General features: G+C 40.4%; 4 protein-coding genes across 14 annotated transcripts; 1 reads left to right on the top strand and 3 right to left on the bottom strand.

The window, feature by feature from the left end:
* Positions 1–654: 654 nt before the first annotated feature.
* On the bottom strand, positions 655–6,896 carry CZH9orf40 (chromosome Z C9orf40 homolog). Its single transcript, XM_056324576.1, has 2 exons — positions 6,468–6,896; positions 655–2,446 (listed from the first exon to the last, which is right to left on the bottom strand). Exons 1-2 carry the CDS (start codon positions 6,795–6,797, stop codon positions 2,291–2,293), a joined length of 486 nt encoding a protein of 161 aa, XP_056180551.1. The 5' UTR covers positions 6,798–6,896; the 3' UTR covers positions 655–2,290.
* Positions 6,897–7,027: 131 nt separating this feature from the next.
* Positions 7,028–29,654, bottom strand: CARNMT1 (carnosine N-methyltransferase 1). 4 transcript variants are annotated; one of them, XR_008819431.1, is made up of 8 exons: positions 29,248–29,654; positions 26,350–26,545; positions 25,173–25,336; positions 17,576–17,716; positions 12,821–12,999; positions 11,152–11,261; positions 10,165–10,268; positions 7,028–9,870 (listed from the first exon to the last, which is right to left on the bottom strand). XR_008819431.1 is itself a non-coding variant. In XM_056324567.1 (8 exons), the coding sequence occupies exons 1-8, from the start codon at positions 29,577–29,579 to the stop codon at positions 9,763–9,765; spliced, it is 1,338 nt and encodes a 445-aa protein (XP_056180542.1). In that variant the 5' UTR covers positions 29,580–29,653; the 3' UTR covers positions 7,028–9,762. The 4 variants fall into 4 exon arrangements, 3 of the variants coding, with proteins under 3 accessions (XP_056180542.1, XP_056180543.1, XP_056180544.1); XM_056324567.1 differs by having other exon boundaries at positions 11,148–11,261; positions 29,248–29,653; XM_056324568.1 differs by lacking the exon at positions 29,248–29,654 and adding an exon at positions 28,941–29,224 and having other exon boundaries at positions 11,148–11,261.
* Positions 29,655–30,800: 1,146 nt separating this feature from the next.
* NMRK1 (nicotinamide riboside kinase 1) lies at positions 30,801–41,124 on the bottom strand. 8 transcript variants are annotated; one of them, XR_008819433.1, is made up of 10 exons: positions 39,125–40,142; positions 38,866–39,025; positions 38,624–38,714; positions 37,888–37,936; positions 36,296–36,467; positions 36,147–36,218; positions 34,480–34,586; positions 33,451–33,540; positions 32,944–33,045; positions 30,801–31,736 (listed from the first exon to the last, which is right to left on the bottom strand). XR_008819433.1 is itself a non-coding variant. In XM_056324571.1 (9 exons), exons 2-9 carry the CDS (start codon positions 39,151–39,153, stop codon positions 33,026–33,028), a joined length of 630 nt encoding a protein of 209 aa, XP_056180546.1. In that variant the 5' UTR covers positions 39,154–39,181; positions 40,149–41,124; the 3' UTR covers positions 31,768–33,025. The 8 variants fall into 8 exon arrangements, 5 of the variants coding, with proteins under 5 accessions (XP_056180546.1, XP_056180545.1, XP_056180550.1 ...); XR_008819432.1 differs by lacking the exon at positions 30,801–31,736 and adding an exon at positions 31,768–32,057; XM_056324571.1 differs by lacking the exons at positions 30,801–31,736; positions 38,866–39,025 and adding an exon at positions 40,149–41,124 and having other exon boundaries at positions 31,768–33,045; positions 39,125–39,181.
* A 739-nt stretch (positions 41,125–41,863) lies between these two features.
* OSTF1 (osteoclast stimulating factor 1) lies at positions 41,864–61,053 on the top strand. Its single transcript, XM_056324577.1, has 10 exons — positions 41,864–42,141; positions 52,032–52,078; positions 52,697–52,747; positions 52,831–52,894; positions 55,778–55,831; positions 56,252–56,359; positions 56,803–56,852; positions 56,968–57,046; positions 57,518–57,616; positions 59,289–61,053. Exons 1-10 carry the CDS (start codon positions 42,108–42,110, stop codon positions 59,345–59,347), a joined length of 645 nt encoding a protein of 214 aa, XP_056180552.1. The 5' UTR covers positions 41,864–42,107; the 3' UTR covers positions 59,348–61,053.
* Positions 61,054–144,179: the final 83,126 nt, after the last annotated feature.

Consider the following 144,179-nt stretch of genomic DNA (forward strand, 5'->3'; position numbering starts at 1 on the left):
GTCTTGGTCACACCTTTTACGCAAAGTTTATTTCACCTATCATCAGGCACCTTACCTTGCCCTGCTTTTCTATAACCCAAACTCTCAGACTCATTTCAAAAGTTTTCCAAGGCTTTTAAATTTGCCTCTATTTGCAAACAGATGAATGGAAAAAATTAATCAACTCAGCAAATGCTCTGAAAGTAGCTCTAACATTCCAGCCCATAACCCAGAGCCCATGACTGGAACAAGCTAAGAGGAAATTGCTTGCCTCCAGCATAATTACAAATAACCATATGGCGTACAACACAGTGCAAGCTTCATTTGCTTTAAAGGGCTTATTCATTTTGTTATGGAATAGCTTAAGAATATACATATTTTAAAGACAATAATAAAATCTCATCTGTTCTGTGAATACAGTAGATAGGAGAGACAGATTTTAATGCCAAAATACAGTCTATTGCTAGGACATACCTACTGCGTGTATGAAGCTCCAAGCAGATTTTAAGGGACTAAAGTATGTCTGCAAAGATAACTATCTAACTACTAGATCCTGAAAATACTGGATGGCGTGAAATATTACCAAACAAATATATGAATGTGTATATTACCTAGGGTAAAAAAAAAAAAACCACAACACAAAACCAAAACAACCCCTTCAACAAATGAATAAATCTATTTCCTCACAAATTTATTTTGGTTAGAGTAACCATGAAACAGCACTTGCATTCTTGCCAGAAAAAGAAGTTTGTTTTTAAAAACATTTTTAAAGTACCTCCTAAGACAAGCTGATGGATTTGGACTTAAAAAATATAACTAAAAATGTGTGCAAAAAATAAAATTTTAAATATGATCTGACAGCAGGTAGAAGCATATCCAAACAACCACCATGAAATGCTTGAGTCACTCAGCCACCTTACTTCCGTGAGTAGTAAGAGACTCTAACAATCTAAATGAATAGGCAATGAACAAATACAGATACCTTACAGCACAAATACTGAAAAAAAAAAATTCTGAATGTTTACTAAGGCGGCTGACAAGCTGACTATTTTAAGCAAAAAGACCTAATAAAATAACAGAAGTTATGAAAGCAACAATCTTATGAAATAAAGTCAGGAACTAACACAAATAATAGTCTGAAAGTTTTAAAATACAAAATACACACAGGCAACACTTTATTGTCCTTTAGCAAATATATTATTTAAAAAAATATATATATTCTCAAGCTGCCGTCTTCAATGATTCCAGCAAAAAGCGTTTGCTATCCTTAAAGACATCACATCTGCAAAGTCTGACAGTCTGCCCATACAACTTCAGTCTACTGTTAAAGACAAGTATTTCTAATTGTACTTAAAGTTGTAAATCAATTACAGAAGACAAGCATTAAGTTCATATTTAACAGCAAAAAACACTAACTCAATGAACTTCTATACAATCTTTTTGCAAGAACCACAGTCTGCAAAAACTATACCTCAGTCAGGTAAGTTTGAAAAAGCATTATGTAGTAATTTTATATTGCATTGAGTTTTGTTGACACATCTGCGCACACCTCCCATTTCAATGCTGCTCACTGGTTCGGAGCTCACATTGCAAAGAGTAAGTATAGCATTAACTTAAGAATGGACCAAAAACCTAAAAGCTGGCTGCCCACTGCTTTGTGTAATGTGAAAAGGAGAAGATGAAAAAGGCGAAAAAGCTTTTTCTCAACAAGAATGTGAAAAACTTTCACAACAGCAGCAGCTTATAGAAGAAAAGATCCCCTTTTCCTTCCCTCTCCCCGCCACGCTTGTCTTCTGTTTGCATAGAAAAGGGAATGCTTTGTCTGGTTTTGGTAGGCTCCTGAGCCTGTTTGGTTTAGTATTATGTAGAAAAATTCACATTTAAATCATTACAGTTTGTATGCTTTGTGACAAATTCACATGGTTAAGTATTTTACTTCCAGATACCATAGTCACATCTTTTCGTTCAGGACAGACAAAATTATTTTCCATTTATTTTTAACATTTAACATATCCACCTGTTTCGTATAATTGCATCCCAAAGTTCTAATTTTCTGTAGTCTTCTTTTAGCATGTTTTCATGTTTTCAAGCATTCTTGATAGACAGCACAGCCTCCTCAACATTGTACACTTCCAGACAGCTTACTATTAAGTACCCAACAGTGATGAACTCAGACTTGCTTCTGCAGACTGATGTAACACTGTTTCTTCAAGATGGCAGAAGCATGCTTATTTTTCTCCCAAGTAGAAAAACCTGAGTCCAAATAGAAGCAAGTTTCCTTCAAGTGGATATACAACTATGAAACAACTAATCAGGTCTCCATTTCAGTCTCCATAGTATCAGTCCTTGAAAGGGTTTTAGCTTCCGGGGTCTCTCCATCTCGGCTCTGAATATCAGACAAATCAACAGCAGGCAATGGTGATCTCCAGTATAGGAATGAGTTATACTGACAGAAGTCGTCTTCTTGCTTCGAAAAGAGACAAACAAAAAGGCAACAAAACATTAATGCGTATCACAGCAGTACAAAATAATAAAAAGAAACTTTCATAACCGAAACTGAAACAAGGAGTTATTCAGCTGTTCCATATTAACAGTTCTTACAATTTTATACAGAAAAATGTAAGCTATTTCTAAGGAAACTACCATAAAAAAACTCAAGCAAATCACAATTTACTTCTGTCTTTTCAAATATTCTTGTAAAGAACTACTGTGCAACACCTGGGAAATACTTCCATAACTCCACCGATTTCTTCAACTTGCAATCCTTGCACAGAACAATACCATATAACTTATGGAATTATCAGACTCTGCATACAAAAATTGTTCACTACTTTTTCTTCTCACAATGGTATACAAATTTCATGCACATTTAGAAGCTAGTATTCTGGAAAAGTAAAGCACTGGGTAGTGTTTCTGCCACATTCCACTTTTTCTTTTCTGTACCTACATTTTGTATTCAAGTATCCATGAGAAAAATCAAGACCTCTTCTAGGGGCAGGGAGAAGAAACTTTAAGAACTGGTAAGAAGTACCAGAAAAACCTTGAAAGAACATGTTCTTATTTACTATGTTAACATGGCACCACTTTTTTTTTTAAATTGCTGTTAGAAAACACAGTTTGTAACCACATGTCATGGTTTGTGGCAGCATCCAGAGTTTTTACCTACCAGAAGAAAGTGCACGCTCAAGACCTAAGGAGTGACTTGAGAGTTCCTCTTCTTATGTGTATTATGACCATAGGAACGTGCACAGATTTTGTGGTTATTAACAGTAGCCAATCTGTTCCTTCTGGTAGGTAAAAACTCTGGATGCTGCCACAAACCTAAAATAATGCATTTCCACATAATAACAGTTTGTATTTTTCCTAACATACAATCAGAGTCTTTAGTATTTTACTTTAACGTCTCAGCTGTAACAGGTGCTGAACAGAAGTATTTTTAAGATATAAACTGGTATGTCTGTTTTGGTATGGCTCTTGAAAAAGTTCATGTTTTGTCTGCTGGCTCTGCAACAGAATAAAAAAATGTAATATTCAAAAAATGGCAGTAAGTGTCATCCCTAAACCCTCTCAGATACTGGATAAATGATGCTTCACCCCACTCCCCAAAAGAGAGATATACGTAAATTCACCATCCTTTTATTTAAAAGACTACATATTTCTATTTTTTACCACACAAACCTCTTGTGAACTACAATTTCTTGTACTAGGTAACCTGTTTTTACTACAACCCCCCTGCATAATTCAAGACATCATAATTAAGAGGCATGAAAGGTATAGACATTTCATAGCAGGAAGATGGCTGTATGCCTATGCAGTACTACTAACATGAATTTGCCCACTAGGAAAAGATTGTCTTCAGGAAAAAATAAAGAATCAAAGTTCCCATTAATGGGAACGTAAACCAAAACCAATTACATGATATAGTGCAACAGGAACAGAAGGACGTATTATATGGAAACTGGAAGAAAGCCAAACAATAAGTAGTTCCACATTATTTGCGTAAATACACTTGTAAACTGCAATTTTTGTACTGCACAGCATTAACAACAAACAGTGAAGTGCCAAAGAGAAAGGGAAGATTTTCCAGTTTGTACTGCAACCGGGGCAGCATCGCTCACACAGAACTGTGCAGGGCAGGTGGCTAACAAGTTCTTTGAAACACGTGCCCAGCAACGGAGTTTCAGAAACTTGTCAGCCACCCTTAAAAATTCTCCCCATGTTTAATCCAAACTCCTCTTTTTAAATTTTTATAATTTAATAAATAATTATTTAATTTTAATAAGTTACTACTCACACTGAGAGAGCTAAGTACTTGAAAGTCAGAACCCCACTGTGCTAGATGCTTCATACCCAGACAGTGGTGAATGAGAGCATCCTTGCTTCTAAGATCATTCTCTTTAAGTTTATAACCACAAAAATATGCATACTCTTAATTCTGAGCTCAGACTACACACAGGATTCATTTCAAGAGCATTCAAGTTTCCAGCACAGCAGTACTTCAGTTTATTGGTGTCTCCCAGAAAGATTCAGTGTGAAAATGAACAAGCCCAAGGAGCACAAAAATCGCAAGCAGCAAACATTCATACATAAAATGCAAAATAGAATATAAAATATTCACATTCACCCAAGTATCTTTCAGCATAGGTTTTGAGAAGATTTTCTAGTAAGGCAGGTAACATGCAGCAAGCTCGGGATACAAAGCTCAGTTTCTATGGATGAAGTTGTTCAATTTTTAAGGAGTTAATTTTCCAACTTTAGCTGCAAAGGTGTGCATGCAGTATTTCTTCTCTGGCCAACTGTAATATAATAAGAATTGCTTTTAACTTTAACAAAACCCATGTGAAATTAACAGTATCATGGTCATGCTTATTACCGTAATGGAAGTACACAAGCCACAAAAAAGCAAAGAATCCCAACCTACAGCTGTTATTTTCAAAAAGGTGCAAAAATAATAATCAGATATATCTGTGAAAGATTTAAAACATAAAGGTAGGACACACAGAGGATGGAAGAAACACCTCTTGTCTGACGTTAACCAAGCTTTATTTTAAAGCAAAAACATTTTTTATATAAAACTGTACTTAAGGAAATAACTTGTTAAAAATATAGTCCTACAAAAGTATTTTACAGAGAAAACCACACTTTGCTGTGTGGAAAACCTGGGGGCTTACTGCCTTCCTACCACTGCTAAAGCTTACAAAATTATGCCAAACAAGTGAAGAATTCTGCATCATATCTGTGATGTTCTAACACTGTTCTGGAGATGTTTGTTCAATTTGCTTAATTTTTTTGCTTCTGAAGACACTTGTTCTCTCTTCAAAAATGGAAAGAGACGTGTTTAAAAGTCAAGAGTCTAAAAAGGACATATAATTCCCATAGGGCATTGAATGTTTTCCTCAATTCCTTTATGCCTTAACTCTACCATCCATCACCAAACCAACCAACTCACCGACCAATCAAACAAGGAAAGCAGAAGGTACAAAGCAGAAGCCTGAGAAAGAAAAGCCACAATTACCTTTAGAGATCATAGATAGGTGTTATACTATCAAAGGCCCCAACTTATGAGAAGCGGAGTTTAAAACTGGAGTTGAAAATCCATCTGACCTGTTAAGACTTTCTGCCACTTCTCTATCACAGGATCAAATACTCTGGCCTTGGTCTTAGTTAAAAGGTCCACGCAGGAGGGAAGGTGGGTTTACATACATCACACTACTACATAGGCACAAAATTTGACCTAGCATTTTATTTTTGCAAAACGAAAACTTCCTCAGTACTGCGTTTTGTTTTCTGGCCTGTCGTGTAAAATTCGATCAAGGCCAAGAATGTACAAGAATGTAACTTACCTCAAAGTTAACCAGGAAAGGAACATCAGGAATCGGCTGTGCACTTCAATATATCTAATCATTAAACTGCTGATCCCTTTCCCTTCCCTGACCACCACATTCACTAAACGTTTTGGTTAAAACGTTTAACGTTTTAGAACTCTGGCATCGCCAGAACCTGGTCATCCCGAACAAAAAGTTAAGACAGTTGTCAGACACGGCAGTAAGCCTAACTGCAGCCTCAAACGAAAGAGACTCCATCAAAATAAACCCTCCAAACTTCCAACCACGCCTTCCGATGGGGACATGGCCGAAGAGAAACTGAGTTAAGGCGAACTCCTGAGAGGCCTTTTCCTACCGGTTTTTCGGAGTGTGTGGGGTGAAGCTGGAAGCGCTGCTTCTTTTGGTGCGGGAGAAGAAAAAAGAAAAGAAAGCTTTAAAAGACGCGGGAGCGACGGACAGCGGGAGGCGCAGAGCGGGCTGAGGGGCGCGGCGCCGTGCCCGGCTGAATGCGGGGGGCCCCGCCCGCACGTTCTGCTGCCCCGCCGCGCCCCGGTGACCTCCCGCGGCCCCCCACCCGGCCCAGGGCCCCTCCTCCGGCAGCCGAGCGGCCGCGCACACCGGCGCCGCGCTCCCCGGGGGGCCGCCGCCGCCTCGCTCCGTTACCTCAGCCGCGGCGGCCCGCTCCTTGACCCGGCCGCCGGCGCCTCCCTCCGCCGACCGCTCGTCCTGGGGCGGCGCGGGCCCGCCGCGCCGTCGCCGCCTGCCGCCCGCGTCCCCCGGCTCCCCGCGGGAGCTGCTCCCCCGCAGCCCGGGCCGCTTGCTCGGCGGCGCCTCGGCCTCCTCCAGCTTCCGCTTCGGGGCGGCCGGGCCGGCGCCCGCCACTTCGCCCCGGGGTCGCCGCTCGGGCGCGGAGACGGAAGGCGGCGACGGCTCGCGCAGGAGCCGCTTGACGGGCACGTGATATACTAACGGCTCCGCGCGCCGCTTCGCCATGAGGCGGGGGGGGTGGGGCTGAGCGCCGCCGGCTCTGCGGAGCGCGCGTCCCCCCGCAGCCTTACGCACGGCCACGCGCGGCGCAGGGCGCAGGCGCGGGCCGCTGCCCGCCAGACCCACGGCCGGCGGGGCGGGGCGCGTGCCCGGAGGCGGGGACAGGGAGGCGGGAACAAGGAGGCGGGAACGGCGGCAGGGGCGCAGGGCAAAGACCACACGTGAGAGAGAGTGGCTCGTACTGCAAACTTTAATGACTGCCCAGAAAAGTGAAGCCCATTAGGCACACTGACAGCGACATTAAAATTCTTATTCTTACCTTCTTAACTGGTTTTAGTGTACTACATATAAATAAAAATACAGGACACTTTACATTTGTCAGACTTACTCCGTATAAATAAGCATCACACAGAAGGTCATGGAGCATTTCATGTTACACCTGATAACCACGCACAGTTGAATCATGACCTAAATAAACTCTTGCCTTCAGCTGATTAAGCTATGCAAGCATTGTTTTTCCCCCCCTCACGTATACAACTGAACAGAAGAAAGCGACTGGTGATGAATTTTAACTCAAATAGGACCGCAGGTAAAACACTACTAACTCAAACAGCCTACTCACAAGATTATTCTGCTTCCAAATCTTAATGCAGCTGTTATAATTTACGGAGAGAACACTGGGGGGAAAACAGGCATTTTCTACACTTGCAATAGAAGCGTATCGCTATATACCTGGCACAGGTAAGTGAAAACATTTTCCAAAAGCAATGCAAAAAATGGCACTTCTGATGACATGGGGCAGCAGAGAACAAAAACACCAGAAGAAAGGATACTGGCATTCCACCCAGAAGCAAGAGTTCCATTGCCTGCTTGTGAAAGCCAACACCACCATATTTCAAGTGTAAATACAGACTGGGTAGGAGGCAGAAACAGAGAGCTGACTTAATGGCATTAACTGACACTCATCTAACCTTGTCTTATTTCAATCGAGGAAGCTTGGAAACCAAGCAAAACACTAATCATATTTGATCTAAGGAAAAAAAACAAAAACCAGAATGAAGGCTAAGAATCAGTCCCTCAAAAAAAAAAAAAAAAAAAAAAAAGAGTACAGTAAGGTAATTCAGACAACTAGGTTTTTTTTGTTATATCTAGGTGCGCAAGGGCTTTTATTTTTAGTCTACTTGTTGCAATGGCAGTGTTTCAGCTTTAAACATGTTTCTCTTGGAGCAGGGTAGAACTGCCAAAGTTTACCTCATTTTACAGAGTTAAATCTTAATGGTGCACACTTTTAGGAAGAAGAAGGAGTTCAAGTAAGACCAGTTTAAGCAAAGCTCTAATAGAAAACTTCTGCAGAGCAGAAGCCTTTTTTCTCAATAAGGATTCTAAGCAGAAAAGGGGAATAGTACTGAAACATGCCCCAGGTGCATACCCTTATGCCGTTTTGAAACTATAAAAAAATCCCAGTCTCTGTCTTTTCCCTTCTTGTTCCTAAATTGAAAGTCTGCAACAGCACACATTTCTGGCCTTCATGGAATAAATCCAGACACCACCAACAGATGTATTAAAAGAGATGCAATTAGGACACGACCATGAAAAATGGAACTAGAAATAATGGGAAACAAACCAACTTTATTGTCCAGGGCCATTATGGCCAAATATGAAAAAAAACCTTAATTTCTTGAAATTATGCTTTTATATTTTAAAGAAATTTTTGAGAAGAGATAAAAATGGTACTAAGGTAACCAATATACTATGAAAATAAAATGGCTAATATGATACCTCCTCTCAGCAGTGATTCTTAATGTTTTCTCATGTACACTATCTGTTTATTAAATATTCACCTAAGCCACATCTGGCAGGAAAAAAAACCTAAACACACATTAGGATAAGGAACCAAGAAGTCACTGAATCACAAGGGTAAAGTGCCTGAAGCTACAAGAAAATTGTCTACCAATTGGCCTGCATATGCTGACTCAGGTAGAGATGATTAGGTTACTGCAGATTAAAACATTTAAATGTTTTTTGTATCCCCTTTAGAAACAGATTTTTCTGTATACATTGCATGGATAACTAGCTATGTTAAAAACTTTAAAAAACAGAGAAGACTTCAAGGTATAACAGATTTTCTGTTCATTATACCTAACAAAAAAATACTGCTTTGCTGTTTTGGCTTAAGAAGTAGCTGACTCAAAATCAATGTATTTTAAGATGGCAAACCATCTAATAGATTTCAGTTTCAACACTTAAGAGATTAATCACAATTGGTGTTATTCCTGAACTGAGGTTAAAATACTGCTTCTCTGTCACATGCTGCTTTTTCTTCACTCTGTACTCTGGTTTTACATGGTATTTCAAATCACCTATAGGTTCTGTGTTTTGATTACACTGACTGTACCACTGTTAACAAAGATTAGAATTAGTTTAATAATCTACTTCCCTTCAGTTTCACAGAAAATGCCGTAACAGTTCTGGTGGCTATTTTATCTATCAATAATAATTTTATCACTTTCCAATCATTTCAGCTTCATAAATTTGTTTGTTTAGAAATGCTTCTCTAAATGCGACTCAGCTAGTACAGTAAGCACCTCTATACATTCCCAATATTTGAAAGTAGAAAAAAGAAAGTAATTGAAAAAATCGATGAAAAATGAGGCAGCATATGCAGAGAATTAGCCTAATTATGGCAAACATTAAATTTTAGCCTCAGTAAAACATTTTTTGCTTTTAATGCATTCCAAAGCACAACAGACAGTGTATGTGAACATTTCCTCCATTTTCACAAGTGTATTACAAATATGCACAGCATAGTACACATCTGGATAGCAAGAGATATTAAGAAAATAGACACTATCTAAAACCTATTAGGAATAAGAAGGCACCACTGATTTGAGGTTTTGTCCACACACCACCCAGTCCATTTCATTCTCATTTCTAGGTTTCAAACCAACATTTTTTCTGAATCCTATTCACATCACTTCTGTTCTGGTTTTCTCACCACAAACAACACACATTCATAGTAGTATTTCATCATGGAGAGTTCATTCACAGTGTAAGTTGACAGTACAGATTCTTTCTCCACCTGAAAAAGAAGCAGCAGTTTTCAAAAGACTTTCTCTAAAGAACTACACAAGTTTCTCTTATAAGAGATTGCTATATACTTACTAGATTTCAAGGCCCACCTATATACTTTCCAAAAAAAGAAAAAGAAAGCAAATAATTTGCAACACACTTACAATTAATTCTGCTAGAAGTTACTGCATATATAATATGCATATGCTATTACATTGGACTAAATTTAAGGTAAAGGTTTACTCAAAGCAGTCTGTCTGGTTTATACCAATATTACTTATTGCAAACTACTGCATCTTCTTACCTCTATATGGAATCCATATTGCAGTATAACATTTTTTATATCCTCATAGCTTAGTTCTATAGAAAGTTCATTTCCCAAGTTTTCAAAGTGGTAAAGGAGAGGACCTAGAGAATAAAGATAAACCAGAAATTAATATCAAAAAGACAAAAATGTTTTCTAAAAATCACTGAAAGTGCAAAGAATGCTTATATCCTGACTCACATACTGAAATACAGACTAAAGAACATATTTCTATCACTCGAATATGATTATAACAAATTTCAGAATCAATGCAAAATGAAAACAAATTAGTTCAGCTGCTTATTCAACAATGAAGTCTCATTTCCTACCAGGTTATGTTTTCTGTATCTTAAAATTTCTTCAGTCTATCATCACTGCTGTTTCTACAGAACAGAAGGCTGGAGTCTACTCAGGAACTTTGCTCGGACTCTATCACTGGCCGGGACTGGTGTAGTGACCAACTGATCGGTGACTGAACAGTTTGTACTATACAGAATGTGTAACTCCTGAGTTTTGGCTGTCATTCCTTCACCACGGAAGACTTAAGACTCTCTTCTTCTGAGCCAAGGAATATATAAATCTCATTTCCAAAGCTTCTGCTTAGAAGCACAGTACAAATCAAGACAAGAGATTAAGAAGAAAAAAACCCCAAACAAACAAGTTCTATTTTCTTTGAAAAATAGCAAAAAAAAAAAAGGACATTATATTTGTCAAATAAATTTTTGATGCATGAATACAAAACCTGCCACTAGGAGGACTTACTTCTCTATTTAAAAATCCCACGGTGTTAACTGTAACCAGCAAACATCTGGACATAGTCTGAGCACATCTGACATAACTTCCAAGCTCTAAATGTTTCTAGCTCTACAGTGTTTTCAGCACTGACAGATTCATCTTTGACAACTCTTTTTAAGTACAGATGCCTATAATGGGATCAAACTGTATAGTCAGGGCTAGCAGGAAGAGAGGTTGGTCACACTTGCCTACATTTATCCATATTCCTCCAGGCTTCAGTATTTTCCATATAGTATCAATGTAATCAATAACATTATGTGCTGTATCTATGAAAAAGCAAGTTGCTATGCAGTCCCATGTATCTGCATAAAGAAAGCAAAGTATATAGAAATTAGTTTCAATGTTGCTACTCAAGTAAATTCAGCATTTAACTCCAGTATTTGTTTATATGCTCAGCATTACCTTCCATTAACAACACTTGAAGGCCCTTAACTTCATTGACAAATAAGTAAAATATTTTGGTTTACATTAACAATAGTTAAGTTTGGGTTCATCCGACTTACATATATATGTATGTATGTATACACACATCTACACTCTGAAAAATGACACATATCCATTATTTATGCATTTTATAAAATTCTTCAGACTTAATATAAAATGACATGTTTATATTATACATTGTCAAGAGTAACACATTTTATATAAACGAAGGCCCAGGTGTGCTATTTGCCCTATGAACTTCACCATCACAGCTGTTAAAGGCAACTGCAATACCCAGTGATTTTGGGCCTCTAGTTAACACCTAGAATAAAAGCCTATACACTAAACTATACTTTCAGAAATCACATAGCTTTAAAAAATTTTATTCAGTATCTGAATATTTCTCCAGATGTTTTTTTCTAGTTAGTTTAACAAGCAGGATCTTTCAAAGTCTACCTTTTAAAGCACAAATCTCCCTGTTTTCTCTAAACATGTATCATTGAAATTGCAAAAGTTTTAAGTTTTGTAAATAAATAAAAAACCCCAGACGCTTCAATTTACTGCCAGTATCAGATATTATAATTAAGACAGAAAGCTTCAGAAAATTAAGCAACTATAAGGAAGGCTCCTGCAAGAAAGTATCTGGAAGTCTAGCTGCACAACAAAGTGCAGATCAATAGCTGTATAATCTTGGTGAAAAAAGACAGTGACTTGTAAATAGGCATATAATAGAATATTAGAATATATGTAGTCTGATATTAGAATATTAAGACTACATACAAAAGAATCAACTAAGTGGTACCCTTTCTCAAATCCTAAACATTTTATTGGTAGAGTAGCACTGAACAGGATAGTCTTGTGCAGTTAGTTCAACATTAGGTTAGTCATAGCTGCAATGAGGACAGCACAACTAGCCTGGCATCACAAGAAAAAATAAGGTTATTTGTACTGACAGAAATCTCCATCTTTGACAGTTATCATCCCCATAATGTACCTCTGAAATTTTTACTTCTCATAGTCAAAAAGTATTTTCATTTATCAATTACTACTACTGAAAGTCAGCTTTGCTTTTACAACAGTAAATGAGTTTAAAAAATAATCTCTTTAGTGTAAAAAAAAAAAAAAAAAAAAAGAGAAGTGGCTAGTTACATTGTTCCCATTGTAACATCACTTTTCTAAATCAAGCAAGACCTTCCATAATGCTGTCTTACTCTGAAGAGAGACCACTGCAACAAAGATCTGTCAGGCAAGGAGTTGTTCGTATTTTTTTATAACTAAGAAAAGAAAAGCTGATTTGAAAGAAAATCTTGCTACAGTTAGTACTTTTGCTTAATGCTTGTAGACATAGTTTCCTTCTATTTTTAATAGTTAACTGTCCTATAACAAATATTCTGAAGATACAGTGACATGGATACCCTAGAAGTTTGCATTTACTCACTGCTCTCAGAATATATTTCTTGAAAATCCCCTGCTGTCATAGAGAAGTTTGAACCAGAAGGAAGACTGTGAGGATCAACATCAGGGAAATAAATCGGACGTATCTGATCAGCAGATCTTCTGTTATTGCTAAACTGATGAATCCAGGGATAAAGTTTACATGAATTAATTTCAGAGCATCTGCAAAATACAGAAATCAGCACAACTTAGTTTCAAATAATTGCTTATCTATTATGTAGAAATGTAGGAGTCAAAGACTTTCATCAACATACCTACTGCGTTGGTAACATTCCTGCAAAAGCTACATATTTTCTAAAGGACTTACCTAGTTCATAACACTTCAGACTGCCCATCAATTGATGATCTGATTAAAAAACCAACTTTGACACACACATTATGAAGACAAAATAATTACCTTTAAATTAAAAATCTTGTTTTCCACTGAATAAAATGCACAAGACATCTTTTGTAAGATTACTAGAATTTATGATTTAGTATATTCAGTAAAGCTAAGCCTTTCTGGATCCTATTTTTTTTTCTGTAAAAAAATAAAATTAGTAATACTAGTTCCACTGATTTTATGGGAAACATCTATTCTCATTCTAGATTTTTCTGTTTTTTTCTGAACCATAACTGTAGGGAGCAAACACAATGTAGCAGAACAAACACATTTTTTAGTTGCTAACCAAAAGGATGCTTTTAGATTTCATAGAATAAATAAACCGTTTTGCACTAATGTCACTTTAAGTTCGTAAAATCTGAGTTGTAATTATGCTAAGTAAACATGCCTTCGTAAAATAAAATTTGTGGGTTGACCTGAACAAGTAAGTCAACCCTTATTTTATGAAGTAATAAAATATCACATTGAAGTACAAAAAGCGGCTTTTTCCATAGTCCTGTAAAATCAGTTTGCAATTAAAAAACGAAGCAATTTTCTTTCAATGAAAACAGAGGACACATCTGTGCAACAAAACATGTTATCATGAAACACTTCATAAAATGCAAGCAATCTACCAGGTTACAGAAAGTGCATTCTTTTGGCTGGTGGATAGAAAACATCTGTGGTAATGTCTTTGAAATACTATTTTTTTAATCTTCTTCATGTCATGTTTATATTACATTTTATCAGTAAAAAAGTTAACACAAACAACTTGTATTTGAGCAGCAGTATACTGCAGTCATCAAGTGTCTCCATACAATTTGAATAAATATCAATCAGATATATGCAGTCAAAGCAAAAAGAGGAAAATGATAATCAGGGCTTAAGACAGACATTTCTGGTTTTGTTAAAAAACAAAAAAACCCAACCCAAAACAAAAAAACCCAAATCCAACCACAAGAAAAATAACCCCACCAAAAAACCCCTATGCTGGCCAACGAAAGTTGCGTGGTAACCATTCTAGCATTCCCCTTCTGGTCCCAGTCAATCTGTATTATCCTCAGAACACTTTTCTTTAACAATGAAAACTTCCCATCCCAGTGTATTAGAAAGGAGCTTTCTGGACTGTAAGAGAACACACACCTCCCCATATTATTTTTCCCAGAACAAAGTATATTCATGTAGACTTTTCAACAGTTCCAACAGGAATTCCCAGTATAATACAAAAGACCAATCCCTCTCCATATTCAAGCCTAACAACCTCCCTTTCCAGATTCAGTAATTCAAACTTCAAAACTAAGTACTGCAGTCCTTTACCATTCCATCCTTCCAACAAAATATGTATGTTTTCCATGGAGGCAGGGCAACTGCTGTCAACATTCAGTTGAAAAGTCAGTTCTGGAGGAGAATGGTAGGTCAAATCTTACTTCTGACCCTATTTAAAGATAAAATGCTTAACCGCTGTCATTCAAAAAACCTGTTTTCATTCATTCATGGACGTGCAATGCACAATTAAACATCCTTCCTGAAGTGTCAAGATTTATCTAAAATTACATTATTTTCAGAAAATAAATATTTGTCAGTTTTTAGCACGAATTCTACTGGTATTTATTAAAGCCTTTTTTAAACTAACCCTACCCTGATTTGGGTACAGTGATTTTATATTACCTCAACTAAATTTTCTTAAATATTTGTAGGTGGGACTGCTGCTACTGGAGGGCTGCTGGACTGAGGCCACTGACCCTGTGCTCTGAATATCCAGCTACAGAAAACAGCAAGTCAGCACCCAGCTGCTCCCATTTCCTTCACATAGACACCACCCTCATGTTGTTGCCCCTCCAGTCAGATGTCAAAGGCAAGTAACGTGTCCTGCAGCTCTAGACTGCCTGAAAATTTTGGTATGCTTTCCAGAAGCAGGAAAACAGATCATGCTTTTCACAGATTTTGATCTTCTAAAACATGTAAGAAATGAAGTGTGTCTGTACATGACAAATGATCATCTCTGCCACCTGTCATTATACCCAGAACTCACGTAAACACTAGGAAAATACACCAGCAATAAGAGCCTTACTCATACAAGAAAAAGCAGAATTTCCCATACAGGGACTGCAGCAGCCCTGGAGCCATTGCAGCTTAACTACCTCAGAGTGACTTTGCTTTCAAGTTAGAGCTTCCTCAATGGAACAATGCGCTCTAATAGGAAATAGTGACCACAGTTATGCCTTGACACACTCTGTACATAACATGCTACGCAACTTTATCCACAGTAACAAAAGTTCACAGTTTAAGAGTACTAAGTATTTTTACATGTACAAAGATCAGCAGGCACCACTCTGTATGCCCAAGACTTAAGCCACTGTACCACATCTACTGTACCCAGTGTAGTAGCTTGTCTGACACTCTAGACAGTACTTACTAAAAATAAAACACAGTCAGGGGAAGAATATATCCAAACAGCAAGTACATGTTAGCAAAATTCTCATGCTTTTATCAACAGGAAACAAAAATTTAATTAAGACTGTAGTTCAAAACCATTTTTGCAAAACCCTTCTTTCTTGTCACTTCTTAACTGGTCTCTTCAGCTTATATTGACCATTGCTGTTTCTTCTAGCTCCAGGAAGGCAGACTGTCCGTTTCAGAAAGCTAACTGGGAACAGCCACTTAAGACTAAAACAAAAGACCCCAGAAGTCCCTAAAACCTTCTTAACAGACATTCCAAGCCCACAACTAGGTCCAGCAGAAAAGAATGGTCAGACTTCAACTGAATTGATCGAAATTCAGAGTCAGGTTACCAGTATCCTCTTCCATGCTAACCAGCAAACTTGTAGCTAGTAACTTGCCCAGCAAAGATAATTATAGCAGCTGAGCAACCTCAATTTTGCTGTCTAGAATCTAATACTGCTAGCAAGTCTAATGTATATACACCTCTTTGCTAATTATCTTACATAAACAGCAAACACCACATAAGCATTGGATGCTAAAAATTATTACTGTAAGCTAAGCATGAATCATCAGGGTAATTCCACGTATAGGCCAAAGCTTCATTATTAAAGGAAGACAAAAACAATGTCAGCAGCAGCAGTTAGGGGCGACATTAACTTTCAGATTTGAACCACTATGAAGCTGATCAGTGCTGCCAAAGTTAGGAAATGAATACTTTTATTTTATGCTGCTTCAATTAATTTCAGAAGTTCCAAAGAGGTAAAAGCCAGCAGCAATGTATAGCTAAGTATGAGAAGAATGTGACCTCCTTTCAATAGCTGCAGGGCATTAGATCAGCTCAACTGTAATATGCAATTTCACCACCAAATGAGAGTAATTTAAGAATAATGTAACAAAAAAAATAAACCTCTAGTAAATACCTACTTTCATCAGACTGACCACTACTGATTTAAGCAGACATGCAGCAGCCATAACAAACAGTGTTTTCCCCTTGTTTTTGAACAGTAAACTGTAACAGATTTAAAATCATCACAGTCTGCTGTGGACAATCAGTCTACAAATCAGGCTTCAAGACATCACAATATAGAATACAAGCCAACAGTTTAGCTGTTTTCAGCAAAGGTGTATCATTTTAGACTGAAGAAGAAACTGGCAAATTCTGTCTCTATGAGCTCAATACCAACTTGCCCAAAACCCAAAACACTCCCCCCCAGATCTCTTTCATACTTGCCCACTCTCCTCCTTAAAAGGACAGCTGCATTTGCTGCCTTCTTTCCTTTCTAACAAATTCAGTATGAAACCAGCAACTTCCAGGGCAAGTGACAGAATAACCAAACATAGAAACACTAAGTTAAACCTATGAAGTTAAGTTTACTACATTCAAATTTAGTACCTCAGCATAACTGTAGAACTATGAACTATATTACTTTAGCCGCTTGCTTAAGAAGTGGCGCAGCATGCTTTGGTGGTTGCTTTTCATGTTAAAACACTGCCTAAAATTTTAGTACGGAATGGACCTTTCATTAACAGGTTTCCTCTGTCACTAAGCGCCACGTATCATGCACATGTTAACTACTCTGTATTTGACACCAGTGAGATAGGTGTGTGTTTTACAGAAACAGATGTGAAATAAATCGTAAAACCTATTCAAGATTATATAGAGAATCTGTGGTACCACCTAGAGATTGTAAGTCTCCTAACTTGAAAATCTTGCTTCTTGCTATACTTTTAAAATGACTCAGATACAACACTTTCCTCCCCCATTTATCCCACTGATTACTTTTTTTCATTAAAACATTCTAAGAAGTGGTTATGTGTGTCCTGTGTTAGGACCTACAAATCCATGCTTGGATTTGTTTCATTTATTCACGTTTTTCTCATTAATAATTTTGCATTCCTAGGTTTCAATCACGAAGTAAAATATAAGCTATATACCTGTTGAGTACAAAGTTAGAAGAAAAGAGCATAAAGAGGCTCCATTCATTTCCTTGGCAAGCATAACCGAGCATAGCTATTTCCCACGCCAATCTACCTAGCCCAGCACCGGGCACCAGGATATTAACTTTGGAGAAATCCCTGCAACAGAACAAAAATAACAGTTAAGTCTTTATCTGCCTACTTACAGAGGTCCAGTCAAACATTCCACCCTGCCCCCCACCCCATACTTAGATAATATAATGTATTTTCTGTATGACTTTACTTTTCAAATGCAAATTGAGCCAGTTCTGATCATATTGGTTAACTGTAGAGTCAAAATAACTCACAGAAATTACTCAAAAGAACACATACAACCCTCATACAGAATACAATTACAAAGTAATTTTTTTCCTGTGAGTCATCAAGCTAAAAATCTCTTTAAGTGAATTGAAGAAAGAACATTATGTTAGTTGTGTATTTTTCTATAAAGCACGCTGATAAATATTCTAGAAATCGCCTTCATCGTATCACATGAAAAATAAACAAGTATTTTGACATCAGAAACAAAACAAGCAAAACTTCCATAAGCTGATGAGCAATTCAGACTGTAAAAACCTTGAAGTAGTTACCTTCTCAGTAACTGTGGGTGTTGTATATATGCTCTTCACGTATTTCACTGAAGCACATAAGTGACATGATTTCCTAAGTCAAAATACATTGCAACTCTCTACCCCTTCGTTTCCCTAACTAGGCATCAAGGTGAAGACAACCAGAAGTCGTCCAGCAGTGTGTGTTCACCAAGATACCTGGAAAAACCTCTATGACCTTCCAAGTTCAACAACTAATAAACAGAAGAACTAAGAATCTCAGAATTTTCTCCTTTCAGGCAAAAAAGGCAACATATACATTTTTTAACCATTAGACTTCTATCACAAGGCAATCAAACTTTCCCTCATAAAACAAAAAACCACTCCCATGCCTAACTGAAAAGATGTTTAATCCAAAAAGTAATTTTTCAGTTTCCAGTCACGAATAAGACTCTTCATATACCAAAAAAAACCAACCGTGAACACTCAGACCACCCTCCCCTCTGCATGTCACCCTCAAAGACAAAACATACGTGTATCAATTTATATGCAACTAAGTGAAGGAAGCCGCAATCAGCACTTCCAAACACATGATGAAAGCAAGCAAAATACAAAGCCTTTGACTGCATAAAAATTGACGATGCCAAAAAGGGTTCAAAGGAGTTGGCATGCTGCATACATATGGAGTGAAGGTGTTAGGTAAATTCTGAAAAGTAGTAAATTTCTGAAGACTATTACTCATAAAGCATTATTCTTTTCTAAATGCTGCACAAACCAACAAAGCACTGCCTCTTGGTTTGTGGCTTACTCATCTAATCTGTCAAGCCTCCCCAATGGAAAAATCAAAGTTCTTCTCATTCCTGACTTTCATTTGCATTTCTTCATACTTTCAGATTCTTCTTTGTACTTTCAGATTCTTTGTTTTCTGATTAAGAAGCAAGAAATCAAGACTTCGCTATTACTTCAGGGCACTCCTGTGAAGCAACAGCTCTCCTTGCCTCTCTTCTTAAAGGAAAGCCAGAAGAAAGCCAACAGGAAGTCCTACTGAAAAAAGGAAGATTAAATCAGGGGAAAACTACTTTTTCAAGGTGAAACTTCTAAAAGCAGAGGACCCAGGAGGAGGAAGAAGAAAATCCACTGTCTGCAAAAAGCTAGAAAAACCTTAATCTTACAGCTTCTTCTATCTGTAGTGGTACACTGTTGTTCCAAATGTATTTCTAACTTAATCTGTTCCTTCATTTGCTTATGAAATGCTGAGACTAGTTCCACCTAGTTTTTGCACTCTCATGCAGACACTTGTAAATGAGCGGGTTGAAAAGGTTTATGCCACTTCCAAGATTATCATCCATTGACTAGAAAAGACTAGTAACTAAATTATAATAACAGCCTAATAACTAAACCTAGTAACTAACAGCTATGTAGGTGTAATCACATTTCAAAATCTACACCTTTGCTGATTCTAAAACAAGATAAAGCCTCTAACAGTCAAGTGCGTTGATAAATTGCTTCCAATTGTCCTGTACTTCACAATATAAAGCTTTTGTATCTCTGAAGTAATTCTCCCAATTCTTAGAAAATAGTTGATTTTAACTGCACTTCCCTTTGCACCTTTATTAAGGGACTGAAGTCTGTCTGGAAATTAATTAGCTATTTAATTTCAATCTACATTCTTCATATCAGTTGCTAGGCACTGGTGCTGGCCTAGTGAAATTAAACTTTATTTCAGCATACAGAGCACAGCTAACAAAACACAATATAATCAAATCTGAGTCCACTAACATTGATACTAGCCTTCCAAAAGGGTTCAAAAGCATTTTTTCATTCTGTAATCACAGAAATCAGGTATGTGGCAAACTTGCCACAAAAATAGTGACTGTTGCATGTCCTGCTATCAAAAAACAAACAAACAAACAAAAAGCACAAACATGTTTTGCTTTTCAAGACTTAAAAAAGGGTCAAAACCAGTGGCAGTTGGATGCACTGTATTTGCTGTATTTGCTGATTTTTGAATCATTAAAACAGCTTAAAATGTTTAATTGCAAAGAAACTGCTTTTTTAATGGCTACAGACAAGGTCATTCACAAGGCTAGCAAGATCTGCTCTCCTTTCCTGGATAGGTAACTGCAGCAGTTAGCAAAGACAATAAAAAGAAAATCCAAAATTGTGGTAACTGAAAATAACCCAAGGTTATCCACGGTGAAACTAAAGCCTTTAACTAGCCAGCAGCAGCAAGATTTCTATGACACAGATGGAGCACTGGTTAGGAACATAAATGGGTATCTAACAAGTACTCATTAAAAACCTGTGGGGTACTAGGGTAGAAACACTGGCCTATTAACCTGACAACTGTTGAGAGAGGAAGCTGGCCGAAGAGCAGGGAAGAGGGCTGCATGGTGCTGTTTGGCTCAGCTATTGAAATTGCAGCACATCTTTTAAAAAGATAGTGGAGAAATACCAGAAACAACTAAAATCTGTCATGTCATTATCGTACAGCATTTTGCATGTAGTATATTTTCAGCTTTTAGACGTTTAAGACCATTAATGAAGATCTGAACTTGGTGTCCTTTTTTTAAGGGAAAAATTATACATGATAAAAAGAGGCTTCTTATTTCAAGCCTATTGGGCTTTAACAAAAAAATGATGGTGCTGAAGGGATAAACTGAAGTTCAGCAAAAAAAAAAAATCAGTGTGTGTGATCAAACACAAACCTTAATTTTCATAAACACCACAATTCAATGTTATCTAATTATTAGAAGTGATAAGAAATGCACATACAGCCCATACACAGATTAGTGGAAACATCAGGATAGAAACACACTGTGGGACTCCTTTCCTGAGGTCTTATCTCTGTAATGTTTGTAAATTCAGATAGTTAACAGATCCCATTCTCAATATAATATTTTTCATTATTTTACTGTAATCATATTTTCAGGGCTTTTTCTTCTTTAAAAAAACCTACTTTTGAATAAAATAATGAAGGTAGCTTAAAAGCAGAATCATTTGAAGAGCAATTCTTCTACAAACTTAGCAGCTGAGGTTTACATATTTCCATGTAAAGACCTGCAAAGCTGTAAGTGGACTGCAGTAACACTGAAGATACAGTCTGCCCTTAAATCTGATGTTTAAAGCAAAGTTTAGGATAATTTTTGACAAGATTAGAAACCCTGCAAGGTCAGATTCATTTAACACAACGTTAAATAAAATTCATGTAAAGCAGAAATTTTACTGTCACTATAAATGACTAAACACTTGCAAGAAATATAGCTAAGCTCAGGCTTAGGACTAATAAGCTGGTTTTCAAATAAAAAGGGAACTAAGCACTAATGATTTCTTTTGGGCCGTCCCGCCAGCATCTTGGAAAACTTTGGAGAAAACACCTAAGTTTACTGTTCTTGGCCATGGAATGAGAAGTAATTAAAGGGGTAACTATTTCTTTGGTTCCTTTTGATGATGATCTTGACATCCTTTTATGTAAGTATGAAGGGTAACAGTAGAAGTGAAAGAAAAACAAGACAAAAAAAAAAAGATTTGGAAAAAAAAAAGAACTGGCATGTTTATTTAGATTTTCAACTTGATGCTTCCCCACAAAAATACTTTAACAATCACATTTCATCAAGAAATAAAAATGTATCTGTTTTACCATTTGCTCATACAGAAAGCAGTGATCCTGATTCATTCAGATCCAAGAAATCTGAACGGCTTCATCAAAAGGTAGACAGTATTATAGGGATCCTGTGAGCTGAAACACAGTAAAATTCCAGCTTTAATGTAGGAAACCTATCAGCTCTTCAGGAAGACCTTAACTCATGGGACTTCACTTAGAACTGCTTTGTTGATCCTACTAAGGTTAAGGTGCTAAGCAGAAAGGAGTTATTTCTGAAGAGGAATGGAAAGCAGAAACAGCTATTGCCATTTTATGTTATTTTTAGATGAGTCTTGTCAGACTGTTCTAATTTAATGCTGCTTTCAACGATTGCTTGGCTGTCTTCTTCTTCCCAGAAAAGCAAGCAGAGAGCACTTATTTTCCTGTTCTTTGCATACCAACTGAATCAATATAGGCCCATCTTGCAAAGAGCAACAAAACATGTGCATGCATGGAGTGAAACGTAATTAAGTATTTTCAAAAATTTAAACTCATTTTTCACAATAGCAGTGCAGAGAAGTAACGTTAACTAGAAAATAAATGTACAATTCCATTGAAGCCATTAAAAAGTAAAAGGTTACTCGTACTGACAGTTTCAAATTTAGAATATTTACTTCTCCATTTTTTTAAATGCAAGATACATCTGGACAAAGATGTTTTCATCACCCACTGCCACCATTATACACATCTCTAGCACTTTCGCTTCATCATCTCAGGATACTTCAGCACCCTGTGCTACAAAAGGGAACTCTAAAAAAATGCAAAGCTGTACTCGGAGGTTCCATCTACAGACTGTCTACCTGCATTAACCCCCACAGCCAGTCTTCTCCAGAAGAAACTGACTTTGTACTCACTATACACAACAGTGAGAACAACTACACTAAGTCAACTCAGGCCCTGCCCAACCCTTCAGACTAAAACAAAGCTCCCCTCCAAAACTGTAAAAAAAGAAACAAACTGACCAACCAGCCCTGCCAGGGAAGTTGCTTCTCACACAAGGGTGAGGTGGCTGCCAGTTAAGCCTGACAGCACTCAAACAGAACAGGCCCTCCTGAACAGCTGTGCTTCTTGCCTCAAAGAGGTTAAGTACACCTAAGCAGGAGAGCGAGCATCTGGTGACTAGGAAAAAGAGCAAGCCGAGGACAGTACATAGCAAAATGTGAACGGAGAACCTAAGTGCTGGACAACTCCATAATGATCATGAATATTAAAAATTTAAATAGGTATAATACACATTTTATAAATAAAAAAATGTTTCCATTGACAAACTCAGACTTGCAGTAGAGATTTTAGAGATTTTTGATCTATCCAGTGATGTTCTGAGACTTCAGTAGAGACAAAATAGCCTAACTGGTATTTCAGAGCCATCACAACAGGGACAGAAGCGCTGTCACACGAGTTCTGTTTGACAACAAAAAGAATTACCAGTAAAGAAGCAGAAAGCCATCAACTGCAGATTCACCCAATCTGTTATCCTGTGTTGCTTCCTAATACCAACTGGAGGTTTTGAAATTGGTGTGAAATTGATGATGTCATGGTTTAACTCTAGCCAGGAAGGAAGTACCACAGAGCTGTCTGCTCACTCCGCCCCCGCCCCCCCCCCAACCAGGAATGGGGTAGAGAATCAGAAAAAGGTAAAACCTGAGCTTTGAGACAGGAACAATTTAATAATTGAACTAAAATAACATCTACTGTAGAGAAAGGGAGAGGAGTAAAAGCCAAAAGGAAGGGGAAAAAAGCAAGTGGTGCACAATACAGTTGTTTACCTCCTGCTGACCAATCCCCAGCAGCGATCAGCAGGCCCGGCCCAACTCCCCCCAGTTTATATACTCAGAACGACATTTTATGGCATGGAATATCCCTTTGGCTAGTTTGGGTCACCTGTGCTGGCTGTGTCCCCTCCCAGTTTCTTGGGGCCCTTCCAGACTTCTTGCTGGCAGGGCCTAAGAACTGAGAAGTGCTTCATATAAACATCACCCAGCAACAACTACAAGCATCATTGTGCTACCAACATTGCTCCCACACCAGTAACAGCACTGCACCAGCTACTAAGAAGAAAATTAACTATCCCAGCTAAAACCAGGGCAGATGATAAATATAAGTCCAGACTTTACAACTTCAGTCACATTATCTCTTAAGATCCAAGATGTTACCTTTCCCATAACGAAAATGCTTTAAAAGCTTAAGAAATGGAGAAAAAGGTGCACTGCTACCTTGAAGACAAGAATTGCTGCTTTCAACACTATTTTTCCTACAGATCTGCGCATCAGAGGTGCATCAGGTAACCTGTAGTATTCAGTTCATTTTTCTCATGTGGGGCACAACTAACACTAAAAACACTGCAGAAAGCTCACCTTCAGATAAAGCATTTTTAGTGGTGCATTTGCCTTGAGATAAGCTAGCTCAAGGCAAAAGAAATCAAACAACCATGTCCATCCCGTATTCTGCCACCACTAACAATCTTTACTAATGAAAATTAAAAGACGGATAGTAGAAGGTATTTTCAAATTGGTACAAGTGCATTGTTAGCAATTACTAAGAAAGAAGAAAACCCACAGTAACACCCAGCTATATAAAATCTTGAGTTCTGACCTGTTACATTTATGAGTACAAAGTTCACTGATTTTCCCACTGAAACAGTGTTAAATTTAAACGGAAATGTACTTTATGATGACCAGGCTGACTATATGCCAAACCATTAAACACAGAATTCTTACAGCAGTATTATCTTCTGAGATTCCACCAGTACACTTCAAGTTACCTAAAAAAACCCTGCACCAATGACTATTGTGGTGGTGTCAACAAGCCAATGCAGTTACAAAGCTACCCTCACACATACAGCAAAGCCTTTTTAAGACTTGCTTTGTAACACCTGTCTGAAAGCAAGGCTAGAATGAACAATTTGCAGGGTAAATCCTTAGTGCAACAGAACTGCGCTACAGGTTAAGTCTTCTTCCCTCCTTCCACCATGAAGGGCAATACTCCCTGCTGTCACAAGGGTTCTTCCATTTATCTGCAGCACACACTCTCTGAGAATCCACTAACCTGCAAACTTTACCTCACTAAGCACAACTGAGCTAACTTCACAACCTCCTGAGGTCTCTTACTTGAAGAGTTAATCAATACCCCATCACATCAAGCTGCAGGAAAAAAAAATAAATTCTGGTTTACCTGGTATTCCTTTTGTGAAGTTTATGATTATGCTCTTTTCCAACATGTTGCATTAGAAACAAAAACTTTCTTGATTAAAAAATAAATTTCCACTGCCTTCGCAGTAATTTCTATATTTTTTAAATCCAAGCTTTTCATTACTCCATAAAAAAAATCTGTTAAGATTGTGCAACAGGGTATGCCCACATAAAAATAAGTCTTAAAACACTATTACCATCTCTCTTTTGGAAAGTTCTTTACAATTTCGCTAATGATTGGCTGGTAGCAGGAATCTCTCTCAGGCTTTCCCTCTTCACTCCAGTCTCTCACAAATTGTTTCAAAGTGGATTTTAATTTATCCATGTCAAATGTTGAGGCTGGTGTAATCTTCCATCTTCCCTGATTAAAGTGGAGGGGGAGGGGGGGAAAAAAGTTAGTGTAAAATGTACCAAGTACCTTTAGACTTTTTTGGGGAAAAAAAGTAAATTATAACAAGACAAAAACCATGCTGTATGAGCTGCTGGGAGTTATAGGTGACAAAGTACTTGCCTTTCATTCCTGGGACCAGGGCTCAAATCCAACCTAGAATCCTAAACAAGTTGAGTTTGCTGGTCTCAGTTTGACACCCAAGAGACCAGGTTTCACAACAAAAAAACAATACACAGTATGCCATAGCAGAGCACAATTTGTAGTCCCTGTTCAGGAAAGGACCAGGGCTTAACTAGTGCAGAGGCCGCACTGCTTATCCTGAGAAGAGGATCCCTTTAGGAACTGATGAGGCAACATGAGAAAGCTCATATTAGAGCTGCCTATTACTGTACCTTATCTGCAGATACCAAAAATCTACTTCAGTTTTCATCTCTGCCAGTCTTTAACGTCTGGGTGCAATTTTATTTTTGACAGAGATGCCACACTGAAAAAGCTGGTAAGCAGTGAAAAAGGCTTTACAGATGAGAACATTAAAAATATTTGGCCCATCTAAAATTGTAACTTATTTGGAATGCCGTAACAAATAATAACTTGCAGTATAACAGACAATACCATTGATGCTCTACATAGTGAAATGAAAGAAATAACTTCAAAATGTAACCAGGGTAGAGCTGTAACTCTTGCAGTGAGAAAACTGTGGTTGTGTGGTTCGGGTTTTTTTTACAGTAAGTGATTATTGTTATTTGCCAGATTCACAATTGTTTCATAACTACCTACAAGGACTAACAACCACTTTTATTAAACATCAGCTAGACAAGATGTGAAAGACAAGAATGAGAAAATGTAAGCAAACAGGAAAAAAGGAGAAAAAGAAGGTAAAAGGAAAGAAAGCTGGAAGCCTAAAGATGTGAAAAACAAATATAGAAAATTCCAAAGTGTACAGAATATAATTTTGGAGTATGAAAAAGTCCATTTTAACATACGTGTTCTCCATATTCTTTATTTTCAAACATATTAACGCAGTCATTCACAATGGTCTGCAGTATCTCTTGATTATGATCAATGCACTTTCGAATCTTGGCAAGGTGAGGAAGGAATTGAGGAAGAAGACTCTGTTGGTTAGCTGGGAGAGATTTAAATTGCCTCTCTGTTCTGTTCACTCGTTCATGCATATTCGTTCTAAAAAGCAAAAAGTTTAAGGTCTTTAGACATTCAGAAACAATACACATATTAAGTAATTCACTCTAAGCTGTTTTAATTATAATTACTAATTTCTTTAGGCACAGAACATAATCAGACTCTAATACCTTACTAGAGAACATGTTTACAAGAAATTTTTAGGCAAAAATGTTTGGTTTTAGCTCTAGTTCTACATTACCAGTCTTTTTAACAAGTTGCAGTTTAAGAGGATCATTGTTTTCTTCTGGCAGTTTCATCATCAGCCACTTATTTCCAGCACAGGTGATCAGTACCTTAATACACTGAGCTACAAAATTTAAGGAATAACCAGCCCCCAAATCTATCAAAACCATCCAGATTGCTTTACAAATCCAATTTAAATTGAATAAATAGCTGAACGCTGTGGTAACTTTTAGCTACAGAAATAACGAGATGTGGAGTGGGAACAGTGATCCTTAAAATCAATTGCTTCTGAAAGAACTATAAAAGTCACAGGTGGACCATACCAGCATTCTGGCAGCCACAATTAAGATACTAAGCTACCTTCTTTTAACAGCATATCCCCTCAAGTACAAGTAATGTGAATTTGACCATGGAACTCATCCAAGCTAAAAATAACTCCTCCACTTCCCCAAAATAAGTGGGCCATAAAAAAGGTGAATCTACTGCCAAGAAAAAGTACTGGTTTTTTTTTTTTTTCTTTCCTCTTCCTTCTCCTCAACCAGAACAATTCTACCCTCCACTGTGTTCTAGGACTACCCAGGCCTACCACAAAGCTCGTTTAACTTGCTAACCCTGAAGAGACCTGTATAGATTTTTTGATAGATTTGATTTCTCTCAGTAAACTGAGCCAAGCTGGCTGTGTACACTCATAAGGACTCTAGACACAGGCATGTCATAAAGCCAGGACAATGGATTCTGCCCCTTCTGGTAGCCACAAATCATTTTATCAAATCAAGTCATACTGAAGTTTCTCAAACTCTTGTGTCAGCGTACAGCAGCACAGAGTTGAAAAGCAGTCATCAGAAAAAGTAAGGAGCACTTTCTGCAATTCTAGTTGCAACTTCAGTCTGCAGATTTGACCAGTTAATACCTCCAAGGTTACCCGTCTGCTAATGAGAAAGGTATATTCATTGCAATAGCTACACTGGTTTAAAATGGCATTTAAGAATAAAGGATAGATAAAGAATGGTAAGAAAAATAAACTGATCATCTACGTAAAGCCCATCAGCTTAGCTTATTATCATCTTAAGTGTTGTCAGAAAAATGTCTTTGAACTATATAATCCTAAACCCCTTCATGTTGAATTGCAACCTTCAAGTACAATGAATAATTCACTAAAATCGGAACAACTACACACAAAGAACGAAATAATGTCGCCTGAATAGAACTTTAAGCTGGATTCATCTGAAAAGTGTGTTATTGCCTTAATCCTACAGATGTCTCCAATTAATTTATTAACTACCAAGATACATAATTTCACTTAAATCCAGAATTACTTCTTTGAGGCTGAGGTAATTTGGTTCAATTTCTGCACTGGAAATTTGAGTCATATCCTTTTCTTACGTGTTTACCGAAACTGAAATATTCAAAAGCAATGCAGAGTCACAGCTGAGCATGAGGTTGAGAAGGATGTTCCCAGCTTCCAAGTCCCTGAGGGTACAACTGCCTCACTGACAGAAGTAAATCACAGTTGGCTGTTGCAGTAATAGTAATAACTAGCATAAAACCTTTGGTATGGCCAAACCGAATTAGAGAATCAGTTTGGAGATGTCGTTTTAGACCAACCTCCCATCCAAATACTAGTCCTGGGAAACAAAAAATACCCAAGATGTAAAAGCAGTGAAGTGATACCATCCACTCCTTTCAAGAACCTCGCTGTCATGTAAAAACTATGCTTGTATTACATTGACAAAAAGGGTCCAGCACGTAATAATGATGAACATGATAAGCTGTGTAGCTACATCCCAAACTTACTTCCAAAATCAAAAGCAACAGAAGAGCTTAGCAAAACACCACGGAGGACGGCTTTTTCAGTTAGGCCGCCTACCGCAATTTGAATTAACTTCTGCTTCCTTTTCCATTCAACAGGTTCAGATATAAATTCGGGTGCCCCCCACCCATTATCTCATTCCTATGGGACCATCAATCCCTTATGTGATTGAACAAATGTCTAGAAATCATTAAGTTCTAAAACACATGGCATCCATCAAGCCCTGCCAACAGGTCTTATGTCCTGTACAAACCAGCACGTCTTTCAAAAGTTTCCCCAGTAATCGAAGCACCGTTTGTATCTGCCAGCAGTAGCTACCGCCGTTCTGAGAACTCTACATCGTCTTGAAGCATTGTATCTCATAAAAAGAGGCCTTTCACACCCTTTTCAGGTGCAACATACTTTGAGATGATTCGGGTTTTTTTGTCTTTCACGCCTCCTAGCTGACACAGACGCCGAGGCGACTGTGCTGTGCCGGCCAAGGGGCGCGGAGGCCCCTTTCCGACTCAGGCCGCCGCACGCCGCCCCGGGCACAGGGCTCCCCGCGGCCCGCAGACCGGGGGAGGCGGCCACGTGACCCGCGCGGCACAGCGGGGAGGCGGGCGGAGCCCGGGGCCGCCCGGCAGAGACAGCCCGGCGAGGGGAGGACGCGCCGGGAGGGCGGGGCCCCCGCAGCGCCCCGCACACGGGGCACCAGCGTCCCGGTTACCCGTAGTATCGGAAGGCGTTGATGATCCTCCGGAAATGCTCCCGCTCCATCCGCTCCTCCTCCTCCGCCCCGGCAGCGGACGCCGACGCCGCTAGCGCCCTGGGCTCGTGCGGCTGGCGCCTGTGGCACTCGTCGCCTAGCGAGGCCGCCCGCTCCGCCCCGGGCCGGCCGCCCCCGCCGCCCGCGGCCTCTGCCTGCTCCTGCTCCGGCTCCAGCTCCCCCTCGTGGCCCTGCCGCAGCCCCCTGCGCATCGCCTTGGCTGGCGGGTCCCTCTCGCTCGGCGGTCGCAGCGGCGGCTGCGCTTTGCGGGACACGGCGCACGTGGCCGACATCGCCGCAACGACCGCCGCCAACGGTCCCGCTCGGCGCGCACGCGCCCTCACCCACTTCCGGCGGGGGGTGGGGGGCGAAGGGCGGTGTTCCGGAGTGCGCCAGCCTTCGCGGGCAGGCGCGTGCACTATCGCGAGAAGATGGGGGGCAGCAGGCGCAGGCGCGCTCCCGCGGGCCGCTCGCGGGGGCGGGGCCGTGGCGGTTGGGCGCAGCCCCTCCCCCAGGGCGGTGCCTCGGGGCAGCCCTGGCGCCCCGCCCCCTGCGTGCGCTGGCCGTCACCGGGCGGGAAGCAAAGCCCTTCGCCGCCCTCGCGACGTGGCGCGCTGGGGCGGCCGCTGCGTGCCTGGGCGCTGCAGCCCCGGGGGGGCGGGCAGCCCGCGGCTTGCGCTCGGCGGGGCGCACCCAGCGCCGGCGGCCCCAGGCGCACCGCGGGAGCCCCGCCGTACCTCGGCGCCGGGCGAGAGCCTGATGGTGCTTCTGGAAACAACCACGAGGACCAGCTGCGGGGATAGCAAGGGCGGGGTGTCAGGCAACGCGTGAGTGTCTAGGGCCGAGATTCTGTGCGCACGCGCACACACACGCGCGCACGGGTCCCCCAGCACGCTCCCACCCCGTGGACAAAGACATCCTCCCCAACCTGACAAAATGTGTCTGACTAGATGCCGCTGCCCTCCCTGTGACCTGCGGCAAGTCACCCTGTGCCTTTGCAATTTCCTTTGAGAAGCAGCAGCTGGCACCGGAGGGCCTCTGCCACAAGGGCCCACCACCTCGGCTGTGGGGTCCTGGGGAGCGCTGTCCTACATCGCTTGTCCCAAGATGCATAGGAACAAGTCTTTTAGTAAGCCAAGCACACTAACCTCCTCTCTTGGAAATAGGAGCATCGGGTTCCTTACTGAAACATTCTCACTGTAAGCTTTTATCACACCATCTAAAATACTGTACCTCCCAAAGAGCCTCAGAATTCTGAGTTCATTGTCTTTTCCCAGGAAGGCAAGTTGCTGTAGCAACTGGCAACAGGACACACAATTTAGGCACCACGGGTAAGCATGGCCAGTTTCTACAGTCCATATGTGGTATAGCCACTGCCTGCCTCTTTTACTGCTTTGTATGGGCATAGCATCAATGAATCTTCCTAATAATTTTTGAGCTTGAATATACTGTCTGCCTCCCATGGCATTAAATCTCTGAAGCTCAGTCTGCTGTATGAAGTTATCACCCTCATCTGTGTGAAATACCACCTTAATATAATTAGTCAGTCTGTTTCAAGTGAAGGAGGAATGCCCCCTAAACTAGTACTTGTACTATTTGGTTAATCCAAGTTCTGCATCCACTCAGCTCACAGCGTTCAAGACTTTGTAAACCTTGACCTTTCCCCCCCCAAAAAATCTTCTCTCCAGAGTGAAGGGTCCCAGCATTTTCAGTCTCTCCTCACCAAGCAGCTGCCCCATTACCTTGATCACATTAGTTGCCCTTCTTTTAAGTCCGTTATGGACTCCCTCCAGAGGTAGAAACTGGAACTGAAAATGCGAGTCCACCGGTTTTACACCGGAGCAAAGCAGCACCACCTGTTTTGTTTGCAATACCCTTTCGTAAGATGCCTACATAGTATTTTGATGCAGCTCCACACTGTGATGGTTTCAGAAGAGCTGTCAAAAGATCTCTGCAGCCCATGGAAAAGACGCTGAAGAAGTTTGTGGAGGACGGTCTTCCATGGGAGCAACCCCCCTGCTGGAGGAAGGGAAGATTGTGAAAAGGAAGAAGTGGCAGAGACAAAAATGTGATAAGCAGACCACAACCCCCATTCCCCATCCCCCTGTGCCGCTCAGTGGGTGGAGGTAGAGAAGCCAGGAGTGAAACTGAGCCCTGGCAGAAGGCAGGCAAGGGGGACAAAAATCTTTGAAGATTGTTCTTACATTACTCTGATATGCTTAGCAATATATTAAATTAACTTCCTCAAGCCAAGTCAGTTTTGCCTGTGACTGTAATGGCTGAGCAATCTCCCTGCCCTTATGTTGACCCATGAGCCTTTCATCATATAATTTTTCCACTCTGTTCAGTTGAGGATGGTGATTGTAGTAGCTTGGTGGGCACCTGGTACCTAGTCAAAGTCAACACACCACAACCATCCAAGTATTACCCACCATCTCACAGTTGCACACCTTCCAAAGGGAAATAAAAACAAAAATACAGTTCAAGGTCAGACAGTTCATCACTGCATTTCAGCAAATGTGATATGAATGCATTTTTTTTTGCAGTTTTTATTGCAAAGTAGTAATACAAAATAGCATTTGGAAGCACTTTGTCTTAAACACAGTTTTAATCTCATTAAGACCTTTTTCTTACAGGTTTAAGACTCTTAATACTGTTAACAATAAAGCATTACACTTCAGTCCCTGTGATCAGCTGACACACGGTAATATAGTGCATCCTTTACTTGGCTCTAGCTTGACTTTTGTTCTGGCTGATGAAAATGTAAGACACTGCATAGAAAATGTAAGAGTTAATACATTCCTTATTCAGCAACAAAATATGATTCAACTTGCCAGTTTCCTATATCTAAATATCCGTACACAAACCCTGTGACAAAGCTTTAACATACATTTAGCATACCTGCTTTCTTAACACTTCCATTACTATAATTTCAATCTAAACTATGAATACCCATAAGAATTATTTCTTCCTTCCTCCTCCCTGAAGCATGCATTTATTGCCTAGTAGTCTGTGCTATCCCAATCCTTGATCTCTGCACAATATGTGCACTTAATTTTGTTACTGATGCATCTACATTCTCTTCTACATCTTTTTCCAACAACCTGACTTCTCCTCAGGTTTGTTTGTTGGGTTTTTTTAGACAGCCATTCCCAACTGCTTCAACCAATGCACAACATAAAAGTTACTTGTCAAACACCACAGAGGTCTTTAGCAAGTCTAAGTTCAGTTATGATGTATTCATTAACAGCTTCAGTTACTGAATAAGCAACGTTAACAGCTTATACAATCTTGAAATTACTATTGCCACAGCACATAGCTAGTTCCTCTAGACATGTTTATCAGTGATTAGAAGCTCATTATTAGAGATAATTACTGTCATTTCTATAGGAACATTTCAAATTGCATTCATCCATGTTCAAATATGCTTATTAAACCAACAGAACTGCATCTTTATAGTTTTGTACACAAAAATATGTTTATATTCTTTAAAATGTACACACTCAATCAGATTTAAAGATCAGCCAAAGCATGACTGGTTAAAGGAATTCTAAAGAATAATGGACTAGCAATACTACTCAGCAATATCTGAGGCTTACACAGTTAATAGTCACTACTAATCTACTTGTGTTCCATGAACTGGTATTATGGACATACACATAACAGCTGCTCAGTTGGTTGGCTTGCCAAGTATGACAGTCCTGGGGTTTTCAGTTTGTACCAAAGGCTTTCTACATTATCATGCTGCGAACTGCTGATCTAAAATTAAAAAGTACAAATTTAAACTGTAGTGTCATGTACAAACAGAGAAATGATACCACTGTGTAACAGAAACGAATACCACTAACACATCTGATGTCGATGTTTTGCCCCATATTCCTTCTGTTTCCCCTTTTTTAATCATTATTTTATCATCGGATAAATCAGTGGATTCAGATAAATCAGATAATCAGTGGATTCATCTGTTATTTCAGAACACCCAATTTCAAGGAAGTTAAGGTATCGCTTATAATGACTTAAGAGTAATGGTCAAATGTGTAAGGACTGTAATACCCAAGGAGACACAGAGCTATATAATCCTTACAGTATTTTCATACGAAAGAATTGGCTTCTTGGTAATTTGGAATGGGATAAGCAGAGTCAATTTCCAGTAATGGTACTTACTTCCTTCCCTCAGCTTTTTTAATTCCTGTATTATATCACTATACACATAGGACAGAAGCTCCTCTTGGGATCTGGTTCCATCCAAGTAAACTAAGAAAGATTAAACAAGAAGTTTCATGAGTTCTATGCCAGTCACCTGTAATAGCAACTGGCAAAATTTTCAGTATTTCTACAGGAGCCATCAGAAGATACGAAAAAATAAAACACAAGACCAATACCTCCCTTTTATTCTTTCCCAACTTCATTTTACATATTAAAAAATAACATAAAAGTATTCTAGTTGAGAACTAATTTACAGGGTTTTGTGGTATAAAAGTTTCCATAAGGACAGTGGTAATAACATTAGGACTGCAGAGCAATGGCTTAATTCAGCAGAAAGGTTCCTACGCAGTGGAAGAGCTCAGGTTCTTCCTCAGCTTCAGGGTCTGAGAAAGTCATGAAGGGGCACTGTGGTTCCATTCTCACTGCACAGTAAGAAGTGGTATGCTGATGAAGCAGCCACCTGACTTCTCTTTCCTCTGGCCACCACTCCAGAGGTGGTAAGTCCAAGAGCTGTAAAAGTGTGAACATCACACAAGCGCATGGCAGTGCCCCATCAGCTGGCCCGGCTTTGGCACTTCTCACATAGGACCGGTGACTGTGGTGTGCACAGTCAGCCCCTAGGAATTATCTTCAGATCATAGGATTTCAATAAGGATTTAAATTCTGTTATTTCAATTCTGTTCTGTATTGCCCCAGAAGCTACTTATTTAGCCATACACATGTATGCACACATGCACATACAAACTAGCTTGTTAAAGGGACTTAGTGATCAGAATATTTCTCTTTAACTTCATAATTTTCATTATTGAAAAATCAAAAACCCTATACACTTGAAAAACAAACCAACAAAAGCCCCAAACCTATTGTTCAAGTGCCACAAAAAACACTGAAGAAAACTTTGCCCCATTAAAAAAACCACAACCCAACAAAAACTGCATTAAGTGTCACATTAAGCATTTTGTAAGTTTAAAATTAAGGATACCATACCAATGTTACTTGCATTCTCTTCCAATTCATTTTTATATTTCAGATACATAGGCCACACGTGTCCATCGAAGTACCCCAGTGTATCTGCTGGCTGATAGACTCTGGTGCTATACAAAAATACGTTTGCTTTCCCATACAAGTTTTACATTTTCCCCTACCGTCAGCTGATTTAATAACAGCATCTATCCAAAATAAAGAAAGAAAGACTGGCAGGCTGCCTAACTGTTGGGGCAAAGGAGGATCCTTTTTTTTAATATAAACTATGATACGAACTCTAGCTAACTTATTTCCGCCAATCAAATGACGTTTAAGATAAGGTAAAAGTTTCTTTTTAAAAAATTATATAAATTAAGGTGGTGTTGTGGTTTAACCCCAGCCGGTAATTAAGTACCATGCAGCTGCATACTCACTCCTCCCTCACCCATGGGGGTGGGGAGGGGAATCAGAAAAGGATGTAAAACTCGAGGGCTCAGATAAGAACAGTTTAACAATTGAGATAAAACCTAAAGAACAACAATAATAGTAACAGTTACAATGAAAAGGAGGGAGCAGGGGAGAGGAATGAAATCCAAACAGAAAACAAGTGATGCACAATACAACCACTCACCACCCGCTGACCAATGCCCAGCCAGTTCTGCAGCAATTACCAGCAGCCCTGGGCACCCGAGCATGGCTCGATGGTATGGAATGCCACTTTGGCTAGTTTGGGTCAGCTGTCCTGGCTGTGTCCCCTCCCAGTGCCCCCTGCCCCTTCCAGCCCTCCCACCAGCAAGGCCTGAGAAAGGAGAAATGAAAAGTCCCTGCTCACATTGTTCCCACACCAAATCCAAAACACAGCACTGCACTAGCCACCAAGAAAATTAACTCTATTCCAGCCGAAACCAGGACAGGTGTATTTAAAGAGTTACCAAAGCAAATTAGCTTTCTTTTTTTTATTGGGTATACAGATTTCTCAAACTTTAAGTGAATAGCTGTTTTGTCTAGTCATTTCCAGTCTGGACACTAAAGTCCTTTAAAGGTGAGTCTAGTGAGAAACTAAGAACCTGGAAACAACCAAAACAAAGTGCATTTCTTCACTCAGTCAGCAGATTCTGACTTCATGCGTATATATTGCTCCAAGCACAAAGTACTGGTCCAAATTTGGAGGCAAGTCAGATACTGGCTCAATAATCTATATCAGATCTGTGGTACAACTAATGCACAGTCTAAACAAAGCATATACTAAAAGCATACATGAACAATAATAATAATGTAGCTGTATTCAACCAAGGATAAGACTACTTAGGTTTTCTTCACTGTTTCTGGTTTTAAACATGGTTTAACTCCAACAGGCTGTCAGCAATCTACATAATTTATCTGGACAACAAATTCTCTTTTAAGTGGTTGTAAAGCATTTAACACTTTAATATCCCTGTGCTCTAATATACAAAAAAACCCCATGCACCACAAACCAACCCCAAAACCAAACAAACACCCCCCCACCCCCATCTGTGCATGCTTTTGTTAATGTGGGTTAAAGAGCCACATAATCTTCCCCCAGAATCACAGAAGACAGATGATCTTAATAGCTAGCATTTAGCAAGCACTGAAGAAAAGCAAATATAAAAGAACCACTCCAGGTTGGGGAGCACAGTGACCCTCTGTGACCAATAACTGAATAATCTTACCTCCTTCTCCTTTTGCACTCCTCATAAGGAAGGGTCAAAAAATATCTTCTATTCCATAGTTCATTAAGTGGCCTAAGATAATAACATATTTAGCTCCTTCTTCCTTTTTAGGGCAGCTTTTAATATATCAGGTTACATTTGCTGCTTACTCATAATTGTATAGCAGAAAGCCTTCAACAATCAAAATATAAACGTCATCTGTATTTTTCAGATTGTCACATGTATTCTGTGGCCCTTCTGTCACAACACCTGAGCTTGCTGGACTTTTCATCCAATTCCGAATACTTTTCACCATTTCATCCATATAGAGGGCATCAAGTACTAGATGAAAACAGAAAGTTAGTCACCTCTTAAAAACAGAGAATAAAAAAAAAAGAACCCTTAAGTACCCCTAGGTTAATCAGTAAGAATCTACACACAAGTCTAAATGAAAGGGCACATGATTACCTGTAAAATACTGTCACATATGTAAGAGGTTCCACGTTCAAAACTGACAATACCCTGAAACTAAAGTTTTCCCCATCACTGGGGTATTTCTGGTGGGTGTGGTTTCTGAATTCTGTGCACCAAAAAAGTGTGTGAACTCATTTCACTGCCCTTCCCATCATAGAGGCTGTAGGGACTGTTTGTTCTCCTATTCCACAAAACTTGTAAAAACTTACCCCAAGATGTCTACCCTTCTGTCAGCTGTCACTGACACAGGTGAAGAGAGCAGGTGCTCAAAATGTTTTGCTTTGGGTTTTTATTGGATTCAGGTATTTGGAGGGTGGGAATGCATGGATTGAAAGGATGGCATAGAAAGCAGAACAGCACAATGTAGCACCTGCTTTTGCCTGTAGACGTGTAAGAACATACTGAGTGCCTACTGAATGGCAGACAGAAGGCAGGACAGATAAAAACAAACACGTTTTAGAGGAGCTTTTAAGAACAGCATTAAACCCTGATATTTGGACCAGAATGTTTAACTTCTCCCTCTAGTTTCACATTCCAGTTTCATGAAGTCTAGAAGCTGACTCAAAGACTGCAATAGTTGATAAAGGGTCAGTTTTCAGATATATTTTAAGGTTCTGGCCAACGTTTAAGGTTCTGACTAACACATTTTGTGATCACCAAGTATCAAGAAATTAGCTAATAAGCAACCTTCCCAACTAGCTATGACCTGAACCAAAGCACTGGCCTTGAAGTGGATCTGGATCTAGAAGTTTGTAAGACTAAATTGGCATGGCATGTTCAGCCAGCATTAACCATGAACTATAAAACATTCGGTGTCCATGTGAGATCTGACATGAAATAAAGATGTCAGGATCAAACTCAAGTTTTGACTTATTTGGAATATGACAGTGAAAGAGGCTCAGTGGTGATGTTCCATGAGTTCAATATCAGAGTAGGGGAAAAAAAAAATCGTTACATAGAAAATGATGAGGTTAAGCTTATTCTAGTGCTGCAGGCAAATACTTTTAACTGAACAGTACGATTTGCTACCGCACCAGACAACTGTAGAAACAGAGGAAAAGATTAAAGAGAGAAAAGGAAAGGTTGACTAGCTTGAGCTCTTTGCTAGTTCAGCAAGTTTTCTTACTGATCTCAGTAAGGATGAAAGAAACTGAGCAAAGGATTGCTCTGAAACAACTGTTTGATTACTGCCTTGCTCAGAAGGGAAGAGGAGCAGGGGAAGAAGTGTTGAAGCTCAGCACAACAGAATCTCGATAAGAGTGTTCAAAAGGAATGCAAAGTTACTGACCATCATACAGCTTAAATCCACGTTCATCTGTTTCTACTTCAGACTCTGGCTGAAGGGGAGAAAAATTGAATATTTTCAAGGCTGGTTTTACGACCGCTGTCGCAGATAAATACTGTACAGTTACAAAAACAAGGATTACACACTTTTGTATCCAAACTGATTAAATTTATCTTCAAATTTAAACTGCTGTACATAACTGTTTAAATATGAAGTGTTTGTATGGTATCTAAAACAACAAATTCTCCAAATCATACCTCTTAAGTTCATTAGCGCTTCACTTCAGAAATAACAGCTCCTTTACCCTCCTTAACAATCAATTCCAATGTAAATGCAAAAGTTGTTTTCCTGTTTTGATTTGGGAGACAAGAAACTACCTATTGGTCTACAAGTGTAAGGTTAACACAGTATCATTAACTTCATTAGCACAAAGTATCTTGAAAACTGCATCCTATGTGCACCCCTTCCTTATTTTAAAAGGTTTTTTTAAATCATTTAAAAGATGAGAGTAAACTTTCTTTTTTTTCTAATACTCAGTTTTGTTGAGGATACTCAGTGGTTTTGGCCACTGCAAGTTCCATTACCCCAGTGCTTGTTTTATTTCTCTTTCTCATAAGTTAACATTATATTAAGCAGCATAAGTTTTAAAAGTGTATCAATAGGAGAACTGAAAAGAAAGGATACTAAAATTTACTCAAGCCTACTTTTACCTATTGGGTCTTTCCATCTAAACTGTTACCTTAAAGAAGTCATCCTGAGAGATTACGTCACAGTTGGGAAACATTTTCTTAAGCTTTTCCGACAGCGTTGTTTTCCCCCCATTTGTCACACTGAATTAGAAAACATAGTAAAAACTGCATCAAGACAGAAATCAATCCTTTAAACATATGTATAAGCTCACACACACATTTCTGTATAGTTAGGCAAAAAGACACAATCCAACCCCCGCCCCCAAGTTTATTCAAATTAATTAGTCTCTACCTCCAGAAAATTTCCTGGCAGATTTCAGCAGCTTTCAGACAGTGACTAGCAATGCCAAGAAAGAGGTTAGAGATGGTACCAGAGCTCTCCAACAGGCACAGAACAATTTCTTGACTGTTCCGTGCCATAAAATGAGACCATTATATGTTGTCTTCTCAATCTATTTTCAAAAGATAACCATTCATAAATAGAAATTACACCATTCTGAAAGGAAGGCCAGTCTTCAGCTGTAAAGGAAATTTAATTTGCTGATACTTACCCTCCAAGGCCAATAACCAATACTTTCATAGTTTTTCTCCTCAGTTCTTCCTTTTCACTGTCAAAAACAGTAGCCAGTGAAAACCCTTAATTCAACAAGAAAGCAAGCAGCTACCGTATTAAGAAATACGTTATAGGTAAGACTTATTTTCTGTCCTTTTTTTTTCCTTTTTGCACAGCTACTGTCAGAACCTTATCTGCTTGTTCTAATACCAACAAAAAAAATCTGCAACACACATGCCACATCAGAGTTTTCAATGCATTTTATCTTAAGACAGTATTTTAATCATATGGGAGGGAACTCAGAGATACTCAGTTCTACCAGTATTAATACAATACCAGAGAAGACCCTGAAGAAAAGCACAATCATTCGCTCAAGCATTAGTGGTATGTAAAAAAGACTAGGTAAACAGAAACCGTGGTGGCAAACAAACAAAATCCTTAATAAAAGAAAGAACTGATACGCTGAGGAGAAAGATGTTTTTAAAAAAAAATTAATGAAGGGTTATTAACGATGAGCATGTTCAAAGACTTTATGAATGTGGTCTGAGCAGTGTAACAACTCACCACTCCCTTGTTGGGAGAGTTAACAGCACAGACCATACAAGCGCTCCTCCGCTTCAGTAACCTGGAGTCACTGAAACTACTGTAAAGACAGCTTAGGCCATCCTAACCGATTTAACCCCGAGAAGGACTAGGTAGCACTTGATCTTCTCCAGAGAATATCAAGGCTGAAATTCTGGAAAAGGTTACGTTCGTCCACCCACATCCCTGTTGCTGCCAAGAAATCAGCCCTGAGGTTCTGCCTGGCTGAAAACCTTCAGTGGTCAGAGCTGCCAGAGGACACAATCCTGTCTTTCCCTGACTCTTTCTCCAGAACTTTCTTCTGGAGCAGGTGTTGCGGAGTCCATAATCAACTATACAGGAAAATACTCCAGCTGAAGAACAGTCCTACAAAGGAGAAGGGAGGGGAAGAATGTTTGTTTTCAGCTGAAAAAATCCCCTCCAGTTTACCATCTAGTTACCTGTGCCCACAAAGGTATGGTGTAGCAGAAGGACAAGTAGTGGTCCTTCTCTTGGTAGCAGCAATAGTCTATATACAGAGTCTGTCAAACTTTAAACAGTTTAACATTTGTCAAACATTGGTTTCCATGAGCACACACCAATCAGTAACTATTTAACCACATGCAAACACTCTATTTTTCACCTGTTTTGTCCCCTAGGTCACACATAACAAGGTAAGACCTGTAACACCTAAGACCTGAAAGGACTGTGCGGGTAATATTGTCCCCCCTCCCCCACAAACACTTATCTGTACTATTCTACAGGAAAATACTGTTACAGGGTATCAGTGTGAAAATAAAACCGTATTATTTCTGTGAAGCTAAGTTTTAGACAAAGTCTGAAATAATATCCTTTTGCTTTCGGTGCAATGACTGCAATTTCAGCTTTCACAGATATGACCTTTGCATGGTTGCTTCACATCTATTTTTCTGTTAAAAAAAAAAAAAAAAGACATACTAACTAGTCCAAGTCATCACCCCTGTAGCAGCCATTACTCTACAATGGTGCAGTAAACCTACAGTAAGTTAGCACGCAAGGGTTTTCTATGAATATCGTAGTTCTCAGATTCAATGATTTATCACGTTCATGGTACTGGCTATCTATTCAAAGTGAGCAAATAAGACGATCTGTTCTCAGGAAGTGATGAGACTCAGGCCATTCAAAAGAAAAAAAAAAAAAAAAGCTCTTTTCCAAGAATCATCAGTAAGTTTTGTGTTCCAGAGGATTTGCCTTTGTCCCACAACAAATGCTATAAAATAAACTAAATAACATCTGGACACACATGCTGAGCTTTGGACTCTTAATTTACGTCATCGTCTATACGGAAGTTAAACCCAGGTTAAGACAAAAAACACCACGATGAAAAAAACCAGCAAACTTCCTCCCCCCCCGAGTGCCGTGTGACACCAACTACAGAGGCAAATCTGTCACCAGCGTTGCAACCCAGGAATCCCAGGCCACCCTACCTGCGCTCGCCTCAGTATCTTTAAGCACAAGACAAACGGCTGGCAGCCCGAACATAAACCTACTGCTGCCCTATTTTTAACGGCACAGCGTGACCGAGCTCCAACGCGCGCTGCCAGCCGGGGCGCTCCCTCCCCCCAGGCCCCGCCCGCCCCGGCGCGAGCCGCCTCACACAGGCGCCGCACCGCGCCCGGGGCTGGCGGAGGGGACAGGGCAGCGCGCCCACCGCCGCACACCCCCGCGCCGCTCCGGCGACTCGCACCGCTTCGGCGACGCCACAGCCCACGCTTCACTTCAGCAGCAGCTTAAGGCGCCGGGAAGGCACCCAGCAGAGCCCGCCCCGGCTGGCGGGCTCCCGGACGGGCTCAGCCCCTGCCTCCCGCGCCTAGTCGCGGAGCTGCTCACGCCGCGCCCACCACTGAGCTGCGGCGGGGCGGCCCGCGGGCGCGGCGCTCCTGCCACACGCCCGGAGCGGGGGCACATGGCAACCCACCGGTAGCGCCACCTCCCGCGCTCCTGCGGCCTCGCCGCCGCCGCCGCCGCCAACCGCCGCTAGGGCGCGAGCCCCACCCGCTTCACGCGTCCCGCCCCCCGCCCGCGTGCCCCCATCGACCGCCGCTCCACTGCGCCGTGCCTGCCCCTCGCCCCTCCCGCCGCGGGGGGGGGGGCGGGGGGAGGGGCGGAGCCTCGGCGCGCGCGGGGATTAGCGGGGTCCTGCCTGGGGCTGGCGAAGCGCCTGCGGCCGCCACCAGGGGGCGCTGCCGGTAACACCGGCCCCACCCGCCCGCTCTTCCTTCCTCCGCCCGGCCGCCCGCCTGCAGCCGCCGGCCGCGCATCGCCCCTGGGAGCCCGGCGAGTGCCTGCGCCCTCCGCCCCGCCCGGCATCGCCGGCCCGCTCGCAGGCAGCCCGTCGCCGTTCCGCCGCTTCCCCGTCCACGCCCGGGCCGGCCCCAGCCATGTCCAAGCCGCCACCTAAGCCGGCCAAGCCAGGTACGGGAGGGGCCCAGCGGCCCGACCCGCCACCCCCAGGTCGCTCGTCGGCCGCGCGCGGTCGGTGCGGGGCGCGGGGCAGCCCGCTGCCGGCTGACACGTGGGCGGTTCGGGGGTCGGGCCCGGGCTGTCAGAGCGGGGAGCCCAGCCGGCGGGAGCGGGGCAGGGCCGCCTACCCTTTCCTTTCTCCGCCCCGCCGCCATTAACCACCGCACCGCTTGCTCGGCGGCGGCGGGTGCCCTTCCGCGGCCCGAGCACCGCGGCCCCGCTGGGGCGGGTGGCGGAGTGGCCCTCGGCGCGGAGGCGTCGTGTATGGGCGGGGTCCCGCGCGTGCTCGGGCTCGGGAGAAGGTTCGAGAGCGGCCGCGGGGTAGAGCCGGCGGGACCTCAGCTGTCGCGGCGCGCGTAGGGCCCCCGGCCCCGGCCTTCCCCCGCGGGGGCCCGGCGCAGGCCCGGCCGGTGGCCGCTGCCGAGGGGAAGGTCGCACAGGCCGGTGGGCGCAGGAAGCCTGTTAACCTGTGAAGAAGCAGGCGTTGAAATACTCCGAGGGTTGCCCCGTGGTTCATGGGCTGGCAATACGCTGATACCTAACAGCGGTTTTGGGGCATAGTCCCGTGCTACATTCTTCTTCCGCGGCACCCGCCGCTTTTGGCGCTCCCAGCAGCCGTGCTCCATCCCTTGACGTTCTGGTGTGAGTGTGCACGACAACCCTTCTAGTGCATCTAGTTACTGATGCATAATTTTATGCTCCTGCACCCTTTTCAGATAAATTCAGTGCAAAGTTAGTTTCAAAAAACTAGTAAAAATCAGAGATTTTTCTAAAAATACGTTGAATAAACATTGAAAATGGCAAGGTTTTAAACCTTGGAGTAGAAATGGCAGCTTTCAGGTAAGCATACATTTGTTTAGGGCTTGGTTGGTTTTTTAAACAAGGAATTGATACAGAAAATGAAATTGCTCTTTCACATTTATGTATCATCTCCCAACATGAAAGGTTGAATTCTTACTTGAAGGTTATAAATTAAGTGTGAATGTAATTAAATAGATAGGACTAGTTCGTTTTTCCCAGAATACGATTATCTGATCCCTAAACACATCTGAATTGCAGTATTTTTTGCGCTTAAAATAGTATTTGAAATACTGGGGTTTTTTTAGAAATATGCATATGCATAACTTAATTGAGTACCTTAACTAGACAGCTTATAGAACAAGTTTTTAATTTGAAGGCAAGTAAGTGCAACCCAGTTAGACCACTTAAACTATTGGTCTCAACTTGCCAATAGAAGCAAAACCTGTTAAAGCTTTCTAAATGTAAAGTTTCATCCCTGGAAGAATTTCCTCTGCCCTGAAGTTTGCTAAGCCTCTTACAAAACAGCTTAGTTGAAATGAAAAGGACAGTAATAGAAATATTGCTGTCGTGGACTCTCACTGAAAACCAGTACTGAGGAAATGAGATTCTGAAAGCATGTGGTGTTGGTCTTACCAGCTTCCATGTTTGTAAGAAGGGCAGATTTTTCCAGTGAAGCTGATAACTCAGTTTTCTGATTTGCAAAAAGATAAGTTAAATTTAACAGGAAGATTTTTAAGGAGTTGAAGGCTTTGGCCCTATGTAACCTGCAGGAGCTATCAGACTAACTCAGATGTGTTATGTCTAATACTAGGTGTCTTTCGCTACTTTGTTTTGTGGTATGCTTGATCTGATAAAACGTGGACTGCCATCAAAGGGACAGGTTCCCTACACCCGTCCTGCCATTTAGTGACATGAAAAGCTGGATTGGTGCTCTGACTTTTTGTGTTAGGTTGGTTTTATGTCTGATGAACTTGCTCTGCTGCTTTAGTGCATGAGTGCTTGACACAGCAGAAGGGAATGAGTAGAAATATATGGCTGAAGGAGGAAGAGAATAAGACTGTCTTGCTAGTGGCTGCTAGAGCTGATTAATGGTAATAAGATTCATTTTGCTGAATCCCCAGTTTCTGAAGAGAGAAAATCTTAGGGAGGCTGTTGCATTCAATTTTTTCCAGGACATTTTCAGGAACAGATTGTCTTCCAGCATACCCTAAAATATTTCTGTAGTTGTATGTTCTGCTGTGTTTTGGGTATAGTATCAGTTATGCCTACGGTGCTGTCATTGAATCTCTCGGGACTGTAGACATCAAAATGCGCTCATTAAGGACAGATAAATACAGGAACTGCGTGTGGCGAAATTGTTGCTACAGGAGCATAGTTCTGTCTCTTTTGGTGACTTTTAGACTGTGGTTGGTGGAATGTCTTCGTGCATTTGATCAAGCTGTGTTAATTTTTCCTCACTGTTACCAGGCATCCAGTCTATAAACTGGGCTATAACCCGTAAACTTTTCCTTAGTGTTCAAGGAAAGAAAAAAGTGCAGGCAAGATAGAGATGGAAGGAGATGTAACAGGTGGCAGGGATATGAAAACATTTAGTGAACATCCTTTCTAAAAAAGTGAGTGTTTAGTGATCATCACAATGGTGTTGGATGTTAGGGTCAGATGGCTAGACAGCGCTTTAAAAATGTGGGGGTTAAAAAAGGAGGTGTGAAGGGAGAAAAACTAGCTATAGCATTAAGTGTGGTTTTCTTCTGTACATGAGAGTGTTTTATCTGTCAGAAGGCTCTTCTATTAATCCTGTGACGTGCACACCACATTAGGATTTCAGTTACGGAGAGATCATTTTGACATCAATATATTTTAGAAAACCATCTGATGTGTTTATCAACACTTGTGCTAGTATTTTGGAGTCTGTGATTAGCCCTTGAGTAAGGGCTCATGACTGTTTTCAGAGGATTTAGAAGGCTTTTAATTTCTACTGTTTTGAGGCTTTTTTTTTTGTTATAAACAAGTGCCTAGCTTTGCTTTTCTCTTGGGAGTCTGTATTATTATTGTTTTCTAGCTGTAATTTGTATTTAGACTTGCTGTTGAAGATACAAAGGAGTGGAGTGGGAGTTGGAAATAGCAGAAACTTTCTGCTCTGTCAGCATTATGCAAAGGTAGAGTTTCCCCTCCATCTTTCAAAACTGATGTCTCAAACTGCATTATTATTTACAGAATTAATAAACCTTTTAAGTAACTTTGTGAATAGGATTAACATCTGACACAGAATGTTTAAGTCCTTTGAACTTGACAAGCTGTGTTGGCTTCTGCTAGTTGTATCCTTGAACAGCATGCTCTATCTGATCACACATTTTTGATCAGAGCCTTATGTAAGTGTGCAGCAGCTTTTGGGGAGATGAAAGTGTTATGTCAAAATTTTAAAGAAACCTTACTTACTTTCATATTCTCCAGACAGAGTAAGGTTTGTTGATCCTGGCCTGGATTCCACGCAACATTTACATTTGATAGGGGAAGACCAGTCTTTGCCTCAGTGAAATTACAGTTGGAAATTACTGCAGTTGAGAGGAAGGGAGGCAGGGGGGAGCACAACATATGTAACATAAGGAGTTCTTACTACCTTAGAGTAGGTCTGTTGACTTTGCAGCCACTAGCAGCTGTCACAGTTAAAAACAGGATTCTGAACATAAAATATTTAGTTTGAATCACAGTCAGGTTCAGTTCCCCTTAATTCTTAGGTGAGGTAGGAGCTGTGACAGCATTCACAGGAGCGGGAGACCTGTGTTGAGTCACATGCTTAAGCTCTTAGCAGTAGGCTTAAATTTGGCTTGCGTGTTGGTGGTTTGGGTTTCTCTTAGCTAAGGAGGTGTGAGCATGTGAACTTGGGGAGTTACGCTGTTGGTCATCAGCTCTAAGGGGAGAAAGACATCAGAGAACAATTAAACAGTTCCAAGTCTGATTTCAACATGAATTTTAAACTTTCATTTCTGACTCCAAACCCTGTTTCTACTGCAGGGTGCAGGGACCACAAACAGGCTTCCTACAAGCGAAGGCATTCTTGTCTATCTGTAGATACAAAATTAGTAAGAAATAGAAGATATCAGAATCAAACTGTGCCAGTGAAAATTCATTTGTGAAACTGTGTTCACATACATCTTCTGTGAGAGTATTCTTAATTCTGATTTTTTGTAAACAAATGCTATTTGTTCCTTCCACTCCAGATACTGACTAGAGCAGTCCATGATTGTTCCTGGGCTACCCACATTTGTCATCTACACTGGCACCAGTCTACCCTTTGCATTCTTTTCAATATGTTTGTTTGTTAAATACACCCTCCCCACTTCCTCCCCTCTGATTGGTATGCCCTGTGTTCACTTCCCCTTTCTACCAAACACTACTTAGAGGTGGAAGATGATTCTCTAAACATTGAGGACTCCAGTTTTTTCTCAGTTGTGGCAATGCTTAAGTGCTGTGTTGTACCCTTTTCTCTCTGTGCAAGGTCCTGTCAGCAGAATGCCAGAATGCAAGCTGCAGTCCTGTAAAACATATTTCCACTCTTATTCCTGCTTGAAGGTCTGGGTGTAAAGCACCTTATTTCCAATTTCCTGAGAAGCCAGAAAAAATGTTTCCATCTGGTCATAATAACCTCCTAATAAAACTGCACATCTCCTGAGAGACGTGCAGATTGTGACATGAACATCTCTGCTTACTAAAGCAAGCTTCAAGCATATCACAAATTATTGTGATATTGTTACTTGACCAAAAGATTGTGACTTCAAATTGCTGCTGTGCACTGCCAGGTTGTGTAGTGTAAAAAACCTCAAACTTTGCAGGTTCTTAAGCCAACATGAAGAAAACAAAGAACTCTGTTTGCCGCCATGCTTTCTGTGAGGTCAGGCAGAGGATGCCTCTCAGTTCCTTCAGATAAATTAATCTGAATGTCTGCCAGAATTCATATTGCCAGTTGTACATGTTCTGGGAGGAGACTTTAAAACCAGCATAGGCCATGGAACATGCAAACTGTCCTTTTTCTTCCCTGTATCCCAAATCTCATTATTATCTTCTCTTTTTCATCCATTTGTTACAGGTGGGGATTCAGTTTTCAGTCAGGTTGGTGCTAGAGAGAGTACCTTATTCTCAACTCCTGTGAAGCCTTGTGTGAGCAATGAGGAGGATGACTGCTGACAGTTCAGGATTAGCTTGAACCCTTACAGGAGCTGCTAGACTTAAGTTTTTAAATTTATGTGTAGATGACCATGGCCAGTTCTGGTTTTCTAGAGTGCAGAGATTATCCCTTTCTCATATGACAGGCGCTGATAGTGCTTTGTGACACCCAGTGAGTCTGTCTATCTAAAGTAAGATAATTACTCTGATTTTTATGGTAGTCCAGAGCTGCACACTCTAAATACAGCTAATGAAAAGATGCTGCATCAGGATCAATATCTAATTTATAGAACCTTGTTTGTATCAATGAGATGTGATTGTGTATGTCAGGTGAAGCAGGGTGTGAAATGCTAACAAAAGACTCATATCAGTCCACTGGGGGACAAGCCTCGGTAGCTGTCAGTGCTGGCTTACTACCATGATTATTTTCTTAACTAAAATAAATGCCTTTTGCACCAAGTACTTTTTTTTTTTTTTTTTTTTTTTTGGATGAGGAAGTAATACAAATTGACAGCTAATGAAGATGCTTTCCCTGCCCTTTGGTGCTGGAAGTTCAGCCTAACTCAAATACCTAAATAAGTAATGCCTTGCAAGGATGGGCCTTTTTTTTTTTTTTTTCTCCCTTCTTTTTTCATATTTTTTTTTCCCCCCCTTATTTTTTCTTTTTTCCTTTTTTTTATTTTGGTTGGGTGTTTTGGGTTTTTTTTTTCTTCTTTCTGTTACAGATGAATGCAAAGAAGAGGAAAGCGGAGAACGCTTTGGTGGGAAGTTGAGCAAAAGGGGGATTTTATTGCTAGTGTCTGTGGTAGTATAGAGAGAAGCTGGGATAAAAACAGAAAGGAAGTGCGGGGAAAGCATCATTGAGAGAAACAGTATCTCCTTGTTTCGAAAACAGCACTTCTTTGGAAACAGTCTTCTGTTAATGATTGCAATTAATTAAAAATAAACCTCAAATGCTAGGAGGAAACAAAAAGCTTCTAGTCTTTCGAGAAAAGGTCTTTTTCATTTGTATTAAAAAGCAGAGTAGTGATCTTGTTTCAGTTCAGTACATATCAGAAGCTGCGTTTTTAAGTGTTGTTACTGTTTGCTTCAGTTTCTTCACTTCTGTGCACTTAGCTGGCAGAAGGTCCATATTAGAAATCTGAGTAGCCTGTTTCCTTTCCTCATAAAAGCAGAAGTTTATAGGAGAAGTCATCAAAAATAGTGTGGAATTGAGGGCATGAGGTCAGTCCAACCTGATAAAGCTATTTGTTTTATGTTGCTGAGTAGAGAAAATTATTAGTTTGACTCCTTTACCCTGTTGTGTTGCTGGGGGAGGGTTTGGCAAATTATGGCTTTGGGGGGGGTTGTATGCTGAGAATATTTTTATGTTTGGTATGTGTAATAAGTTATGTTTTTTATTTGTCAGGTAGTTGTTTTGCAGATGTTTAATGCAAATTCTATGAGAAGGGAAAAGACGGCCCTGTGGCAAAAGTATGGGATTGAAAAGAACCATTTAAATTTCTCCCTGCACTTAGAAAAAGGTTTACTGTGGGACACAACACTGCACTGTACCTTCATTTCCTTTGTTTTTATAAAGGGTACTGCCTTTGTAAAGTTATGCTGAGAACAGAGCTGTGTATATTTACCTGGTGCCTTGAAATCTTAAAAAGGTACATGTGTCTTTTGTATTCTCTTTATTTTGTTCTCTGGAGGTACGTGGTGGAGAGGTGGAGTCAGTCAACTTTGATATATTCGCATCAGTGCTAATGGATTAGTTCTCCATGCCACATGAAACCTGCAGCGTGGTTCATAGTGGAGAGATGGTTGTAGGGGGGAGCACAGGAGGTCCACAGGCACTTTCTAACTTTTTGTTTATTCCAAAGGATGCCTGCCAATTAAGTCTGTCTGTGTGCCTAGGGATGGGCTTTGCTAGATAAAAGTACTTCAAGTAATCACATGTATCTAGTAAAATACAGTTTGTCTGTATTTGCTGAACAGGAATTAAGTTTAGTGTGCCCTTTCCATCCTCACATTTTGTGATTTTAAATCTTCTAGACTGATTTTTTTTTTTAATTAAAATTTGGCACAAATAATTACCACTGCAAGTGGTAAAGTCCTGTTGTTCTTAGGTCTTAAGTGTAGGAACGTGACCAGGTTTCATGTCCATTTACCGAGAAATATTTGATTGGTGCCAGTAATGTGTAGTGTTGAACTCCCGTATAAGGTACTGTAAAGCTAACATCTGCCAGGCCTGTGGTTCTATAGATTCAAATCTGTACCTTGTGTTTCATCAGGAAAATGTTTTAGAATATGTTGTGCTGCGTGTAACACCACAGCTTGACATTTGGGGAAGTCACTGCTTACACAGAATAAATAATAAAAAAAACTGAACAAAAAACCCCAAGCATCTACTATGAATTGCCTTTTGTTGAAACAACATGTCAGCGATATTTTTATCAGCATCAGTGTTTCCATGCTTCTTGTCCTCCCTTAAAGTGTGATAGCTTTAAAAAACATGTTGATACAGATGCAGTACATTGTTACAGGAAACACGTATGACACACAGAAATCTATGTGTCTCGCTCTTCCCTGTCTTCTGCCATCTTTTCATTTCCCCTTTTAATATTTCTGGTTCTTCCCTTTTTTGTCCATTTCCTCCTTTTACTTACATAAAACCTCGAAAATTGGTGGGTGATGGTTTAAGCCGCCAGAGTCATCAGTGTGCAGTTCTATCTTGCATTTTTCTGTCATCTGTGTAAGAAAGCTAGGAAGGAACAGTATTCAGTGTCACCCATTCTGTTTTGTCATGTCTTGTTCTTTTTTCTTTTATTTGTCTTTTTTTGTTGTTTTTTTGGGTTTTTTTGTTTGGCTTCTCCTCAGTTGCTGTTCAGAGATATCATTGTGAAGTTTTTAGATCTAGAACACATGACTAATGTCCTTGTTCATCATTTCTATATGGGTAACAAACTGAACAGAGGGTTCATCCTTTTTAGCTGTTGCCACAGTGCAGCTGTTTAGTTTCTGAGGCAAACGGTTGACAAGTGTTGGACCTTTTATGTCTGGGAAACAGCTGCTGTGTGAGAGAACCAGTAAACCAAACTGAAATTCTATGGTGTTATTCAAAAATAAGATCTGGGAGAGGCATGGGATACAGTTACAGATTGGAAGAAAAATCATATATACAGTGTCTACATGCATTTGGCAATCTAGAAAGTTTATATGGGTTAATTTTGTGGTTATACTTTTAGAGATACTGAGCCCCAAAAAGCCTGAGGCAGAGGTCTACGGAAATGTTTTGCTTAGTTGTTACTATGCCTTGGTAAATACCACTTCATATTTTTTGCCTGTTTTTTGCTAGTAGTCTTTGCTACCCCACTATCTAAAGGCCTACACACAATAGTGATGACTCTAGAAAGTTAACTTAAGGGCTTAACACGTGCTGTGGCATGGCCCTTGCTAGGGAATATCCAGAGGTATTTGAAAATGTATTAAAGAGCCACCCCAGGACTGTGGAGTATGCTGCAAAGTGGCAGCTTATAGAATTGAGTACCATCCTTCTTTCTTAAGCCTGTCATCATATATACGTTTAGACTGACATTTCTAAAGCCCTTAAGTTAACTTTCTAAAGTCATCACTATTGTGTGTAGGCTTTTAGATAGTGAGGTAGCGAAGACTACTAGCAAAAAACAGGCAAAAAAAATTCTAGCCATGGTTCTTTACAGAAACACAAAGGCTTATTCTTGAGACATAAGGAAACCTACTTTCTCATTATTCAGTTCTCTCCATATAATATACTACACAAGATTTTATGTAAAAACATTTTATTTTACAGTACTAACCTTTGGCAGTAAGTTCATCATTTTCTCTGAGGGTACAAAATAGCCTGGGCTAATTGTTGTCTAAGTAATGCATTGTCCTCATGGACCGAATACTGCTTCAATCACAAGTTACACTTTAAACATGTATAGTGTAAGAACCTGAAATACAGCTACGTAGTTAAGGTATTTAAAAGTAAACAATACAGACCAGTCTGCATAATGTATTACTCCATTGAGTTCAGTGCACTTAAGCAGTTCAGCTAATAAAGTCATGTAAGATACATGGGGTTTTTTTCCTGTACTCATCTTATACTTTCTGCTTGATGTTCTTGAAATGTACCTTTTTTGAATTACAAAAAAATGTTTATAGGGATGCTTCTTTTGCAGTGTATGCAATTAAATTTGTACCTGTCTGTATTAAAGTTAGCTTTTCTTGGCTTGGATGCTGCTGACACTCTCTTTAAAACTGCCTTATTAAAAGCAACATTGCCCACTTAGTGGAATTGTAAAGGCTATAGCTTATTTTAAACATCTGAACATGTTAGTTGTACATTCCATAAATAGGACTTGGTGACCACTTGTCATTTTTCTTGATGCAATGATTTCTGTGGCATTGCATTATTTTCCTAATTAGAACAACTGCAAGTATGAGAACATGTTGTAAACATTGGTCATTGTTTTGTCTTTATTCTTTCCTTATTTCTGTATCATTTAACAAATCTGATATTAATAAAAATATATACAGCATGTCTGAGTGTGGGGAAGTACATATTACTGAAACCACGCTTTGCCTCAGAAATTGATGGCAACGCTTCAGTTGACTTGCATGGTGAGCTATGAAGACTGTTAGGTGTGCACAGGAGGCAGCTGACATGTAGCTGTTGAGTTGGCCCATTTCCTTCAGAATCTGTGCTGCTGGGTTGAGTCTTCTCATCCTGATTTTCATTGCCAGGCACAGAACAAATTCATTCAGCAAGTAGATTTAAGCGTTAAGGAAATGAATTTATTTAAATTTGAAGACTGTTACGGGTATGTTGTGTTTAGAAGGCATGATATTAATACTGGTATTTTCTTTTTTAGGGCAGGTTAAAGTGTTCCGGGCCCTGTATACATTTGAGCCCAGAACGGTAAGTACATCTAGATTTTAGCGTTTTGAGAAGCTTCATTTTAATCTTGTCTATAATATTTCTTCAGTTCTAGCTAGGGTTGGCCTGTTAGACTTACTGTACTATGTTTTCAATGAAAAAGCCTATTGATGGTTCTTAATGTGACTAAAACTGCCTGATTAATTATCCCTCTCCTTTCATAAGTCCAGCTCTTCTTAAAAGCAGTATGTTTTCTTCTCTGCTATGGGCTACGTGCAATCTAAGATCAGCGATTTATGTGATTTTTTTTCTTATATTCCAAAGGCAACAAATTAAGAACTAAGATTTCATGAACTGGGACCAGCCAAAAGGGTACACAGGATACACTTGACTGCTTTTGTTGCACAGTGGTCTGTTGGAAAGGCCCTAGTCTTTTCCTTTAGTTGTCAGGAAGGTCACAGGTCTGTAAAGTTAGCTGTAGGCAAGTAAAACTACGGTATGAAAGACTGTCATGCTGTTGTGTAGTTGCTAGAGAATTTGTGTTATTGTTCTTTTGAAGGAAGAGCTGAACGGACTCTGCTTTATCCAGGTATTTGTTATATCTAAGTACATGTATTCAGATTTTTTACTTCTTCTTTTTAATTTTTTTTTTTTTTAAAGCCAGATGAACTGTACTTCGAAGAAGGAGATATAATTTACATCTCAGACATGGTGAGTCTAAGACATCCTATACAGACTGAATACTTCTGAGATGCAGCATATCCCTTCTAAAATATTTTCCCTTTTCTGTACAGAGTGATACGAATTGGTGGAAAGGAACTTGCAAAGGGAGAACTGGACTAATTCCAAGCAACTATGGTAATGTGTAGAATATTTTCATTTGGTAAGGTCATTCACAATCAAAGGAAATCGCCAAATAAAAATAACTGATAAGTTTAGTTTCAGAAACTGATCACACTATTGGCATTTAGCAGTCCTCTTACCACATTTTTTTCAGAAGGCATCTGCAATAGCAGTCACTAGTGGACATCAGTGTGGACAGGCTGTCTTATGTTTTTATAACGTAGAGACAGCTTGAGTTTGCCAAGTTTTCATGTTCCTGGTTGTGCAGTTAACAGCAATAAGTGTTCTCAGTTTTGAGGGGAAGAACACTGGGATCTAAAGGATGGTTTTACAGGTGGCACACAAAACTGGTATGCTTGTATTCTTGATACTCTTAATGAACATACTGCAGTTCTTAAGGTCTTCTCATTAGAAGTATCTTGGCTATATTCCTTCAGTCTGTGTAATGCCTTCTTTAAGTACACCTAAGGATAGACAATCAGAGCCGTTAGTAGCTTTGAGATCAGGAAGTCTGACACAGCATGGGATCTTACAGAGATAGATAATCACTACTGGAATTGTTAAGTAAACCTGCATATGGAGAGGAAGCTAAAAGGATTGTAACAGTTCTGTAGACCTCCTTTGATTATTTTTTTCCCTCCCACTTAAGAAATAGGGCTGTTTTGTTTGTTATTTGTTGCTTTGTAATGGATATATTCAGCCACAGAAAGCATTGTTTTCTTGGGGACTGCACCCATATCTGTTTGGGCTGAATAGCCATTGCTTTTTCAGATTCAGATAGTCACTTTGAAAAGCCGTGAGTACAGATGACACAGCATAATGTCTTTCAAGTCCTCCCAGGAAATGTTGGCAGAGTTGCAGTGCCACATGGCAGATTGCATCAAAAGTGCTAGTATGTTAGTAACTGTGGTTGCTTAATGTCCCTTCTTCAATAGGAGACATTATGGTAGCAATGCCATGTTCCCTGCCCTGACTTGTAGTTAGTAGAAATAATTGAATAGAAGCCTGTGGTGCAGTTATTGAGACCATGGCACCAAATTTCACTTCATTTTGTAAGTTCCAGGCTGATTCTGCTCTTGCCATCTGCCAGAGGTAGTCACTGTTACATCCAGGGAATATTTTACGTGTGCTTACCTACACTCACATTTCTTTTTAACATTGGAGTATGTTATATTTAAAATAAACCCAACACATAATTAAGTTGTGTTTCCATTGAGATAATTTGGAAAAGTTGCTTCCAGAGTGGTTTACTGAAAAGTTATCTGAGCAACAGTTTAACTTCTGTTTTAGGCCAGGTGTAGGGTTTGGAGGGGTGGTGTCTCTGCCTTCACATTTTCACATTGCCTTTGTGTAAGCAAGACAGAAGCCTACGCGGACCCTAAGAATGGAGAGTACCAGGAACATGTCTTCTGATTGTAGACAAACTACAAAATCCCCAAAGGCCTGCTTTTGCTGGTTACCACTATTAGGACTGCCTAGGTTCAGTCTTAACCATTAAAACACTGTGATCTCATGTGCTCTTCTACAACCTCTTTGGAAAAGGTGGAGACAGACCTGAAACTGCTGTCTCTGGTGGGGTCTTGTACTCCATCTGCTGGGCTGGAAGGAGAATCAGTGTTATGTGCATTAAAAATACTACTGAACTTCTGACAAGAGTTAAAGAAAAAGTTAATTTTAGGCTTTTGAGACGTTGTTAGTATTAATGCTTTGTGCTGTGCACAAGCACTACTCAATGTGACTAGCATGTTCTGCTTGTGTAATGGCTGGCTGCTCTGGGCCTGGCTTCTCTTGCATTTTAAAATTTTGTTCACTGTTTGCACAAATTTTTCAGAATCTAGCATTTGCATTTTATTTTACTCACAGCTAGAGAGATAAGCATGTGAAATTTTTCAGTTACAAGCATTATGGGAGGAATACACACCAAAGTAAGAAAAGATCCAGGTAGGCCACAACAGTCTTGAGACTTTCATTTCTGGTAGCTGATATACATTACATTTACCTGCATTGCATCTGATTGCAGTAACAGTTTGATTTGAAGACACCCTTCCACATTCTCCTTGCCTCCTGGAACAAGCCATAGCGCAGGGGCTTAGAGAGCCTACTCATCTCAGATTGTACACTGTCCTATTTGCCTGTACCCTTAGGAGTCACAGGGTTTTCCACCTAAAAAAAAAGTTTTTAAAAAAGAGCTGCTAGATCACATTTCCACTTGCAACTGCTTCACAGTGCTGTTCAGCTTTTTGCTGTTGCAACAGCACAGTGATCAGGAGCTGTTTGCTGCTCCTCTTCAGTAAAACCTAAAGCTTGTGGGATGAGGAAAAGGTCTACAGAAGCCTGAACTTCAGTCTGCTGATCACTACATTCCTTGTTTAAACAGTTTTGATTTGCAGACCTCCTGCAGGTTTTCCAGGGAAAATGAAAAAAAAAACCCCGACCACTTCTGTAAAACAGATAGGAAGGCTACTGACAGTGATTTTTTTTTTTTTTTTTTTTTAAACTTACCCTTCACAGACCCCTTGGAAATAATTCACTCATAACTACAGATGGCAAGCTGTTGGTTGAAAGCCTAGCTACATGCCACTGCTCAGTCATCTTCGAAGTGTAGAAAAAGAAATAGCATCTAAGATGAAATATTTTCAGATTCCCAGTGGCTTGTAGTCACTGATCAGTTTGATGCTGTTCTTTGAAAATTTTCACAAGCTTTTCTCTGAATTGCTTTCCCATACACAAGAAGTTGAAGTGCATGAAACTAGTCCATCACTCACAAATCCCCTTTCATGTTAGAATCAGATATGCATTACTGGTTATTCTGGAATAAATCACAGTTTTATTTCAACATAGGTGTCAAATATCTGTTCAGTGTCAGAAGTAGTTAGAATTTACTCTGTTTCATTTCAGTGGCAGAGCAGGCTGAGTCTATTGATAACCCACTGCATGAAGCTGCCAAACGCGGTAAGTGTGATTTGGGTTTTAGCTGTGTAATCCTTTAGATGATTTGTTTGTTTTCTGCCAAAATAATAATGACATACTTGGAATGAAGAAGTCTTGTATGTTTCGGTTGTCTGGTATCTTGAACAAGTTACCTGGTAAGTTTTGCAGATTTCAGAAGCTGAGCTGGTTTACAGCCTGGTTGAATTGCTGCTCTGCGATTGTATACACAGAAATACACTGTGCATTTAACTACATGGGGATTCAAAGGTCTGCTGGGAGTTGAAGGAAAGACGTTTGATATAACTTGGACTGATTGTTTTATGATTTGTTAAGTGTTGCTGCTAATCACTTTTTCTCCTCATAAGTTCATAGGAGGACTGATACTTTTTAGTTCTGTTAACTTCAAAGAAAGAAATAATAAAACCTGAATTTGTCTTTCAGGCAACCTAAGCTGGTTGAGGGAGTGTTTGGATAATCGAGTTGGGGTCAATGGCTTAGACAAAGCTGGAAACACTGCTCTGTACTGGGCATGCCATGGAGGCCACAAAGGTATCAGAGAATTAATTTGAAATGACTGTTCTCTGGTTTTCTTGATTTGCTTGTTAGACTGATAAAGCCAGGATTTCTAAAATGTCCTTCTAGTTTGATTAAAAGCAAAGTTAAAGCTAGAAGAGGGGTTCGGCGCCATCAAATGCTGCATGTTTTGTTGTTGCTGTTGAAGCAGGCATTCTAATTAGCCTGTTAGAAGCAGAGCGGGAAGAAGGATAGACTAAAAAGAAGTGTAGTAGTATTTTGGGTATTTTATGCAGTAGCATTTGTTTGTGACCAATGATTGTTTGCTCAGTGCAGTCTGACTGTTACAGATTTTCATTAGCTGATTGGATTGCTCTATCATTAAATCTTAGCCAAAATGTATATTATGAAGGCAAAAAAGCCATTCTTGTTTCCATTAATTTATTCTGTTTATTCCTCCCCTGCCCTGTTTTCTGCAGATATAGTGGATGTTCTCTTTACCCAGGCAAACTTAGAGTTAAACCAACAGGTAGGTTAAACCAACAGACCCTTACAGTAGAGGTATGATGTTATTTGTCCTTGGTACAAGCTGGAAGTTTTTTTGCTATATTTTAATCCTGTTGCTTTTCCCTCTGACTCCACAGAACAAATTGGGAGACACAGCTTTGCATGCTGCTGCATGGAAAGGTTATGCAGATATTGTAGAGATGCTGCTGGCAAAGGGTAAAGATCTTCACCAAGGTTTCAACAATCTGTGTGGCAGACTAGATTCCTGAATGTTTATTAAATAATCTGTATTTTTTAAGTGTTTTCCTATAATGCAAGTACAGTCTTTAGCCAGCTTACCTGCCTGATTTTGTAAGTCTTGCAGAAAATTCTGGCAGCTGTTTGGAAAGCAGACATTGCATCTGCTCAAGATAAATTTGATCCTGCTTTGCAGACAAAATTAGGCACTTAACTCCAGAACAGCAGTGACATCTGCTTCCTGGAAGGGGAGAGCAGCCAGTGAGTTCCCTAGCCAATTGTAGCTTGTGGAAGAGCATCCATAGCTTTTAGTCTGCTCCAGAGCAGTCCACAGTTGAGATTCCCTAGTCCATTACTGTTCTGCCTGTGCTACTCAAACTTGTATTGTAGTACCGTTGCTCAAGACATAGCTGGGACAGTGATTCATGATGAAAATTTTATATTGTTAAGGGGCAAGAACAGACCTGAAGAACAATGAGAAGAAACTGGCCTTAGACATGGCAACCAATGCAGCTTGTGCTTCCCTGCTTAAGAAGAAACAGAGTGCAGGTATTTCTGATTTTTTTATTCTGACACTTTTTTCTTTTTTAGAGGACACTATTTTGACCCAAATATCTGTATGTTGATAGCCATAAAAAACAGTCAGGAGCTACGCGGGCTAAGAGTTGGGTTTGGAAGGGTTCACTTGGGAGGGTTAATTCAGCAGAGCTATGACAGAGACCTGTGGTTTATCACATTTGGTGTTGCTGACTCCACACAAAATGCCATCTTGTGTCAGCAAGAGGCAAAGGAGTTCAGAAGATGTGGAAACAATAAGGGAAGGGAAGGAAATGGAAGACAGACCCTTCAGAGTGGAGAGACAGAAAGAAAGCAAGGATGTAAACCACTTTAAAAGCAATGTGCCACAGGGAACATGACATAAGAGTAATGATGTGGTATGCTCCCCCTTATGCCTGCCTGTTCCTCCAAACTAAGCCAAACAATCACCAACAGATGCTCCTCTTTTATTTCCTTACTGCTAATTTTCTTTTAATTTCTTATTCTTGTGTCACTCTGAGTGACTCTTTAATAGAGAAATAAAGAAATTAAAATGTCATGATTGCTGAAGATTATTCTAAGAAATGAAAGTTATTAAAATCCTGTCAGAAAAATGCAAAGAGATTCTGTTGTTTGTGCTCCTGAACAAGGAAAGAGTTGTTATACAGAAGAAATAGGATTTGTCCTTTCTTAAGTACAGCCCCTTGAGCACAAGGCTATACAATTTCTTTTCTTTCCTTTCTTTCTTTGCTGCTTCTCCTACTTCAAAGAGAAAAAAAATATTTTTTTCCCCTTTTTATTTCCTTTATCAAAGCAGTTGAGCAGGTCAGTTCTAAATGTACTCATTTTTCTTCTTGGAGAAATCTAAGATATCATGGTTATCAGTTCTGTGAATTGTGTCGGTCCTATTATGTCGGCATCTGATATTTTTAATAGTTTATTTTAATATGTTATTACAAGCTATGACTGATGAGGTACTTGTGGTTCCCGGCTCTCGGTAGTACGATATGATACACGTTATATGTAAGCCATGTTCCTGTTCCCATATATTTGAAAGTCTGTGGGCACATAGTCATCTATCAAGAAAAACCCATGCTATTTATCTTTGTACAGTGCCAAAAGTAGATGTAGTTCTCCAGGCACTGCGGCATATCTGGTGGATATACTTTACTTTAATACTCCTGTTTTCTGCTTACTGTCCTTCAAAAGCAAAAGCTCACAAGTAGATCTAAGAAATATTAATTCAGGAAAAAACGTGGGTGAGAAAAGAGGGAGGGGAAAGAATAGATGGAATGTGTTTTGATTTTAAGCAGAGAATGACAGCCAGATAGTCTCCAAGAGTAAAATCATAGAGGCTTTTCCACCAACTCACCCATCCTTTCCTTTGCGATTTAAATGTAATACATACAGAGAATAAAATTAAAGAGTTCTAGCTGTTGTGTACAGGTTCCAAGGAGCCAGAAGATGGCTCTTGAAGATCACACAGAGGCTAAATCTCATATGTAGGAGTTGTGATTACTGGTTTAGCCCTACCTTAGACCTACAGCACCATTTGTGTAGCCCTAACATTTCTCAGTAAATGATAGAGGAATCAAGTTTCTCAGATGCTGATTTGCAAGCATTGCAAATGTGCAGCTTTTCCTGATTTTATCCTGAATTAAGAGTGAGCTTTGTTTCTTTACAGGTTCAGTCCGAACATTAAGTAATGCAGAGGAATACCTCGACGATGAAGACTCCGATTAGCTTTTTTTCGTTCAGCCTGAAACACTGTAACTTGTGTTGCCTTGTCATTCCCCAAAAATATCCTTACAAGTGTAAAAGCATCTTACTTAGAGTATTGCAGTCTTCCAATATAGCGTGTAAACGAGAGGATGAAATCATGCTTTCCAGGGAATAATCGTGTGCCAGAAGATGCCACATTTTAAATCAGAGTTCCTTTGGAATTATCTCACAGAGGAAGTGTGGCATACCCTTATCGTTGAATGGGCAGAGGACCATCTTCTAAACTCACAGATTTCATCTCAGGCCTTTGCAGCAAGTGCTTTGCATCTCTGTAATATGCTCCTCCAACTGAAAGGTCCTTCTGGGACAGCAGGACACCATTATAGGTTCCTTTGTGCAGATAAGATAATACTGGCAGGGTCAGTACTGGCTGAGAGGCATGAATGGAGATGCTGCTGTAGAGAGTGACCATCTTTTGCCCACATGGAGCCAGCAAGACAAGGTTTGGGTTTTTTTCTTTTTTTTTTTTGTAATTTTTTCCCCCTTCATTCCTTCCTGTACCCCTTTAAGTAAGGGGTAAAATGACATGGGACAATCTGCCCCGAATGCTTTATCTTCCTTATTGCTATGGGCCCAATCCCTGAAATGTAAACTCAGGTGAAATGCTTGCTTAAGTCAGGTTTGCTGGAGAAGTACACTTAATTTTGGACTTAGTGACTTGATTATTTTGCTTTTTGAAGGCATTTTGCTGAAACTATTTGCAGTGAAAGGAAGACAGAATATTTTTCTATTTATCCTGCCTTAATTTTTTTTTTTACTGATATCTTGCTTTTATTTTTTAAAAGTGTTCTTGTATTTTGTCCTAAATTACCTCAAAGCTTAAGTGTGTTTGAAGGAATGAGGGAAGATGTATATTGAATATACCACAGGTGTCTTTGGGAGAGATATCTGAAGCTGAATAAACATTTTAAAAATGTATTGCTTCTTCCTGTGAATTAAAAAGAACTAAAAAAACAAGTTGAGCCACTTTCAGGCTTCCCAGCAGAGTTAAAGAAAATAACTACTTCCTTCTGATTGCTCAAATAGCTGCAGCCAAATACTGCACCCTATTAGGGGTTACTTCCTTACTGTGATGGCAGAGAAAATGTTACAAGTATTTGCAGTACAATCTCATTTTCGATTTTTGTGGCTAGCTTTCCTATTAGCAACTTTAACAGATTCAGTCCAAGACAGCAGTGTGTGATACTTAAAAAAAAAAAAAAAAAAAAAGAAAAAAAAAAAAAGCCTTTGTGAAAGATTGGGGATAAATGAAAAGCTCTTGTGAAAGGCTGGGGATAAATGAAAAGCTTGCAAAATATTGGGGATAAATGAAAATCACACTAAGTATTTTAGACATTAAAAGAAGTCCAGAGTGCTCTGACATCCCACTTACTGAACCAGCTTTTTGTATTTTTATTATCCTGGAAAGAACTATATACAGGTAAAGCTTGTTAAATAAGCACTTATGAAAGAAGGCAGTGTTCTATTGACCAGAACTGTAAGATGTGTAAGATGGAGGCATTGCACGAATAGTCATCTGCACATAAAATTCTAAACTGTTTAAGTGTTAAAACTATAGAACAAATGTTTTAGCTTTGTGAAATACTGCGGTCAACTGAACAGTGATGTTTTATTTTCTGTGAACTTTAAGATCCTAGAGGGGAAGAAATAAAAACCAAAGCCACCAAGTTTTTCTCTCTGGCTTTCATTAGAACAATTGTTGAATGTGACTCATAATAGACAGAGACTGTCCTGCTTCACATTTTATCAACCAACTATTTTTACTAGCTCAGACTTTTACCACATGCTATACTGCATGCTGTTGATTAACATGTTTGAATTTCACAGTGCAAGCAAAAAAGGACCTGTAATAAGGGGCTGGAGAGGCAAGAAGGTTCATGTATCTGTTACTTGAGTCTTTTTCCGGCGGAAATGAAGATCATGAGGTTAAATTCTTTGTGTCACAGGACACGGAGAGAATTGGTCATCCCCAGTGACCATTTTCTCTACCAAGCTTTGGAGGCAGAGTTTGTATTCATAACTCTTGATGTGGTGTCTTCCACCACCATGACTTCAACATCCTGCAAGTTGATTGCAGCATTTGATCTAAAAATTGTTGTTACGTTCATGTCTGGAATTAGCTGCAGTGGGAAGACCCTGTGTTCTTCTGCAGATGCATCTAGGTGCTGCAAGGGAAGAATGGTGACAGAAGCACAAGTTAGGCCCAAAGATTGCATGTGAAGTCCTGAAGGAGGCACATGCAGATCGCAAGGCAGCTAGCTAGCGCTAACTTTGGGGTTTTGTTTCTAGGACCAAAATTACTGCTTTTTTACCCCCCACCCCCAACTTTGTTTTTTCTCATGCAACTGTCTACTCATCTTGAGAAATGCAATTCACTGTGAAAATTTACAGGCAATAAATTAATTTTTGCTTAACTCTATCAGTTAAATTTTGGTTTAAAACAAAAAAGAGAGCAAAAGTCTTACAGCTAGAAGGAATCACAGCTGGAGTAAGTTGATACAGTATCTTGCTAGTTGTGCAAACCTCCTTACTCCCCTTACATTTCTCCAATGTGTGTGTCACGACAAGCTCGTGGATAAATTTAAGACTCTTTCCAAGGACAGCTGTGTTCAGGTTGTAACAGTAAGAAAAATAAGATTTTAAGAAGAGCAGCAAGTTGCCAAGCTCGTGTTGTCTCCTAACTGCATATTGAAGGATACTCTGTCTTGTGTGCTTCTGGTTGCATTAGCATGTGTGCCTTTCTATTGAAAATCAGCTGTGTTCCGGTTGGAAGCGGTGTGCTGTTAGGGGATGGAAATTATTCTGATTTATTTGAGGCTTTTTCAAATGAAACCAGTACATTTTCTATCTGCTTCATCAAAAATCAAATCTAATGTCTGTTTTGTAGAAGAAAAAATTGGTCATTTCTTGAACTGTCTTTAATATAGTTCTTAAACAGTCCATGTGGATAATCTTCAGGTTATTAAGCTGTTTTACTAAGAAAAAAGCCATGTTACTGAATTCAGCTTTTACATGTCCCATCACCTGAAATGTAATTTGCTTGAAACAGTTAAGGTCACATAGAGGTGTTTAAAGTCAGTGGCCCATTTTCTAACACACTCTCCAACTTAGAGCCTTCTCTGCCCCCTGAATCTGAATTTTTGAAGACAGCATCATTCTTATGTTTGAGTTTTATATCAAGAACCAGAGATTGCTGGAAGTAAGTTAGCCTGACCTTGTGATTGTTTCAATTATGTGCTATAAAGTCAGATGTTTCCATATGCAACATACATCACTGAATTAAAGATCTGTTTTCAGTTGTTGCCACCTTCTAATGAAGCCATTGAAACAGAGCAGAGTAAAAAGCACAGGCAATCTGCTGCTTCTTGAAACAGGTGTAAGCTGAAGTTACAAAGTGTTTCAAGACAACGTTAGTCATATTGTACTTTGATGATGAGATAGAAACAAGCAGAAATTAACTTGAAATAGCATTCTTCAAAAATTAATCTTATACCAACTTGATACAAAATAAGTATAATCTGCTAAAGAAATGAGAAGGCAACAGCTGGATTTTTCTTAAAGCTACTTAATAAAGAAAAAGCAGAGGAGCTAAAAATAAGACAGTAGTACAAAAGCAGTTCAGAAAAATCTAACTTTAAATCACAGGTTCTGGGGCAGAATTTGGACTGGTGGTAGTGTCTGCCTGTGGCAGGGGAAAAAACTACTGGCTACCCATTTACCTGATGTCTGCTGTTTCCCAGCTGATAATTGATGCTGAAGATGTGTCCAGTGTGCAGCCTCTCCTAGGAAGCTGCATCACTACTTTATCCTTCTACCAAATTTAGTGGCCTGCCTTTGGGCTTTGTAGAGCATATCTATAGCACACCATTGAACTCTGCTGGAAGAGATTTCTGTGAGACAATCTTCTACTGAGCCATGTGCAATGTCACTGGGAAAATTAGTGTCATCCAGCAATGTTCACCCACTCAGTTACAGAAGCAGGGGCCACTTTCTGTGCTTGTGAGGAACTCCTGAGGTCAGAGGCTGGAGGGAGCCTGTTGCAAAAATAGTAGTAAATGGGATTTTTTAGTGCACATAGAACAGCACAGATCTTGGCAGAGTACCAGTGCTCAGCTGTTCCACGTGTATTAAGTTTATGCAGCCAGGAAAAGGTCCATAATTTACCCTTTTCCCTTGACAGCTTTCATTGAAATTCTGAAGCACACATCAGAGGACCTATATCTGTTGTCCATAATTGCTTGGGAGCTTTTCCTTATAGAGGTGGATTATTTGGAATATGTGCTATTTCTTAGCATGAAAATCCATATTTTATCTTCCATTTCTCTCCAAAGACTGACTCTTAAAGGACTTTACTGAGACAACATAAAGCAGGTGTGAAGACATAAAGTACCACAAGCAAATTGGACATTTAAAAGTTTATTATAATCATATTTCTGATCTGAAGGTCTGAAGCAAATCTCTGGAAACAAGTAGAGATACAAGAAAATGCAGGACCTGTGTCTTTGAGCTCAGCACAAACCTAATTTTGTTTCTTTGGTTTGTATTGCTTAATATATATATTTTTGCTCACAGCCTTACTGCAGTCACATCTCCCAATTGACTTAATCTCTACAAGGACATACGGAAATTAATCTTCAGCCCCCCTTTGGAGGTGTTCAACATAAAGTTAGAATTAAATCCTCAAAATTTACATCCATTTTTAATGTGTTTTTCCTGTTCAGCAGTCTTCCGTAACACAAGTAGTTGCAGAGTGTTAGTAATTTACCTCAAGCTTTTTTAATTGAAGGTTTTAATTTTATCTTCTTGTATAATTTCCCTAATGTAGGTAAAACTGTGGCACATTTAATAAAATCTTAAATTCATGAAAGAGTAGTACATTCTCTTCTCAGTCTATCAATTTTTACTTCTCTGCAAAAGCTAATTTATCTGTTCTCTTCCCTAAGATTTGTTTGAACTATTTTGCTAGAAAGTCCCACGGAGATCTGACATCCTGCTGCCTAGCTAAGAGTTTAAAACAGAAGAGGAACAGAGAAACAAAAAATGTGTTTGGACTAAGTGAAGTTATACTGAAAGCAAAAGCAGTAAACATTCTGTTAATGAAAAAGTTGTGTGAGGGGCAGGTTGAGTAGCAGGCATTGTGCTTAAGAGAAAGGCCTGAGTTAGCATTTACTTTGGTTTTAACAACTCCCATCTAATCAGAGAAATTGGCTGATTCAGTTATAAGGCTGTGAGTACTTTTCTAAAAAATGGTTTCCACATGGAGTTACTGCAGTGAAAAGTCACTGAGTAATCAGAATGCTTGCAAATTTTATTCTGCTGAAAGACTGTAAGAGTGCTCTCTAGTCAGACAATAATTCGAAAGCATGAGCTACTGCAGAGGCCAAACCACAGCAAATAGTTTCTCTTCAGTAGGAAGATCTCTCAAGGTGAACAGTTTACATATGCTTATTCAACTAGTGCTGAAAATGATTGAATTACTTCAGTAGTGTGACAAGGTTGTTCCAGTTAAGTGAGTTTGATGTGAAAAGCCATTATTACACAGGAGAAAATAGGTTGAAAGGATCTGGTGATGCTTGTATTTAACTAGGAGTCATTTCCATTGAGTTTTACCGAAAGTCAGGCTACACCAGACATGGCTTCAGCAGTTTTCTTAAAGCTTTCAGATTCCAGTTATACTCATGCTGGGGAAACTCCAGTTTAGCATTACTTTACCATTTTAAGGGCTGTTAGCTGTTAATTAGTTGAGCTCTGGTTTTGCCGTTTTCTTAGTGACACCAGCTGTCTGCAGCTTAGGTAGTTATTCTTTGCATTTTAGTTGAGTACTTAAAATCAAAGGAAATTCGATATTCTTGTGCTAGTCACGCTTTTCCAGTTGATTAACTGAATGACTGACTGAAGTGCACTGTAGCCTTCCCCTTACGTTAGTGACCGGATTTCCTTCAACGGTTAAAGTATCCTTAAAGTTGAAAAAAAGAAGAAAAAAAAAAACCCAACTAAACTAGCACATGGATTTTATAAGGCTTAACATTTTTGTTGACCTAATGGTTAGTGAAAACTAACGTGTCTTCTCAGATGTGAAAAAGTAAGAGTGCAATATGGCATCTCTTTACATACATGTTAGACCGGGTATTTAAGTACCTGCACACCAACATAATAACATTATTTTTATGTAAATTCATACAGGCAGCCTGAAACGGCTGTTACCTCATTGTATAATTGAAGTGTGCATATATATATGGCTTGGTTTGGGGCTTGCTTAAAATTAAATGATCGTTTGTCAGAACTCAGTCTCAGGTTTCCAGGAGGCATTTACTTGGGCCTTAATTCAAAAGGAGGGATTTCGTCTTGCATGAAAGAAATAAGAAATATTTTTTGCATATTTGGTGTTCTTAGATACTTGTAACAATGCTTTGAGACGTAAGTTGAAATATTCTGCTTTTTACACAGTGAGAGCTGCTAAGCACTGACTGATTCTAAAGTACTTCCCACTTAGGTTATTTGGCCTAGGCTCTTGTATGTTAATGCATTACTATTTGTGCTCAAATTAATCATTTTGATTTGATTTTAAAAAAGGTTATGTAAGCTAGTGATTTCCTGCATACTGTGCGTTGAAAATTGATCACGTGCGTAGCTTGGTGGACCCAAGTGCATCACTGCTATTACCCTATCAAGTGGACTTAACTAATGAGTTAAGTGGTTCTCCTATTTGGGTTTGAAGAGCAAAGCTGAATTCTTTTGCTTTCCATATCAGAAATTTGAAGTCTGCAGACTTCATTCATTACATCCTCTATGCAGTTCTGTTTTCTGTGTTGACTGTATCCTAATCATTATGTTGTACAAACATATTTACTGTCTGGACAAGGTGACAACACAGATGGACTTTGCAAAATGCAGCTGCACCTGCAGTCAAGCAAATTGAAGCTAAAGAGTGTCCCCAGTCTGGTTTTGTGGTTAACAGATGCAGCATAAGATAGCACAAAAGTACTACTTTCTCATTATAAACTGAATGAATTTTTTGAATTTTTGTAACTCTCTTCTGTAAATACGAGAGTTAAATCTACCTACTAGAGAACAAAGCCTGATTTGTAGAAGAACATTTGGATTAATTTTTTCTGATAAAGGCACATGGAAAATGTTCCTGTATTGAGCAGTTTATTAAACATAATTGTCTCAGTTCACATGAATGTCTACTCTGTGATTGCAGTAAAACTTCTTGATTTTGACCAAAAAGTAGTGGCACTTTGCAAAAATCTGTTAACCAGTCCTTCAGTAGTTTACTTCCATTTCGCTAGACAGGCAAATACTTCTTTTGCCTAGTTGAGTAGTAGTCCTGTGAACCAAACTTGTAGTGGATGCAGAGCAGGAGGTGTAACTAAATGTATCAGCAATCACAAGACTTCCTGGCTCAAACCAGAAGTCTAGATGCGAAGTAAATTGTGTTTCTACTACTCTTCTGAAACAGCTATTTTCAGCTGTTCTGCAGTGAAGAAGACTCCTGAAATAGGCTATCATAGAAATACATCCAGAAGCTGGGATTAGACCAGTCTGGGGGTGTGAGGGATCATCTGAAGCAAAATTACTGGAATCAGCATAAAATATCAATTTTTTAAGAGAAAGGATGGATAAATATACATGCAGACAGCTCGACTTCAGGATGGTTTCCCTGTTTAAGTATTAATGCTTACAGTAATAATTACTGTAAAATTCTCATCCTTGCAGTGGATTTGCACTAGTTTTTAGCTGTTGGACTTAAGCTCCAGTTTAATTCATGATTCCTTCTTTATTTTTTTCTTAAAATATGTGTTATATATGAACACCTTTCTGCGTAGCCAGGGGGTGAAGAAGGAAAGAGGGAGGAGAGGGCTGAGACTTCCTTAGTTTGTGGTTAGTCATTTCCTGCTCCCCATGCTTCAAGATTCGCTGTATATCCTTAAAACCAGTTTTTCTGCTAATTTAATTTTCTACCCTTCTGCCAATTACTTGGAAAGATTGCTTAATTCTCATTTTTAAAGGCAAAACAGGTATGATTTGTAGGCAAGACAAGTCACTGCATTCTCAGTTACCTTAATTTTATCTACTGTTGCAACCATTTGAGACGGTCCTAATGCAGCAGTCATGTTCATTTCTGCAGTAGAGTGGGTGAATTGAGATTTTAATAGGACTAAGTGAAAAGGAGGGTTTGGCTGATTCCCACCCCACCCCCCAAACATCAAAAATCTGATAAGGGCAGGCCGTACAGGTTCTCCATATGTTCTTCTGCTTACCTACCATGAGGACCATGCATGCAGATGTCCCTTTCACATGATGTTAATACACAGCTGTGCTTCACCACAGGTCTAGAAAAAAACATTCCTATTTGCTGTACTTCTCTTAAGGTCATGTCAATATTTATGTCCTCCTACAGAGGCCTTTCAAGAAAGAGCAGACCATGGACAGTGTGAATTGTTGTAAGGAACCATATCAAGGTTGGCTGTCTTAAGAGTAAGCACAGCCCAAGATGCAAGAAACCCAAGAGAATTAATAAAGGAAGAATGATAATATGAATATTATAATTCATTAATATTATTAACCATTAATATATATAATGATAAAATACTTTCCAGTTGCTTAATATGAAAGGCTATTGAGATTGTTAAGGAAGACTCTTTAAAGCTGGAACATAACCCTAAACACTAGAAAATTCCAGGCAGACAGGATGAAGCTAGTGTGTCCTTACACAGGAAGCAAAAGCAGCACAATTGCAGTAAGCTTGCAGAAATTTGGTAAGCTTGCCAATGAGGGCTAGCAGTGTAAAAACGATGGGACGTTAGCCTGAGTGTCTAACCAAACCTGATGGTGCTATTTGTGAAGACAACCAGTTTTCAGAAACAGCATATCTATTTTCATACAGTACACAACAATGCTGCGTGATACTCAAATACAGTTCTAATGCAAGGTATGTCTACTAACTATCCCGCATCTCAGAAAAAGGTCTGTTTTGGCAAAGATCTGTTAAATGCTGAAAACTGTGTGACATATCTCAGTTATATCAAAATTTAGCATCACCATTGACCAGATCTGTGGATGTAATAACAAACTTGTCAAATGGTAAATAATGATGCAGTTTATGAGTATTCAAATTAGGTGTTTTCCAAGAAAGCCAGATGCAAAGTTACGCACATAGGAAGGAGGGATGAGGAGAATACAGTTAGAGAACAGCAAATAGTGATTTTTTTCAGGCTGTAACCTCTCCCTAAAATAAATTTCGTCCTCTGAGGGAGGATTTGCAAAACATTGTCTGCTTTTTTCCCCTGTTCTTACCAGTCCATGCCATACTCAAATGGATGAGTCAGTCCACCCTTTTGGCATATGGCAGCTGAGGGTGGGAAATCTGTTGTGGGTTTGGTTTTTGATTGGGGGTTTTTGTTTTGGTTTTGGAGGGTTTGGTGGGGTTTTTTGGGTTTGGGAGGTTTTTGGGGTTTTTTTTGTGTGCAGGTATGAATGAATTTATTTTTTTATTCCACTAAATTATATATTGATTTATAGCAGAAAAAAAGAGTAATAATCAGTGCAAAGCCAGCACTATAAGCTCACTTTATACAGTGCTTCTTCACAAATGCGAGAGAACCTGTTGCAACCGAAGCAGTCAGATTTTGTAGTAGAATTTGGCTGATCTGCCATAAAAGGAATCAGAAGGGAAATGAGAAAAGGGTGAATATCTTGGGGGGGGGGGGCGCAAAGAAAAACCAAACAAAAATGCACTAAAATTTTCTATATTCCACTTCCTGGTGTGTGAGGCTGCAAGACCAAATATGTCTTTAGTTATTCTTGGTAAGTGACACTCTTGTGCCTGATTGTATTTTACTGGTTCAATGGAACCTTTTCATACTGATGTGAAAATAAATCCCAAGGATCAAACCTCTTGCTTTTCCGATGGCCTTTTTCTATGGTGATGTTTTGCTCCTTTTGCAGGTCCACTTTTCTGCCAATTTTTAAGAGAGTATGTTTTTATCTTTTCTTCTAGATTAGTACAGCTTGCAGCCCTACTCTGGTGTGTATTTCAACTGTAGTATTTTTTTTAAAGCTAAAACTTTATTTAAGGCATAAAAGGTGATTCGAGTACACTGTAGGAGTCTTTATTTTTTCTTGATGGTCTCTTTTCTCTGTGAAAGAGTGAAAGCTTATATATTCTTGGAATAGTTCAGATAAACTTCTCCATTCCTTCATCTAGATATCCTACGGATGTCATCCTCAAGCAAGCTAGCACACATCTGGAGATTAATAGTTGAGGTATTTTTTTATTTTGAATTCATCATTTTGAAATTTCTAAATGACTTGAGTAACTCTTTCAGTGACCCTCTAGTGGAATACCATCACCCAAGCATGCTGCCTATATCGGGCCTGAGCAACAGATCCCTGAAGCAATTGGATTTGAGCACAGATGCCCCCAACAGCTCTTTTGTGAAACCCAGCAATACAAAATGGTATTTTGTACCATTTAGTAAGTGTTTGGGACACACATCCTTGGGACTTTAGACAGCACATTCTGAAGTGACCTGAATTCCGTAGAATCTTGAACCAAATTTCCCCATTCCATTTTGGGATGACACCTCTGGTTACCCCATGGAGCATTACATGACTCAGTGACCTCCAGTATCAACTTTGGGTTTATCTGTTGCTCCACTTTGTGGTTCAGATGCCCTGCAACTTTCCAGAAGGCACATGCTAATTAGCTTCAACAACATGATGGTTAATACCAGCCCTTCCTCACTTAGCAAAAATGTCCAGAGTAAGATACTTGAGCAAAGTTCAGGTACCAGTTGCATCCTTTTAAGTCTGCTGCATTTTGCTTTGTGTTTTAATATGGTGGGCATGTCTACTTCTGAGTTTGATTCAGGGTGTATAGTCAATGCTATCTTCCAATCTTTTCTTTCAACAGTACTTTTAACAACTGTACGTGAAAAACATTTTTCCATTTATCCAACAGGTTAGTATCACAACTTACTGATCTGACTTGCCTGCCACTTAAATGTTACTTACCATTTTGTAAAAGCTGACAGTAGCCATAGTACCTTGCTCCATGTGTCACTAGGCTCATTTCTCCACTGAGTCACTTAATTTACCTCATACCTACACTGTCTGTGATGAAATAAGAAACTTCTGCAGGCTTTCCCCTCCTCTTTATGAGCAATCCATGATACTGGAAGAATCTGAAGTTCGGTCGTCTTTATTTTTTTGTAGTCATAGCTAATGTGTCTTGAATCTATTGTGTATATGCAAGTGGAGGAAGTCTCAGTGGAGTCTGGAGGACTTACAAAATGCTAATAAAAGATAAAGCAACAACTTGTGTGCTGGGGATCTGCCTGCAAATACTTCTGTATAATTCCTCTGGGGAACTGATTCATTTGCTGCACTAGTCTGTGTGTCTGAGGATGATAAAAGGTCATTTGGATGGCCTCAACTTCAAATTTGGTACGACGTCTTTAACATAGATACCTGGAAATCTGTTTGTGATTTCCTACTCTGCTTTTGGGATATAAACAGTACTAAAGAGTTCAAGAATTTCTGTGATTCTTTTGACAGTGGCACTGTGTAAAGGAATTGCCCCCAGGTCAGGTGCCAGAGATGCCTACTGTGTGCTTATGTCTGAGCTCCCTTTTGGCAGATGGATGATTTCACTCCTTACAGTTGTAAGGTGGCTCTAATCTGGAAGTCAACTGCCCCAAAATGCTGTAGACATGGCTGATACTCCAAAAGTGACAGGAGGACTACAATGGCTCATTTTCTAAATGTCCTGAGATCAGCAGGACTGACTTACAGTTTGTTTAATGCACACATCTGTCTGCTGTCAGTGGCAACTGGTCATTGATGATAGTTCATAAATCACTGCATAGGACACACCAGAGATGCATGATGCAGAAGAATGTGGCACTTCCTTGTATGAACAAGGACAGCTACTCGTGTATCGCAGAACCACAGAATGGTCAGGGCTGGAAGGGACCTCTGGAGATCACCTAGTCCAACCCGCTGCTAAAGCAGCTTCACCCACAGCAGGTTGCACAGAGTCATGTCCAGGCAGATTTTGAATGTCTCCAGAGGAGGAGAATCCACAGCCTCTCTGGGCAGCCTGTCCCAGGGCTCTGTCACCCTCGAGGTGAAGTTTTTCCTCACGTTCACATGGAAATTCCGGTGTTGCAGTTTGTGCCCGTTGCCCCTTGACCTGTCACTGGGTACCACTGAAAAGAGCCTGGCCCCGTCCCCCTGACACTCGGCCTGAAGATACCTTCAGCAGTATCACAGGCAGCGCAGCCCCCGGGGTATCAGCCGCCCTCCCAGCGCTGTACCACCAGCAAACTCGCTGCGGGCACGCTCTGCCCCTTCACCCAGGGCGCTGGGGGGTGGGCTGAGCAGGACGGGACCCGGTGCTGAGCCCCGGGGCACAGCGCTGGCTGCGGGCCCCCAGCTGGGCTGCGCCGCTGGTCACAGCCCTCTGGGCTCTGCCATCAGCCAGGTCTCAGCCCACCTCCCTGCCCACGCGCCCAGCCCACCCGGCCTGCGCTCACCTGGGGCGGCTGTGGGAGACAGGGGCAAGAGCCTTGCTGAGGGCAGGGCAGACAACACCCACTGCTCTCCCCTCATCCACCCGGCCAGGCGTTCCAGCACAGAAGGCTATCAGGTTGCTCAGGCGTGATTTCCCCTTGGTCAATCCATGCTGACCACTCCTGAATAGCCTTCTTTTTCTCTCTGTGCTTCAAGATGACCTCCAGCATGAGCTGTTCCATCACCTTCCCAGGGATGGAGGTGAGGCTGACTGGCCACCAGTGTCCTGCGTCCTCCTTCTTGCCCTTTTTGAAGACTGGAGCGACACTGGCTTTCCTCCAGTCCTCGGGCACCCCTCCTGTTCTCCATGACCTTTCAGTGATGGAGACTGGCTTGGCAATAACATCTGCCAGCTGCCTCAGCGCTCGGGAATGCATCCCATCAGGGCCCATGGATTTGTGGGTGTCAGGTTTGCTATAGTGATCTCTAACGCAATTCTCCTCAACCAAGGGAAAGTCCTCCTTTCTCCAGATTTTCTCTCTTGCCTCCAGGTCTGGGAAACCAGAGGATCGGCCTTGGCAGTAAAGGCTGAAGCAAAGAAGGCATTCAGTAACTCCACCTTCTCAGTGTCCTTCATCACCAGGGCAGCCACCTCATTCAGTAGAGGGCCCACATTTTCCCTAGTCATCCTTTTCCTGCTGATGTACTTGAAGAAGCCCTTCTTGTTGTCCTTGACCTCTCTTGCCAGCTTTAATTCCAAATGGACCTTAGCCTTCCTTGTCACATCCCTGCATGTTCTGACAGCATTCCTATATTCCTCTCAAGTGGCCTGTGCCTTTTTGCATGTCCCACAAACTTCCTTCTGTTTGAGTTTTGCCAGAAGCTCCTTGCTCATCCATGCAGGTCTCCTGCCCCCTTTGCTTGATTTCCTGCTCATGGGGATACACCAATCTTGAATTTGGAGGAAGAGATGCTTGAATATTACCCAGCTCTCTTGGACGCCCCTGCCTTCCAGAGCCCTAACCCATGGGATTCCTCCAAGTAAGTCCTTGAAGAGGCCAAAGTTAGCTCTCCTGAAGTCCAGGGCTGCAATCCTACTTGCTGCCTTGCTTCCTCCACATGTGGTGTCCATTACCTTCTATCACTCTGGCTTGTTCAGCTGTATTACTGCCACACAACTTTTGCAAAAAGCCAGCTTAAGGACACCCAAAGGTTGCTGGCCGAACACACATACATTTGCCAGTCAGAAGGTGGGACCACACAAATGTAAATGGCTTATACTCCCTGTGCTGCTGCAGTAAGCCATATTCTGTGTGACACCTGTGGGTAAGAGGAAATAGAGGGGACCCAGGATACTCTTGGTTTGCAGGCATGTTAACCAGCAGGCAAAGCAGCAGTCTCAACAACACTGTTATGAAGGTCAATACTGTAATGGCTGCTTAGGGGTTAAAAGGAACAATAAGTTAAAACAAGCCATCCTGTGCTTTTCATCTTTTTCCTCTGCCAATGTGCAAGGAAAAAGAGCTGTTTTTTTCCTTTTTACCCCCAGCTCCTCCTCATTCGATCCTAGACTCTGCTCTGTGACAACTGCTTTGCTCATAGTCTACTAGACATTCCTGAGAGCTTCCTGATACTGATCCTGATAGAGCAATTGCTGCTTGCACTGTACTCAGACTGTTCCTTGGATTGACCACAAAATGCAGTCAATAAACACAGCCGTGCTGGTACCAGTGCGTGGGCATCTGGCAGTGACAGCAGCAGCCAGGACTTCTCTCAAGATATTTTCAGGAGCACCCCTGCCGCCCCCCATTTCTTATCTGCTCCCTGGGTGGTGATTGATAATGGTAGGTCAGTGGGATATAAGCTTAAGGTCCAGACTCCTCAAAGCAGAGTGCACTTGTCAGATCTACCAATGTTGTTCTTACTTTTGACGTACACGTGTTTCGTGCAATTGATACACTCCCTACCTTAGACGTTTTACAGCACAGAACCCTGTCTTTGCCAGCTTCTTGCAGTAACTGCAAATGAGTGCACATTCCAGGCAGATGTCCACGAAGTCATGGGGTTTGTGATATTCTCCTCAATGACATCTCATGCTTTCTGAGAAATTTTGTACATAACAGGGGCAGGCTTCATGGAGAAAGCCCGTTAACACCTATGTTTTGAATTTAAAGTGGCCAAAGCCTACCAGAATGCAAGATGGAGTGAGTGAGAAGTGAGCAGGTAGAAACCCACAGTAAAAACAGTCTCTGGGAGACGGAAAACCCAGTATTTCAGCAGCACATGAACCCACATCCCATGTAACATCCTTTTCCTCAGACGAGGCTTAGGAGACACTCGATGTACATGCAAGCTGACAATTCACATGTCAGTGCTAGAGGACAGTGCTGGAGTACAGGGGGCAACAACACAGTACAGAGCAACAGATGAGACACCTGCAATGCAGACTTCTTGGCAGTCTCCCATCTTGGTCCAAGCAAAGTACTCTCCTGTCACAGCAGTATCTGAGCCACAAGAGGTCACTGGTAACAACGCTAAAAACAGCCACCACGTTTCCTAGTCTTGGTGTTCTCCCTCTGCCCCTCGGATCTTTGTGCTTCGAGCAGCCAGGATCACTTACAGCTTCAGCTGAAACTAACTGCACCTAAAATGCAGCTGTTAGCATTGCAATGAGCCCTGCACAGGTCCATAGCAGGCATCAAGCAATCAACCTTCCTGCAAACCCTCAATTGACTGAGGGAAAGCATGTGCTGTTTATTTGTAAACTGCAACCACGCAGTGGTTGTGGTCAAAGTGGCAGTGGTCAAAGGCTTTGCAGCCCAGGGACGTCATACTGATTTCCGTGAAACTAACTGGAAAACAGAAACTTTATTTTACTAAAGTTTTGGACAGTTCAACTTTTTCCTCTCCTTGACCTACAATCTAAACAAAACCTCTCTCGTTTTCAGGAAACAGGACAATGCCAGTACACCTGTGGGTGACCTGCAGCATGAAAACCTTGGCCCAGAACTTGTCTCTTCATCTTTAATAGAGGAAGAGCAAAAGTCTGGGGATTTTTTTTTTTAAAACTCGAAGTACCTACATATAAATCATGAGAAGTTCAAGTGCAGTTCTCCCTTCTGCCTGATGTGGCTCCCATTACCCGATGAAGTTCAGTCAAGCGTAGACTGCTAGACACACTCTTAGGAAACCACTCTCCTCTGCAAGACCTTGTCAAAACTGAATTTTATCCAAGAAATATTCTGGTTTGCATATAGCATTGTATTCTGGCAACATTTTGTTTTATAAGATAGAATTTATATTAATGTATCAGCAGGAGTGCCCCTATCTTATCAAATGAGCCAGATTGTTCAAAAACTACTAATAAATCAGTCAAAATACTTAATTTCCATGACTGAATCACTAATCCATCACAGAAACAAGCTCACATCCCAGGTGTGAGATTATGGTGAATTGATTTGCTTCACTGGGATTTTAATGTAGCCCTTAATTTGTCATTTCTCTTATTGCAACACTTGTAGTAAAACAACATATCACATTTTGCTGGGAGACCAGTAAGAAGTCAGGATTGAATAATGTGCTAGGAAAAAAAATGTGGAAATGAAATAGGGGTTTTTTTGATAGAAAAATATGGAATCATAGAATGGTTTGGTTTGGAAGGGACCTTGACAATCATCTAGTTTCATCTAGTTCCAAGCCCCCTGCCATAGGCAGGGACACCTTCCACTAGACCACAAAGCCCTGTCCAACCTTGCCTTGAGCACTTCCAAGGGTGGGGCATCACCAGCTTCTCTGGGCAACCTGTTCCAGTGTCTCACCACCCTCACCGTAAAGAACTTCCTCATATGTAATCTAGATCTACCCTCTTTCAGCTTAAAGCCATTACCCCATGTCCTATCACTACATGCCCTTGTGAGAGGTCCCTCTCCAGCTTTCCTGTAGCCCCCCTTTAGGTGCTGGAAGACCGCTATAAGGTCTCCTTGGAACCTTCTCTTCTCCAGGCTGAACAACCCCAACTCTCTCAGCCTGTCTTCACAGGAGAGGTGCTGCAGCTCTCTGATCAACTTTGTGACCCTCCTCTGGACTCGCTCCAACAGGTCCGTGTCCTTCTTGTCTTGGGGGCCCCAGAGCTGAACACAAGACTCTGGGTGGAGTCTCACAAGAGCAGGGCAGAGGCGAAGAATCCCCTCCGTCGACCTGCTGGCCATGCTTCTTTTGATGCAGCTGAGGGTATGGCTGGCTTTCTGGGCTGGAAACCCACATTGACGGGCTATGTTGAGCTTCTTGTCCACCAGCACCTCCAAGCCTTTCTCTTCAGGGCTGCTCTCAATACATTCTGTGCCCTGCCTGTAATGGTGCTAGGGGTTTCCCCAACCCAGGTGCAGGACCTTGCATTTGCTCTTGTTGAACTCCACAACATTTGCACAGGCCCACCTCTCAAGCCTGTCAAGGTCCCTCTGGATGGCACCTCTTCCCTCCAGCTTGTCAACCACACGACTCAGCTTGGTGTTGTCAACAAACTTGCTGAAGGTGCACTCAATACCACTGTCTATGTCACCAACAAAGATGTTAAATAGCACCAGTCCCAATACTGACCCCTGTGGAACACCACTCGTCTCTGCTCTCCACTTGGACATTGAGCTGCTGACCACAATTCTTTGAGTGTGACCATCCAGCCAATTCCTTATCCACCAAGTGGTCTGTCTGTCAAATCCATGTCTCTCCAGTTTAGAGACAAGGATGTTGTGTGGGACAGTGTCAAATGCTTTGCCCAAGTCCAGGTAGATGACATCAGTTCTCTTCCCTTATCCACCAGCACTGTAACCCCATTGTAGAAGGCCATCAGATCTGTCAGGCACGATTTGCCCTTAGTGAAGCCATGTTGCCTGTCTTCAGTTGCCTCCTTATTTGCCATGTGCCTGAGCATAGTTTCCAGGAGCATCTGCTCCATGATCCTGCCATACACAGAGGTGAGACTGACTGGCCTGTAGTTCCCCGAGTCTTCCTTATTAACCTTTTTTAAAATGGGGGTTACGTTTCCCTTTTTCCAGTCACTGGGAACTTAACCAGACTGCCATGACTTCTCAAATACGAAGGATAGTAGTTTAGCTACTTCATCTGCCAGCTACCCCAGGACCTGCAGACAGATCTTATCAGGTCCTATGAACTTATGCACCTTCAAGTTCCTTAGATGGTCTCAAAACTGACCTACAGTGGGTGGTTCTTCATTCTTCTGGTCCCTGCCTTTGCTTTCTGTGGCTTAGGCAGTGTGGCTGGAGCACTTGCTGGTGAAGACTGAGGCAAAAAAGTCACTGAGTACCTCAGACTTCTTTATGTCCCAGGTAACCAGGTCTCCTGTTTCTTCCCAAAGAGGGCCTACATTTTCCCTATTCTTTTTTTCACCGATGTACCTACAGAAGCTTTCCTTGTTGCCCTTTGTGTCCCTGGCCAGACTTAATTCTATCAGGGCTTTCCTAACCTGATCCCTGGCTGCTTGCACAATTTCTCTGTGTCCTCCCAGGCTACCTGTCCTTGCTTCCACCTTCTGTAGGCTTTTTATTTTTTGTATTTGGGTATGTCCAAGAGCTCCTTGTTCATCCCTGCAGGCCTCCTCGTGTTTTTGCCTGACTTCCTCTTTGTTGGGATACACCACTCCTGAGCCTGGAGGAGGTGATCCTTGAATATCAACCAGTTTTCTTGGGCCCCTCCTCCCTCCAAGGCTTTATCCCATGGTAGTCTACCAAGCAGAACCCTGAAGAGGCTAAAGTCAGCTTTCCTGAAGTCCAGGGTGGCAAGCTTGCTGTGTGCTCTCCTCACTGCCCTAAGGATCTTGAACTCCACTGTTTCATGGTCACTGCAGCCAAGGCTGCCCTTGAGCTTCACATTCCACACCAGACCCTCCTTGCTGGTGAGTACAAGGCCCAGCATAACACCTCTCCTTGTTGGCTCCTCTATCACTTGGAGAAGGAAGTTATCATCAACGCATTCCAGGAACCTCCTGGATTGCTTATGCACTGCTGTGTTGTCCCCCCAAAAGATATTGAAGTTCCGCATAAGGACCAGGTCTTGTGAACATGAGGCTATTCCTGTCTGTTTATAGAGGGCCTCACATCTGCTTGGTCTTCCTGGTCAGGCGGTCTGTAGCAGACCCCCACTATAACATCACCTGTCCCTGCCCTCTTTTTAATCCTGAGCCATAAACTCTTGGTCAGCTCCTCATCCATCCCCAGGTGGAGCTCCATGCCCTCCAGCTTGTCATTGACACGGAAAGTGACACCCCTTCCTTATCTCCCCTGCCTGTCCTTCCTAAAGACCCTGTATCTTTCCATTCCAACACTCCAGTATAGGAGCCATCCCACCATGTCTCTATGAAGCCAATAAGATCATAGCCCTGCAGGTGTGTGCATGACTGACTTCTCTAGTTTGTTCCCCATGCTACGTGCATTTGCATAGAGGTGTTTAAGTTGGGCCCCCGATGAAGCTGACTTACTGGCTGAAGTGGCTGGAATTAATTTGTGCTGTTCTTCAGGCGCTCTCCTGCTGACCTGTGATCCCTCTGCAGGCTCTGGGTATCTCTTGTGCCAGCATCAAACTGGTAGGAATCGGATGGACGAGGTTCCCCTGGTACATAGATACTATATTTCCCTGGTATATAGACAGAAAATAAGAAATCAAACCAACAAGCATAACTTTTCTTTCTGGCTTTATACTGCAAAATGTATGAGAATGAGGCAACCCTGACCCAAAGAAGAAGCACCATGCATGTAGCAGCAAGGAGAGGTAAGCAGTCTGCCCAGTGTCTCTTAGTGTTGCACATGACTGTATGGCCAGGTGTCTGACAGGGCTTCAAGTGGCAGGAGGAAAGTTCTAGAGGGATAAAACTAAAAGAAGCTTTAAGAAAGCTGAGGGTGCTCCCCTACCATGCAGCTTTTCATTTACATGGACAGGCACCACTTCTTTGACAGGATTTTGACTGCTTGGCAGCTGAGTTGAGCAAGATGTCAAGAGTGTCTGAGAAACCATGCATCTTTAGGCTTAACGCAGCAGAAGCCCTGGGCAGCAGACGTATCTTGATGTCCTCATGTATTTCCTAGAGCAGGTCCCCTGTCTGTCCGCATTCATTTTTATGAGGTCTTTGAATGAACAGCAGAGCTGTTAAGAGGTTTTCTGCAAATCAGATGTTGATCTTCTGGCCCTCTTATGTAACCCCAAATCCTACTCATTGTTACCCTCAGCTTTATGACAACTAGAACTGTTAGCCTGCAGCAAAGCCCCTTTACTCAGACAACACCACTGTTGCTCAAAATTTAATTAAAGATATATATACCTTGGTCATCCTCACTTCTTTTAATTCTGCTACTCCTTATAAACCACCTTTGCTATATCTGTACTAGACCATAAACAGCTTGAGTCAGAAATTGATCTTATATGACTGAGTAGTTACAACGGCATGTAGGAATAGACAAATGAACTTTTATTACACTGACTGCAATGTGTGAACACTTTGGAAATTTAAAGGCCCAAACCTTAAGAAAACAGGTGGAAAAAAATCTGAAAAAGAAACCTTAGAGTCCAGGATTTGGAAACAGGAGAATTTGTAGACTATTAAAAGTAATAAAAAGGTTCTTTTGGTCAAACTCAAAGCCTAAGCTATAGTATCTGAGCTTTTTCAATGAATATCAGAGTTCTTAATCTTGCTGACTATTCCCAGCATCCCTGTGGTGACATTAGACTACATTATTTTATAAAAAATATTACATATATAAAGAAAAGCAAAAGCAATGGCCACTGAAACTTAGCCAACTATACAGCAAGGGAAAAAAAGCCTTTTTGATATACTACTTACCAAGGTGGTATCCAGATTTGTCTCTTTTTAGGTCAGGGCATGAAGATCAGGGAGCTGGACTCAATGATCCTTATGGATCCTTTCCAACTTGAGATATTCTATGATTAATGATGCCCTACAGTTTATTTTCCTCTGGTAAAGAGAGCTTTTTTGGTTGCCACTATTCTGATAACCACATGTGTTAACGACCCATCCATCAGGTGCTCTGGAGGGAGCCTTTCCCTGCTTTATTCTCTGGTATGCCTAAGGGCATACACTGCAAGTGTGCTGTCTGCACATGCACATGCATCTTTGTAAGTGAGGGCTCAACCATCTGCTGCTGTATTGTAATTATTATTAACACACTTGCAGGAAAGTATGACCTTCCATGTCCCTGGTCATGCTCATAGAAAACAGGCAGTTCAAGGTGCAACAAAACTTTTGTTAGAGCAGAAGCTCTAACCAGAAGGTTTTCTCTGCTTCAATATGCAGAAAAGTATCTGTCAAAGAAATGCAGCCAAATGATCTGTCTGTTTGACAAGCCTGTGGCATACAGCATATATTAATTTTACTTTGCACCAGTGACTTCACTTTTGCTGTCCTTTTCTAGCTGAACCTGAGATTTACCTACTAAGAAACCCGTCCCATGTGCCCCCATGGTGCTTGGTAGCAAGGAAAGAAATGGTAATTTCTCTCCTGTTTTCTGTATGAGTCTTTGTGTTTTTTCTTCACCTGCTGGAAACACAGCAAAGGCAATATTAATTTCAGAAGCTTTCTGCTTTTCATATGTTTAAATCTGTTTGGCTCAAGTCGCCTCTTTCATTATAACAGTAATGGGCAGGTTTCTTTCCTGACTGCCTGTTTCACTCCCCATCATTTAATGTCTGTCTTTCTGAATTCATAAATGAAAAAGTTTTGTGCTTTCAGTGAAGGATTTTAGTTCTTTCACCTGTGACCTTTTCTTGCTTTTGTCCCTCTTCCCAGCATTACAGCACAAATTTTTAGGGTATGGTTTCTTTCCTAAGAAAGGCTGAGTGTATTGTTTCCTTGTGTACTTCAAGGTTCCAGTGCTGTCTGGTGTCTCAAGTGTTAGGAAATTAGTCCTTACAGGGTTAGAAAAGGCTTACAAATATAGTCAGTTAAGAGAAACCCAGACTTGTAGAAGTAACTTTTTCTGTCAAGACTTGTGCAAAATTCCAGCAGCGATAAAGCAGTACGAGCAAGTATGTTGACATACTTCAATTTTAGCACTCTTTTAGAACCACTGACACCTATGAGGGCAATTCTTAATTTTTCTGAATTTATCCCCTGGCCAGGTATTGCTAACTTCCTTAGGAAAAAATGTTGGAACAGGACTAACTTTTTTTCCCATCAAATTATAGACAGACAAAAAAATATCACTCATTTTATAGCAGCCATCACTTTGATATTAACTTTTCAACCTACTTATACAGCATCAGTAGTCATTATAAAAAATAACTGCTCTGGAGGATGCTTTAAATATGTTTACCAATATTTTATTTGAAATTCACAGTACAGTGCCTTTCGTAACATGACTTTTTAGTTGCTGTAGTATTGCAATTCCAAATATCCTTAACATCTTCATTTTCTATTATACACTATTTGAGAAATAGTAATTTTAAAAATAAACAACAAAAAAGCCTTAGTAATAAAAAACATAAACTTTCCAGCATTACAGTGAGGGGTTCAAATAATCAAGTAGTTAGAGGAACTAATTTGAAACAAAGACACTACAGGGAAAAGAAAAATCAATTCATGCCTTACTGCAACAGCTGCTGTGCTTTTGAAATACTTGATAACTTGAAGATAAACAATCTGGAAGCCAAGGCAAGTTTCCTTTCAAACCTATGTAGCCTGCTGGATGCCCCCATAAGATTAAAGCACACTGTCTGCAGCACTTTAAAGTAGCTTCAGACTTACTTTCTGAACACTTGAAGAGCACTCAGTTGTGCTTAAGTACTGCAAGAGAGGATATTCTTTTGTGATCCCAGACATATATTTTTAATGGCTACAGGTTTTCTACCTCCTCTTAAAATTGTCTTAAGAAAGATGCATGCAATTTTAATTTGACACTAAGTTACTGTGACCACTTGTCCTTTATGTTAAAGAATACTACTTATCTTACGTTCTGGTCACGAGTACGAAAGCAGAAGCAATAAACTCTTTGCAAAGCCACACTAAGCAATGTAATTTTTTATTAAATCTTGCTGTTGGTGTAAAAACATGTCTGAAAAAACCTCCTCTGTGTTTTAAAAATACTATGCATAAAGCAGCAATAGTGGGTTTTTTTGGCCTTTTTTCATAGACTGAGAATGACCAAAAATTGCAATAAAAAGTAAAAAACCTTCCATAAAATCAGGACTGCATCTTCACATTCAGAATTTCTCCTGTACAGATAAATTGCTTTGCAATTTATGCTTGCAATTGAGGTAAAGAAGTTACGTTGCAAGGAATGACACTTCTGAAAACTTTCCTCAGATGGTACTGCAAATGGTTTGGCAAAGGCTGGTCCGCCATGTGCACCGGTATCGTTTTATTGCAAAGATATGGTGGGTACTGTTTGCCAGCTTCCAATTTGAAACGTACTTTCAAAATTCCCAAGCAAGTTTCCATCTTTGCTCCCAGGAGATCTCTGGCCATTAGATGGCTTTCCTCTTCTAAGGTGGCTAGTATCTCCTCAGTGCCAGAAAGATCAAAGAAGTGACATGAAGACACTGGAAAAAAGAAATAGGTTCATTTTGGAACTTGGACTGGACAAACAAAAGTCTTTTCACACTTCTCTGGGCTGCACATTTCTTCCTTCATCCTAGCTCTTCCTCCTATACTTGCCCCAGCCTCTGGAGAGCAAATACAGAGCCAGCAGGAAGCTGTTTACTTGTTTTGACTGCATCATGCTCTTACCTTAATATACTCCTGCTTTCCCAAATCACTCATTATTTCAATTTATTTTTATGCTGCTTCTTTACTTCCAAAAGGTCCTGTCAATTTAAAGATTTTAAAGATACAGAAATGGTTCTTCTTATCAAAGAGAAATTTAAAAAAATAGAATAAAATTCCAGTCTAGCTAAACACATTTCAAGTCTAGACAAAGGCAATGCAGAAAGAACCAGGCTCTGTGAACTTAATTGTCTGCTGTCTTTGCTCCCATCCCCACATACGGAAAGGGACTGTGACACTGACTGTAGAGATAGCTTGCCGCCCAAACAGAAAGTACACTCCTGAAGTGATGATTTTATTTGAGCAACCAATCACGGCAGTAGATGTTACAGTTTGCTGTACCCAATGCAAAAGAAATTCCTTGGAAACTTGTTGTGATGTGTCAGCTGGAGGACAGCTTGCCAAAGAGACACAGTTTTACTGTGATCTCTTAGACCATCTTCCCTGAAACTTCCTTTTAAAGAAATTTGAAAACACAGCAAAAGATGACTGCTTTGAAGAGCTACAGGAGAGTGCCATTGACTACAAGCCTGAACACAGTTGAAAGGTTGAAAGTTGATGGAGGACTGAGTATGAAAGATTTGCTGAGTGTGTAAATGCTTTATAAACCTTATGTTAGGAAACTGCCCATTGTTTTAAAAATTTGAGAAAATCAAGATTTAAAGATAAAATGTGTGGAAACTATTCTGTCATTCTTATCCCATTGCAGAAGAGGAAATAATACTTCCTTTCTGTAAACCAGACATGAACAGTACATGGAGACCTGCAAATACTGATTTTGTTGAGGAGGAGCTTCAAAATAAAAGTCAGTCTTTGTTGGTCATATATGGAGTCACACATGGAGTCTTAAGAAGAAAACAAGGAAAGATTCAAGTACAGTAAATAGCTTTTATAATATCATCAATTAGTGTAGAAGGTAATAATTAAAAAAAATGATCTCAGTAACTGATTGCATGGTGAAGGGCAGTCGAAATGCAGGCTTACACAGAAAAGTGGACTATATGCCAAGGGAGTAGAAATGCCCTGTAAGGCTCTCTGAAACAAAGTCTTCCCATTCTTTCATATGCATTAGATTGTTCTCATTTTTAAATCAGCTTTATCTAAGTGTATTTCAAAACAAGTTGGTCTTTACGGCCACTAGCTGTGCATTATCCTCTCCTCACCCCGCACCCCACCTTTGCCCTACAACAATTTTATTACACTGTTTTTGAAATCTAAGGGTGCACTGTTTGAGTATTTGGCATTTTGTACAGGACAATTTCTAGTCCTGCCTGTTCCTCATGTTCCTGCTCACTATCTGTCAGAAATTTTATTGCTAGAAAAGAATTTCAGGGAAGTGCCGCTATCTCTGTTCAAAGATCAGGAAAAGAGGGCAGCAGAGATCACAACTGTCTGATCTGTGTCAGTGTAAAGGCCAGAAGGAAAACCCACTCCTTGAAAGCACCAAGTAATCTTAAGGGAATCTCATTAGCACGAATTCCTTTTACAGTGCCAAAAGGTTGGTACTATTTATCACCTGTGCTTGGTTAGGGCTCAACCCTATAGTCCTTATTTGCATTTTAAACTTTTTTTTGCAATTAAGTCTGGCAAAATCTACAAATGTAAGTAAGAACTGTGAGATAAGTTCTGCAAAGCATAATCTGTTGTGTTGTTATGCAACAGCTGAAGCACCGCTCAATTTACCTCTAGGTATGCTTACTAAGCCACTTTCAGATGCCTGGAATTCTGCTGCTGATGCATCAGCCCCTTTCTAGCATTGCTCCATAGACATAATCTGAAGTGTTTCTTCCAACTAGAAGAACTATGCTTTGAAATGATTATGAAAGCTACAGAGCTTTGAGATGGAGACTCTTTCTACTTTTGTTCCTCTTTTTCTAACAGCTCCTTTTTTCCCTAACATGGGAACATCACAAGTTGTCTCAGAAAGATACCTTCACTGAGCAACAAGCTCTCCAGGGCAGACATTTTGCACAGAACATGATAACTGTACACAACAATGATGCAATTTTGATCACAATTAATTGTTGAAGGTTTGCTTGCTCATTTAGAACAAAAATCACCAGTTTATACAGCTTCTTAAAAATAGGATTATAAAACTGTTTCTACTATAAACTGTTTTTCTACACCTATTACACAACTTCACATTCCTGATTGAAACACAAATTCACTTTCTATAGACTTCTGGATTGGCTGTATGAATTAAAAGGAGATTTCCACAAATAAAATTGACCTTGATCCTGTAAAAAATTTTAAAATAGCTCTGTTAAATGCTTTTCACTTCAAATTATATGAATACTAGCCATGCTCCTGCTGAGGGAAACTAAAAAACTGTTATTAATACATGATCCTGATTCATGTTGTACAAAGAAATCCCTTATTTTATGGAATTACCTGATATCTATCATGTACAGATTGAAACAGAGCAAGGTCTTAAAAAGATTAGTCAGGATGAGTTTGGTACAATGCTCTGGGTGATGCATAGCCTGTTCTGTTCCACTGAGGATGTTAAAGGAATGTACTCTGAATAATTAGAAAAGATAAGGTGGGCAACTGAAGGAGATGAGGAGACCATGAGTCAGGAGATCGTTGAACAAAGAAACTTGACAAGTTTAAGCAAGAGAGGAAGAAGATTCAGTGAGCGACCCCCAAGAGTGAGGCTGAAGAACGGAACCCAAAAATCCCCCCAAAAGATGATTCTAGAAGACTCTCCCTCAAACTCTGCCTAAACCCTGCCTATAATGAATATGATGATTAGATGTTGAAATTAAATTAATATGTATGGAAAGATGTTGTAACCTCTCACAAAAACAATAAATTACCTGACTTTTCACTGAAAACTTCGTAGTTAGTTTGTCCAGTGCAAACTGCTAGCTTCCCAACGTTGCACAAAATAAATACCTTTGCTGTGTAAAGACAAAATTCGTCTCTGAGCAGTTACTCTGCGCTGTTTTGGCATCAGATTAGCAGTTCACTTTCGCACTACCTATGTTTAGATCTTCCCCTCAACTACAGCAGCACCATAAAAAAGCACCAAGATCTTCTTGATACTAATCTTCTGTTCCTTGTTTTTCTATCTTTTTTGCCTTTTCACAGTGTGATTTGGACTGGTTCACTGAAATACACAAACGCTGCCCCAGTTTACATAGTCCCATACGTGCAATTGTATTCAAAAGCTAGATAAACCAAAATCAGCATGGAAGGTGTTTCAAATGCTGAGGTATGAAGCAGATCTAAAATATCAGGTAAATTGTAAAGCCCAGTTACTTGGGAATACATCCATTATTTTGGAGATTAGGAAAAATCTGATGTCCCTCATAAAATGTAGTCTCTGACACTGTGTAACTCACCAAATGTAGCACTGACGGTTCTGGTAGGTGACCAGCTGGTCGTTTTATGAAAGAGAGAGTATTGGCCACTGCCAAAACCACAGCAGTGTGCTGGAGGCACCAAACTGCTTTATCTGCTTTCTATTCTAATTCTAATAGATTTCACACAACCCAGTCTTTAAATGCATTTAGTGCATCATGTTTAGCCTCAAAGTACACTTAAATAGCTCTCATATCTGATAGAAAAATCATACCAAATGTCATTTTCCCTACAGAAAAGAAAAAAATGGTACCTTGAAATGGCACCATTGGTTCTGTAGGGTAAAATCATCCTCTTTAAAAGCTGGAACAATATGTGCTGCAACATATGACACAACACAAACTGGATATATATTTATTGCACATGTATAAACACAATTTTGTTGGAAATGATTATCTGGCTAAATAATAAGAGCAATAAGCATATTCATTTTCCAAAATACGATATTGAAAATATAAATAAAAATCAGTGAGAGTTATCCTTATTTTATGGTAAAGCTGACTTAAAATATAGTCAGTCAAGCATCAGTCTTTGGGGAAGAGAAAATAGTTTTGTGTTCAGTTGAAGTGACAATATTCATTCATATGACAAAATCTATTATTCCAAATTCTGAGAAATAACTGGATTAATTATGGAACTGGCAGAAAATTTCCTTCCTGTGATAAGATATATTCCAATCTGTATGTAATAATTGTACCATACATCACAAAGTGCCTCTCATTTCCTTGTGGAGGCATACAATATTGAAATGGATGGAGGTCCTTGAGATGCAGAAATATTAGAGATCCAAAGTTTGGTGCCACAAGAGTTTTGAGTTTCCATTCCATGGCACAGAGGAAATCCAACAGGTTAGAACTATGTTTTCTTCAAAAAATACTATCATGACCTACAATACCTTTTAAACCTTGATTAGTTCTTTTTGTGATTAAAAATAATCTTACTGATTACGAAGTGTTATGATAGCACTTGTCAGGTTTAATGTTCAAAGCATTGCAATTGCAGCATCTATATTGTCCTCCAAAACCTGAATTTGTGACTGTACAAAATCTTCTCTAGCAGTCCTTCCCTAACACATAGCCATAATTAACTGCTGACTGTAATGCATTTTCTGTTTCCTTAAAACATGGCCTTGTAAATCCCAGGTATTCACCATCATCCCAGATGCAAATCACAGATTTGAGCCCCTTATGTATTACAGCATCTTGCTCGGGAGCGACCAGCTAGGTACTCTGAATGGGACAACCAAGAGCCAGCCCTTGGAGGCCAGTCTTCGGTGTAGAGAATTTTAATCCACTGCTGATGATTTGCCAGGGGCAGATGGCAATATTAGTTTAATTATGAGCATTCAAAAGGTTCATTAGGTAAGACTAATCATGAATTTTCGAGGATCCATCATTACTTTCTCCATCTTTGCAATCTGGGAATTTTGGCAGTAGCCACAAGTTAAGACTTCTGGCAAGTTGTTGAGAGTGTAACAGCTGTGCTAACCACTTCATATTCAGCAGTTGGATTTCATAATATTGTGACAGAAAACTTCCAATTCAAAGATATATTTCAAATATAACAAAGATTCACATGCAAGACTTTTTTCTACTGCCTTTTCTCTGCTGAAAAAGAAAATCACAAACCTTATTTTAATGCTGCAAAAGACTTCTTTAGAAGTGTTGTGGCAGTTGCTGCCTCTACACAAGCAAACTGTCAGTAAAAAACTGCCGTTTCCCTCTTGATGATGCCCTCAATTCTTGCACATCCCCACAGGATGATCATTGGTTTATCCTTGCTAGAAACCAGCCAGCTGCCCGGGCAATGTGAGCACTGAGAGATCTAGCAGCTTTAGTTTTGTAGGAACATTTTATTGTTAACTGTTATGAGGCAATTGATTCATACTTTCGCTGCAGATCTGAAATTTCTGGAGGCTTAATATAAGGGCAGTGGGTGTAGAGGGCACTGCTTGTGCAGAAGTTTCTGGCAGCGGTTTTGCCTCAGCCACATTCAGGTAAAGCTCTCCTTTTTGTAATTTCAGGGTAAATCTCTCCTGTTTTAGTCAGGACAGTCAAGTCAGTTAATTTCAGATTGTTTTTAAGATTTCCAAAACCACATCTAAGTTGTTACCTACAAGACCCATGGCACCAATAGTGTACTCAAGTGTAAAACAAAAAGCGACACTGTGCAAGGCCCATCAGAACTACCTGGACCAGATTCCACCACCAGAAACTAGCAACGCAGAACGGACAGCCTTGAAAAAGTGAGCAACTGCTAGCTCGCCATGAATGAGTCCGATGTTTAGCCTACACCTAGATCATTTATAAAGGACAGATTTCATTCTTATGCCTAGCCAAATCATTTTTTCTCAATAAATAAATGATGACAAAAGCAGATCTGGGTCAGAAACCTGATAAAGTTCGAGATAGTAGAAAAGCTGCATAGGTTGAAGGCAGTGTCTGGATGTAACAAGGGCACCATGCAGGACTGAAAGGAGAAATGTGGAAAAATTAAGAGCTGTAATTTGGTTAAGTGTTTTAATTCCCTTCCTATGGCACAGCAGTGAGCACCATGAAATCTTCTTGTGTTACAGGATGTGATGACACCAACAGGGCTTGGTTCTGTGAATTGAATCATAACTAAAATTTCTGTTTAAAAATTATTTAAGAAGTTTAAAGTGTTAGTCTTCAAGGAAAGGAAGCAGCAGTCATTTCTTCTGGAAGAAAATGGGAAAGGGGCATAAAAGATTTTTGTCAGGAGAAATACTGAGTATTCTTAAGTCCTTTTTAAAAAAATCCTTTACGCATTCTTCATGTTTATAGAAAAAAGAAAAAGAAAAAGAAAAAAGATCTGCTTTCAGCATAACACATTTATAGGAGATAAGGACAAGTTTTGCCATGCATGTTTTTCTCCCTAATATTAAAAGCAGTGTGATTACATTTGTGGTAATTGATAAGGTTCTTACCTGATAATGATCAGAGGTTAGAAGTTCAAAAGCTACAGTGGAACTTACTTTCCCCACAAAACCAAACCAAACCAACAAAGCAACAAACAAACAAAACCTAGGAGAGGATTTAAATTTATATTCTGGCTTGTGAATCACTGTTTTCTAGGACAGGAGTTTCTTTTTGTTAACTTCTTTGTTAAAACATGATCCCATAACTCATATTTTTTCCTATTTTTTTCTTCCTAATTCCCATTATTTCTTTCACCTCAATAAAAGAGTACATTTCTTTAAAGAGTTAAGTTTGCAGATGGCAGATAATGATCTGTGAAAAATTGCTGGTGAAAGTATAGAAAACCAGAAAGATTGATTTAAAGATGACATACTATTACCTTGCCAGCTATTTTAATTTTAATGCATGTTCTGTGATATTTCATTTTTTTCTTTTCAAGCCTGGTCTACTAGAAATCTGAATGTTTTATAAGAATCTCAGTGCACTTTTTATTAAAGGTTCAGACATTTCTAGCCCTTGTAACTGTGAAAAAACCCTCAGGAGAGCAAAGTAAGTACACATTTGAGACTGAAAACAGGTTATTTTCTTGCCAAATAAAGAAACCCTTCAAACAACTATTGCTATCCTCATATTGCCATTTTAAAAAAGAATCTGTTGTTTCAAATATTTTCTAAACAAGCTGTGCTTAATCCCATTGCACATGTTAAGGTAAAAATTAAGACATGCTTCCCAACTGTGAAGCTCTGACTGCTGAAAGAGCATCAAGACTTGCATGCAGCCATGCTTATTGCCTGTGGCAAAATGTAATCTCTAGGCAGAAACACTTTGCTTTACACTCCTTTGTCAGCTAGCACCCACAGCTAAATCTAAATGGTTAGGTTCCTGCCCTTACATACTGAAAGTCACTCATGTGTCCATACTGTCAACATATTTCAAATGAACACCAGTCTGAGCTGAGCATTAGGGCCAGCTTCTATAAAAACACAATGCATCTAAAAGCTGGGGCTCCTCATTTTCTTCGGTGTAGTTCAAAGCAACCTTTACAGAAAAGGCAAAAAAAAAAAAAAAGCAGAGTAGTGGGTGTGGGGTGGGGTGCAGGGATCATAAAGCCTCATGTACCTTTGCCCTGGAGCTACTGACTCCCGCGCCTGAGATTGTGAATAGGGTCTCTAGATGGATGAGTTCATGTGCCCCTTCTGATTGTCCACTGGCTCCCACTTCCCCAGCCAGCCTTTTACAGACCCTTGAGCCACCAGCCACCCTTTCTGAGGCCATAGCTGTGGGATGACTTTAATCATGCCCCTGCTGGCACACACCAGCCACTTTCAGATGAACCATTTCCTTCACCCTGCCTGACACACGCTTCACAAGTGCCTGTGCCAGCAGGAGGGATGGGTGGTGGTGAAGCAGCATTGCTTCTTACAGAATTAGCATGGATTCGTTCAATTGAAGCAACTCAGTAACCACAGCCTGTGGCTATGTAACTGTTGAGCGCTTCCCAAAGAAAGACACAGGAAGATTTTGGTTAACAGGAAGGCTTCAGCTACAGAGAAAGAGAAAAGAGAATATCGGACCAAAACCAGAACAAGGCTAACTTCAGCCCTTTGATGCCACATCATCTGTTTCTACCACATATACTCCTTTCCTGGCTGACCATCCTGGCACATGCATTGCCTAATAACTAGAGTAGCCTAAGCTTTCTAGTGCAATTATTTTACTGACATAACTCAGAGCTAGAACCAAATGCTGTTGTCCTCTTTAGCCAATGTGTTTTCCAACTTCCAGTTGACAGGTAGCCGCTGTGATACAGTATATATCAGTGTATATTTCTGTCTGTGCAGGGGTTGTGTCAGAAAATGAAATAACTCAGGCAGGATTTGTAGGATAGGAAAGAACTAACTTTGGCCTTGTCTTTCTCTCAGGCATTGAGGATGAATGTAGCGTGATTTGGGCTCCTAGTTATGTAGACATTAAGAAGCTGTCAGCCTGTGAACCTCTCCAGTCATCCATTCCTCATCCATCTAATCACAGAGGGTGACAACTGCCAGTACATTTTTCCCCATACACATATATATGTGTAAAATGAATTACGTGTCTAAATTAATTGGTATATCTCAAGGGAATTGTCTGGACATAGCAGTAGTGAATGACACAGGAAAGGTGACTCTTGCTCTATACCAGTAATCAGAAGGTATCTGCATTGTCATATTCACAAGGAGTACATATACATACACACAGGGTACAAATATACATATACCCACATAAATACTCACCTATTAGTGCACAGTTCACATGCAAGAGCAAATCCAGCACATTGTGTCACTCCATGGAGGGGAAGTTAAACTTTCTTTTCCTAGTCTTAGGGCAGCACGTTAATGGTCATTGAAAGTTACTGCGTCTCTGCCTGAATCTGTAGTAGCTTATTCTCACCTCTGTCAAATGTTGCTATTTCTACTTTCTGCTTAGCATTTAAATTCTGCTTCGTGATCTCACCTTCTCTTGAGATAATTTTGATATTCATGCAGAGCATGGAGTGAAGAGGTGATTTCCTTCTGGAAGGCCTTCTCCCTCCCCTTAATGGCAAAAAATGTTGATCTCTAAAGCCCTGGACTAACTGGAATAATCTTCCCCGAGGTGGTACTTCACTATGTGTGAAACAGCTGCAAACATTATCAAACTTGATTCTTACGTGCAAGAATTATTTTGCAGAACAGCTCACAGAAGAACTTTTAATTGGTTTCTACATATCCTTGTAAAGAAAAAGGTATTCACAGAGCTGTCAGAGGTGAATTGGCCTGAAAGTCCCCAAGATAATCACCTTGCTGACATTTGTATCAAAGCAGTGCTGAAGAGGCTCAGAAGACCCAGGAAGGATGAGTTGCAGACAAACTTGATGGGTAACTGCTTAAACACTGGCAGAGCTTTATTTCTCGCAATGGCTATTCACTCAGGTGTTTCCAACGTTCCTTCTACCAAGGTAGTGTCTAAATAGCAAACCTCTGTTTTGGGGTTTCTCATCAACTAAAAACAAATTCTCAGCTGTTTTGTGTAAAATGTAAACTGGAGATGCTCTAGATTTGGATAGAGGTCTTTTTTTCTTGCAGAGTATGAGTGGTACACCACTTATAAGAATGATTTAAGTTTTATGTTGCACGATGTGTAACTGCCTTTATATTCAGAAGGTTTCTACAATCTTTCTTCACTTCCAGTGGTATAAAAATAGGAAAAGGGGAAGAAGGGACCCCAGAGCTCCTTAAGTATCTGAGCTTCTACAGCGGTATGCTTACCTCTAGGGCTGTGTTCCCAGTGAGAATTTGATGGTATAACTACCTGCATAGTTAGAAGCAGTTAAATTTAAATGTGCACAGACATACTAACAACAGATTATCCACAGGAGGATTTATGCTGTTGTAATTCTACCACTACTTTTTTCCTAGGTGGTCAAACTCTAACTAGTAATCTGATGATCCATTGTTTACACCTGCTCATTATTAAATGCTGTTGTCTTTTCATGCAATTCCACCCTGTGGAGGACGGCATCTTTAGAGAACTCATATTAACCAAGTACTGAAATCTATGCTCCCTTCCCTCCAGCTATGCACCTTTTAGAAGTTATATCGTTTTCTATCAGTAGATGGCCATGTCGTTTTACAGCTATTTCCCCCTTCTGATTCCTTGGATTCAATGTTAGAAAGACAAAAGATTGTAGCTGACCCAATGTTGTCTCTTTAGGTTGCACATCATTAGAGGTAAAGGAGTTCTATCTTTGCAGAGAATGTACACCATGGGCCTTGTCAAAGCCTTTGCAAATGAGCTTCATAAGAAAACAGGTGAGAAAAGTTAAAAAACTCTCCCTACAAACAGTTCCCACCTCTCCAACCACAGGGCACTACATGTACTTTCATTTGAATAAAACTACCGTGCTATATCAAAGTCTAAACCAAAGGACAGCAGAATTCTTAAAAAAAAATAGTGCAAGGACCAACCCATTAATCAGAGTATTTCCATCACAAGGTCAGCCTTCTTTAAAGACTTGTCAGGTTAGTTGTTTCTGTGGGCATTCAAACATTCAATAATAATTGTAGTATTTCTTAATGATAAGGTTACAGTCAAATATCCATAACAAAAATAATGGTCAGGCATCATTACAAGAGGACCATTAGGCACTTTCGGATTCCAGGTGAAGTTTTTCAGAAATCTACCTGAAAACAATGAAAAACAGGAATTGGCTTTGGCATTTGTTTTGCTCTGAATTGTACTGGCAAAAAGACTTTTCAGAAGACTGTTCCTCACACAAGTGGCATATCTAGTTGGTAATATACTTATTTGAGATATAAGAAACCTTGATCTCTGATATTTGGTTCCTGCTGATCACAGATTCCATCCCAGGCCCAGAAAACCTTCTTAGGACAACTCTAAATCTAAGAAACATTTTCATGAAAAAGTCTGATTATACTGACTTATGAAAACAGTTTGTTAAAAGTTACTGGTTAGTTCTGTACTTAGGTCCCATCACCACTTGTAAATAATACAGTAGGCATCCCCAATTCTGTCCAAGAATGTACATTCCTGTATAACTAAAGGTTAGGTCTCAATTTAAAATAACTTTCTCTAGTGATGGCATAACATTATGCACTCTTCTACAAGATAAACACAAAGGTGTTCTTCCATATGTAAAGAAACATATTTAGAGACCACTTTTTCCATTTTATTACATAAACTTCGTTCTAATATCATTGATGGACCTACCACAAATACAAGATAACTGGTTTATCAGACTTTACACTGTGCAAGAGAAACTGCAATCACCATGAGCTCAGCTCTCACTGCTCCTTGCTTCCCCTCACCAGCCACCCGCTGCTCTGACAGAGAGTGCGAACTCACAGCATTAGGTATATCAGGTATGCCAGGGCATGCATCACCCTCCCTCTCTTCAAAAGGTGCAACCCAGCCCCTCCTGAGGCCACTCATTCAAGCTAGTAGCATGATAGGTGCAAGACTGGTTTCCAGGGTGGTCCTGAGGCTGTTTTCAGCTGTATTGTTTTGAGATTGTGTTCATAGTTCATAGCTGTACAGTGTTGCTAAGCCAAGTTCGCATTTCTGTAAGCTGCAATTTTAATAAATTCAACATGTATAGTTTTATATCTGTAACAACAACCTTCATAAGATGCAATTCATAGGACTTTGTAGTATCAGCTCAGGTGATATTTCCCACTACCTTCAATGTAGCCATTTAAGCTACATAGGCCATGATGCACTGTGCATTTTGTTTATGGGGTAATGTCTTCAGAGTGTGTGGAAATCACATCATCGCACGTGTGTCTGCCTTCATGTTAACAAGTCTGGGCTTCCAGCTGCAATATAGTGACAGCTGAATGCTCACAACAGACATTTATTTAAGAACACAGAAAAGCAAATAAAGGAGGCAATTCACTAAGCTTTGCTGGGTTACTACAAATTGCCCCTAACAGGTGTAACTTCTATTACAGATCTCTTTGGCAAGATAGCCCTGTTTCCCACTCAGCTTTCACACCCCCCTGCTTTCCCTACAGGCTTTAAGGAGCTCCACCAGAGCAGAGACCTCACCTCCATCTACCACTTTGCCATGACCCTTTCACCCCTTACAGGATCGGCTGGAAATGAGCTTAAAGTTTCTTTTGGGGGGATGGGGGGGTGGGGAGGAAGCCTGTCCAAATTACATTAAATAGATGCTAGTGTGGTACATTTACAGACAGCTTTAACATTATGTTTTGATTGACAACCAGATCCCACTGAAGTAGGCATTAGCACTCCAACAAGTAAGTCACGCAAAGCACTGTACAGGAGACTTCTAAACTGTTGAATAAAAATGCTAAATTGTTCCCTGAAATAATCTGAACTTCAGATAAAATGTAAGTCTGCAGAAATCCAAACCCCTCATTTATCATCTTCATAGAGTATAGCCACTTACTGTCTGCATAGCATCACATCAGTTGCAAGAAAGTGGTGAAAAGTCATACCCAGTGTGCAACAACTGTTTGTTTCAGGAAAAAAGCAACCTGTCAATTGTATTTGGATTCATTGTGGTCATAAATCATGTTCCTGTCTGGGAAATTTGTGTGAGGTGGATTACTTCTATGTTGTTAGGCAAAGCTGTGTTAGCCCTTCTCCCTAAATGTTTTCTCACATTGCATTTCTAAGGGAAATGCTACATCTGTTAGTGGTGACAGATGAAGAACAGTTCTGTTGGTCAGGTAACACTGATGCCTTGTGACACTCCCATCCCATGGGGAGCCTGACTGAGCACAGGCTGTAGCTGTTTCATGCCACTATGGCTCACAGTGGAGGAACAATGGTGAGGGAAGCTCTGCAACTTATCACACTGCTCTGTAACATCTTTCATTAGAGGTCCTTTGGTGATCACTTAAAGGCAAGTTAACTTTAACAGGAGCTCTTTCTTTCTTCCCCATCTCATTTTTGTCAACAATGCATCAGGGACAGCCAAACAAATCTAGATATCAGAAGTGTCCTAGATTGGTATCTTCTGCCAAGAAGCAAAAAAGCTGTGTTCTGATGTAGAGCTTTATTTCCACTCTGTCAATGACATACTATGGTTGCTGGTTAAATTCAAAAGATTCATGAGCCACTTGAACTTGTAACCCAACATTTAACTTCTGAGACAAGCATAATTTCAATTGTTCCTTGTTGTAGTCTACTGGGTACTTGTGAACTGCCGCTCAGCCTCAGCTCTGATAGGTGCAGCCCGGCGGCTCCAGAAGTAGTTCTGCTCACACATGCAACAAGCCCTCTAAGCATACTAGGACCACAATTTTAGTTGCAAGACCATAACTGAAGCTCTTGAGGTTTCATCTGAGGAGCTTTTGTAAGGGATGATTTGGAAGATGCTATTCAGTCTGGGCTTTGAACTCCCAAAGGGAGTATGTGCAGATTTTTCTTACCCAAGACAGGCATAAAAGCTTTCACAGCTCATGACCACAGGGGGAGAAATGTGGTTATGAATTGTACTGTACACCTGCACACAAACTGCTTTGCCTCAACAAACACAGTTTCTTGCATGACCAGGAAATGAGCAGAACAGTAACTGGGAAATAGCTTGACCTCTCTACTTTCTGAAGAGGACCCATAACCTTTCATTACCAAGCTATTTCTTCTGGCTCAGTGCCCCTTGCAAAACATGCTCATTTCCTCCAAGTAAAGACAGTCATTAGGAGTAAGTTTCATACATCCCCCTGTTCATTCCAGTTTGCATTGTACATGCTATGTATACATTGCAACTTCATCTGAACTGCTAGCTGCAGGCCTGTTACAGACTCCAGCTAAAATTTTCAGAATATTTTAGAACTGAACTTACAGAGGAATTCAGGACATTCAACTCTCACTATGTTACTCCAAAAACACCCTCCACCCTGGATCTTTAAGTGTCTATGAATTGAAATCTACTTAATTTCAGTAAGACATTGGACCGGTGGTCACATTAGAAAATTTCCTGTGACCTTAACTTTGTTTGACTTATTTCATATCTTCAACAACATTTACAAGCCACACTTCTGTTAGTTAATATGCTTTTTAATTACCATCAGCTTCTCCAAAGAAGGCAGCTACAAGTGCATTTGCTTAGCCTTCATATTTCTCAGTTGCAGTTTGTTCTTCATTCACTGCCCCCCTACTGCCTCAGCCAGTACCTTCAGTCTCCCTTGATACCAACTACATGAAAACTTGATAAATTTTCCAAAATGCAGAAACAAAAAATCCCATGGAGTTTGAACCAATGGACTGTACTTGTTTTGTTTGTACCTCACAAGTAAGAATTTCCCAGGCAAAAGAGCTAACAAATCCCAATTTCTAGCTCAATTTCCCTAGCTCATCTTCAACATGTCTTCCATATTTCTGCTTTTCAGTTTCTGCAATACCAGAGGGAATACTCAATTAATACCTCATGAGAGTCAAGATTTGTAGTGTTTTGAAGGTAGCAAGCATTGTTAAGCACTGTGTCACATCAGTTATTCTATTATAAAACCTCACCCTTACTTTCCTTTCCAATTTTCCCTGACAAGGAGAAACACTTTCAGTGTTTTGGATGGAGACACAGTGAATTTACAAAATGTAGTGTTCTAAGCAACATCATGCAAAGCTATTATGATTTTTTCCATTCCCCCCATCTATACACTTATTCTCTAGATGCTGTTTTTGGCATATCCAATAAAACTTGTAATTTCTGGAATGTACATTTTGTTTTACAGTTGTGGCCTTTGGTGGGGAAAGCAGGGCTGATGACCTCCTAGTTCTGTGGCTGATTATTTCAGCCAGTAAAGCTCCAACGTCTGTTTCTGTAATAAAAAGCCAGTAAGAGCAATGTAAATGATTTTCACCTTCATTTCTGCAGGACTTTAGTGTGTTGATCACTCCAGTTCTGGATTTGCTTCTGAAATAGGTCGCAGTAGCTGAATTGATGCTATGGAATGAGATCAGTAACTACAACTGTCCAAAGGCCAATAGAACATGAAACAAATGAAGAATCCCTTGGCTTTCTGGCCTGCTCAGGTAGTCAGATTGTACTAGGAAGGGCTGGTGAGACCACTGGGTATAATTCAGCAGAAAAATAAATGCTTTAATTTTAATGAGACAACATGTTTGTAGTCTGGTAGTACTATTCAGGGCCTGCTTCACAGAAGTCCAATCTTCAGCTGGAATGCTTGTGAAAAGATAGAAATCCCATCATAATCTTCCACAGTTTGAAAAGAAAAAAACAACCCAGTTATGATTTACTTCTGTAATTCAAAATATTTTATTAGATGCAAAAAAATCAGCAAAGAGCTATTGGCCTAGGTGATAGCTTAACTCAGTGACAAATTTTTCTTGTTTTTTCCCTGTTCTTTTCCTACAGGCAGCCATCTGCAGCATTCCTCCCATTCCAGTAGAGGTTTGATTCGGTCCCATGAAGATAGGAGATGGTTTTGCATTGAGCAGTACTAATATGCAGGCAAAGGAGCCAGTGAAAATGTGGTGCTAGGAGGGCACTGGAATTTTGTTTGGTGGCTGGTCAAAGATTTCCAGTTAAAGTTTACTCTTTCCCTTTGAACTATTTCCTTTAGCTCCTTCTTCCATGGCCTTGAGCTAGCCAAAGGCATCCTTCAGTCTTCTTAACCTATAACATCACTCTGCAGAATGTGGAAACGTTGACATACTTATAAAGTACTAGTTTAATAAAACAGTTGGTTTTGTATTGCTTAGATGCCTTGGTATTTAGCTATTTAGCCCAGCACTACCCCAGCTCACATAATCTGCCTTGTTGGAGTAGTTTAAAGTTGCATGAAGTAGACTTATAACTGCAGCATCAAGGCACCTGCCCAATTCTGCTGGTAGTAGGAAGCTCAATCTCACTGAAGCCCATTTGGCAACACCCTTCAATTACTGAGATGTTGTTTGCCCATTACATCTCATGTTGTAGGTGACTCCATTTGGTTAATTTTAATTCAGGGCCCAGGTTGTTGCCTGGCTGCACAAAAAGCTCTGTGATACAACTGTGTAGAGGTGGAAGAGAGAGTAAGAATCACTTCAAAATGTCTCAAAGGAGGAAAAATCTCCCACCTAGGATTGCCAAGGTACAGGCACAGCAAATGCAATTTTGAGTCTCAGTGCTGAGCAGCAGGGGTGGCACTTTCTACTCCACTTCCTCACACCACTGTGCAGGCTACCCACCACTCCACCTGCCCCCTGGGCAGTGTGCCAGAATTAAGAGAGTTTCCTATTAAACCGTGTGAAGCTTGAAGTAGCCATAATTTTCCATTGCTGTCCAGCCAACCTAGGGTTGAGAAGGGAATCCAAGGTTGAGAGACTCAATTCTTTGGTCATCCAGCCATTCTTGGTTTGTGCTCAGATTGGAAAATCTCTTAAAACCAGTAGTGAGACACACATACGTAAACTCCCTATTATAAAAAGACCAGAGTAATATGGCAGTTTACTGTGTTAGACAACCAGGAAGAGTTCATGGTACGCTTTGATGTAAAACTCTTCTGTAAATGTAGGCTAATTAATCATCCATTATATTTACAAACAGTGTAATTCTGATGAACGTAGAGAAAATTTGCATTCAATAGTCTCAAAGCATCAGGACCAAAAGTGTCATATCTGGTCACATGGAGAACATCTCGACCCCAGAACTTCTTGGCTTACGCCGTGCAACAATACTGATACTGAAAGGGTTGCATAGCATGGAGCTGATGGCAGAGTGTTGCCACAGGGCGATTTATACACTAATTCCTGGCATGGCAAATTAGCAATATATGTCAGAGACAGCCTTGCTGTATTTCATCTTTGTATTTGCTTTCATCTCTCCTTAAAAATAAGAACAGAACAAAATCTAGGGTTTTGTACATAGTGCACATACATCACCCAAATGATCTTTTAATCTTATCATAAATGAGCCAGAAAATGTATGTAATCTGGTAACTGAAAATGTGGCATTAAGAACATGAACAATTTTATTTTCATTGCTAATGATATGTCACTTTCAAATAGATCTAATTCTTTAAACACAGACGAATCAGATATGCACCTGATGAGGATTCTGCTCCTAATGGATCTGTGTGCAATTTCAGTAGAAGGATGTGGCTGCATCTCAATTGCTGAGCACAAATACTGTGTGGTGTGTATCTGTTTCACTCATTTGTGTGAATCATTTAACACAAAAGAGACCACTTTTTGTGCAAGACTTGTGGGTAACAGATTCAGACTGACAACAGCAAAAATCCAAGTAACTTCAAAGTATGGGACATTTTTCAGAAGAGTGAAAATATTGCAATATAATAAAACCTGAATTTTCCAGTTCACCAACTATACTGCAGGAATGGACTAGGGTCTACAAAATATGCCTATGCATTGATACAAGGGGTGTGTGTGTGCATGCATGTGCATACCTGTGTGCACCTCAGATTACAGGTGCAGAGCAGGTAGGGAAAAACTGCCAGCATCAGTTACCTATCCTCACTATTGCTCTAAATAAGATTTCCAGGGGTGAAATTTGTAGATGGTGTCAGGGATTTTGGCACATGGCTCTTTCAAAGGTAGTATAATTGACATAGCTAAACACATGCACAGTGATCTGTTTTCACAATCCTTAATCTTTTTTGTGTGACTTGCTGTTGCATTTAGATGTTGATGGTGTTATTGAATGCATTCCCTAGTGAATACTTTTGTGTCCCAGTAAGGGGCACAGAGGTGACCCCTACAAGACAGTCTTGCAGCCAGCAAGCATCAGCCTGACCCTTATCATTGCACCCAGAATAAGTAGCCATGCTAAAATACAGAGATAATAAAGTCTTAAGGGAATGCCTTTCTGTTTGATTATGCTGCTTCCAGGAGCTACAACTGTATCTCTACATGGCACTACACAGTAGCAGGCAATAAGCCTACCATGCCAAGTATCTCTGCCTCATACGACATGAATGTATGACTAAGCACAGAGATCCATGCATATGGACCTGAAGAATGCATGTCTAATATCAGAAAAATAAAAAATAAAACCAAAATGAAAACTGCAGTGTTAGAAAACCAACACAAATTCAACCAGTATTTATATTTAGCAGGACAACTACAACTTCAAAAAAAAGGAAATAATTACACCTACTTGAGATCCCTCTGTCATATTGGCACATACAGTTGGAGCTGCAGCTCAAGGTAATCTAGAAAAAGGATGAGCTCTTGGGTCAGAGTCACAGGGCCTCCTAACATTTCACTATCCAATAAAATATTCAACTGCCTATTCCTTCTAAACTTTACACTGGATAGAACATTGGCAGTTTGTGGGCCATGCTACAGCTACCTTAGCTTTTTGCAGCAATTGACTCAGGATCCAATTAGGCTTTATATTAGCACAGGGGACCCAAATTATGTCCCCAGTATGCATCCACTGTCAGTGTCCCAGGTGAAATTTTAACTTCAGCAAAAGAGCTGCCAACATGCTTTCTGTTAATGGGCTATATTCAAGTTTGTCCAGATTTACCTGCTTATAAATGAGAAGAATATCTGACCCATGATCTACAAATGATAAATGAAACAATGACAGCTTTAATTGCAGAGACGATGCCAGCAGTGACTTCATTTCATGCCACTCTCCAGAATTTTGATTTGTTCCTTGTAATCTGGATTTATCATCACTACACTTTTCAAGCCATTGTCCCCTTTATGCCCCCATGCGATTATCTATCCTAGCCGCATGAGCTCCTCACAAATGCCAGTATAGTCATAACAATCATCTTTGCTCTCAACTTAAGAGCAAGAACTCAAATGCATTCTCAGGAATGTTGCTTACAGTTTACTTTTAGTAGCCCCCTGAAATGGGCCCTTAGAGTTGATATTTGCTAGTTATGGCTCTGGGTTGAATTATAGCTTTTTGTATTAAGCCAATAGCTACACATTGTCAGGGATGTTTTTTGCATATTGGAGACTGTTCTGACTTTCAGAGATATACTCCTAGCTACTTTTATTTAAAAATAGTGGTGTTCAACCTTTGGAATGCTGGCAGTCTTGTTAGCAAGTTCCCAGACCTCTGTAAGCCATGCCAAGTCAGTGAGGAGTGAAGATATTGGTTCATTTTTGCAGCTTTGTTTATTATTATTCCTAAAGTCATGTCCTCTGCTTGCACTTTTGTCTTTGTTGCTCAGAAGCAATTGCTTATTTCAGATCAGCAGCAATGAAATCCTGGGACTGATCAGCATTACGTTTATCCTACCATTATAGGTTATCTTTTAGTATTCTGCTGAGCTCCTGTAGTTATAAAAATGCATCTTGAGTACCACTACTGTTAAATAAAACAGTAAGGTGAATTAAAAAAAATATTATTCACCTCTCTACAAGGAACTGTATGGCATAGGAAAGCTCCTGCATTTCACCAGAGGTGTGTGAATAAACTACTGATTTTGTTCAAAATCTGAAACAGAAAGAGAAATCTACCTAAACCTCAAGATGTACATGCATTATTTTTTTCCTTTTATTTTTTTCCTCTTCTCTCCTGGAACAAATGAAAAGAAAACAGAGAAATATATTTTGTCTTGAAACAGATGTTCCATTTACCCGGAAATAAAATGCTTTCCTTTTGGGACAGTTTTGGAAATGCCTTTGAAAATGAAAGCCCAGGTTTTCAGGACAGGCACAACAGTTTTCCTATGGGTTTGGCACTCACTCTGGATCGGTTCCCAGCTCTTTAATGAATGCCTTAACCACCAAGATATCTCATTCAGTCTTAATAACTGCGATACCTTGGTGTACAGGCATACTCACAGGGCACAGGCAAATCTACAAGAACCACTCCCAGCAATACATCATGCTGTCAATCTTCCCAACAAGCCTTGGCAGGCTTTGCTCTCTCCTGAATGGAATCTTCATCCCTCCTCTGCTGCTCAGAGCAGTTCAGTGAGGAAAAACCTTTATGGCTGTGGCTAGAAGAGGCTGGAGGTAATGAGAGGGGTTGCAGCAGAAGGGCTGTATTCAACAGCAAAATGAGCAAGGGAGAAATGCTGATGTAAAAGCAGAGCTCCTGGGCCTTTGAATCTGGTATCCAGAGAAATTCCATCTCCATCCAGCCCGGGTGGCCTGGTTGGTTCTGTTAGAAAGAAGACAGAGCTTTCGCTCCATGTACTCCACTGTACTCAACGGCACATGGAGAAATTCCAGCAAGACAGATTTTACTGGAGGAAGCAGGACATCAGCTTGTACCAAGGTTTAAAATCAGTGTGTCCTGCCTTTCGGATAAGCCTGTGTCTTCAGGGTTTGTCCACTGACGGATACTGTTCAACACCACCACTCTTCAGAAGAACCCAGGACCACCAGTGCATCCTCTCTTGGTGGCATAATGCCAGCAACTGCATCCATCAGGGATGGGTTCCCATTTGCAGAAGGAAAGTCCTCCATCTAGCTCTGTTTAATGAGCTGGTTTTAGTTTTATTTTGTGCTTCATCTTATTGTTATTGTCTCAGGAAGTATTTTCAGCTGAATTTTTTATTTTCTTGAACATGAGCTATTCAGAAGGAAAACTTTTCCTTTTTCAACTTTCTGAAGTAATTGTGACTGCTGAACTGCAGTTCAGTGTTGTTTTTTCTGCTAAGAATGTGACGTACTGACAATTTGTGAAAGCAAAATTCCTTAGCTTCCAAGATCTGCAACTGCAGAATGAATGTTGTGAGCTACGACAAATAGTTTTATGTATCTGATTCTTCTGGACTGTCCTGCATTCCAAACATATGTCTCTGAAGAGGACAAGATGACATACAAGCCTACTACAGATTTAGCTAAAAATAACACAAAAAATAACATTTCTCTAGCCTGAAACACTCTTAGCTTTAGAAAAGCTACATTGAGAGTTAAATCCTCCTATTAACATTTTGTGGGAAACATAAGATTATATTTTAAATAATTTGAAACACATAATAATAATTTCACTTTGCGTGGCTTGGTTTCTCTGTGTGCAATTTCTAGGAAGAATAGGCTACAGCCTTGTAATAGACAGAGCAAGAAGTCTGCAGGTGTTTGCATCTAATTATCTGAGAGAGTAAATTGGTCTCTCAGAACCAAAGAAACCAAGGAGAGCTGTTTTTGAAGAAAGTACAAAAGAATGAAACCTCCTGCTAAATGGGTTTCAGAGAAAATAGATAATTAAATAATGGTTAAAGAGGAAAAGACTCAGTCACTAGCTAGATAAGGTGTGGTCTTCTACTGCCAGTAATTGCTTGAGAGATTTCCGAAGAGCTATTGAGTAGTTGCTTTGCTCTGTCACTGGCAGGGATTGTGCAAGGATTGTGCTCTAAGTGTTGGTCTCCATGGGTTTGGCCAATGTGCCCTGCTTTGCCTGTCTATAGCTGTTGCCATATGTACAAACTTGGCAGAGTGGATGAAACCCAAACCACATTTAGGTTTTTCCTCAGTAAGGCTAAGGTCTTAAACAAAAGCACTGAAATTTAAATCCACCTCTGAAGTCAAAAGGCAGAAAACTATGCCGAAGACACAACATGATGCTGCTTCAGAAGTAATTTAAGTAAGCATTGGAAAGCTTAAGGTTGAGAAGAAACATCTTTTTCTCACAAATCCACATCATAGGCTCTGAGAGATCCTAGAGCAGTAGTTGAGCTGAGTGACATTTGTGATAGTAAAGTTGCAAAGCTGTTGAAGTGCTCATGATGTATTCTTATTATTCTTGGTTGTTTGTTGGCTTGTCTGATCAATGAACAATCTTTTTCTATACTCACTAAATATATGGTCCATGACCCAGTTAATTTGGTCTTGCAGACTTTGTTTCACCGATGTATACAGCTGTAGCTAAGAGAAGAGTGAACTCATTTTTTTAATTGTTATTGTGACCTCCATACGAGATTGTCTGTATAACTAGAGCTCCCACCAAAAGGCTGTTGTGGCTTAACCCCGGATGGAAGCCACACACCACGCAGCCGCTTGCTCACTCCCCCCCTCCCAGAGGGATGGGGAGGAGAATCAGAAAGGAATGTAAAACTCAAGGGTTGAGATAAGAACAATTTAATAGGGAAAGCAAAAGCCGTGCACACAAGCAGAGCAAAGCAAGGAATTCATTCACCACTTCCCATGGGCAGGCAGGTTTTTGGCCATGCCCAGGAGAGCAGGGCTCCATCACACATAGAGGTTACTTGGGAAGACAAACACCACAATGCTGAATATCTCTCCCCTTCCTTCTTCTTCCCCCAGTTTATATACTCAGCATGACGTCATATGGTATGGAATACCCCTTAGGCCAGTTCTGGTCACTTGTTCTGGCTGTGTCCCCTCCTAATTTCTTGTGCCCCTCCAAGCCTTTTCTCTGGCAAGGTCTGAGAAACCGAAAAGTCCTTGACATAGCACAAATGTCACCCAGAAACAGCTAAAAACATCTGTGTGGCATCAACATTGTTCTCACACAAAATCCAAATCACAGCACAGCACCAGTTACTGAGAGGGAAATTAACTCTATCCCAGCTGAAACCAGGACAAGATAATACAAGGTGGGAATAACAATGAATATGGGATAGGGCCTTAATTATGAACATGTAACAAGTCTTAGATCAAGAGTTTTATAAAGCACTAGTGCCTAAGGGAAACAGGCTATCATTATTTGAAAATGATAACATTGTTGTACTTTAAAATTTTAATAAAAAGAGAATTATTAGAAAACGCTATAAATTACATGTACTCTGCCCACATTCAAGCTGCTTAATAAAGCAGATTTCAAACTGGTATTCTGATATTTCATATTGACACAGTCACCACTCAATTTTACTTTTACTGAACATAAATAAGCCAGAGACTCTGCATTTTTTCCTCCATGTGAATTCCTTTATAACACCTCTTTCATCCTCCTGGAGGAGAAGGAAATCTGAAGTAAGAGGGGATATCCAGGAGCAAGATGGGCCAGAGCATGTGGTGGAGCCATGGTTATTGGTGTGTATGTATAACCTCAGTTATTGGCATGTGAATGTACTCACCCTCTGCCTTCCTCAAAACTGCTCAGAGAGAGATGCTCCAGAGAATTAATGCTTTTTGTCTGCATCAGTAATTGTTCCAGTAAGGATAGACCCTGAGCACTAGTGGTCCTCAAAAGGTCTGTTGCCACCTGCCAATACACAAACCATCACCTGGACAGGACACTACGGTTAACTCTCAGAGGCTGGAAGCTAAGCTAAACAGATGTGTAGGTAAACAGGACAGAAACCAGCTTCAGCTCTCCCATCTCTGCCTTGTGGTTTGGCATGGGGCTGTCAGACTGGCATGATGGCAGGGCAGGGCAGCTGTCTTTATGAGCAGGGGCTTTCTTAATCTGCCTTCCCAAGCTCCTGATGTATCCTGGGGTGCAGTAAGCTGGACAGAGGCTCTGCAATGCCAAGCACTCACATCAGAGGGGCGAGCACCCAAGGTTTCAGCTTCCAGGAGCATTTGATGCCTCACACTTCTTTTTTGAAATTTCATTGGTTTTGGGGAGGATAATCTTTTTTTCAAAGCTCATCTTGTCCTAGCAGATGAAGTAGGCAACAACTGATCAAATCCCATGACCAGAGGTAAGCTGGCTGCTGTCTTCAGTTTAAAACAAATGAAAACAAAACACCCCCTGTCCTTAATTCCAGCACTTTGAGAATACTAAAAGAAGGATTGCAACTTCAGTGAAGAGCGCAGCCAAACTCTGCATCTGGCCCACACACATTGCTCATATCTAGACTGATTGGCCCAGACATCAGCAGAGCCACATGTTTTTAAATTAAATTAGACCTTTTGATCAAAGAACTGGGAACACTTAAGCAGTGCCATAATTTCTTAATTATACATATTATTTAATGGGAGTAAGATTTAACACAGTGACATTCAATAATTTTGTGCCAGGGGAAATGCATTCTTGTTGACTCAGTGGCCCTGAGCTAAAATGAGCCACAAATGCTTAAAGAACAGTAATAACAACAATAATAGTAGAAAAGGCATCCTACCAAGTACTTAGTTTAAGCAAAATTTGAGGATAAAAGTGAGCAACAGCTGAGCATAAAGGGATGCCTTTGTGTCATTTTTTAAGTCAGTGTCACTTAAATAATGAGCAAGCTCACCTCTCCAACCATTGCAGAAGGGAAAAATGCCTCCCTCTTTTTCAGTGCAGGCAAGCGAAGTAGCAAAACCAGCACATGAAAGACTGTGCCATTCATCTGAGCACCACAGTGGCCCCAACAATATGTTAAATTTAGTTGTTCTGCTAGCACAATGTGCTTTCATCATGAAAGTTTTTGAAGTATGAAAATTACTAGCCTAGAAAAACAATGGTGCTATTTCAGAAACTGTCTTTTCCATGCCATCACATCATCTGTTTCAGCCTGCCTCTGCAGGAAAGGCAGAGACTGTTTTCCAGCCAGCCATTCAGCCCAAATCTGTTCATGGATCCTCTTTCTACAGTTTCCTAGAAACAGTTTCGAAAAGACGTACCCTATTGCTTGCATTAAAAAAATTGTCACCCCCTTCAGACCTGAGACACACATACTTTCATACAAGCTTGCATCAAACTCTTTTGTAAACCCAGCAGTACTGAAACCTTTATATCCAATACACCCCCACCACAGTAACTGGAATTTGTGCTTGTTTATGGTGCATAAGGAGCATAGGCTGGGATCAGGATAATACCTCTTAGGTTTCACACAAGCTTTTACAGCCCTGGGCATGAACTTTGGACTGAAGAATTTAGATACTCAGACAGGCAGAATAAGGGCAGAAGCATGTAACAGCAACTTCCCTTTAAAGCAAGATGTAACACTGTTCTAATATTTTATTTTTTTTTTGAGGATGAGAACATAAAGTGGGCTTTGAAAACAGCATGAACTCCTTGGGACTTCTCCTGGAGCTCACCATTTATTGTGTAAATGTCGAGAAACATCACGACAGAGGCAGACACAGAGCAGATTAAAAGGAGGAAAGTCTTGCAGGTTAGCATCAAAGTGTTAGCGTGGAGACTGTTCAAATAAATCAGTGAGGTTCCCCCAGAGACTACAGGAAGCAAATTGCAGGATGATGGTAAACCAATAAACAAACCCAACAACATGTGAAGTAACACACTGGTTTCAAGGCATTGCCTAATCTTTCTTCATTTCATGAATACCAGTGTATTTTTCAGCATTGTAAGTACTATGATCAGCAAGCATGTGGCTGTGGTAGACAGGCACATCCATGCGCTCATTACTCTTTCCATGTATCTATCTTGAATTGACTCTTGGACAGCAAGTGAAAATCTGGAAATGTAACACATCAAAGAAATGAAGTTACAACATTTCTTTTGTATTGGCATAGCTCCAATGTGATGCGCTGGCTGCTTCCGATGGCCAAAACAAGGGTTGGGCGTAGTCTACTGAAGGGTCATGCTCTGAAACAAGTAAGACTGTTGCTCAAGCCCTGACTCAGAGCTGACTCCTAGTTCCACACAACAAAACTCTTATCACTTACTGCTGCATCTCTCCACACACAAGCCCTCAGGATCCCCAGGAGGACTGAAATGCATGCACCTTACCCTGTCTCTTCTCCCAGCTAAGCCACTACAGCCATGGGCATTACTCTGTGCTGATCGCATTTTGCTCGTTTTGTGCTTTTGGGAGCTGTGGCTAAAGGCCAGTAACTGCATTTGACTTGAGTATTTAAAGGTGCAGCAAGGCCCCCGGGCTCAGACCCCTGCCCACAGCCCTGACAGGGTCCCTGGCTCTCCTCTGCCAGCCTCTTTCTGCTTCCCAGCTTGCCCAGCTAGTGGGGGACACCATTGTTTTTCCTGTTGCTCTGATATGTCCACACTGTGAAGCCACCTCAGTGCCACCTTCTTTCCAGGGACTGTGAAGCTCCCACTGCTCTGATGTATGCCGATGATAATACATCTCTGTGCTGCTGCAAACTTGTTTCTGCCCAGATCTGGAAAACCCTGCTGCACCTCTCTCAGTGCCTTACAGAGGGAGATGGATGCAGAGCACAGCAGGATTTCTGGAGAGCCCCTGCCCCACACCTCCTGTTCCACAGGATTACCCTCTGTCTTGTTGAACCTGAATTCCCTGGGAAGTCTCACTGCAACTTCTGAACCTTTCACAATGCCTGTGTCATTATCAGTTACTTAGCAGTCACATTGTAGATGATAGTGCCAGTAGGAACAGTATGTGAAACCACAGATAAGCAACGTATAGTGACAATTTGTGTGGAAGGTGCTGACCAGAATTATTTGTTTCCCTATCAAGGGAGCAGAAGCTTGTCAGCCTGCTTCTGATTTTATTAATAATATAATTAATAATAATTACTCCGGTTGTGTATATCTCATTGTACTTAGTATTTTTACATTCTGTGTTATTTTCACATTTTTTGTTCCATTCTTATTTCCTCCTGTGTTTTTCATCCATTGCTGTGAAGGAAATAGGTAATTTCTATAATTTGTAATCATACAGCCATACTAGTAACTGGTTTTTAGCATTGTAATGAAACAGCACTTTTTTTAAAAGGGGCACATGTGGGACTGTTCTCTGAGTGTACGAGCAACTGGTGACCTAGTCACACCCAAAAGGCAACAGGAAGCAAATATGCTCCTTTTCTGAGGTTCATGAGCAACCAGACACCTTTGTTCCTCTGGGACCCTGACAAGGTAAGAACAAACCATAAGTCCATGAAATGAACAAACTCCTTTTTAATGTTTCACAATGTTACCTCTCATCTTGACACACGTAACAGATGACAAGTCAGTGGAGAAGAGATTTCCATATTGACCTTATATGGGCTAATTTTTAAATTAATTCTGAGTTCAAATCTGTACAGCTGCATCAGAAAAAACACAGCTTAAAAATTGCAATAGGAAACACCTCTGTGACAGGCAGATGGAGCTGATCACAGAATGGTAGTTTAATGAGGTGATATCACACGACTACCATATACTTCACTCATGTCAAACATTTGCCCCCTATATTTTGCCGTGGCTGTCTTTATATGATATGATCAGTGACAGTTCTGGGTCCAGTATAAATGGCAAGCTTCAAGGATGTTATTTATCAATGGTTTAGCAACCAATGTGGTGCAGCCTGGTTATATCTCCAGCCCTTGCTTCCCTGCACATCTGGATACCTCAAATTCCTTGAAACAACCTAAATATGCAGTATGGACTTTAGACTTTTTCTATAAGCAGCAGGTTTGAGATGAACCAAGATTTAGCGCTGCAGAACTAAGCTAATCTTCCTGATTCAGAAAACATTTTGACACAGTTTCTGATTATGTGATCTCTTCAATAAAACCAGGAAATATTCCCTGGAGCAGCAGCTACAGAGGGAAAGTCAAGGGACTGAGCTGCTATTCTCAGTTTTGCCATTACACTGTGTGCAAGCTCAAAGAATTCACTTTATCTGCAGTTTAGCTTCTTCATCTGCAAAGCAGGGACAGATTGATTTATTTATTGAAAGCATGAAGCACATCACTTTTTCTGAGAAGAGATAATAAGAATGCAGAATTTCTGTTCTGATTAATGCTGATATTTTCAAAAGATAAGGAAGAAAAATGAGAACTGTTGAGACAAAATAATTTGTCAGGGAGGGGCAGGGGGTGCTGCAGGAGGCATTCCTGGATTTAAAATTTCCCCTTGGAACAGGAATGGAGGAGCTCCAGGAGCCTTGTCCCCAGGGGGGCTGCTGGGGTAGTGACACCGTCACCCTGATCTGGCATCTATCACCGAGGGTGCTGGCAGCCCTCTCCAACCTGGATCCCCCTTGAAATGTTTTTCTTCACAAGAGTCCATCAAAAACTTCAGTGAGACAACAAATCGGTCCCAACTGGGAATTCAAGATCTTCCCCCTTTTTTTTTTTTCAAATTGCATTTCCTTTTGGAAATAAAAGGCCCTTTTTGAGCGCAAACCATGCTCTTAGCAGGTCTCCTTGCCAAGCAGAACCAGATGTCAAAGGCCTGTAGCTCTTCCTGGGAATAAGAGAGAAGTGGATGACGTGGAGTATCACACCACACAGTACCACTGAACCTGCTGATCTGGGGCGGCTGTATCCCTGGAAGAGTGGTGGTCAAATACTATTGGAGAAATCCCTTCCTTTCCCACTCGATTCCAGGAACTCTCCAGTGACATACAAGGTAGCTATCCTATCCCCATAGCTGCATAAATATAGGGAGATTAAGGCAGGATAAAGCAGAAATCAGTGTCCCCTGCTCTCCATTTTCTCCCGCATAAATCTGCTTACAGCAACAGAAATTTACTTCAAAGACAGTTCACTTATATGTTAAAAAAAAAACAACTTGAAAACCTGCATGACCAAGCACCATCTGGCAACTCTTGTCATAACAAAGCTATTGTTTGTTTAGGTAGATTTTTTCTAGGGTTTTACACACCAGGAGCAGCACCCCTGCAAAGAAATCCCCTGACCTCAAACCCTGCAGATGTGAGCTGCTTCTTTTTTTGACTTTGTTGGGAGACATGTCTGTTACAAAACAAACAAATAGGTTCCCAGTGTTTTAACATAGCTATTAATCTAGAAAAAGAGTTTTTATGCAATTTCTTAATTTCATGGCTTAGGCCTGGCTGAGAAAGGAAGGTAATAATTTTGTATTTCTTTTTCTTCATTTTTAAGCTTTGATCAAGGGAGTGGCTCAGATATGCCCTCATCACTAGGAGGAACAGGATTTACACCATGACTAGGATTTACACCTGAGTCTTCCACAATAAAATCTAATGCTGTAGATCACTTTTAACCTTGTTGTTTAGTCCACAAAGGCATAAAGACTTTATATGTATGTAATGTATAATAACCCCAGTAATAAAGGGAGTTATTCTCTGCAAAAGAAGACTTGCTATGGTAAAATCACTTTGGCACAGGTAGAAATACTCTTGCTATACTGCTGTGAGTTGTTACAGTTAAACAATATTCACTGGAAAATATGCAGTTCCTAGCTGGGAAGTCTTTGGTATCAATTTTTAATGTTACCACTACAGAGAGAGAGAGAGAGAATGAGAGAGAGAGAGAGAGAGAAAGATATGACGATGCTAACAGCCACTCTTTTGTTTTTCTTCGCAGGATTGCATTTTATGTTGCACAAGAATCTGGACATAACACACTGAATACTGGCCAAGCCTATAAGGAGTTTTGGTAGCACATGCTAGGTTGTTTCTCTGGGGTTTTTTGTGCCTCCTGAAGCTCTCTAAGTTCAAACAAACACAAGCAGAATTTAGCCTTGCAGCATGTTTGCAGTGTCTTGCACAGTAGAGCCTTTGCCCTCCTTCACCTCTCTTACTGAGCATGAAGAACAGCTGGAAGTAACCAGGCACACATCTTTGGTGCCTGGTCCTGAGTCATGCTCAGGGCGACCATTGCCCTCGACTGACCCAGGTCAGAACCAGTCCCAAGACCTGCTAAGGTTTCTTCCAAACTCCATTATCAGACAGTATTTTTAAACCATGTTAGGTTATTATTAGAGCTTCTGTTAGTTTAGTGAGTCTAGACATCAAAGAGTCTTATTAGGACATCTAATCCATGTCTTGGCCAACACATCACTGTCATTGACAGCATCCTTAAATGACCTGGAACACATTAGCATTCTGAGATAATGCTCTCCCTGGCTCCAGGCCAAAGAATAAAGCAATCTGCAGCGAGGATTTATGACTTCCTTTCCATCCATCTCACACCTCCTGTGTTAACTCTGTGTACACCACAGACCTGCTTGTCAATTAACCCCTAGCCATGGTGAAAAACTAATAATCAAATGTGATCAAGATGAATATCAGATTGTAAACAGCCACAATTTTCAGTAGTAATTATAGGCAGTGTAATAAAAATAAAGGCAGTAGTAACAGTGGTAGAGCATATTGTCACCAAAATCGAGAATAAGAAAACTCCTTAACTCCAATGTAGCATTAAGAAGCAGGCATTCTTTATTGCAGCCCTGGATGCACTGGGCATCGCTCCACCTAATGTGCATGCCATATCTTTCATTCAAACAAAGTTAAGTAGGCCACACTTACGTTCATGCATTGCATTTCTCAGAAAAACCATATGTAGTCATTCAACAGGCGGTGCTATGTTAACGAAGCATCGCACATGTTCCTTGCAGGTACCTCTGAGTCTTCTAAGGGGTCTCAAATGATAGTTGACCCTACAGTTGCAGCTGACCGATCACTGAACCGTAATTTATTTCTCTTGTATGGAGAGCGCAAGGAGAGTCCAAGCTGTTTCATCAGTTACCTGCGCAATGGTCTCCTCAGTGACTGCAGGTTTTAAAGGACCCTTGCATAACTGGGGTGGGTTAGCAATCTCTCTCCATAGTGATTACACTGAAACAAACAACAGAGTTGCAAAGCTAAAGCAGACTAGATAAGGTGTATGGTTACAAAGCTAAACCAGACTAAACTTTATGGTAACAATATGATATTTTTATTTTATAAGAGGCATATAATTATCTGAGCAGAAAATCTGCCTGGACTGAACAGAATTGCTACAAGAATATGTCACAGCAAGTCATGACATATCATGATTTTATGTGAAATCAATTGGGGAGTACTTGACTATGTCATTACACATAGAAAGAGGAGCTCCTCAGGCTGTGCTGTTTGAGACTGACACACTGGATTCATTACTTTGAAGACAGAAAAAGGAAAAGAAGAATTAACCCCCAAATTTTCACCCATAAGCAATTCCTAATCATGTTACTGCATTTTTCAGTCACAACTGAAATTAGGATGTTTTTGTTTTGTTTTGTTTTCATAGTTCTTATTCATGTAAATAATAAAACTATAAAATTGTTAGGCAATTCAGTCACTAGGTAGCCTTTTCAGTTTAGCTTGGCATTATTGTCACTTCCAGCCTTCTCAGAAGCAAAAAAATATTTGAATCAGGCTCACGCTTGTCTGGCTGTCATCCAAGGAGCCCATGTTTGAGACAGGACAAGGTCTCCTTCCTTCCTCCCTTCCTTCCCTCTTTGCATCCTTCCCTCCTTCCCTCCCTCCTTCCTTACTTCACTTGTCCCTCCCTCCCTTCCTCCTTCCCTCCCTCATTCCCTTCTACCCTCCCTTCTTCCCTCCTTCCTTCCTTTCTTCTTTCCCTCCTTCCTTCCTTCCTTCCTCCCTCCCTCCCTCCTTCCTTCCCTCCTTCTCTCCTTCCTTCCTTCCTTCCTCCCTCCCCCCTTCCTTCCCTCCTTCTCTCCTTCCTTCCTTCCCTCCTTCCCAGGTACTTCAACCTTCCCTGTTCATCACATCTTATCACAGGAATCACTGTAAAAATACATCATTATCAAACCCAGCCCTCTTTGAAATTTGTTTTATGAACTTCTTCTAACTTCTTCTAACTTCTCACAGCTGGTGAGTCTTTAGCCCATTACCAACCAGATCCAGGTGCTACCATATGCAGACTGCCAGCTGGTTACACTGCCTGAACATCTATTATATGCAGGCTGGAGAAAATCCTTTAGAAAAAGATGGCCTCAAAATTCACATGTAGAGCTGGTGCACTTCTTTTTCATGGAGACTTTCCCCCCCAAACAGACAGTTCTCAAAAAATAATTAAAATTTCTCTTTGACACCATTACCTCTCAAAACCAATATAAAAAGTGTTTAAAATACTTGTGCTTTTTCCTTAACTGAAGCAGTTTGGGATTTGAAAACCAGAATTTGAACCATAATACTAGAGACTTTTCAGAACAGCTCAATTCTGAAAAATAAAATATTATCCTAACATTTTTTCTCATACAAAAATATATGACCACAAGAGTTTGCTCATAATTTATGCTCACTTCTGAGACAATAACTGACAATTGCAATGGGTTGCGGAAGCACATTACCAAGGAGTAAAGGTAAAGCTATACGAGATAACTACAAATACATACTTATCTCCTGACCATCCCATGGATAAGATGTGAAGGCAGCAAAGAAGAGAAATTAATGTCCTCAATAAAAGAGTACACATCATGCAATAACCTGCACCCTCAGAAATACAAGAAAAACCATACCAAGATAATGACGGTTCAGTGTACGCTTGCCCTTTTTGACTGCCAGTTATAACTGAAGTAATGTTTTCTCCATAGGGAAATTCCTTCCTCTGCAATGTAAACTCAGCTTCTTGCTTTGCGTTCCTCCCTTGTCCACAACTTGCTATGAGCATGACAGCATTCCCCCTTACAGTCTGAATTCTCATCTGCAGTAGGTCTCATCTGATTGCAAATCCAGATCAAAACACTTCCTTTGAATTTGATAATTATCACCATTTTCCTGTAGTTTATCAGGTGTCTGTGACAATTTTAAGTTGTTCTTTTTGACTCAGTACATTCAGAATCCCCTTGTAAAAGGAGAATACTGGAACATCATTAACTTGTTAATACTGTTTTATTTATTTTTTTTATTAGTCAGTATGGAGTTTCAGGCTGAAGACTTTATGGAGTGCAGGAGTCATGTGCCAAGCTTTCCGTGCAATGCACAGAAAATGCAGTCCCCAGGATACTTTACTGAATGGCTCGTAATTCCAAAGATTCCTCCAAGGAGTCATGTTTTTCTTCTTCCACAAGTGAATACAACATGTAAAGCAGATCCCTGCCAAGTATTTTCTTCTCTGCCCAATTAGGAATGAAATACTGAATGTACCTTATAAAAAATATTATTTTCCCTGATAAATTCTACCAGACATTCATGAGTACTCTCATTCTCTGAATTCTGGTCAGTAAAACATCCTGAGCATCCTGGATGTGTCGTGTTTAACCCCAGCCAGCAGCCAAGCCCCTCACAGCCGCGCACTTATTCTCCCCCAGTGGGATGGGGGAGAGAATCGGAAGAGTAAAACTGAGAAAACTCTTGGATTGAGATAAAGACAGTTTAATAGGGAAAACAAAATCCGTGCACACAAACAAAACACAGTAAGGAATTCATTCACAATCTCTGGTCAGCAGGCAGGTGTTCAGCCATCTCCAGGAAAGCTGGGCTCCATCACATGTGACTTGGGAAGACAAAATGCCATCACTCTGAACATCTTCCCCTTCCTTCTTCCCCCAGCTTTATGTGCTAGGCATGATGTCATATGGTCTGGAATATCCCTCTGGTCAGCTGGGACCAGCTGTCCCGGCTGTGTCCCCTCCCAGCTCCTTGCACACCCCCAGCCTGCTCATGGTGGGGTGAGGAGCAGAAAGGGCCTGGGCACTGGGTAAGCCCTGCTCAGCAACAGCTAAAACATCCCATTGTTATCACACTGTCTTTAGCACAAATCCAGAACATAGCCCCATACTAGCTACTGTGAAGAAAATGAACTCTACCCCAGCCAAAACGAGCACAAGGAGGCAGCATGGTTTCTTCAATTGCACGTCAAAAGCTGAATATAAACTTCTGGTTTTGTAGAGTCTGCACTGAGCACATGTATTGTATGATTAACTGAAGATGCCCACAATTCTGCAGATCTAGAATTTGTTTCTTGCCAGTGTTCTTCATATGCTCCGGGCTTTCTGTGACCTTCAAGAGAAATACATGTCCTTCTAACAACGCTAGCCTACCAGACAAAGTTTTATCCTATTTGACAGGTGAGTAACTGAGGCACACTCAAGTCTGTTCATCTCACTAAAAGGAAACAGTCTGGTGTGTCCCACTTTGGTGTCATATCTTTTCAGCTACCCATGCTATCTCCTTCACACCGCCTGAAAGGAGGCACTTTTATGTGACTGAATCTGAGAACTGGGATCAAGCAGGGCAAACCTTACGTGTTACACCCATCCAGACATCAGGTGATCTTATGGCTTTAACCCCTTCTAGTAAATAGGTGGTAGTAAAATGCTGTTGCTTTTAAAGAAAAGAAGATAAGCTTACTATAAAATACTTTGTATGCAGAGAATACATAGGTTACAGGACAGGGTTTCGGTTGGTAGAAGACTGCTGTTTGCCAGTGCATCCACTTAATACATATGCTGGTCTTGGGTGGGAGGATTTGCAAGTGCTGGGCTGAGAAACCTTATTTACTACAGTGCTGAACTGATGTGGGACAGGGGAAGGTAGCAGGTACTGGCCAATTGATTTCACGTGCACAGAGCAAGACAAGGAGATGCTTCATTCCCTGGGACACTCCTTTAACCGGTGCTCTGCAGTACTGCCAAATCTCATCCTAGAGCACTGACAAATCCCACGGGTAGCTGACACTCAGGCTTTGTCTGTCTCTCACAGGGACATGCTACAGCTGAAGGCAGGGTTGTAACCAAGGGTCAGCTCTGGTGTCAGGTGGTCAGCATCCTGGAGAATTGGTAACACTGCAAACCCTCAACGGTTCCAAAGAGCAACTAATTGAGCAAGTAGATCACCTGCCACAGTGTGTCTTCTTGCTTCCACAGATGTCACAGCACTCTCCAGACTGTCAAGCTGCAACAAGGTCTTTTACCATCTCATACCAGCATACTCTTCATGCCAGTCCCTCTGCTGCCTTCTCCTAGTCTCTCCTCATCCAGGGCACGTATTCCCTCTCTTCTCCCTGCTTCTTCCTCCCCTTTTCCTCGGCTGCTCTCTCTTCATTGGCTGCCCAATCTCTTAACCAGCCACAGCTGCACCTTACCTACATCGGCCAACCCACAGCCCCCGAAGCCAGCCCACAGCTGTATATTATCAATGCTAATTAACCCAGCTTCATTCCTCTACACACAGACACAAAACATCCTTCTCAAACATGGTCTGCCCCAGCCACAGCACTGATGGTCAATGTTTAAGAAGACTGATGAGCTGTTTTTCCTATATATAACATTGTCAGGTTGTTAAAATTAGGTTTGTTGTAGCTCTACTGGAGCCTTTATGGGAACCTCAGCAAAGAAAGGAGCCTAGCTTTTTGGTGAAAGTTATAGTACTGGATTTAGCCAGGGCTAAAAAATATCAGACTTCAAATGAGTGGTATTTTTCTGTGTTGGAAATGGTTTTAAGTCATTCCTGGAGAAGAACTGTTTTGATGTTCCTTTCTTTCTAAAGCACGTACACTTAGATTCTTAGCAACCAAGTCACTGAGCTGGTCAAGTTGAAAAGACAAAAGGCTATTCATTCAAAATACTCTGAAAGTAAACATATTTGTTCTGACACATGACCTGTACATATCTAGAATGGCTTATGTAAGAGTTTATCATAACTGATGTTTAAATTTGAAGTACATCTGAAGAAAAATGTAATTACTGTCCTTGCATTTTCGTGCATTACTCACAGGCAGCTAAATGACAATTTATCATTCTGACATCCTTTGTATCATGTCTGTGCATAAACTAATGCAACAGTTCCATAGAATTTTGCAAATTACTATTAGTCATGCCATGCAGGCTAGAGGCAGGTGAACTCCGAATGCTAAAATAGAGGAAAGGAAATACACTGCCATATAACTATACCACAAGATATGTAAAACTAGAGCACTGGACAATGTAGCATTGAGGATGCTAAGGTCACTTGGCAGTCCTTGTAAACCCACGTCTGGGGTCTACACCAATGAGACTACCATTTGGAGTCTAAATCCTATCAGCGATTTTGCTTGCTGGTTGTAAGCCGCAGCAATTAATCTGTGAAGTGAGGGCAGTTCCTGCATCTCATCACTGTCCAGAACTTCACCCATAATCAGCAATACCCCTACTGGAAAAATACCATGCAACCATGTTAATACAGCTGCTTTCCGCCCCCCCGCCCAAGTTAGTTTACTGTAACTGAAATTGAGGTTTCACTCTCTCTGCCACAAACGCAGCACAGAAAACTGTGAAAAGTTGTTGTTTTCATAGTGTTTCAATTAAATTGGAGCACTAATAAAAAAAAGTGACCAAAGATTTTAATTAAGTATAAGGGGGAAAAGGCATACTTATCAGAAGCAATTCATAACAGTATTTGAATGTAAACAAGAGCAGAGAGAGTGAATGCTAGGGAGAAGAAAAACAGATTTGCTTGGATGCATTCAGAGGCTCATGCTCAATTTCCCACTCTTGTTGAACTGCTTCCATGCTACTGAGATTGTTCTGATGTCAGTGAAGCCACATTGGTGTGAAGATTAAGTAACTATGGAAAAAGCAATCAGTGGTGCTTCCAGAAAGAGCCCCTTTCTGCAGGTGCTCAGCGCCACTGGCTGAGAGAGGAACACCACCCGCGCCAGTGGGCCTTGGCAGCAGGGGCATGTCTCAAGCTGGCCTCTGAAGTGCTAAGCAGCCAAAATTCCTTCTTAAAGTGTTTAGTTCAACAGTTTCTCAAGAGCTGCCTGATCTGGGAACCTAGTCTTCTGTAGCCATTTTTCCAAGAAAGATAACTTTTTATGTTGGAAACTGGAGAGGCTAAGGGTTGGGTCTCATAGGAAAAACATTGTTTCCAGTAGACTGGGGCAAGATTCATGTCTACCTGGGATGTGTTCCCTGCAAAACAGTCATGGAGGAGAGGAACTTGAGATCCAGCTCTTGCTGTACATCGTTTAACATGCATCCACTTCCAAATTTTTTTTTTCTCTCTCTCCCTTTATCCTACTCCTTTATGTATCCACAGCAAAAGGAATTGGTCTGCTTGCCATCAGCTGAGTTGTCTTCCTTCAAGCCCTAGCTAATTTTTTCATCCTTCATGCACGACAGCAAAGGCTGTTCATAAGGCAGCCTTGAGAAAGAACAGGCTGACCTATCTTTTGTTGTTGTTTGCTTTTAAATGAAAGGTATAGGTGTGGCATTGGGATTTAAAAAAAAAATAGAAAAAGGAAAATTCTATACCTGTTTTAAAGGAACATAATGGTCTCTCTGTGTCATGGCTGCCTGCCTTGCAGCTTTGCCATGTATGTGCTGGGCCAAGCACAGGGGTGCAGTGGAGCTGAGGATTACAGGCTGAACATCCTTGGGGAAGAGCAGCCAGGGAAAGATCAAGAAAAGAAACACTTTTGAATGTGATTGTCTTCCACAGAAGACAGCAAACAGGAGACCTCTAGCTGCATAACACTTTTGTAGCTAAACCAAATCACTGTACTTAAGGGTGAAAAATGATTAACAAAGCCACCCAGCTACGCAGTATTCTATATACTGCCTTACGCTTCCTGAGAACTGCCATGATATATATTGAGCTCTCATTTGTTTGCAGCCTGCACAGTGGTTTGACAAAACAAAACCAAGCCCACAAAACTTACCACATTAAAGCTTACGGTTCGAAGAAACCTGCAGCTGGCAATGGAAATGTTGAAAAGCCAAGGGGTATTCTAACTAAGCTGTATCTCCTCAATTTCTGCTGGAGTATAGCTGGTACAACATTCTCCAAGCGTTGGTCAGCTCTTGCCAGCACTAATTTATCTGACTACTATTAACAATAACTTTGGCATCTGTTTGCTTTTATTGAGGTAGCACAGGACATAACTACACAGAAAGCTCTGAAACATTAAGTTATAAATAAAAATGGTTTAAAAAGAGGACACTTTCCCAGACCTTGAAGAGAAGGCAGACTCGGAAGTTATTAATAAAACCTTATTTTGTCTTATAATTAATTCCTTCTAGCCTTTTCAGAAAACATGCCTTTCATTTCCCTTCTAAATAGATAACTTGAAGATGATCCTTTCCTGTTGTTTCTGGGTCAGAGACATGCCTGTTAGCAAGAAATATTAATCCAAAGTCTTTTATCAGCCTCCCTGAAATGCTAACATTTATTGTGGCTGCAAGGAGACACCTCCCCCAGCCAAGATTTGCACCTGTGAACCTTAACTAATCTTAGAAGCAGGGGTCAATGCTTCTCAATTATATCCTGTTATCTAGAATACTGTGAAACATGAGACAGAGGTTGCAATTTCCTCTCATCTCAAGTTACTGGACTTGTGTCTCTCAATTCCTTCTCTGACCTCCAGTTTGGACTGGTGAGGAAGCCATCAACAATGGGCAGGTAGAAACTCAGTCTCTTTTTCCTAGTAAATAGCTATTTCTCCCATAAATAGTCAAACATGTAGGGGATTATTCCACCACTATCAATATCCAGCTGCCTGGCTAGAATGAGTTGTCTTGGCTGGTAAGAAAGAAAGATCTCCCAAAAGTGTCACCTAGAAACTTGCATGAGCAGCTACATGGTTGGATGACAGCTAAATGGGGAATCTGAGATGGTGAAGTTCAAATTTTGATGTTCAAAGTAGCATCTAGATAGATGATTTATGGGGGTGAGGGAAGAGGAAGAAGATAGCTTACAAGAGCAGTTATTTTCTTTGGACTTCTTTCCTTAACCTATGTGTTATGTTACCCAGAAGGCAACTCAAAATGGGAACCATTCCACAACACATTTGTCCACAGGGAGAGAAATTAAAATAGTAAGATGTGTAACTCACCAAACTGTTGCTCACTACAGTACTAAGAGGCACTTCAATGTTACTGTCATGAGCAGGGGATAGGGCTTTGCATGGCATACAAAGTGTCTGGAGATGGAGAGGGGATTCCATTTCCCCATCTGGCACTAATTAGTTCCTTACACAATGCTTCTTTAATTATCTTCAGCCTATTTTCTCTCAAAACCCATTTACTAAATCAAGTTAACTCTCTTTGGGATGCTCTCAAAATTGAGATTTTTACAGCACATATTATATAGATCTGAAGGGGGTTCTTCTAGTGTTAGAGCAGCTGTTTGAGGCTGGTTATCACTGAGATAAGGGCTGGTATAAAAGGGTTCTCCATCCTTAGAAGAATGGACTGGAGGTGAGACAGAATCAATCCTCACCACAGCCTCAGGAGAGCCACAGCTTCAAAAAGCCATGCTTGGATTGACCTCCTGTATGTCCATAGGCCCTAAGAATTATTCTAGGGGAAGAAGTCCCACTGGGCTCATATAAGTTTTGTAGGCTTTCTCCATGACAATATATATATAAAGGCAGGACTACAGCTTTAGCAGTTCTTGAACATGAAGCCATTCAGTGGTTTAGGAAATTTTGACATTACTGTCTGTCAAGTATTACATGCTGGAAATTACTTGTTCCTCATAGCAGTGCTGTGGTCATACCATATGATACGGAAGATCACAGAATCAAAGAATCATAGAACATCTGAACTTGGAAGTCATCCATAAGGATCATTAAGTCCAACTCCCTGCTCCTCACAGGACTACCTAAAATTAAATCATATGACTAAGAGCATTGCCCAGATGCTCCTTGCACTCTGACAGGTTTGGTGCCATGATCACCTCCCTGGGGAGCCCATTCCGGTAACTAACCACCTGCTCAGTGAAGAACCTTTTTCTAATGTCCAGTCTGAACTTCCCGTAACACAGCTTCATTCTTTTCACTTATGTCCTATTGCTGGCCACCAGAGAGAGGAGATCAGCACCTCCACTTCTGCTGCCTCCCCTTGAGGAAGCTGTAGACTGCCATGAGGTCACCCCTCAGCCTTCTATTCTCTGCCCCAAACTGAACAAACCAAGTGTTTTCAGCTGCTCCTCATAAGTCTTGTCCTTGAGGCCTTTCACCATCTTGGTCAGTCTTCTCTGGACACACTTCAGTAGTCTGATGTCTTTATACTGAGGTGCCCAAAAGTGCACAAAATACTTGAGGTGAAGAGTGCAGTGGGACGATCACCTACCTTGACTAGCTAGCTATGCTGAGCTTGATGCACCCCAGGACATGGTTGGCCCTTCTGGCTGCCAGGTCACACAGTTGACCCATATTCAACTTGTCGTCAACCCAGACTCCCAGATGTCTTTCCACAGGGCTGCTCTCCAGCCTCTCATCCCCCAGTTTGTATGTATAACCAGGATTACTCTGTCCCCCATGTAGAATCCAGCACTTGCTCTTGCTAAGTTCCATACGGTTGGTGATTGCCCAGCTCTCCAGTCTATCCAGATCTCTCTGTAAGGCCTCCCTACCCTCCAGGGAGTCCACAGCTCCTCCTAGTTCAGTATCCCCAGCAAGCTTAATGTATATTTGATTGCTGTTTCCAGATCATCTATAAAAAACATTAAAGAGCACTGGCCCTAAAAAAAAAATAATGTTTCTGCTTTATTTTTGTATTAAAGTTTCCTTTTATTTTCAGGAAATTTTCTTTTTTCCTGCTGTATAAATACATAATGTTCAGTTACTGAACAATACTAAATCTGTTAGTGTTTGTCATATATCATGAAAAAAATCCCCTGGCAATCTTCAGTGAGATCCAGGCAACAGTCACTAACAAAGTCTAGTTTCTAAGTTTTTGCAAAAGCTACTGGGCAGAGCACAACGATTTTGGCTGGTTTGCCTATTGTCCCTGCATAGTCACAGCCAGGATTAGCTCATTATTATGTGTAACAGTTCCTGCAGTCAAAAAGAATAGTGTTTTCTTTTTTATTCTACAGAAGCATAAAATAATGCTTGACCTAAGTAGATCATAGCTGTTCTGACTTCCTAACCTTGGACTTTCTATGTTGAACAGCTTTAATACTGCATTTATCTTCCCTGTTCCACACCCTTTTCAATCTAGATAAAACAACTATGAAGACAAAGACAACACAGAGGTTCCCTGTCCTCTTTCCTGACCTCAACAGTAAGGAACTTTTTACCTGATTTTTAATTTTAGATCAATCACAGTCAGATTGTGAATTCTATTTCCGAATAGAAAGGCAAGGTTAATGTTGCAACGTTGACAGACTACTGTCTAGTCTGCTGCTTCCAGCGTTAGAGAAATACTGCTCCTGATAGTAATGTAACATCTCATCCCTACTCTTATTCCTCATGCAGTCCAACTTCAAAGGGAAATAAAACCAAGGTTTTTTGCTTGTTAGACCCTACAGTTTTATTATTAACTATTTCATGTCAAATTATAATCTTTTGAACTGGAGATATCTCTCTCAACAAATACAGAAATAAAGAATTAACAATACCAGAGCAGAATCTAAAAATCAAGGTCCCATCATACCAGGCAGTAGGTAGGTATATAAATGGCAATAGGCTCTAGTTTTCTGAAGAGGTAACCAGAAGAAATGGGGAGAAAGGAAGGATAACACAGATAAACAAAGTGGGTTGCCCAGGCCATCAATAGATTTTGGGTCTTCAACAATTGATTGAAGTGACTATCCCTTCTCTAGCCTGAATTTTGAAGTTATCTAAAGTCAGTTTTAAGCTCACAAAGCAAAGGAAAGTGAAGAATGAGTAAAAGTACAAATACATGCCCAGACAATGTGGCCCTTGTCTTACAAACAGGAGAGTGCTTTTGCTGCCCCATTAGAATGGGTTGCAGACAGGCAGCCCAGGCTGGAGGCACTGGACATATCTCATCCAGCAGAGTGCAGTTAGAGGCTTCTAACAGGGTATGTAATGTTAGCATGTTGTGTCTGTGTTGAATAACGAAAATTCTCTGATGCTTATTTAAAGTAAAATCTTTAAAAAATTCTAAGCCTCCAAATCACCTGTTTATTCCAAATACATTTTGCCCATCATCCCTCAGATGCTTCAAACATACTGATTCTCACAACACCTCTGCATGATAAGGAAGTATTGATATATTCATTGTACATCCGGAAACTGAGACACAAAAAATCTTGGGAATAGTTCTTCAGAGGAGTACACCTCTAAAATTTAGATTTTCAAACAGCTACATTTTCAAATGTAGCTCATTTTCAGACTGCTTGAAATTAAATGCTGAATACTGGCCATGCTGGTAGACTGGCCACTTCCATCAGTAGTCTGAGAGTTGTTAAAAATTTATACTGAAGAAGGGACTCAATGGGGAGATGACATTAAGAGCTTTGAGGAAGCCCAAGGCTTGTTTGACAGTGTTCAGTTTACACCATATGAAGCTGAAAACCGGTACTCTGAGTTTTCTGTTGTTTGCTGCTCCCAGTCTTGCATTGGCCAAATCTGCCTTTCTAGATTCCTGGACTGCTACCCATCACTAAACCGACAATACATTTCTCATCATCTTGTTCTCCGTGGATACCAAGTAATCTTGGTGCACTTTAAATAAAGAAAAGGCACATTTTTCAACATCATACTGTTGTGAAAAGTCAATTTTTAATGTCTCTGAATGAGGCTGGGTTCTTGGTTCCTTTCTGTACAATATGCTCTCCAGAATGTTAAGACAATTACAGTGCATCCAAAATAATGCTAAAATCATCAAGAATTAGAGAAAAAAAAAGCCTTTTATTTTTCTGAGGAATAATAAAAACAATATTCACAGGAGATTAAGTGTCAAGGAAACATTTTGCTTTGACTAAGCAACAGCTGAATAGCAGAAGGAGCAATTTCACCCTTAAGCTATGAATAAAGAACCCATGACTAAGAGATTTCAGGATTGCTGTGGCTTAACAGCAAGGTCAGTGTACTTCTTTCCAATGACTAACTTTGGGACCTGAGAGAGAAGTCATCTCCAGCTATTTTAAAAGCCAAAATATCTAAGTGCTGTAAGGGACTGACCCGGCTTTCTGATATACCTCTGTGAAGCCTGTAAAGCCTGTTTGAAATCAGAATCAGTCCAGAAGACAAAAAATCTCAAGTAACTTCCTTTGGAGGAGCTCAGGATTTGGCTATCCTTATGATGTTACCTTTCACAGCATCAGATTCAATGTCCCGCATGGTCTGATTACTTTAATTATACAGTGTATTTCCTGAACAGTCATCTTACTTGTTCGTCACCGTGAAAAAGGCCACAGACATTAGATAATAGCTATATTTCAAGCCTCATACAAACTACTAACTAGTACTTGAACTGTTACAAGTTAAACTGCCCTGAGTGCTTAGAAGGTATTAAAGTAATTAATTATTCTTTTTTGTCTTGTTTCAGACTTTCAGCTTCTCTGTCAATCCTCCAGTTTGCAGAAGACAATTAGACTGTATTCAGGACACTGAAGATAAATCTACAGGCTTAATAAAGTCATCTGCAGAAATACCTGAACTCAACTGAAATGAAGAAACATAAGTACTACTGGTAGTCAAGCTCTATTAGTTCTCCCCAGCTTCCCCAACCCCCACCCCCCAAAAAAACCCCAAACCAACCCCCCCTAAAACCCCACTGAATTTCTTTCTATTCTTGACCTTGGACACAACTGAAGGTATTTGGTAAACATTTAAAAAAATTAGATAAGGCAGATATCTGGCATAAAACTTCAGCCTAGTGTTATATTTTGGCGGTTAAATACTAGGTCTTATAATGGGACATGTTAGGCAATCTTAATGACAGGTGATGCTATAAACCCTGTCTGTGATAACTGAGAAAACATAGAGATAACAGACATCTCAGAAATTACATTCTAAAATAATTGTATCTTGTGTAACATTTGCTCTCATTTGGTATAATTGCTGACTTGTTTGATGTTCAAACTTAATTCATTTTTATGAGGCTGTGTTCTTCTCCTTTCATTAGAGAGCAAATTGCTACATGGATTATGTGATGGGTAATTACATGAGGTTGTACATCAGAGGCCCATGTTGTCACTATGTACTTGGCTTTTACAGCTGTATATTGCATGTTATGATCTGCTGTATGCTTCACATGAGTCAACTTGGTTTACTGCTGGAATAAGAGAGCTGCTGGTTTTATCATGTCTGGTTTCTAATTCTCTTAACAATAATCCTGCTATGGGTTGTCTATAGTACTTTTTGAATTTAGGTATAGAATAATAATTTGCCACATTATATTGTTCTAGGATAAGAGTAAGTTCAAGCCAGATTTCCATACACTGTGGATGCTTGACAGATCTTTGTGGTTGATACAGCTTTACAGAACACAGCAATAGACATACAAATGCATCAGTCATTTCATATAAAATCACCCAGCAGCATGGCAATCCTCTCCTGCAGTGCATCTGCACTTTCATATCCAGTGCTCACCAGGAGCATGGACAAAACAATCTGAAAACATTTCAGTACTATGTGAGTGATTGTACAATGACAAAAGAATACTTTTCAGGAAGACTTTCAAGTTCTTCTCTTGGGGACTTTCTTAGCCTCATTCTTTCCTGGGTCATACATGTGTAATGCACATGGAGGTAAGGGGAAACTGGAATTTTCTTATGCAGGGAAGAGCACTCTGTCCTTCCCATAGCCATTTGACTGAAGCTGAGAAGAAAAAGCTAGGGTGTGTTATACTACAGCCTTACAGACAAGAAGAAGGAGCTGTTATGCAGAAAAAAGCAGAAGTGGCCTCCTATTTTATTTACTTCTTGGGAATTCTTGAATTAAGGGATTAAAGCAGGAAATGCAGTATGGTACAACAGATAAGACAGGTAAGTAAAGCAGGAATTTGGAAGATCCAGGTTATAGGTAAACTTTCGCTATTGAACTGCTGTGTGACCTTGAAAAAGTGACTTATGTTTTCTGTGTTGCCAAAGATAAAATCCTATGTCAATAGGAACCAACGTTCCTTGGCATCAGTGCTGATGTAGGGCCTCCACAACAAGGTCTTCATCTCTCTTAAATATCTAGATGTGATTATAATTCTGTTGCTAATAACACCATAACTGAATGTACCCAATAATCTAGTCAGTCTAGCAGGGCTTCCTGATGTCCTATGTCCTAACGTGCAGTGGTGGATGTGGTTATAGTAGTAACAATTGGTGGTGCATCCTTTTGAAAGCTTCATTAGATTTTACACATGATACGTGTTCAAAAATATAATAATTTGAAAGGAAGAATGAGGAATGGAGAAGCAAAACACCAAAGAGGAATTTCTAGGGGAAATCAGAACACTCTTGGTATTTATGGCTCAGACAAGATAGTATGTATACATATCAGATCTGTGATGAGCTTTTTGTTTGATTTCAAGTTGCATAGCTTGTGGAGTTCATGATTCAGTGCCATTTTTATAACATGCTTCCTCAGAAATCTTCAATCTGGAAAACTCTGTGCGTAACTAATTTCATTAAATCCACTTTCCTCTCTTGAGTCAAACAATTCCACTGTGATTAGTGATATAACATTGTGGCTTAGATTGAGAGTTTCAATATTGTGAAAAGCTTGAGGAAGGTGCTTTCCCCCCACCCTGTATAAAAGACAAAGCGTATGAGCAGAACTGTGCTTACGACTGGGCAGTTGTAGAACAGTATGTCTTCTGTTTCTATGCCTTTCAGAAGGGGAAAACTTCAGTTAGGAATCATTTTTCAGTGCTATGATCCTAAGGGAAATTATTAAAACCAGCAGTGTTACAAAGATTTTTCAACTTAATAATGATTAAAAAAGCCCAACAAACCATGACAGCATCTTTTTAACTGTTAACTGTGAAAGCACTTGCTTTCAACGTATATTTAGCCTCAGAAGTGAAAAAGGAGTAAAGGTAAACTTTCTTCTTTTTCCTGAGCACAATATGAAAAAAATCTTGGAAAGTCAGAAACCACAGCTGAGCTGATTACCTTCAGAAGACAGAGATCTAAGAAGAATCTGATGCTGTTTTTTCTCATTGCTGTGATTTTTTCAGTGGAAAAGCTTCAGATTTTCTTTTCTCTATTTCTTGTGTTGCCATTTTTTCAAACCAGGCCTGTAAAGACTAGACCCTGGGAAAGTGTGACGAAAGGTCCCAATGTTAATAAAATACTTTTTTTTTTTCCTATTTCCTCAGAAACTGGAAGACACTTTTATTATTTTTGGTTTATTTACCTGTTTGGGTGGAGCTGAAAAGGGACCAGTACTGAAATGAAAGAACTTTTAGAGAAGAATAAGAACTGCCAATACATTTGTTCATTTTGTTGACGTAAGTTGTTTTAACATAGCCTTGATATAGTGATTTCCCTATTTGCTGAATATTCAAGAACAAGCTTTTAGTCTTTTTGTTTTACCCAAAGCCTATATTCCAGGAACAGAGCCCACACTATTAAGTAAGCTATGACATCATGCAGCCATACCTCATCAACTAAACAAATTATCCCAGTCTGATAGTCAGTTCCAAAACCAAATTAATTTCTTTACTACTTAAGACATGACAGAAAATAGAACTGATTCTTTAAGTCCTTTCCAAGTAATATTATTGTTCAGTATAAACCCCTCCCCTTCTCAATAATTATTTCCCTGCATAATTATTGTTGTACTGAATTCTGATACCCTAACTGCTAGCCATATCTCTGAGGCTGGGAGAAACCACTAGCTCAAGCCATAGGACCCTAATCCAGCTGTTGCAGCAACTGCCGTTAAGAAGAAGCACTACAACAGAGCATGCAATGGGCAAGGCTTAAGATGCTGTTTCGCCTTTTCATTATATATCTTTAATCCTCCCTCACCTTCCTTTAAGTTAGAATACATTACACAACTCTGAAGACTGTCACCCATCTTCCACTGGGAAAGAAAGAGACTGTGTGCACAGCTGAATTATAAACAAGGGTTGGTCTCAACTTGGTCAAAGGACCAGAGTTATACAGGTGTTACTACAGCTATCGTCATGCTGGTCATGACTTGCCCAGATCTGTATTAACGGGTTAGTGTTAGCTAAGTTACTGCTAAAAAAATCCCAAGCATACAGAGTATGAAAGAGCAATGACTAACTCCTAAAGAAAGGGGGGCCTTATAAGACTTTTAAGGGAACCACAACATGTTGTGTGCTTGTAAATACTTACAAAGAGAGAGAAAGCAACTGCTAATTTCAGGGTGTCTCTTCTACTGGGTACATCTAAAACCAAGAAATTACAATGCTAGTCTGCAATATTTCCAGTGACATTTGTACCAAGTGACAGAATACAGGCTGAGAGACTTGAAGGTTGTTCCTCCTTCTCCTGAAGACTAAGTGGCTCTGGGGAGATCTTATCACACCCTTTCAATACTTACAGGGGTCTTACAAGACAGATGGAGACAGACTTTTTAGTAGGGGCTGTAGTGATAGGGCAAGGAATAATGGTTTAAAACTTAAAGAGGGTAGATTTAGATTAGATATTAAGAAGAAATTATTTACTGTGAGGCCAGTGAGACACTGGAACAGGTTGCCCAGAGAAGCTGTGGATGCCCCATCCCTGCAGTGTTGGATGGGACTTTGAGCAACCTGCTCTAGTGGAAGGTGTCCCTGCCCATGGCAGCAGGGTTAGACCTAGAGGATCTTTGAGATCCCTGCCAACTCAAACCATTTTATGATTCTATGACTTATTTTAACTGTGCTGTATCATTGTACAATACCCTGGTGGTTTAAATAAGCAAAAACAATGCAAAACAAGGGAGGAGGGGGGAAATAAAAAAAGAACAACATAATACTCTCTGATTCAATGCTACATCAACACAACATGTAAAATGGAAACACTTAGTCTTAATGATTCTGAGTAGCCAGTTAGTTTAATGAAAAAGTCTCCATCATCTCTCAAATTGCACTTATTTGACATACTGGAGATTTCCCCCTGTCAGAGTCCTTGGGCTTTTTCTTTTTTTTTTTTTTTTTTCAAAACTTAGCTGAACAGACTTTGGATAAGTGTTTTTGTAAAGTTCCCTTCCTTCTGCCTTTTCACTAAAAGGTAGGTTTTCTGCAATGACTTCAACATTGTGTTTCAAAAACATCAAACCCATAACCCAGTGGGGACACTATTTTACTCCTCCTTTTCTGAAACAGCTGTTGATCACCTCAAATGAAGCCCTGACTGGCAGCAAGCAGGGAAATTATTTATTGATACAGTTGAAGTACCAGGTTGTGAAGTGCAGAAATAACATTGGAAATGGCTGTCTAAAAGTAACATGAAGATTCAGTGAACAGCACACAGGAATGTGTTCTCCATATCAATATGGTCAGAAAGTAGATGACATTTATTTCTTGTCAGCTTATAAGATCAGCTGCTATAATTCATCTCCAACAAGTCTAACCCACTGTATTTAACAAAGTTAACAAGATCCTTCACTTTTTCCAGGCCAGCTCAAAGAAATATGTTTTATATACTATATGGAACTAAGTCCTAATGCTAAAAAACAAGCACGCTGTACATATGCAATAAACTTACATAAAATAGTGACTAATACATAACGTCTTCTATTTGTCTAGACTGTCCAGAAGAGCATTCAAATTGTCACCATCTTGGTTATTTTTTACACTGCTTTTCAATCCATTCTTTTTGAGGATTTCAGTCTGCTGCTAGTTTGAAGGTCAAGTGTATCTGTTATTTTCAGAAGCTCTAAAAGGTGTCTCAGTACTTCCCTTCACCCAGTGACTTCAAACCACACATCTGCTTTCTGTTGTCCTTGAAAGTTTTTAGAAAACACTGTATTTTATACTCCTATCAATCTAAATTAGCTATTGTAGTGTGCTGCTTTGGGGTTAAATGGTAAATATAGGCCACTTCTGTTAAATTAGCTAGTGTCATCTCTTTTCTCTAGTGATTTCCCTGCGTAATAATGCAGTTTCTTTTGGGATTCAAATTCTACCACAGTGTCACTCTCTTCATGTTCCTTTCAAGACAGTTTGAGTGATCTTTTACACAACACACCCTAAATGGTAGCAGTTTTCTCTCTGGACAGCTTCCTTTACTGTTAATTTCTGATTTCAAACCTTTAATTTAATCAGTGCTGGCCTCCAGTTCCCTTATCTCATTTATTAGCGAATTACCTTCTGAGACTCCATTTCTCCTGAGAGGAAGTGTCACTTCTCTTTTCCGCGCTGCGTAGACCAGTTGTTCAGACTAAACTTCATTTCCTTACCAAAGACATTCCACTTCCTAACTCTGTTCATCACCTCACTGCTAACGGCAGCAAGTCATCATGGAGCAGAGTCACTCTGTAATTTTATCAAAATGAAATGAAGTAGATTTCACAAAGACCAGGTCATTATCACTGAAGCTGGTATTTTGTGAGCCAATACATTTTCCTAAACCAAGATCACAAACAAGGAAATACTGTGTTTTGTGTTTCTTCAAAGTTAAAGTTCAGATTTATCTCTTCAACAACTAGCTATGAATAAATAACAATTTTAATGCATTCATACCCAATTGCTGTCCTAGGCTAGTTGTGCCTACTTATAATTCCTTCCTTTCAGTACTCTGAATTGTACTTTCACCCTGTTAAATCAAGTTGATGCAACCTAATTCTCCCTCAGTTGGAAGTTTCCAGTCTGCTGTGGTATATGGAAGTCTTTTCCCCAAAAACCTTATTCCAGTTGCGGTGCCTTTCTTGCTCTTCTGAAACAGCAGTTACAGGATTTAGACAATTCCTGGATTTTCCAGCAATCATCCTCGTTTGATGTAGTGCACTTGATTGCACCATAGTGCTTTATAGCTTTTACCAAATAGAGTTACTTCTATTCTTTAGCTTCCTTGTAACGTGAGGAAAACAAAATAGCTTTTTGTTCTTATTCTGTTGCAATCTGCTCCAGAAACACGCAGATAATGAAACACCTCTTCCCTGCTGAATATTACCAGTATAGAAACCTTCCTGCTTCCATATGAAGGTCCTCTAACTGCAAGTCAAATGGTTTACAAATGAGCAGCCTTCCCAGATACTGCTAACAGCTGCTAGAGGTCAAAAGCTGCATATGCACAGCTATGCTTTGGTCAAACATTTGTGAAGTACTGCAAAAAAAAAAAAAGGCTTCTCAGCTTTCAGTTATTTCCAGCCTGTTTTCATGGGACAATGCACAGCAGGTTCTGCAGTAGCTGGTGTCTTAGATTCTTTCTTGCAGAGAAAAATACCTTCCCAGTTCAGCCTGTCTTGCCTGGTTCAGCATACATTGTACCCCTGATGGACATTTAAAATAGACACTAAAAGTGATCTATTTAAAAAATACTTTTAGAGAATAATGCTTACACCAGTCTTACAAAACCCTCATTGTTACAGTCATTACATTGTTACAGTCATAAGAAAGGTCTCTTCTGTAGCTTTGCTATGATCCCTGCTCTATTTCTTCTATAGAGTTCTGGGCTTTAAGAAACAGGGGAAAAAAGATTTGCATTCAGTACTGTCCTTGCACCTATATATTAGGACTATCTGTCTGTGTATGAATGCATGTATATATATGTGTATATGTATATTTATATGTATACTTACAGAGTCTAAATTTTGAGTGCTGCACAAACATTGCTAAGAAGGTTTCACACTGGTGACTCAAATAAAGATACATCACCTTGTCACTTGTTCCTTAAGTTAGCCCTTCTAAACACTCACATGAACATTGTAAATGGAAGTGTTAAGTGTTTCTGTTTCTACTGATTAATTATATGTTGGACACTATTAAGAACCTCAAGCAATCATGCCAGCAGGTGAAAACTTTAACAGTTGTTGCCTTATTCACAGCCTCTCCAGCAAGGTAAGATTAAGATGAATAAAAACTTTCAATCACCTCATGCAATGGAAATAACCCTTTCTCAAACTCAACCTTAAATATATCCTGTTAACCCCCAGACACCAAATGTATCTGTTGACTGGATGCTTCACCACACAGGTATTTTCACTGGTTAGTGTCAGGCATTCATTTTCATGTATTATCAGCCATAACATTGCTAAGCATCATCTTTGCAAATATCTTAAAAAATAGCCTGGCTTTACCAACCTTTTATGATTCTGTGAACATCCCCACTATTCTGTTTATAAACATGTAAAACTAATGCATGAATGTACTGCAGTCATATTCCTTTGTTAGGATATGTATCCTATGTGAAGATAGATCATTATACTCTTATGAACATGACAGCGAGTTCTGCTGTGACAAACTCTTTTATGCAGGTTATGAAAGCTAACAGAATTTCAGCTTGGTCACTTGGAAGCCTAATTGTTTTCCCTTTTTGTACCTCCATGACTTTTACTGCTAAAAGCCACAAACAAATGTCTAAGCACAGCTGCTTTTGAATGAAATAGTTACAAACTTCAGTGACATCTTTGTAATTACAAATGTTCCATAAGAATACCTTATTCCCATTTTACAGTTTGGGAATGAGGCCCAGTCTGTCTTGAAGTCAGTCTTGAAGAAAATGGGCGAGAGAGGTAGCAGAAGCACACTCTGCTCTTGCATTTATACTCCAGTATCTGCCAGCAGACAAGAGGCAAGACTCAGGCTTGTGCTTTCTCTTCTGCCATGTCCCAGAGCCCACCTGGGGGCTCTGCAACCGCAAAGGCTAATGTCCTAGCGGCTTTGAACAGGTGCAGACACAAAACGCACTGCAAATCTGTCCTGCCTGTCTTGAAAGTAAACAACAAAGAAACAGACTGTACCAAGGCATGTTAAGGTCAAGGTGCCACAGCCACTGAGCCATCACCCCTTTCTCAGAGCAAATACATGGTCAGTTACAACCTCGATAACTGGCATCACAGAACCAGCTGCGTTTAAAACCTGAAGGCAGTCTAGCCATCATTTTGTTTTATCAGTCTCTCTGTGCCAACAGCTGCTGACAGTTATTCATGCCTTATATTATAAACTGTGGCTTTGAAATAAACTCAGTACTATACAAGTCTGTACTGTTCTTACTGATGTAATGACAGCTGAAATCTGTTTCCTCCCGGATGTCTTAGATAAGATATCTAATAGATGTCTTGGATAAAAATAGACTAAAGGGAGTTGGAAGGCCAAGGCAGCACAAAGTTCACAAAGATCCAAAGTGCATAAACATTTCTTGATCACTAACTCAAGTAACAGCTTGTACTAGTTTAATATACCACCCTCTCTATGTTTATTTTATGTATTTAAATTCTATTAAACTGTATTACTGTATTTAAATGATTACTCCTCCTTCCTATTAAAAAATGCCAACAGAAACAGAGAAACCTCAGAGACTTAAATCATGTCAAAGGGCCAGCTACTGGGGTGAGAAATTTTCACATTTGTAACCGTAACAGCTTGCCACAAAACAGGACAGTGAACACCTCTTATCATTACAAGACCTTTTTCTTCTTACCAAAACACTGTTGTTTCTGCGAGTTGTAGAAATACAAAGCTTTTCAACATGTTTCTCTGAACTTGTCCTACACAGACATTACACACAACTTTTATTAAGAATCTAATCTTATAAGGTCTTACTAGAAGTAGCTAATAATATTTAAACTAGAAAGGATATATTAGCATGCCTGAAACAGTAAAACATGACACACAAGTTTGAAGCTGAACATAGCAAAGCACACAAAGTGACTTGAAACTTTCTATGTGAAGGAAAGTTTGAAATTAAAATGGCAGAGTTTTCCTGCTCTGTTTATCCAGAAAAAAAATTGGTTTCCATTAGTCTTAAATTAACATCCTCACTGACACCCCACTCCTGACATCTTTTCACATTAATATTTTCCCATTCTTAGAAGTTTCTAAGTATGTGCACTAATCTTGAAGTCAATTAATGCCCAAGTGAGATCCTTAAGCAATCCTTCTTTTTGAAGAATTAAGTGACTCACAAAATAATACACTCATCTGATATTTCACCCCATCATGGCCATATTTGACCTCACAATCAACAGTGAAACATAAAGTCTCATGTCCTCTGCTTCACAGTACAGATTTCTTTTTAAGCTTCTAGCATGAGGAATTTTTATCCCCTCAGAGGATCTGCTATTACAAGAAGTAGGCTAATACTTCTGTTTGATACTTTACCCAGTGCAAGACAGGAGGACACTTAAATACTATTCCACACATTATTCACATTTTAACTTTGCAGTAAGAAGTCACTGTAGACAGAATTGCTCTTGCCGGGGGATGAGAAGGTTGTCCTTATTACACGCTTGCTCTCCTGTTGACCTGACTCCATTACTGCCTTCATTGTAAATTAGTCCCAAGGATGTCCAAGACTGAGTTGCTTCCTTAATTACAGTTAGCTTGTAAAGCGTTTGCCCTGTATCCCCATTAAAATTTCATTACTCATACCGGTTCACAGGCAAAGATGAGTACATAGACAGGGCAAGGATATAAAAAGTGTTAGGCTTGTGATATTTTATGTGTGGTTTCATATGACCCCACCTACTGAGTACCACTGTCTGGACATTGCCTTTGGGGTGGACCACTTCTCCATTGTCCTGAAGAAAAGCTCCCTGAAGACTGAATTATAGGGAATGGGGGTTACTCCTGCATATATCAGAATTTTAAAAAGCAACTGGCCCAGGGGAGTAGCAATTCAGCATTTCTGAAAGAGCTTGAATGAAGAAGACTGTTCTCAGAGGGAGCCTTCACCTCCTGATGCAGTTGTCAGACACCTTTACACTACTCTAAATGAAGGCTGACTTTAGTCCATAGGGAGCAAACCAGCTTGTAAGAAGAGATACAGAAACATGTTAATCAAGAGGCTTTGATTAACAAAACAAAGACATTTTCCCTGAGGAAAGAAATTGTAGGTAAAGCTGATATTATTTCCCATCCTTAACAATGTACATTTCTGAATGATGCTGTATTCTCAGATGATATTTGAGAAGCATGCAGTTACTTGAAGATATTCTGTTATTTTGATGATACCCTGAGGTTTATGTGTAAAAATACATCAAGAATGAAGATAAACATCTCCTACGGTAGTTTTTCAGAAATACCATGTGTTATTTGGAGTGCTCACCCCATGAATTGCCAACCATTAGTACACAGCAATAACTGTAAGCTTGATAAGCAAGAAAATAGCACCACAAAACATATCAGAACAAAGGAAATCAGACCTGTAAAACACAGAACCCCTGTTAACGTCATTATTTTCATTTTTTTTGAAGTAATTTAATCTCCAATAAGTACTTAAAATAGTGATAAATGGATACAAGCAACTAACTTTATCTAGAAACAATCAAACCAAAGAATGGACTAAATCAGATGCAATGATTGCAGTTAGGTCACTCACAGATACAGTACTCATGCCATACAGTGCAAATTAACTGACAAGTCAGGCAGTTGAGTGGATTCTCAAGAAAACGGTGTCCTGCTCCGGGTCCAGGAATAACTCATCTGATGGGTTTTCCTGCACAGAGTGAAGTTAGATGTATTTGATGCATTTTCTTTGGAACTCTCTCAGGAATTAGTAAGCTGAGGTGATCTCTAAATTCTTCAAAAGGGTGTACCCTAATCCACAATAATTCTATAATATACCTTGAACAAACACCTTATTCACAATGAATGGTGGCTAGCTGCTTTAACAGACATATCATATTGCTTAGATCCTCAATTCTTCCTTGGTCTGTTGTGGCTAATTTATAGCCATAATATATGATTAATTTAGCCCTATTACAGGGGTTAGTGCAGAGGACAGAGCTCTGCCCTGTGATATTGGAGTTTGCTACAGAATATCAGAGAGAATCACTTGGGCCTTGATCATTACAAGGGGAAAATTAATAACCTCGTATTTGCCTCACCCCTGTAAAACATTCCACTTCTAGCTTGCTTAGAAAATTCTTGTTTGCTTTAAGTATCCCTACAGGAATTTTATTGTAACACTGAAGACAGCAACCAAATTACTGCAAATCATGGAATCGCCCTCTGAAATCACTTATAGTCTTGAATTCCTAACAACAGAGAAGAGCTCAGCACTGACAATTGCAATAACTCTTTCATGTCTGCAGTATGTGACTGTGAAGTGTCACTCCAGCAAATATTTTGAAAACAAAAGCTGGGATTGCAGTTACATTATGCAACCCTAAATGTTTTGGTAAATCAGTGTAGTCTGGACATAAAACTGTTTTCAAGCAGTCTAAGTGAAGCAATAGCTTTCTGCAGCCTCACCATTTCTGCACCTGGCTTTGCTCACTACCTCAGCTATTCATTAGCTAACCCAAAGTCTGTTCACATATTGCCAGTCTGCAATATAATAGAGGCACTCTTTGGATTCTGAGGTGGTTCACTCCTGCAGCTGGCTCTGCACCATACATGTGTCTGGCAAAAAAAACCAACAACCTGAATCAATGAGATATTCCACATGCTTGTCCAGCAAGCAGGCGCTTCAAGTTAAAAAAATATGGTGGGTAGACCAGGATGTGAACTGTAAACAGTTCAGTTTCTCTTCACTCTTTGTAAATTGTCATTTCTTAAGGCTAAATACCAAGATGCTATGTCTTTGTTGATGCTTTATTGCTAAAATGTGAGGAAAAACATATATTCATGACATGAACAGAGAATTAAGGACTGTTGAGTTAGAAAGACAAAGCTAGTAAGCTATTAAAAAATATATACTTTATCAAAAGGTGCTGGCAAAATTTGTCTTTGCAGACCATGAAATACATGAAACTTTTAGTAGTGACACAGTTTTTCATATTGTACAGTAACTATGTATTTGCAAATATACATATAGAGGATTAGATGTATATATTCCAATGCCAGTGATTTTGCTCTTTCCACTGAAAATAATAACCTTTCACCACCCCCTACCAGGTTAACTTCATTAAGTAGTTCCTGTGCCTTGCCCCAGCACAGCCATCAATCCCCGCAAGGTTTCAAAAGTTCATCTACTGTCCCTGCTGTTTCTTCATCCTTTTCAGGCCAGTCCACCCTGCTTCTTGCCTCTGCTGCATCCAGAGTCTTCCTTCTCCAGGTTCCTCTTCCAGCCAGCCGCTCCTCATCCGGGCTCCCTCCTTCTCCCAGGACCTCTCCTTGTCTCCTCCCTCTTCCAGGTCTCTCTTCCTCCAGTACTCCTCTTCCATACCCCTTAGAGCTATTTAACTACTTAGCAGGAACCAGCCACAGCTGCACATTATCCACCTCAGTCAACCCACCGCCCCTGAAGCCAGCCCACAGCTGTATATTATCAATGTTAATTAACCTGCCTTCATCCCTCTGTAATTCCTCTACAATGACCCTGAAGCTGAATAGCTGTCCATTGGTTTTCAGAGTTGAAAAGTCAGGCAGCATTTGCATAGACAACCACATTGTTGCATGAGTATTTTAATTGCTTGCACAACCATTTGGACATGCAAGAAGTGAAGCAATGAGAGAACAACCTTAACCTTATTCTTATTGTGTAATATCATTGTAGACTTCTACATTGTAAGCTCATTAAAAATGTAGCAAGGGTAATATATTTAATATGTTGCCGATATATACATAAGCAGATTTACAAGCCACTTGGATGTCCTGAGCCATTTGCAGTTCCTCTGTCATGAAAGGGGTGGAAAAGATGAACTAATTCTGACAAGATAAAATGAGGCATGGAAAAAAGCTACTATAATGAAGCGTATAAAGCTGAAATACTGTATGAACACGAATGTACTTAATTGCTTTGTAGAAGACACACTGACCACCTGAGACCAAGTTGGCAAAAGTTTACTTAATAGTTCTTTCAAAGTTATTTTGAAAGGCTGTAGCTCAGCCCTGGTTCTGGACTACAGAATCATTGAAGAAGAGGTTGGCAAAGAGCCTTGGTCCTAGCTCTATTAGAATTAAAGAAGGTTTCCCAGTGTTTTGTCCAGGTCAGTTTTGATAGTCTCCAGGGAAGGAGAATACAAATCCTCTCTAGCCAACCTGTTCCAGTGTGTGACTGCTGGTTTTTGACAACATTATTCCTAATATTCAGCTGAAATTTCCTTTGATGCAACTCATGGCTTGGATAGGTGCACTCTATGCTGGGTTAAAAGCTGGCTGGATGGCTGAGCCCAAAGCATGATGGTGAATGGAGTTATAACTGTCTGGCATTCCCCAGGGCTCAGTCCTGGGGCTGGTCCTGTTTAATATCTTTGTCAATTATCTGAATGATGGGGACTGAGTGCACCCTCAGTAAGTTTGCAGATGACACCAGGCTGGGGGGAGTGTTGCTGTCCTTGAGGGCAGGCAGGCTGTGCAGAGGGACCTGGGCAGGCTGGAGCGACGGGCCGAGGCCATTCCTGTGAGGTTCAACAGGGCTCAGTGCCGGGTCCTGCCCTTGGGTCACAGCAGCCCCACACAGCGCTACAGGCTGGGGCAGAGCGGCTGGAAAGGGCCTGGTGGGAAAGGGCCTGGGGGTGCTGGTCCACAGCCGGCTGAGCGTGAGCCAGCAGTGTGCCCAGGTGGCCAAGGCGGCCAGCAGCACCCTGGCTGGTACCAGACACAGTGTGGCCAGCAGGGCCAGGGCAGCGATGGTCCCCCTGTCCTGGGCACTGGTGAGGCCGCACCTTGAACGCTGTGTTCAGGTTTGGGCCCCTCGCTGCAAGAGGGACGCTGAGGTGCTGCAGCGTGGCCAGAGCGGGCAGCGAGGCTGGTGCAGGGTCTGGAGAGCAGGTCTTATGAGGAGCGGCTGAGGGAACTGGGTTTGTTTAGTCTGAAGGAAAGGAGGCTCATTTGCTCTTTTTGCTAAAGATAAAATTTTTTGCTAATTGATAAAATTAGGATCAAACTACCTGAAAGGAGGCTGTAGGCAGGTGGGGGTCAGTCTCTTGTCCCAAGTAACAGGCAACAGGACAGGAGGAAAGAGTCTCAAGTTGTGCCAGGGGAGGTTTAGATTGGACAGTAGGAGAAATTTCTTCACGGGAAGGGTGGTCAAACATTGGAACAGGCTGCCCAGGGAGGTGGTGGAACCACCATCCAGGAGGTGTTTAAAAAAACTGTGAATGCGGTGCTTAGGGACATGGTTTAGTGATGGACTTGGCAGACCTGGGTTAATGGTTGGACTTGACATCAAAAGTCTTTTCCAACCTAAATGATTCAATGATTCTATGGTTCTATGACATACCACCAATAAGAATCTTAGCTTGTCTTTTCTAACATCAGGCACTGAATGAAATCAGCTCTAGTCTTCCTTTAGTGTTTTTGTCTCAAGGCAGAACAAACCTGATTGTCTTAGCTTCTTCTCATGCTTTGTCCTCTAGTCCCTTAAACATCTCAGTAGCCTTCCTCTGAACTTGCCACTGGTATGTCAATGATTCTCTTGTACCAGGGAGTGCACAAACAGACCCTGCTCCAGATGCAATCTCACAAGTGTGTAATATGATAAAAAATAACTTCCTTTCATTTATTTAGTATACTTGTGCTAGTACCGTGCCAGATGCAGACAACCTTCAAAACTGCCAGGACACACCCTGAATTGTGTTCAGCTTGTCTACCAGGACATTTTAAGCCCTTTCCTGCAAAGCTGTGTTCTAGCTCTTTGGTACCCTGTACTGCTGCGTGGGATTATTCCAGCCCAGACTCAAGAACTGGCATTTGCCTTTAATAAGCTTCAAGAAGCTCATGTCAACCAGCTGTCCAGAATGCCAAAGTCTATCTGGGTAGCAGTCCTTCTCTCCACCATAACATCTCCCTCCAGTTTGGTGTCATCTGCAAGTGTGCCAAGGGTGCATTCTGTCCCATGGCTCAGGTTAATAATGAAGAAACTAAATAGCACCAGCCCCTGAGAAACACTCCTAGTAGCTGGAGGGTAGTTAGACTTTGCAATCTCAAATTTGTGAATTTTCACAAGGTTCAAAAACAGAACAGTGAGAAGCCCAGCCTCAGACACAGAGCAGAGTTATACTTTTGCAACACCCTCTGGCTGTCTGAACGTGGGGCCAGATGGGCTCCACAGTCTCTTCTGGATATCTTAGAATCCTAAATTTAGATAATGCTAATTATGATAAAGCAATCTGGAAAATTAATTTCCATAGACACCAGTGAGGGATGAATGGGAAAACAACCCATGGATATGAAGTCAGTTTTTTCACTGTGGAGGGTGGTGGTTCAGCTATTTTTACTTCTTTACTGTTGAAGACAAAACATCCTGTTGCTGTGTGGAAGGTCCAAAAACCACTCATAGACAAGTGGGGCCACATAAACCACTGTGAGTTGCAGTTAATTTCCTGCTACATCAGTCCACCCATTTCACTGGAGCATACAAGCAAATCAAAATAATTTGTCAGTATGATTTCTGATATGTTGAAACCCCATTAAAGATACAACATGCTCTAAGCAGGCACAAAAGAAAAAAGGAGTATCTTTAAATAACTGAAGGAAACATAACATTTCTGAGAGTTAAATATTTCTGAGACTTTTCAGAGAGTTAAGAACTAGTAACTAATATAAGGGAATGGTAACTTATTTTGAAAGCAAAAAAGACTGCAAGAAATAAATTAAGAGAGGCAGGACATTTACATATATGTACCAGCTCCTAGGACCTATTGAATCCCATTCACTGTCATCCATATGGTCTTTTTAGAGCTTTAGTGGATGCTAATTCATTAAACCTAATGCTTTGGCAAATAAAATTGAAACCTTAAATCAGAACACAATGAAAGAAAGGGGGAAAAAGAGGGAAGACAGAAAAATAAAGGTTGTAAACAGCCCAAAGTAAATGATTTCATGTTTGTTCCTTAAAATGAACTAGAAAAGAAAAAGGAAAAGGAAAAGGAAAAGGAAAAGGAAAAGGAAAAGGAAAAGGAAAAGGAAAAGGAAAAGGAAAAGGAAAAGGAAAAGGAAAAGGAAAAGGAAAAGGAAAAGGAAAAGGAAAAGGAAAAGGAAAAAAAAATAGCAAAAAGCTTGTGCTAACTTCCAAGACACTCCAGATGAGATTTTTAGTCATTTCTTTTATTTTCCAGATACAGCAAACTACGGTTTTCTAAGGTAGTTTTGTCAGCTTGGGCAATGTGACCTTAAAGTGTAAATAATGATGAACTGATTACTGCAATGGCTTTTAGTGTATTGCATCATTGCATACAATACAAATGTTCAATGCTGCAAGTTACAACATAGATTTTATCAGTTAACCATAAAAGACAGAGACAAGAAAAAAAATTCCAGGGACAAAGGATCAAATTTAGAGATGATCTTAGGAGAAAGATTAATGAGTCAAAAATTATTAATTTTAAACGTAAAAACTACAAGGAGTTGCTTGAATGTAAAAAAATCCTCAGAGTTTGATAAATAAAAAAATGATCCAAGATTTTAGTTTTGCAATATATATTCTCAGGAAGAGAAAGAGAATTTACAACAGGATTCTGGCTTTAATTTTCATCAAAGCTTCAGAAGAGAAGAGGAGGTAGAGCCAGCATGCAATGAACATGTATTTAGATAAGTCTAAACCTTTTCCTTGTTCCTTCAGCACACTCTCAAATGTCGTGATTACACTGAGTCTATTTCTTTTGAAATGTAAATGTTTTAAATTATATATTCAGGAAATCATTAAATATTATCATCATTTGTCCTTCCTCAGAATGATCAAGTGTTGCTAGAGATTTTGGAGAAGGCAGAGATAAAGATGCCTAAGGCCTAGCAAAAAACAGCCTGATGAGTCTTGTTCACTGTTTACCATTTGAGCTGAACAGATCAGTCATGATAAATCAAAGAAAACACAAGCTACTCTTGTCCTGGTTTTAGCTGGGATGGAGTTAATTTTCTTCTCAGTAGCTGGTGCTGTGCTGTGTTTTGGATTTGGTGTGAGAATCATGTTGATGGCACACGGATGTTTTTAGTTGTTACTGGGTAATGTTTCTGCTAAATCAAGGACTTTCCGGTTTCTCGGGCCCTGCCAGCCAGAGGGAGGGAGGGACTTGGGACATTGGGAGGGGACACAGCCAGGACAGGTGACCCAAACTGGCCAAGGGGATATTCCATAGCATATGACATCATGCTGAGTACATGTAAGCTGTGGGAAGGAGGGGGAACATTCAGCATTATGGCATTTGTCTTCCCAAATAACCATTAGGCATGATGAAGCCCTGTTCTCCTGGGGATGGCTGAACACCTGCCTGCCCATGGGAAGTGGTGAATGAATTCCTTCTTTTGCTTTGCTTGTGTGCATGTCTTTTGCTTTCCCTATTAAACTGTCTTTATCTCAACCCACGAGTTTTCTCACTTTTACTCTTCCGATCCTCTCCCCCATCCTGCTGTGGGGGGAGTGAGCGAGTGGCTGCGTGGGGCCTGCTTGCCACCAGGGTTAAACCACAACACCTCTTCACTTGAATAGGATTTTGAATCACACTGATGTTACTGAGAAGTGTGATTGGTGGCACAGCAAACATGACCAGCCAGGGCTGATCCAAATAAATTCATCATGCTGGGAAAGGTCATGGGAAACAGAAAGCTGAGGCAGAGCTGCAGGTGAAATTGAGGTCAGAGAACCTGGAACAGGGAAGGACCCAGAGCTGGGGGGAATAGTGTTGGGTGTGCTTATGACTATTTGGGAAAGGTGGGAGAAGTGAGAAAAAAGATAGTAACCTCTTCTGCAGGAAAGGATCAGCCTCCACAAGAAGTTGCCATTCTCTATCCCAGCCCTTCTTTCCCTCCCTCTCTCCTTCCTTCCTTCCTTCTCTCTCCCTCTCCTCCTTCCCTCTCTCCCTCCTCCTTCCCTCTCTTCTTCTGGGGAGCAGCAGACCATCACCCTAATTTTCCAGGAATCTGGCAATAATCAAGGAGCACCTTGCGGCCTGAGAGCCATCACTACCTCTAGGAGCTGCTTGATAAAAAACTCAGTAAACAAATTCCCATGGAAACATATGTGCCTGTAGACTCAGCTACAGTCCAAAACTTCTGGAGTAATTTTGTCAGAGGGAGTAAAGACCTGAAGTAAAACAAAGAACAGCTATTTCTTCCACTGTTTTACTTTCTCATCTGCGAATTCTTACTATTATTGTAATCTTGGAAATGGACTCCATGACTTTAACATGACCAAAGAAACAGGAGTTAATTGCAAGTGCCACTAGTGATTCGAAACACTAAAGGTAATTGTGATGTAATTTTACATAAATGAATGGTAGTGCTTATAGCAGATCAAATCCCTTAAGACAAATTCTCATGCAGATTTGCTCTCCTGAAGCCTTTAATGTTGTGGAGTTATGTTCCTGCAAATAACAGTCTACTATGAAAATGGCTGGTTATAGTATCATGTTAAAAGAACATTCTGTTTCCTGACACCTGAAGAAAGTTGAGAAAAACTTGGGATGATGCTGTACCTGATTAACCTTCTTTCTCTAACCCATATGGCATTTCAGCTTCTGTTCAACAAAAATAATTTCTGTTTAATTGGGACTGTGTTAAACCACGATAGAGTGTTAGCATAATTTGTGGAACAACACTGATCACCAAGGGACTGGT

Source organism: Falco biarmicus, chromosome Z (genome assembly GCF_023638135.1).
Source record: "Falco biarmicus isolate bFalBia1 chromosome Z, bFalBia1.pri, whole genome shotgun sequence".
NCBI classification, from domain to species: domain Eukaryota; kingdom Metazoa; phylum Chordata; class Aves; order Falconiformes; family Falconidae; genus Falco; species Falco biarmicus.

Bases quoted from the DNA above. Each gene is read 5' to 3' on its own strand.
- CZH9orf40 (XM_056324576.1), bottom strand. From the start codon at position 6,797: ATGGCGAAGCGGCGCGCGGAGCCGTTAGTATATCACGTGCCCGTCAAG. The intron at 2,447-6,467 runs GTAACGGAGCGA...CTCTTTTCGAAG, and splicing joins AGCGGGCCGCCGCGGCTGAG to CAAGAAGACGACTTCTGTCA.
- OSTF1 (XM_056324577.1), top strand. From the start codon at position 42,108: ATGTCCAAGCCGCCACCTAAGCCGGCCAAGCCAG. The intron at 55,832-56,251 runs GTAAGTGTGATT...TTTGTCTTTCAG, and splicing joins GCATGAAGCTGCCAAACGCG to GCAACCTAAGCTGGTTGAGG. The intron at 57,047-57,517 runs GTAAAGATCTTC...TATATTGTTAAG, and splicing joins AGAGATGCTGCTGGCAAAGG to GGGCAAGAACAGACCTGAAG.
- CARNMT1 (XM_056324567.1), bottom strand. From the start codon at position 29,579: ATGTCGGCCACGTGCGCCGTGTCCCGCAAAGCGCAGCCGCCGCTGCGA. The intron at 26,546-29,247 runs GTAACCGGGACG...TTTGCTTTTTAG, and splicing joins AACGCCTTCCGATACTACGG to AACGAATATGCATGAACGAG. The intron at 10,269-11,147 runs GCAAGTGTGACC...TTTATTCTCTAG, and splicing joins AGGAATATGGATAAATGTAG to GTCCTCTCCTTTACCACTTT.
- NMRK1 (XM_056324570.1), bottom strand. From the start codon at position 38,993: ATGGCACGGAACAGTCAAGAAATTGTTCTGTGCCTGTTGGAGAGCTCT. The intron at 37,937-38,623 runs GTAACAGTTTAG...TCTCCCCTTCAG, and splicing joins CTCAGGATGACTTCTTTAAG to CCAGAGTCTGAAGTAGAAAC. The intron at 34,587-36,146 runs GTAAGATTATTC...ATTTTTGTATAG, and splicing joins GAGTGCAAAAGGAGAAGGAG to CACCAGAGTCTATCAGCCAG.